The 132,407-nt window shown below is 37.4% G+C and overlaps 10 protein-coding genes across 25 annotated transcripts; 6 read left to right on the top strand and 4 right to left on the bottom strand.

Moving 5' to 3' along the window:
* The first annotated feature begins 16,600 nt into the window (after nt 1–16,600).
* LOC306863759 (ras-GEF domain-containing family member 1B-B-like) lies at nt 16,601–24,901 on the top strand. Of its 2 annotated transcripts, none has more exons than XM_079407300.1 (14): nt 16,601–16,894; nt 19,540–19,729; nt 19,821–19,943; nt 20,777–20,914; nt 21,275–21,496; nt 22,186–22,260; nt 22,381–22,473; nt 22,757–22,859; nt 22,993–23,072; nt 23,504–23,599; nt 23,681–23,776; nt 23,860–23,983; nt 24,278–24,350; nt 24,478–24,901. In XM_079407300.1, the coding sequence occupies exons 2-14, from the start codon at nt 19,547–19,549 to the stop codon at nt 24,497–24,499; spliced, it is 1,428 nt and encodes a 475-aa protein (XP_079263426.1). In that variant the 5' UTR covers nt 16,601–16,894; nt 19,540–19,546; the 3' UTR covers nt 24,500–24,901. The 2 variants fall into 2 exon arrangements, with proteins under 2 accessions (XP_079263426.1, XP_079263427.1); XM_079407301.1 differs by having other exon boundaries at nt 16,608–16,869.
* A 3,210-nt stretch (nt 24,902–28,111) lies between these two features.
* Nucleotides 28,112–30,899, bottom strand: prdm8a (PR/SET domain 8a; the record flags this gene model as incomplete). Its single annotated transcript, XM_079408424.1, has 3 exons — nt 28,112–29,091; nt 29,615–29,822; nt 30,723–30,899. The coding sequence occupies 3 exons, from the start codon at nt 30,897–30,899 to the stop codon at nt 28,112–28,114; spliced, it is 1,365 nt and encodes a 454-aa protein (XP_079264550.1).
* A 1,611-nt stretch (nt 30,900–32,510) lies between these two features.
* On the top strand, nt 32,511–45,432 carry LOC306863697 (anthrax toxin receptor 2-like). Its single transcript, XM_079407195.1, has 18 exons — nt 32,511–33,011; nt 33,283–33,354; nt 33,750–33,821; nt 33,919–34,000; nt 34,088–34,192; nt 34,403–34,471; nt 35,089–35,169; nt 35,254–35,314; nt 36,693–36,791; nt 37,087–37,156; nt 37,591–37,669; nt 38,469–38,564; nt 38,664–38,714; nt 38,799–38,894; nt 38,975–39,148; nt 39,259–39,339; nt 44,210–44,263; nt 44,346–45,432. Exons 1-17 carry the CDS (start codon nt 32,866–32,868, stop codon nt 44,237–44,239), a joined length of 1,464 nt encoding a protein of 487 aa, XP_079263321.1. The 5' UTR covers nt 32,511–32,865; the 3' UTR covers nt 44,240–44,263; nt 44,346–45,432.
* A 2,681-nt stretch (nt 45,433–48,113) lies between these two features.
* paqr3b (progestin and adipoQ receptor family member IIIb) lies at nt 48,114–53,023 on the top strand. Of its 3 annotated transcripts, none has more exons than XM_079408345.1 (8): nt 48,114–48,258; nt 48,663–48,861; nt 48,939–49,101; nt 49,235–49,390; nt 49,798–49,995; nt 50,102–50,192; nt 51,411–51,512; nt 51,635–53,010. In XM_079408345.1, the coding sequence occupies exons 2-8, from the start codon at nt 48,677–48,679 to the stop codon at nt 51,775–51,777; spliced, it is 1,038 nt and encodes a 345-aa protein (XP_079264471.1). In that variant the 5' UTR covers nt 48,114–48,258; nt 48,663–48,676; the 3' UTR covers nt 51,778–53,010. The 3 variants fall into 3 exon arrangements, with proteins under 3 accessions (XP_079264471.1, XP_079264473.1, XP_079264472.1); XM_079408347.1 differs by having other exon boundaries at nt 51,411–51,552; nt 51,635–52,471; XM_079408346.1 differs by lacking the exon at nt 51,411–51,512 and having other exon boundaries at nt 51,635–53,023.
* Nucleotides 53,024–53,540: 517 nt separating this feature from the next.
* LOC306863897 (annexin A3-like) lies at nt 53,541–58,843 on the bottom strand. Of its 2 annotated transcripts, none has more exons than XM_079407488.1 (14): nt 58,683–58,843; nt 58,008–58,049; nt 57,846–57,893; nt 57,668–57,755; nt 57,426–57,520; nt 57,227–57,340; nt 57,029–57,119; nt 56,839–56,918; nt 56,678–56,734; nt 55,881–55,974; nt 55,631–55,726; nt 55,390–55,448; nt 55,164–55,286; nt 53,541–53,883 (listed from the first exon to the last, which is right to left on the bottom strand). In XM_079407488.1, exons 2-14 carry the CDS (start codon nt 58,020–58,022, stop codon nt 53,821–53,823), a joined length of 1,023 nt encoding a protein of 340 aa, XP_079263614.1. In that variant the 5' UTR covers nt 58,023–58,049; nt 58,683–58,843; the 3' UTR covers nt 53,541–53,820. The 2 variants fall into 2 exon arrangements, with proteins under 2 accessions (XP_079263614.1, XP_079263613.1); XM_079407487.1 differs by having other exon boundaries at nt 57,846–57,916; nt 58,683–58,746.
* Nucleotides 58,844–67,543: 8,700 nt separating this feature from the next.
* mrrf (mitochondrial ribosome recycling factor) lies at nt 67,544–87,383 on the bottom strand. 8 transcript variants are annotated; one of them, XM_079408373.1, is made up of 8 exons: nt 87,282–87,383; nt 86,124–86,174; nt 83,352–83,536; nt 82,873–83,025; nt 79,774–79,892; nt 76,220–76,311; nt 72,350–72,509; nt 70,290–71,123 (listed from the first exon to the last, which is right to left on the bottom strand). In XM_079408373.1, the coding sequence occupies exons 3-8, from the start codon at nt 83,518–83,520 to the stop codon at nt 71,046–71,048; spliced, it is 771 nt and encodes a 256-aa protein (XP_079264499.1). In that variant the 5' UTR covers nt 83,521–83,536; nt 86,124–86,174; nt 87,282–87,383; the 3' UTR covers nt 70,290–71,045. The 8 variants fall into 8 exon arrangements, with proteins under 8 accessions (XP_079264496.1, XP_079264495.1, XP_079264499.1 ...); XM_079408374.1 differs by having other exon boundaries at nt 87,272–87,373; XM_079408371.1 differs by having other exon boundaries at nt 86,054–86,174; nt 87,272–87,372.
* Nucleotides 87,384–87,402: 19 nt separating this feature from the next.
* rbm18 (RNA binding motif protein 18) lies at nt 87,403–101,033 on the top strand. Of its 3 annotated transcripts, none has more exons than XR_013783778.1 (7): nt 87,403–87,588; nt 88,419–88,532; nt 95,549–95,675; nt 96,197–96,277; nt 99,617–99,705; nt 99,927–100,277; nt 100,530–101,033. XR_013783778.1 is itself a non-coding variant. In XM_079408378.1 (6 exons), the coding sequence occupies exons 2-6, from the start codon at nt 88,426–88,428 to the stop codon at nt 100,087–100,089; spliced, it is 567 nt and encodes a 188-aa protein (XP_079264504.1). In that variant the 5' UTR covers nt 87,403–87,588; nt 88,419–88,425; the 3' UTR covers nt 100,090–101,033. The 3 variants fall into 3 exon arrangements, 1 of the variants encoding a protein (XP_079264504.1); XR_013783779.1 differs by having other exon boundaries at nt 88,401–88,532; XM_079408378.1 differs by having other exon boundaries at nt 99,927–101,033.
* Nucleotides 101,034–102,705: 1,672 nt separating this feature from the next.
* LOC306864372 (LIM/homeobox protein Lhx6-like) lies at nt 102,706–116,306 on the top strand. Of its 3 annotated transcripts, XM_079408365.1 has the most exons (9): nt 102,706–103,085; nt 103,711–103,782; nt 104,167–104,349; nt 105,952–106,073; nt 112,579–112,799; nt 112,882–112,982; nt 113,958–114,053; nt 114,150–114,324; nt 114,741–116,306. In XM_079408365.1, exons 1-9 carry the CDS (start codon nt 103,008–103,010, stop codon nt 114,818–114,820), a joined length of 1,128 nt encoding a protein of 375 aa, XP_079264491.1. In that variant the 5' UTR covers nt 102,706–103,007; the 3' UTR covers nt 114,821–116,306. The 3 variants fall into 3 exon arrangements, with proteins under 3 accessions (XP_079264491.1, XP_079264492.1, XP_079264493.1); XM_079408366.1 differs by lacking the exon at nt 103,711–103,782 and having other exon boundaries at nt 102,741–103,085; nt 114,741–116,300; XM_079408367.1 differs by lacking the exon at nt 103,711–103,782 and having other exon boundaries at nt 102,748–103,085; nt 112,582–112,799.
* A 1,209-nt stretch (nt 116,307–117,515) lies between these two features.
* On the bottom strand, nt 117,516–128,192 carry LOC306864114 (MORN repeat-containing protein 5-like; the record flags this gene model as incomplete). The annotated part of the gene is made up of 5 exons (XM_079407831.1): nt 117,516–117,893; nt 126,641–126,772; nt 126,880–126,991; nt 127,327–127,474; nt 128,155–128,192. The coding sequence occupies 5 exons, from the start codon at nt 128,190–128,192 to the stop codon at nt 117,796–117,798; spliced, it is 528 nt and encodes a 175-aa protein (XP_079263957.1). The 3' UTR covers nt 117,516–117,795.
* A 265-nt stretch (nt 128,193–128,457) lies between these two features.
* On the top strand, nt 128,458–131,883 carry LOC306864112 (NADH dehydrogenase [ubiquinone] 1 alpha subcomplex subunit 8-like). The gene is made up of 4 exons (XM_079407830.1): nt 128,458–128,621; nt 129,241–129,404; nt 131,297–131,462; nt 131,572–131,883. The coding sequence occupies exons 1-4, from the start codon at nt 128,571–128,573 to the stop codon at nt 131,707–131,709; spliced, it is 519 nt and encodes a 172-aa protein (XP_079263956.1). The 5' UTR covers nt 128,458–128,570; the 3' UTR covers nt 131,710–131,883.
* Nucleotides 131,884–132,407: the final 524 nt, after the last annotated feature.

Below are 132,407 nucleotides of genomic sequence, written 5' to 3'. Positions count from 1 at the left end.
CTGCTGTCAATAATGACTTCCTATTGTCTGGTTACTGTCTTTTAATATGGGGTTCCATCTGCCTTGTTCTTTAACATGAAAACTCATCAAAGTTCTGTTATTTCAGCTGCACTACTGAATCATCTTAACACTCTTATAAATAGCGTTCAGGGAAAACATGTTTGTTATTGCCAAAGCTTTAAAAACCTGTTGTTTTTTAGTGCCAGTGAAGTGGCCGGGATCCAAATGAAGGGGAAGAGAACATAGCTAGGTCAGCACTGGGGCTGTTTGGAGAAACTGTTGACTGATTCACTTAATTTTGAATGTCCATAATTGTTCCAAACAAACACAAGCCAGGCCTGTATGCTGTGATATAGAGCAGCATGTTCTGGGCCATGTGTTTGCTGCCATTCATTTGGCTGTGGTGGGTAGAGATCAACTTCTACATCAGGAAAGACTTTTGACAAATGTAAATATGTCTTCACTGAAGCATATTCTTAAAGGAATAGTTCACTTAAAATGAGCTGATAATTGACTCACCCACAGGCTATCCAAGATGTAGATTAGTTTGTTTCTTCATGGGAACAGATTTGGAGAAATTTAGCATTCATCACTTGCTCACCAAATGGAGCCTCTGCAGTGAATGGGTGCCGTCAAAAAGAGTCCAAACAGCTGATAAAAACATCACAGTAATCCACACCACTCCGGTCCATCAGTTAACATCTTGCAAAGTAAAAAGCTGCATGGTTTTAAGAAACAAATCCATCATTAAGCCATTTTTAACTTTAAACTCTTGCTTCCAGCTAAAATACAGGTCTATAATAAATAATATTGCTTTCTCCCAGTTGTCTCACCTGAATCAGGAAAGAACTATGCCCAGATCAAGCATTGTTTACACCTGAAAATGGTCCAAATATGTAGGTGGATTTTGATCTGAGAGGACACGAGGGGATTTTCACTGGAGGAAGTGTTATTACGGATTATGGACTCAGTATATATATTTTGACCAGTAGTGTTATAGTTAAAATATCTTAATGATGGATTTGTTCTTACAAACAAGCAGCTTTTCACTTCACAATACACTGTTTAAAACAAAAGTTGAGCCAACTTAAAATTAAGGCAACCAGCTTCAGCCGATTTTTGAGTACTCTCAAATTATTTTTGTAGGAGATTCTGAACTTTTTGTTGTATAAACTTAAAACAAATTGAGAAAACTCAAAAAAAAAAAAAAAACATTTTTTTACAGTGTTGTACAGAAATCACACACTTTTGCATTTTGCAGAGAAAAGACAGAAAATGATGAGATGATTGCTTGACCTCATACATCTATGTTTCCTGTCCCTGTCCTGGCTGGCAGCTTTAATGTCACATGATTCACACATTGACCACCAACACTTTCATTTTGAGTGTAGTTCCATGAAATACGAAACAGTGCAACCTAAACAATCTGACACAAAACAGAGTATACATATTATAATATAACATTTATAGATCAGAGATAACTGAAATCAGATGGGATAATGAGGACTGAGACTGTGGAAATGGACAGAGGAGAAAGAGTGGAGATGATTGTGGCTATCTATAACAGTGCAGATACTGCAAGAAGCCATGATCTCAGGACTCACGCAGAGAGAGGACAGCCACTTCAACACACAGGTGTAATTTATCTTTATAACAGTCAGTCAAAAGTATTGTCTTGCAGTTTGTCCTCAGTCATTTTGCCTTATTTTTGTAACCTCTCACTCTTAAAATAATGGTTCCAAAAGGGGGTTTCCACCGTGATGCTTAGAGAACCATTCAGTTCTTAAAAGAACCATATTTTTCCTAGTGTGAAGAACATTTTAATAATATAAAGAACCTTTTGTCCATTGGAAAGGTTCCACGGATGTTAAAGGTTCTTCGGTTAACATGAATATTCTGAAGAATCTTTTTCCACTATAAAGGATCTTTAGTGGAATAGAAAGACTTCACTTTACTGGAATCTTCATTAACCAAAGATGCCAATAAAAGTACCTTTTTATATTTTTAAGAGTGTCTTCAAAATCTAATAACTCATTCAAAACATTCAATTCACATTTCAAAGCATAGTCATGGTGTCTTTTTTTCTTTTCTTTTTTTTTTGGTCAATGTTAAGACGTCTTTTTCACCTCCACAATCAATCCTAATGTTTTTTTTTAATCAAATTTCAGGTGACTTTTTTTTTTTTTTTAGTTTAGCTATAGGTATAGCTATATTTTTAGGAGGTAAAAGTTTACTGCTAAAAGTGAATATTGTAGCACACATTAGAAAATCTATATTCTCATTTGAGTAAACAATACTTTTTTGTAGAAATGTATTACATATAAAATTCACATTTCAATGTCCATTTTTGCACATTTCATACATGTAAAGTCATATTTTGTGACATTCAGGCAAGAATATAAGATGATGTGATTACTGTTTCATTACATTAATGGTCATTTTCCAATTTAGCAGACATTGCAAACATTCCATGTCATAGATATTTGTTGAATATACATGTATGTCTGATAGATTTTCATAACTGAATGGATCATTTTGCATCTGATGGTTCACATGATGAAAGAATGTTTAGAACTTGTGAAGAATATGATCATTTCACCGAGAATCAACTCAGTTTTGATCATCAAGCAAATAAGCAATTATACTGTACTTAGGGCCAGATTTACTAAACGGAAAATTATAGTGCGACTGCAATATAAATGCAATGGAAGTGGTAAGTTCTGCAGGTGATCTTCTGATATTGCAAATAATTTCTGTGATGACCGATGCAAGTAGCGTAAATTAGCATAGGGTCAAAAAAGGAAAGCCTAATCAGGTGTCTAATCTACTATCAACACAGGAGCAATGTGGGTTAAGACATGCTTTTTTGGTTGTTAAATAATGTTGCAAATTTAAGTAAACTGACTACTGCAAACCTTATAGTTTGAGAAGAATTGAGCCAAAGCAGTTGCATAAAACTGTAAGAGTAAAATTCTTGATGTCAATAGTAAAGTATAAGTGTGAAAACACATTTAACCTCAACTTTGTTGTCCACAGGAAGTGTTTCGGTGAAGAACAAAAAGCACAGAGCAGCTGAAGTGTGTTTGTGTCTGCTGTGTTTTCTTCTGCTGACTGCTGTAATAGTGCTGTGTGTGTGTTTCACGTCCGAGAGAAAGCAGTTACTAACTCAAATCAGTGACCTGACTGAAGAAAGAGAGAAGACACTTACCAAGTATGAGCAGATACTGAACCACAACAATAACCTGACTAAAGAAAGAGAGCTGATATTTACAAATAATATCAAATTAATAGCAGAGAAACAACTATTACTGAAGGAGAACAAAATTATGACTGAAGAAAGAGAACAGATAAAAAAAAAGACCAGTGAACTGCAACATGGACTTCTTGAACAAGGTAGTTCTGTGTTCATTGTCCCAAAATCATTAAAATAATAATAATTTCACCTCATTCAAATAAGTATTGACTTAAACACCAAGTTAGAATAATTCATGAACAAAGCTAACCTGTCTAAACTAATATCTAAACTATTATATTAACAGATCAGCAAGAGGATCCCTTCAAATGGGTTTACTACGACTTCAGTTTTTATTATATTTCATCTGAGAAGAAGAGCTGGAGTGACAGCAGACAAGACTGTCAACAGAGAGGAGCAGATCTGGTGATCATAAATGGTACAAAGGAACAAGTGAGTGATAAAGAAAAAGATTTTGCATCGACAGTTGAGTTGTTTGTGCATGTTGATGTATAGGTTGGTCTGTTTTTAAACATTTTAGATGTTTATGGATTCTATATATATATATATATTACTGTTCTTTCAAAACAGGATTTTTTACAAAAGATTGCCGTTTCTGATCATTTTTGGATTGGTTTGGGTAAGATGGAGGGAGAATGGAAATGGATTGGTGGCACCATAATGGCAAATGGGTGAGCGATCACTGAATTTAACTGATCATAAGCCTGAAACCTTCTCTACAGTCAGTAACACATCGTATTCAGAACTGACTGAAGTCTACTGAAAATAAACCAATCTGCTTCATTGTTGTTTCAGGTACTGGAGTTCTCAGTATTGGCATTCATATGGTTCATACTGTGCTCTGATGACTTCATCAGGTTGGATTGATGATAAATGTGATTATAATAAAAAATGGATCTGCAAGAGAAGAATTTTAAAATAGCACATTACATAAAATAAATATGTACATGCAGTAAAATAAACCCATCATGTTTTGGAAAATTGATTGCTTTGTATTTGTAAATTGATTTGTAATTCTTTCTGTACTATTGTACAGTACAGTAAGTCATTTTGAAATATGACTTATGATAGATATATATACACACACACACACACACACACACACACACAGTGGGGGAAATAATTATTTGATCCCCTGCTGATTTTGTAAGTATGCCCACTTAAAAAAAAAAGGGTTTATCATTTTTATGGTAGGTTTATTTTAACTGACAGAGACAGAATATCAAACAAAAAATCTAGAAAAAAGCAGCATACAAATGTTAAAAACGATTGACATTTGAGTGAATCAAATAAGTACTTGATCCTGCAAAACATGACTTAGTACTAGGTGCAGAAACCCTTGTTGGCAATCACAGAGGTCAGACGTTTCTTGTAGCTGGTCACCAGGTTTGCACACATCTCGACATTTTGGTCCACTCCTCTTTGCAGATCATCTCTAAATCATTAAGGTTTCTTGACTGTTTCTTGGAAACTTGAAGTTTCAGCTCCCTCCACACATTTTCTATAGGATTAAGGTCTGGACACTGGCTAGGCCGCTCCAGGACCTTAATGTGCTTCTTTTTGAACCACTCCTTTGTTGCCTTGGCCATGTGTTTTGGCTCGTTGTCACGCTGGAAGACCCTTCCACGACCCATCTTCAGTGTTCTGGCTGAGGGAAGGAGGTTCTCATCTAATATTTTACAGTACATTGCCCCATCCATTGGCCCTTCAATGCGGTGAAGTCATCCTGTACCCTTAGCAGAGAAACAGCCCCAAAGCATGATGTTTCCACCTCCATGCTTGACTGTAGGGATGGTGTTCTTGGGGTGATAGTCAGCATTTCTCTTCCTCCAAACACGACAAGTCGAGTTGATGCCAAAGAGCTCAATTTTGGTCTCAAAAAATCATTAACAATCTCCTTCTGTGTTGTTCTGGGCTGATCCCTCACCTTTCTCATGATCATCCTTACCCCGGGAAGTGAGATCGTGCAGTTCCAGATTGAGGGCGATTGATGGTTATTTTGTATTTCTTCCATTTCCGGATAATCGCACCAGCAGTTGTCTCCTTCTCACCAAGCTTCTTGCTGATGGTCTTGTAGCCCATTCCATCCTTGTGTAGGTCTACAGTTTTGTCCCTGGTGTCCTTTGACAGCTCTTTGGTCTTGCCCTTGGTAGAGGAGAGGTTGGAATGGAAGATGCAGATTCTATGGACAGGTGTCTTTTATACACACAACGAGCTGAAATTAATTGATGGATTGGACTGGAGTTGTGTGGATTACTTGTGGATTATTGTGATGTTTTTAATCAGCTGTTTGGACTCTCATTCTGATGGCATCCATTCACTGCATTCCATTGGTGAGAGTGCGATGTAATGCTAAATTTACCCAAATCTGTTCTGATGAAGAAATAAACTCAACTACATCTTGGATGGCCTGAGGGTGAGTACATTTTAAGCAAATTTCCATTTTTGGGTGAACTGTTCCTAAGTTTTACATTTAACAAACTATATCATCAGTTAATGTAATGGGACCTGAATATTTCAACTAAGTAACGCTAAGTTTTAAGAGCAAATAGGGTTGTTTCAAACCCATTACTGACCCTGAAATGGTTGCATAACGAAAAAGCAAGCGTACTTTTTTCCCCCCAAAAGGCCTACTTTTTTGGAGATTACCAAATATGCAATGTCCCTGAGACTGCTCCAGAACCCACAAGTTCTGATTTGACAGATCAGTGTCGGCCTCCAAACACTCTTAATTATTCCAATATGCAGTGGATGGAAAAAGCCTGCTCTGGACTGAGTAACTGGGCTACATGCATACTTTATTCGTGGATCATGGTGTAGGCTGACACCAGATTGCATAACAATCCACTTTTCTGGAGCTCTGACTGCCATGAGACAGGCCGTATCCGGAGTGTACGTAGACAGCAGGCCTCTCGAATAAGTCTGGGATTGTGCAATAGCAAAACAATTGAAACCAAACAGCAAACACTCCTGCTAATACCGATTTGTTCTCTTTGATGTACATTTAAAGAGGAATTGCTTAGCATTTGGTTGCACTAAAGCTGTGGTGTCCATAAAATTGCACATTAAAATGATCACAAACCACATACTTAGCAATATGGAAAATTATAAATTTTCCATATTGCATTGGCTGAATTGTAACATTTAAAAAAAAAAAAAAAATTATTTATATATATATATATATATATATATATATACACATACATACATTTACGAACTACAAATTATACCCCTACTCAAAGAGAAAATAAGTTGATTCGCAACAATTAACAGGGATCCATCCAAGAAAGATCCCTGGGGTCCCCGCTCCCACTCTCATTTTTGCAACCAAAAAACACAAGTGGAAATAAAATATAATTTTATTTGATTAAAAATAAACAGAAGGAGCATCATAAACTTCGGGAGGTGCAAACCGCCAAAGTAAATTACAATAAGCAAAACTGCTACTATACACAAACTAACCTACAAATCAAATATAAGATAAAATACAAGTTCTTACCTCCCTGCCAACATAAACAAGAGAAAACAAACAAAACAAACTGGCACCCACCCATATATATATATATATATATATATATATATATATATATATATATATATATATATATATATATATATATATATATATATATATATATACATGAGTACTTGTATATTAGAAATATATTAGTCAGTACGTCTAATATATTAGGTCAGTACGTTTTTGAAATATATTAATACTTTTATTCAGCAAGGATAAATTACATTGATCAAAAGTGACAGTAAGGACTTCTATATTGTTGCAAAAATGTCTATTTTAAATAAATGCTGTTCTTTTGAACTTGAGTGATTTCTGAAGGATCACGTGACACTGAAGACCAGTGTAGATGCTGAAAATTCAAGCTTTAAATCACACAAATAAATTGCATTTTAAAATAATAATTACAATATTACTGTTTTTACTGTATTTTTTTTTTTAATAAATGCAGCCTTGGCCAGCATTAAATGCTTAATGACCACACACTTTGGAACAAGTTTTGTTTTTAATATTTGGTAAATAAATTTAACAAATTTCAGCATACTGGGTTTATATAGAAAAAAATGTTATTTAGTATTGCAGACTTGCTGTCTGCAACCCTATCAGAACAGAGCTACGATCTATTTTTGAGAACCACTGCCCTAAAGCATTTAGCAATGGCATGTGTACAAACACAAACAAACATGTAAACACAATCTGGCTGATATTCCATTCTAAAAGATTCAGGATACATTCAGGATCTGCAAATTCAATCAACGAGGATCTGCATGCCTGCAAGACACTGCAGATGAAGGCTCTATACTATTAGACAGAGGCCTCGGTGCTCAGGGGAATTCCTCTGACATCTGATCTTCTCAATCTAGACGCCTGATGGAGGGAAGGGCCAGCTGATGGCCTTGAAACACTGCTCGGGATGAACACATATTATACACATATAATTAAGAAAGAGAAGCACTTGTGAGAGAGGGCAACAGTAAAAATCTTAAAACGAATAGTTTTGACATATTTCATACATGTCTGTATGTGTGTGTGTGTGTGTCAATTCCTATTTAACCAGGATAACAACATTAGCAGAGAGATTGGATATTTAGTGGTGTGGAATATCAAACAAATCCCCGTTTTTGTGTTTTTCATTTGCTGTCATCTGAGTGAATGGATATGTCTGTGATTGAGAAGGGAAAAGCTGATCTCTGTGCTGATACTAAAGGGATCTGATGTAAAGGAGATTAATGAAAGCCCATTTGTCTATTTCCATACCCGCCCACTAGGTGAGTCTCCCCCCAACAGAAGCTAGTGGAGGATTACAAGTTTAAATCCCAGGGGCAGAGACAATTACACTGTTTAGACCGAAAGAGACACAAAAGATGGAGGCAATAACAGGTTTTAGAGAGCCTAAGGCATATTTATGGTGCTGAGGCACGATTACTATTGCTATTATTATTGTAAGTATTAGGCCTAAACTTCAGCACATAATTTGTCCCAGCTTGCAACAGGAGAAGTGAGCTACTACTGTTCAAATTTACAATATTTATATTAAAAAAAACATACTAAACACTTACACTCCCTAGCTCCCTAGCAACACCTTAGTAACCCAAAAGACACAACTAACAAGCAACAGACTAACAACCACTCAGAACTCCCTAGCAACACCTTAGTGACTCAAAACACCCTACTAACTACTAGCAACAGATTAACAACCACTCAGAACTCAAAAGAGCTTACTAACTACTAGCAACACACTAGCACCCACTGAGAACTCCCTAGCAACACCTTAGTGACTCAAAAGACCCTGCTAACTACTAGCAACAGACTAACACCCACTCAGAACTCCCTAGCAACACCTATGTGACTATAAAGACCCTACTAACTACTAGCAACAGACTAACACCCACTCAGAACTCCCTAGCAACACCTATGTGACTATAAAGACCCTAATAACTACTAGCAACAGACTAACACCCACTCAGAACTCCCTAGCAACACCTTATACCCCTTTTCCACCAAAGCAGTTCCAGGTGCTAGTTCAGAGCCAGTACTATTGCCGGTTCTTAGTTGGTTCGACTGGTGAGCGCTTTAAGAACCGGTTGCTTTTCCACAGACAAGAGAGCCAATACAGAGCCAGGGCTTACATCACTGAATACGTTTCATGTTTCGGTTCACTAGCACGGCACAACAGTCTTGTTCGAGGTGCATCAGCGCCACGCAGATCGATCGATCGGCACACAACACACTAAAGCACAGCGAGAGCGATCCAAAAGCATAAAGAGCCGTCTGCTTTCCAGTCGCTCCCGCAGCACCCCGATATGTCTCGCACCGACCGGTCCGATCCGCAGCGCCGATCCATCCCGGACAACCCTAAACAAACTATCAGCAATGGCGGACGTTGCGTTGCTATTGATGTTCATGGCTTTGCGAACCTACATCGGCATTCAAACACGGCGAATCAAACGTGTTAGCGTTTAGCTGCTATTTCAAATATGGCGGTCCAAGTTTCTGTTCGTCTTGTTGGTCACGGTAACCCCGCCCCCAGCCCCTGACGCAAGCAGTTCTTCCTTCTAGCCCAGCAATGTTTTGGTGCTACTTACGAACCGCTTTTACTGGTTCGGAGCTGGTGCTTTGGGTGTCGAAAAACAAAGAACCGGTTTGAAACTAGGCTCTGGCTCCGAACCAGCACTGGAACTGCCTTGGTGGAAAAGGGGTGTTTGTGATCTGAAAGACCCTGCTAACTACCAAGCAAGAGACAAACAACCACACAGAAATCCCTAGCAACACCTTAGTAACTCAGAAGACCCTGCTAACTACTCTTTTGGATCACTAATGAGTTGCTAAGCAATGCTCTGGCATCACAAGTGACAATTGCTTCAAAAGTTGTTTTCCTAGGTTATGAAGTTATTTATGAGAACCATCTATGTACTGGATATTTAAGGAAACTTCACTCTAACAGAACTAACCATATAGCTCAATTCACAAACTCTACTGCTGAACCTAAATAACAGAATTGTGTAGACAGGGAAACAGGTTCATCCCAAACACGGCATATTATAGAATACTAACAATTATAAATGATTTACTGATATTATAAGCAGTTTATCCCAGAGAGGATGTGGAGGGATATTCAGTGAGCATAATCTCTGCTGTGCTGATTTTGGACAAAGACACACAGCAAAACAGTCTGTCTGGAACATTGAGCAAGAGATGATCAAAGCTCTTTATCTCTCTAAATGTGTGTGTGTGTGTGTGTGTGTCTTTTGTCATCCAAAATCAGGCCATTAACTGACTGATGCCCGAGGTCTTCCTAGATCGAGAACCAGGCAGACATAAGTGCAGCAGAAAACAGAAAGGGAAGACAGTCAGGAAGGGAGTGTTTGACAACCATACGGGAACAAATGCCATATTATGATAACCACCACCTGGAAACTGCACTTCCTGAAACACGTTCAACATCCTTTTTTCTAGAAAGTTGGCAATCAAACCGTTTTAACCGTGACTAGTATTATCTTGCATTAAATACTCCAGTTGATATCTATGAATGCCCAGTGTTTGTGTTTTCTTTGTGTGTTTTCTGCGAAGCCCTGTATGAGCGGCTAAGACAATAGAGGTCTGCCACAGCTGTGTTTACCACTTTGGCCCCGTTTCCACCTCTCAAGGCGGCTGCTTTTAACAAGCCTCAAAAACATACAGAGGCCCTAACACACACAGAGACATTCACCAGGGGAAGCCAACACACCTTTATCAGCACAAACGTCTATTAATGAAGTAGCGCATTGCCACAACAAAGCCATTAGCATTGCTTACCATTAACATTACGGCACCAAACGCTGTGGCTGAATAAGCAGAAAGGAAATTTAGCCATTCTCTGCCATGTGAGGTCATCTGCTGTTTTTCTTCAGTGTAAGGTTAAGGCCATCTCAGGAGATTGTTTGTTTTTCTGGTGACTTGGCTGGCAGGAGCTCTGCGGTAGATCCTCTCGTACCGCTGAGGCCCACATAAGGTTACCAGACTGTTTGTCTTGATGAGAGGACGAGATTTCAAAGTCTGTTTGAAAAGCAAAGAGCTCACTGTAGAAACCTTGATGAACTACATATAATAAAATTATGTACGCTAAGTTTTAATCCTTTTCTTCAAACTGCTCAATTTCACAAAAATATGTGAAGCTAAAACTTCATGCTAAAAACAAAAACAAACAAACAAAAAATATATATATATATATATATTTCGCCGAAAGGAACGTTTAATGCATTTTAATGTATTTTTTCTCAATGGTGATTTTACTGTATATTACTGTAAATTTACCCTTTTAATTTCAATTTTAATTAATAGTAATCAAAATCAAAACGTGCAACAGAAACTGCTCGGATTTATAAATATTTTACAATTTAAAACTGAAGTGTTTAATTTCTGTGGATCTGGACACCAAACTAAATCGCCAAGTCTCACAAACACTGCTTGCCATAACGGACAGGCACGCCCCAAACTCACGCTATTGGTCGAGCAAAATTTTGTCAAGTTGTGGTGGTCAGGTTGCTTAAATAAACAGAATAATGTTTTGATTGTGCCACCAGCACAGTGTTACATTTTCTGGGTATTCAGTTAATGGCTTACTTATAATTATCGCTGAATATTAAACTAAACAGTTTCTGCATATTAAAGAATAAAATGCCATTTTAACTTAAAATACAGCTTTTTTGCATTATAGTAATAAGCGTTTTTATTTTTTGCATTACAGTAAGGATAATTTGGGGAGGAAATATACTTAATTGTCATGAATTTCATGAAATTGTTCCTTAGAATATTTACAGGGAATCTTTGTTTATATTTTTGGGCCAAAGTACAGACCATAATACACAAGGGAGTAATGTTATCACTTTTTTGGAAGTTAAATTTAGCTATGATAATGTGCACAGATAAGACTACTGTAAACTAACATCCCAAACACTCCCAACAGCAGTGACTGTTGATTGTGACACTTTTTTACATGCTGTGATGCAGGAGCTGTTGCTCTGTACCCTGTTTTCTTTCTTTTATCACTTTGGGTTGGAAAGAGATGGAGCGAATGAGACACGGAGAGAGAGAGAGCAAACTATGGGAATGAGATCCTGTCTGGTTGAAGCTGTTCTCCTTCAGTTTCCCTCTCTTCCTGAAAGTCCCTCCCTCTCCCCTGTTGTTTTTCCTGGCCAGCTGTACTTACAGTTCCAGCTTTGTGTGCATGTATGCGAGCTTGAAGAGTTGCACTCCTATCCACTCCCTTTCCCTTGAGCTTGAACACACACACACACACACACACTCGTTCATAATGAACAGATCTGTCTGCATGGCTGCACAATGAGGCTCCGTCGGAATGTTACTACACTCTACTATGCGCTCTTTAAAGTAAGTGGTAAACAAATTTGGATCACGTAGGAGGCGGAGGAGGATCACAACAGTGATGAAATGTAAAGGACACAGCCATGTTGCAGCCCATCCTGTTTGTATCATTTTTACCTTCCCCTCTAAGGATTCTTCCAGCCACCTGCAGCTCCAAACATAAATATTAAACATTATTTAGCTTGCAAAAGCATTACAATATTATACTTTTATGAATCTTAACAAAAAATTTTGTATAAAATATTCAACAAAATTAAAATATATATTCTCTCTCATTTTGTTTTGAACCCAAGTTACTTTCTTTCTTCCATGGACTACAAATGAAGATCTTAGGGATTGGTTTAATTGTCCAAGCTGGCACAAAAGCTACAGGAGAGGAAAAGATTTTCAGTCAATAATAACTTCAGTCTGTTCATCACACAAAATGACTTCAAAATATTTTGTGTTACTTGACAGAATCTGGTCACTTTATAGTTTCATTACAGAAATTAGTATATTTTATGTTTCACTGAAAAACATTTTACTTTTGGTTTTAAGTGTTATACAGGAATCTGTTTAATTTGTTCTTTATAGGCCTTTAGTTTTTGGGAATGCAAATCAGACAGAAATTAAGTTGCAGAGTGGAAGGGGTACCTAGAAATGTTCAAATCATACAGTTATCAGTAAAAGACAAAGTATCCAAAAACAAAGCAGGTATAAAATGGGTTTGCTGTTCCAACAGAGTGGCACTTGTTGCTAAATGGTTTGGACCGATCACACAAATTGCGATTAGTCATCAACAAAATTACCACAGAACTCAAATCATGTCTATTTTAGCTGACAGAATTGTGTTCATGAGAAAACTATTTCATCGGCCGACCCAGACATGAATAGTTCACCTTCACGAGTGTGTGCATGTGAGATGGGTGTTATTAACACTTGCGGCGGTGGCGTCACCATAGATATGGGGACAGCTGAGGGAGGTACTGAACTATTCAGTCGCACACAGAGGGCACCATGTTTAAAGGTCAATGAACCAGGGGGCTGAATCACTTTCTTACTGGAAAGCAGTGAGTCACACTCCCACCCCCATTATTCAAGCGTATCCATTGCCGAGCCAACAGATGTTATTGCACTCATCCTTAACGGCTTGCAGGTTTCATTTCCATTGTCACATGGAATTTCCCTTAAGTGAATGTTTAGCATTTTTGCTTGTTTCGATTTGTTTGGTATAGTAGAACAAGCAGGTGACAACTAGGTACCATATTACTATTTTTTCTTTACCATCTGGTGCTCTTTAGTAATTTTTGACCAAAAAAAATTTTTACATTTTGGTTTGTTATAACTTTTTTCCTTTATCAGAATGTTACGAAACTTGGTAAAAGTTTGGCACTTGCTATGCAAGCACAAAACATGGAAGCCCGATCCCGCCACTGAATTAAAAAAAAAAAATCAAAAAAGGTAATTGTGAGTTTTTATCCTTAAAAAATATGATTTGTTTTATGATTTTTTTCTCAGAATTGCAAGATATGAACTCGCAATTGCAAGAAATAAAGTCACAATTTTAAGATATAAACATAATTCTGAGAAAAAAGTCAGAATTGTGGGTTTATATCTTTCAATTATATTGCAATTGTGACTTTACATCACGCAACTATGACTTTACAACTCATTTACACTTCACAATTGCGAGTAAAAGTCAAAATTGTAAGAAGTCGCAATTACGAGAAAAGGTCAGAATTGTGCGAAAAAAAAAGGTAATTCCGACTTTTTTATTTTTTATTCAGTGGTGGAAATGGGCTTCCATACAAAACAACAACAACAACATGGTTTGCATAAAATCAATTTCATGTAGTGGAAACGTTTGGTACTGCACCCAAATAAAATCTTACTGAAATCTCGTTTTTGAGATATTAACCTCAAATTTGGAACATAATTTAAATATTTTAAAGATTTATTGTTGGAATTTTTGCGATTGGACAGTATGATGACAGGAAGCAAAGTGGGACATAGAGAGGGGGATGTGATCTGGAAATGTCCGCGAGCCAGGACTCGAACTCGGGATGCCCAAATCACAACAGTGCTATATGTTGGTGCGCTGCCCACGAGGCTATCGGCGCAGATGAAACACAACTTAAATTAGTAAAGCTTTATTTAGTTTTATTTTATTTTAATATGACTTGCTTTGACTATACTGCTGTGAAAGTTATAGGAATATCACCAGATAGTCCAGCCACAATGCTAATTTATGCAGGAAATTTAATATGCAGCTAAAAGGTCACAACACTGCTGTTGAATGTTTGGCAGGAAAAAATAGCAAAGGAAACTTTCTTGTGAAGTGTGTGCTGACGTAGATTCCGGTTATGTAACCCCAGTCTATAAAGGACAACATCATCACAGCTAGTTTGGAGATATAAAAGACTGGAGTTCCCAAAGGGTTCTGCTCTGTTGGTTGAGTCTTTGTGGGTGTAAGCTGAATATGTGTGTTCACCGTATGTGATAACACCATCCTTCTGTAGCTGAAGCCCTGCAGGGGCCAGAAGGTTTCAGGGCTTCAGCACCGTGGGTGGAATCCAACACAAGCTTCAGCTTGAAGCACTGTTACTGAGCTCAAGTCAAACTCTCACCATTAGGTGCCTCTTAACGGTGTGGGCGAAGCACATCATTCAGGAAAGGCCTCGCAGGGGTGAATTATTCTTACAGACACTTTGTTGAGTGGAGCTGGAGAGGTACGGGCTCGAAATGAAATCCACCTACTTATAAAATGAGACTTGCCTACCTCTGCATTGATGTCATTCAACTTTTATATAACACAAAACTCTGACCACACCCACAGAAATAAAAAATAAGCTGTTCTGGAAAGAGTGGGAAGCTAGTCTTTACCATGGGAATACTGCACACAGCAACCAATGACGTACATTTTGGGGCGGGATTATCTTTTTGACCAACCAGTGGCAGACTGGGGAAGTTTTCTGGATTGAAATGAATAACTGTGTTTGTTTGCATTGATGGCATATTCTCATAGGCCAATACCGCTAGCGAGTTAGCATTGTAGACCATTTGGGTCAATGGGTTTTTTGAAGGTAAAAAATAAGGTCTGTGGTTAACACAAGCTCAAGGATTTTTACATTGTATTCTACAACACGAAATCCAACCACGGAGTTTGTCAGAGACATTAAACACAATCACACTGTTTTCACATCACAGCCTCGTTGTGTTTATAATCACACTCTTGCAAACTATTCTAACTCAAACTTTCAGGAAAAATGTTTCTTAATAAAGACTGAAAGAGTTGGCGGAAGCTTAGCAATGGTGATGTTGAAGTCATGTGACTATTGTGTAGCTTATTTATAGACCACATTTTGCTTTTACTTCTGGGGATTTAGACTTTATAATTCATTGAAGTTGTGTTCATTTGTGAAGATTACCATGATGAACAAAACATTCAAGAATGATAAACTTTTGTCCGTCACAAAGCCTATTTTCTGGAATAATTCAAAAGCCAATGGAAAAATCCTACTGAGTTTTTGTCAAAAGGGTGATGCTCAGTGCTCGAATTGAATCAAGTCTTATGGGGGGTCCCCACCATCAGACTTTTTTTTTTTTTTTTGGTGGGGGTGGGGGTTAGTCTCGCAATATACAATTTATACAAAATAAACAATATATTTGATCATAATATGCATAACTATATACTATTTAATGTTGCATAACAAAGAGAGATAAGCTACTATTCTTCTTTTAAATGGCTTACTCCAAGTAAAAATGTCTGAGGGACCCCCCTAAGTCTATTTTTTACTTCTTATGGGGGGTCCCTAATGCCTTATGGGGGGTCCCGGATCCCCCCAGCCCCCCTTCAATTCGAGCAGTGGTGATGCTAACTTACAGGTTGGCCTACAAAAACATGCCATCACTGCAAAACTCTAGTTTTTATTCTCATACTTTCACAATATATTGAATTTAAAAAAAGAGCTAATTTCTCGAGCACTGATTATGTATATTTTGTATGTAGGCAGGCAGATACAGTCTCAGACATATTACGTTGTTAATTAAGTTACTTTCTTGGTACCTATAACACTTACCTTGTGTTATTTTTGGACTTCTGGTGACTTCATTTGACTCTTCAGGCCTTATGAGATAGCAAAGCTTGATTGGTGCACACTTCAAAATCTCAGGGAATGCAGTAGGTCTCCCTGGTATTGTTTGTATATTGTTTCATGAAGTGCGTGCACAAGTGACCCAAGTAGGGCAGAAATTTCTTCATCCCTTAAATTTGATGACTTGCCTTAGTTTATATTATGCTCTAAATTATATAGTACTGCATCCTGTGTAGCAAAAAACAACCGACTGTTTTTGTTTGGCAGTGGTTTGTGCGCGTCTCGGGAGTTGATGGACATCGCACTGGCCAATAAGATCACTGGGAAATTTCAATTTATTGCTTCCTGCCTCTGATTGGTCAGTCTTCCCTTGTGGGCGAGACCGCATTTTCCGGTTTTCCTTCTTAATGCTTTCGGTGTTACAGGCATTCGGTATTAGTTTCTCATGCACGCGATCAGGATTATTAGTAAAACAATGGAGACCGTCGAGCATCACACAGTATCTGTTTGCGTCGCGTTAACAATGAACTGATTATTAGTATCGCGCGCAGAAGAAAGATAAGACGAGCTTTCATTGTAAGAAAGCAACTTGATCTGGGCTGTGCACGCGTTTGGAGTCTTTTTGTTGGACTTCCTTGGATATCCATATCGTCAACTTTCTCGTACGTTTACTTTTTTAATTTTGTGGTAAGTTTACAAGGATTTGTAAATCACTGTCTTTCAAAAAACTTGTAGGATGACCGTGTCATACAGCCATTCGTGTTTAATAATAATTGTCTATACTTATTGAATGTGTAATTTTGCAATCAAACAATGCACGTATAGTTTTAAAATTAAGTTTTTTAATTCGCTTCAAAAAGACATTTAGTGCCTATTTAGTTATATATATATATTTTCTCTCACCGTTTCACTTTTTAGATGTGGGGATTTTTTTGTAATCTATCTGTCTGAACTTGTTTTCGTTTCGTTTGTGTTGCTCATGCATGTGTAAGAGTGATTGCACATCGTCCATCTGTGATTTTCAGTCAGGTCTGATGAGTCAGTGCTAGTTAATGAAGGGCAGATTCTGTTTACCATCTCTTACTTTTCATGAAGTGTGTGCATTTTGTGTATTTTTGTAAACTGTCACACTTAACATGACCTGGGGGCTGTAAACACGTTTACCAAATAAGCCAGGCTTATTTCAGTTAGTCTGACTTATTTTGAACCAAATCAAGTGACAAAGTCAGACTAACTGAAATAAACCTGGCTTATTTGGTAAACGTGTTTTATGAAATAGCCACCTGTTCCAGAAAAGTTTGTTTACTGTGCTTCCCAAGGGAAGCGACACATTTACAGGAGAATTCCATCCTAAAATATAATATAGTCAGTAGCGTTACTTCCTGTTGCTCCAAACATATAGGCTCATGATTTTCTTTCTGCAAAAAATAAATTCCGAATGTTAGGTGCTGACAGCCACAGTTTGCATACACTTATTTATTCTTTTTCACATGCAATGAAAGACTGTCATTCTGCTTAACATATCCTTTACTGTTCCACAAACACAAAAAAAGAAAAGTCATACAGGTTTGGAACAACACGAGGAGGAGTAAATGATGACAGGGTTATAATTTGTGTGTGAAATAAGGAACAAGGAAACCAGGAAAATCACGAGACTCGTTCGAAAGGGAAGATTAGTAAGTAATGTGGTTGGTCAGTGAGTCACTGTTGTCATAGAAACATTGTTGCCAGTCAAATTGGTTGTTTTTGGGTACATTCAGAATTTGGAACTGAGCAGCTCATCCCTCGGGACTGTGTTTTCTACATGAAATGGAGCAGAACAATAGGGATGTAGTATAGGATGCACTGAACTCAAGGAGATCAGTGGAAAGACTCCTGCCATTAAACCTGCTTGACCTCAAGACTCTTCCTTAATCCAATAACAGTGTTTAGAATTAAGAGTACACCTAGTTTACAGGAGCTTTAGAGATTGCAGAGCAGGAGGGAAATTAACTTTTCTTCTGACCTCCATCCACTGTGATTAGTAAATGCCTTTCTGCATTTTGTTAGGTTTTCTCCCAATTTGAACTGGACTTTTGCATTGTACAAATAATTATAGTGTCCGCATTCACTGAGAACTGTTCAGTTCCTCCTGGGAAGTTCACATTTACGAGTTGGGAAGTGACGAATTACAACTTCCCAACTCGTAAATGTGAACTTGGGCCTATATGTCAAGTCACTTCAGTTGGAGCAAGATGGCAAGATACCTTTTCTGCATAATTTTTAAACTCTTTATTCATAAAATCATGAATAAATAAAGAACACTGTCATTTTGTTCATGCAATCTAATTTTATTGTTATATATATATATATATATATATATATATATATATATATATATATATATATATATATTAGCAGATTTACCATTTATACAGATGCTTCATCCATTGTGTTTTCTCACTGACGCTTTTCAATTTTTGCATTGTAAATTTGGGGCACTTTTGTAACTTTTACTGACCATATTGCTGAGTCCTGTCCAGGGTTCAAACTGAGTTATCAAGTGTCACTTGCCCTGTTGGTGCTGAGTGTTGTACTAACTAGCTTATGTTGACAATTTAGTATGTGTGCAACCAACTGTGTGTATAACCAACTAAACTTAACCTGTTAATAGTCCAACTGTTTCAACATAAACCTGATAATAACTTTTCCAACTGAAATCTGTAAATCTTGAATGGTTTGAAGTTTGGTCTCTTTTTAAAGAAAGCACTTTGCACATTATTGAAGTCAAACAAGCTATAAATAGGAAACGGAGAAGAAAAATCACCAAATATAAAAAGAGCTTTTCAATGATATACAATTTGTTTAGATTAGAAAGGTTTACAATGGGTTAATTGGACCCACCGCTTGGCCAGTGACAGTTAACAACAGGTTAAACATGGTTTTCTGTGATGAGGTTTTGCTAATATTAAAGTTGAAAGTTCATAAGCATAAGTTAGAATGGATTTGAAAAGTCATGGTGTCTTTTTTACTTATTTTAAACCGACAGCTAAATGTTTAATAAAAACACTCTTCTGGCACATTAAAATTTACTTGATCTATTAATCATTTGGTGGAAATGTTGGCAAGGCAAGTACAAAATTCAAATATGTTTCTTCAGTTGTTGTTTGTTTCTAAACACAACTTCTTGTGAAATCAAATCAATTGAGGCAGTTTGACTAGTAGATAAGCAAAATACAGACTGTTTGCATGTAGGTGTGTTCATCTGGTGGTGGGTGTTCATTTCACACCTTATTTCAGAGGGATGCTGCTATGCAACTTTCTTACAGGCTGACTAATTTTTTCATCCACAGGTCCAAAATGCCACAGACAACGCCGTATTCAAGCAAATTCAACCCTAGCACTTACAGCAGCAGCCATAGTCACCGCCAACCTGTGGAGGAGAACTATGGGGGTCTGCACTACCGTGATAATAAGCTTGTGTCCGGCTCTCTGGAAGCCCTGATACAGCTCTTAGTCCCGACTGTGGACTATTACCCTGACGTAAGTATACAGCCTTCGCTGTGATAATTATTAGTTGCATGGTAAATGTCAACGTTTAACTGACGCTTGAGACTTTCCTGTCATTTTTCAGAGATCATACATTTTCACCTTCCTGCTAAGTTCCCGTCTCTTCCTGCATCACTTTGAGCTTATGTCTCGTGTTTGTTACCTCTGTGTGGACCATCACAGGGTTGGCGACCCACAGACCGATAAGGTAATCTTACATCACCAAATGAGTAATTTTACATCACAACAATGTTACCTTCTCTGGAAATATAACTCGGATGTATTGCATAACCATGTGGTAATGTCTGTTTTTGGATAATCCAGTGAATTAATCAGACTTTGCCAGTGAAATTTACTCAATGGAAGCAAACCAAAAGATAAGATTATTCATAACAAATGACTGAATGAGTCTGGCATCAGTGCAAAAACACATTCTCATTATGTAACACTTGAACAAAAGTTTCAAAAGAGTCATGCATAATAAAATGATTGTAGCCATTTTTGAATCATTTTTAAAATAGCCGATACACACACACCTGTATGACAACTCATGAATCAATTCTATTTTAATATGCCAAATTGTCTGCAAACATCATGTGACCCAACACATGGAAAATAAATCACTCCCATTAGGGGTTTGAAACCTTGGGTTCATAGAAAATACATCAAAGGCATAGCTCACCTAAAAATATTGTCATTTACATTTAATAAACAAATTATTGCGGTTCCCATTAACGCCCGTTATGTTTGGAACAACATGAGGGTAAAAAAATGATGACAGAATTTTCATTTTTAGGTGAATTATCCCTATAAGTTCTTTAGTTTTCAATTTAATCTAACATTTTTCAATATTTTTTCAGTATGCATAAATTATTATTTTAAACTCATTAGTTGAGTCATTTTACCGTAAATACATTACCTATTTGGTAAACAAATTTAGTAGCTAATAGTAATTAGTTCCTAATAGTTGTACCCAGTAGCTACGATCTTATATCAAACTGTAGATGATTCCGTGCTAAATTGACTTGCTTTACTCAACAGAAAAGAATACGGGAAATAGCACCGAAAATCGTGCAGCTGCTCACAGAATGGACAGAAACCTTTCCGTATGACTTCAGGGATGAGCGCATGATGCGCAGCCTCAAAGAGATGACCCATCGTCTTGCCTTTGGAGATGAGGTCAGAAGAGATGATGCCTTCCTGATGATCTAGCACAAACATTGCATCATGTTATTGTTTGTTTTTTAACTAAGTTGAATCTTGAATAAATAAATACTGACTTATGGCTAAATTCTAAACCACTTTTGTATGGATATATCGATATATTGAACATCAACATGACATGGATTTGAATCCAAATGCAAATGCGTTGGATTCGCATGTTCGCTGTTTGGCTTCAAACCCTCTGACGTATTTCCTTTTTGCTCAAGCTGTGATATCAACACAACAGCTTACAGTTACCAAATGTTATTTTTGGCTACAGATATGAATGGATATTATAATGCTGACGTAGGAAATCGTTGTGTTGTTTTTGACTAGCTTTCACGGAGGGCCATGCAGAGACTCATTCAGCGCCTCTTACGCAAACTGACCACCCTCGGACAGTATGAAGAGTCGCTGGCGACATCCAGCGCTGCCGCCGCCATGGACAGACCACTCGCCCTAAAGTCCAAGCAGCAGTTAGTACGCAGAGAAGAGTGCGTTTTGAACCTGTGCGATGACCCTTTTGTCTTCGCCCAACAGCTGACGCACATTGAGATGGTGAGTGACGGCATGGTTCAATCTGATTGGCTGTCAGTATTAATGTTCTGCACTTTTATATAGTTCACCAAAAAATACAAATTTGCTAAAAATTAGTCACCCTTAGGCCATCCAACATGTAGATGAGTTTGTTTCTTCATGGGAACAAATTTGGAGAAATTTAGCATTACATGACCCACCAATGGATCCTCTGTAGTGAATGGGTGCCGTCAGAATGAGTCGGTAAGTAATGTCGGTAAGATAAGTAATCCACACCAATCCGGTCCATCAGTTAATGCCTTGTGATCTGAAAAGATGCGTGTTTGTCAGAAACAAATCCATCATTAAGGTGTTGTAACTGCATATTTCTCTCCTGATTCAGACGCAGTATTATGGCTAGAGGACTTGTATTTTAGCCAGAAGTAATGATTTAAAGTTAAAAACATCCTAATGATGGATTTGTTTCCTTCAAACACGTATCTTTTCACTGCAGAAGATGATAACTGATGGACTGGAGTGGTGTTGTGATGTTTTATCAGCTGTTTGGACTCATTCTGACGGCACCCATTCAGTGCATGGGTGGGCAAGTCATGTAATGCTAAATTTCTACAAATATGTACTCGAGAAGAAATCAACCTGAGAGTAAGTTTTCAGAATTTTTTTTATTACTAGATAAACTAATACTTTAAGCCTGCTCTCATGTTTTCTAGGAGAGACTCAGTTATATTGGCCCTGAAGAATTCGTTCGAGCATTTGTTCAGAAAAGACCCTCGGACAACCATAAGGTAAGCCGGTCACACAGCTGTAATCAAAGATTGCTTAAGACACTGTAAATGGAAATAGAATGGCCACAAATAAAGAAGCAGCTGGACTATTTCAATGACGGTTGAACTTTTGTCCTTCAGAGTTTCTTCAGCAAAAGAAAAGCGAGCAACCTGGAGGCTTACGTTGAATGGTGCAACAGACTGAGCTACCTGATAGCCACAGAAATTTGCATGGTGAGCACACCTTGCATCTATTTTGGGAATAAAGCAAAGCAGGGGAAAAATCTTATCTGTTGTTGTTGACGTCAAAGGTTGTGTAACCGCTCTGTCCCTTGTATAATTCTGAGCCTGTGCAGTTCATTGTTACTTTTGAATGATCTGGAGGTGGTGGTTTGCTACTTTATTTCCAATGTAAAATCTGCTCCTGAAGCAAAAGCTATTGAGAACACTGCTGTATGTAACCGCGTATGATTTGCAATTACTGACACTATGCTGTCCTCTGCTGGTTTGTCTTCAGCCGGTGAAGAAGAAACACCGAGCAAAAGTGCTGGAATTCTTCATAGACGTGGCACAGGAATGCTTCAACATCGGCAACTTCAACTCATTAATGGCCATTATTAGTGAGTACATATTGAATGATTTTGTCGTTAACTATGAATTTTAAAATGCTATGTTGAAAATACAATTTCTTAGCCATAGTCTTGATTTTGCATTGAAGTGATTTCACATTATTAACAATGTTTTACTGTGTAGCTGGGATGAACATGAACCCTGTATCCAGACTGAAGAAAACCTGGAATAAAGTCAACACAGACAAGTTTGACATCCTGGTGGTAAGGAAGAGAGAAAGAGATGCATTGGGGTCCAACAGTCTAATGGTGTCTGCACACCTAACCTGAACTGAATTTTTGCATCGCGTTACTCACTCTAGTTTAGTGCTGTCAAACGATTAATCGCATCCAAAATAAACCATGAGACTACTGTATAATTTAAACTTGGAAATACACAGCATTGTTTTTTTTTCTAACGGAAACATTGATTTAAAATGATCTGCCCCGTTTCTCTGTCACCATGCAAATTTGTCAATAACATTGTGATTTGCAAAAATCAAGTTTATTTGAAATGTAATTGCATTAGAAAAATGAAAAGTTGTAGTCTTATTACTAGTAGTCTCAGACTTTTAGACTTCACTATATGGATACTTTAAACTATGCTTGTTTTTCTATGCACTCAGTTAATTTTGCTGTTTGTTTTGGTATTTTAGCACCAAATGGACCCATCTAGCAACTTCTACAACTACCGCACTGCATTGCGGGGAGCAACTCAGAGGTCTAGTACAGCACACACAAGCCAAGAAATGGTAATTTTATACACAACTTTAATTGTAACACTTAAGAATTGCATGGGAATTTTATATGAATTCACTGTTCTTGTTTTTCAGATTGTTATCCCGTTCTTCAGCTTGTTCATAAAGGATATCTACTTCCTGAATGAAGGCTGTGTCAACAGACTGCCTAACGGCCACATCAATTTTGAGGTAAATTGACATTTAATACTCTATAATACTATATCACTTGGTTATCTAGTAGCTTGAAAAGCTTTTCCTTTCTCGTCTTACAGAAATTTTGGGAGTTGGCCAAGCAAGTGAGTGAGTTTCTGTCCTGGAGGCAGGTGATCTGTCCATTTGAGAGGGACAGGAAAACCCTGCAGTATCTCATCAGCGCACCAGTGTTCAGTGAAGATGGTGAGCTGCCGCTGCTTTCTACTTGCGCTTAGAAAAATAGGAAATAATAAATATTTCACCTTTTATTTTAAGGTAACATCATTAAAGTGTGATTACAAATAAGTATTGAGTAATATTAATTATCTACATGTACTACAGGGTTTGTTTTATGGTTAGTTGCTTGTAATTGTGCGTTTCCTGTTATTACTATAGTAAGTACGTGTATCGGTCACATTACAATAAAGTGTTGCCTGTATTTCTAGTTTTGGGTGAATTAATTGGTTTTGTGGAATAAATGTATTTGTTGTGTTTCAGAGCTCCAGCTCGCTTCATATGAGAGTGAAGGTCCTGAAAACAATCTGGAGAGAGACACACGCCGTTCACTCAGGTCTGAACGCTTTTCTGAAAACCCTTGTTCCAGACATTGTTGTAATTTTTTTTTTAAACAACATTGACTAGCCACTACTGTATATGCGCACTCAATTTCATATGCTGTTTGTTTCTCGTTGCTGTAGGTCGTCCCTCAGTAGAATGTGAACGGTGAATTTGGGATTGTGTCCTAACACATGGACTGATGGCACTGAAGACTTGGAAGGACTTTTATAATCATTTCACTTTTCTGTTGTTTCATTGGTGAAATTGAGGCTGGATTCTCATTGTGACAGTAACACTACGCTAAAGCAAACATACTCATCTCATTTACCTCAAGTACCTTAATGAAATGTGTTATAAATATGCTATAGATCTCCTGGGTGAATTAAGAGCATGTCGCTGGCTGACCTGTTCTAATATTACAATTTGTTTTGCTTTTGGTAAGTGGTATTAATAGTTTGTGTACTGAACATATTTGTTACAATATGAAAAAAGATATTTTTATGTGTATTATAGTTTAATGTGATCAGTGTATGTTTCCCTATAAAGGATCTCTGAATTGAGCTGATTTTGGGTGTTTTTTTGTTTTTTTTTCTGTGTTCTGTTTCAACTGCTTACACACCAAATCTTTACTTGTCACACAATTTCTGAAACCACACACCAAATCTGCAAAACCATAAACAAATTTTCGGCCTTTGACTCAGTTTTCAATTGAATAACACACTTTTTTGCAAAACACAGCACACAATTCTCTATGTAACACAATCTAACAGGAATTGCAGTTTTTTTTTTTTTTTTACAATTGCTTGGGCACAATTTTAAAAACAAGGCTCGTTACACAATTCACACATCCACACACAAGAATCAGAACATCTGCAAAACTAAACACTTCATTCAAAACTTTTTTTGGTATTGTATGGCACACACATGGTTCATACAGTTGGATTTTGTTTGAATCACTTACACACTGCTGTGCTCACTTGTAAAATATTCTATTTTTGATGGTGTGTGTGAGGTATTGTTAAAGTACATTAATATATTGACCAAACACCACATGAGACAAGTACTGCACATTCATGAACATCTTTATTTTATTCAGTACATCAATGAAATTAGGTTGCATTTTGATTGCAGCATATATTGTGATGTTACCACCACGTTGACCCGGGACATTCAAAATAGCTCTGTGGCCAAAGATGTTTCTCCCTCTTCCTCTTCCTGCACCACTGCTTTTCATTTTTGTTGAAGACAAAAATTCACCTGCTGCCTTTTTATAGTGCTTACACTGAATGTTGAGTTTACAGTTAAGCACCTAAGTGTCTTCACACCTGATGGCCGTGTTTGATCAACTGGATCATATGTGCAGTATTTTGGAAGCCAGTGCCTTAAAATGGCAAAGAAGTTACATCGTGTTAGATTTCTGTGTCTAATGTAGAAAATTAGTTTTTAGTGTCTTGCAAAACCATGTGTGTAGTGTTTTGCAAAAAGTGTTAGGCTGAGAATGTGCTTGTGCTGATGTGCTCTTTGACTGTCAGGTTTCACTAACTGTGTTATTTTTCATTTTAGTGTGTAAACAATCATGAAAAACTGTAGTATTAAGGCAAAGGTGCTTGCAAATGTTGGCTTTTGAGATATGTTTGTGATATTTTGAATGCAGTGCTTCATTTGAGTAGCATCTGCCTGCAAAACCAGAGGCTGCATTTTGAGGAACGCATTTCTAGGACCCTAGGTTTCAGGAGATCATCCAGGTGGTATAGTGCTGCTGCATACATCACAATGTGTGCTTTAAATATTTAAAGGTCAGGAAAAGTCATGCCAATAATATGTTATTTCTATTCAGATTTCTTGCATCTCCCTCTATTACTTTTTTTCTCAGTTCAAATGGGCTTTATTGACATGAACGTTTCAACAACCTTTGTTCCCACAACATCAATAATTTTTTTCCAAATCTTTGAACAGTATGCAATAATATTATTATGACCATTAACTGGTATGAAGATTGATATCATTATTTTTGTATCGTATGTGTGCTCTGTAGTAACTAAGATCTTTTAAATATGAAATTTAAAATTAGAGAGTAGAACATGTTCAACTAAATGTTCCTTATTTCATTCACTTCTCTCTCTTAGGAGTCAGTGAAGACGTTGTCCATGAAGTTCTTTCTATGTGGTTCACGTCATTAACAAATTAGTTTTTGTGTGTGTTCAAGTTCAACTGTAATATATTATTTTATAAAATATACACAATCTTAAATCTACCCCCAGAGTCATGCTTGTGTCTTCCCTCTGTACTTGAAAATGTGGTTGATCTAGTGACTGAAAAGACTATACCATGATTTCTTGTTTATTTTACTTGAGTTATTATATTATGCTACTTAGACCCAATAATTACTCAACATCCCTATAGGAACCAGGTTTAATTGCAATAAAGAAAGTAGTATTTGGGTGTAATAAAACTTTTTTAAAAACTCTAATGCAGTTAAAACTGGGTGGAAATACTCCCTTGATGGCATTTTTTCGGTCCTCCAAAACTAGGGTCCTGGAAATGCGTTCCTGGGACTGCGGCTCTGAAAGTGCGGCCTCCGATACTGCATACGGATAATATTGGGCTTCATTTTGCAAAAGACGTGAGGCATTTTGGATTTTGTGCGTGCAATTCTTGGATTTGTGAGGAAAGTTTTGAAAAAAAAAGAGGCAAAATTTTGAAAATGTCTGTAAACAGCTGAAAAAACTCTAAGGCCTGGTTTCACAGACAGGGTTTAGACTAAACCAGGATTAGGCCATAGTTCAATTAGAACATTTAAGTCATTTTTATAAACGTGCCTTAGAAAAAAATAGTAGGCCTACTGGTGTGCATTTTGAGACAAAATAAAGGCACTGATATATTTTAAGATCAGTCAGAGCAATTTTCTTTTAGTTGAAACAGCTCAGACTTTGGTCAGATTTTGGTCTGGGATTAGGTTTAAACCTTGTCTGTGAAACCGGACCTAATAGTTTGTGATATGAAGAGATGGATAGCAAATAAAAAGTACTCTTGCGCCACCTAGTGTCCAAACTAGTATTGATGCTACGACTTGTGTTGACCAATTAAGATAAACTTTAGATAAAATCTTGTACCATTCAAATGAATCCAATAATCTGTTTGTCTTTTTAGGATTATTTCACAAAAAAAAGTACATTTTAATGCTGTCATACAGTTTAAAAAACTATTGGTTATATCACAAATATTTACAAAAATGTTGCTTATTTTAAAAATATATAATATACATTATATATATATATATATATATTAAAAGGGACAATAAAACAACGATGACATCAAATAGTTTTTTGACAACACAAATAACTGATGTTTTCAAATTTCAAAATACATTTATTTAGGTTTTTTTATATATATAAAGTGACACCACAAGTAAAATACAAACAAACAAAAACAGGATTTTCAAAACATTCCCAAATAATTTGGCATAATTTTGTCAGATTGACCTGAATAAGCTTTCTCAAACATTTAATATAAAAAAATACCTAATAAATATAAATCTTAAACACTAACATTTATGTTTAGATTAGAAAGTGATGCCTCTCCACATTCCCTGATGATGGCATTGGCATTGACTAATGTAAAAATATAAACAATGTTTATGAGAATTACAATTAAATTTGAGAATGACACATTACATTATTTTTTTAACTTAAAATGCTTAAATTTAGATAGTTCTAGGAAATGTTGGAGAAACATTTGAGAGACAAAATCTTTTTTATATATATATATATAAGCTTATGTATGAGAGGTCATGTGACGGGACAGGTGATGACGCTCTCTGAACGTTTCGTTACATATCGGACACTTCAGCCTCTGGTCCCTGTGCCTCGACTGTCTCTCATCTGGCAGCGCTCTCTTGTGGTGGGACCTCATGTGTTGCACCAGGTCCGATGTCATATGGAAATAAATGTTACATTTAGCACACCAGTTCTGGATAGGTAGCCCAACAGAAGACAGAGAGGGGGTCAGTAGCGACTGCAGACGGTTAGTGTGTGGATGCAGCAGATGGGAGGTCTTGGGCCAAAGGTTTGCACTGGGAAGAAGAGCCAAATGTTTTGTCAGATCCGTGTTTAGTAAAGCAGAGCTGTGGAAGTTGAGTGGGAGAATGCTGGGGAGGATAGATGTCCGGTTAGCGATGAGGTTGTTGGTAAGACTGGTTGACATCAGCGGGATATGAGGAGGAGGTTGCGTGAACGCGCTTTTCTTGTAACCTTGAAGATCGTTTGACTCTCTAGTGGTGAACGCAGACTTTGTCACTATTGTACTAGACTTCAAATCCTGGTCGTCTGGGTCTGTTGTGCAGTTGTCATGGCATTGTGGTTGGCTGCATGGAGAACTTGGGCCCTCGCTGAAAGACTTTTCACTGGAGGACAACCAGGAACATCTATTCACTCCATTAACACAAAACCTTTTCACTAATACCTTTTCGTCTCCATTGGTATCAAAAGATGACGGTTCGCCATCACTCTCGTCTGTGTCTGATTCAAGAGAATGTCTTCTTTTAGGGCTCTTTGCATCTGTGGGATGATTTTTCCTGCAGTTCTCCAGCTCTCGTGCTAAATTGTGGAAGTTTGTGGCAGGTTTTCTACTTTGAATTTCTGGGATGGTGATTTTCTTCAAGAAACTTGTAGGTTTCTTTATGCAGAAAAATCTCTTGTGTGCCAACAGAGGAAATTCAAAAAGAAAACTCTGTTTGCATTCAGAGCAAATTAAACCTAAAAGAGAAGTTTTAAAAAAAGTCATTTTACATTACAGTGAAACATTTATGTATTGGCATTGAATCATTCATTTAACCTTTTCGTTCCAAAACACTGATTCGTTCCTTTTTGAGTGACTCAAAGCCAAGAATGAAACAAACATGAGTGAATCATTGAATCAACATTCGACAGATTCATGTGCTTTATTTTTTATGGTTTGTTTTTTAAATTTTACAATTTTTTGCATTGTTTTATGCTTGTTTTACCGTTTCAAATAAAAATCGATAACAACAGCTTTTAATATAATTAATAAAAAAGACATATTATTTTAGATAAAATTCAAAAACACTGATTCATTTGGTAATGAAACATGTATGGGTGATTAATTGAATCATTTATTCAGCCAATTGGTTCAAAAACACTGAACGAAACAAGTGACTGTCTTTAGTGAGTCATTGAATTATTCACTTAACTGATTTATTCATTCTGAAACACTGCATTTAATAGAATGGGGTTATATAAATATATAATGCATTCAAACCTTTTGTGATCTTTTGCTTTGTACTGAGGCCAAGCATTTTGGCTAGATCTCTCCCATACCAAACTAAAAGCTCAGTGTTTTCAGGAATATGCTTTATGGCTCTGAAAAACAGTTGTCCGTTCTTCATATATGCCTCTAGATTTTGCTCCTCTGCATTCCTGGCTGACTGAATCATCTGCAGACATTTGCTGGACACTGATGGGTTCATCTGAACAATGCAAAAGAACATGTCCTTAATATCTGAAAATGAATAGGTTAACTATTTGTAATACAACAAAAGTTATTTGCATCATTCATAATAGCCGAGACTGGTGGTATACAGCTGTCAAATGGTGAATCTTTGCAATGATAAAATTTCTGTAACGTTAAAATTGCTTTTACACACAGTCGGATTTTCTCTAGCAGTGGATTTGTATGGTGTTAGTATCTTATATTGAAAGTAAAATTTCATATCATATTTTTGCAGCTGGGTTAACATGACATAGATTAGCGCTACTTATAAAATAAAGGAAGATTTTATTTGAATAGTCAACCCGATCTCATGAAAATCCGTATAAATCGTACGCCAAATAAAAATGAAAACTCGCGGTGATACGCAAAAATGGACTTTGGCGTGTATATGCCACACGATGGGTAGGGTTAGGGTTGTGGGGTAGACTGCGTATCATATGCACGCCAACAAATTTGGTATCATATGCACGCGAAAACTGCGTTTTGTATGCACGCCAAACACGTTCGTATCATATATACGCCAAAGTCCATTTCTGCCAATACCACGAGTTTCCATTTTTATTTGGCGTACTATTTATAAGCATTTTCATGAGACCGGGCATTAATGTCAGGTCTGGAGAAGTTGTCACATGTGCTTAATGTTTTTGTTTACTTTATATATAATTGCAGTTCCCCAAAATACTCGTTTGTTCATACTATTTTTCCTATTGGCAATAATGGTGAAAATTTCAATATATTCTTTATAGCAAAGACCTCAAAGTAGCCTATATGTCCTATATACACACATAAATTAAGTTTTGATTCTAATAAATATTCACTGCGTAAAAGCCTGATAACCAGCCCCGGTCTATAAGTCATTTATTCTTATTTAAATTACCTGCAGCACATAGGCGGTCTCTGGTCTGTCCGCGCACTTGCAGGCGATGAACGCGACGCTGTCACAGAGGGAGGTGTGTGTCAGAGCACATGGACCGAGCACAGCTCCTGCAGGCACGCCTCGAGAGGTGCTGATGCTGCTCACAAAACGCGCGCTTTCCTCTGGACCCTGAGACATCAATCGGAAAATCAAATTCACTTTCTGTATTTTTAAATAGAGTTTTAATTATCATCATAAATGCAGTTTACCATTTTAATCTCACGCATAGCCTATAAAATCCTCTCAGCTGAGTCGGTGTCTTGGAGCGAGTCCTGATATGGATGCTCTGAGACTGAGTGATGATTCTTAAATTATGAACGCAATCATTTATCTGCGGGAAACAGTGACGAGACTCCGCCCCCGACCCCCCTGACCTGTCCTGCTCTTATCTCTAATGTGAGTCGCTCTGGGTCAGTGTCGTTAATCGTGGAGATGTGTGGCTGATTCCTGAGCACTGCATCTTTAGCTCAAACGTCTAACCTGAGATCGCTGAGATGAGCTCATTACTGTCATATTAACAGCAGTGCGTTCAGGCGTAAATCATCACTGACTGCAGGCTATTATAGCCTTCACACACAGGCCTGATGCAGTGTTCTATCTATCTATCTATCTATCTATCTATCTATCTATCTATCTATCTATCTATCTATCTATCTATCTATCTATCTATCTATCTATCTATCTATCTATCTATCTATCTATCTATCTATCTATCTATCTATCTATCTATCTACTCTTAGTGAGTTTTGATTATAAATGAAAAGGTCTTTTCTGGAATGCACTGCCTTTTAAATCCCCGAGTTTTTCATTTTTCAATTTCGACTGAATATTCTCTGTGAGCTTTCTAAAAAGAAAATTAAACTCTCTCCTAGAGGTCCAATTTTTTACCCATTTAAATCATTTTGATTTACTACTGCAGTGTTCACTTGCAGACATACATTTAATAAAGTCAAAAAAAGTAAGTTCTACTTTTAAAGTAAACAGAAATTGTAATGTTTTGGGGGAAAGCACATGCCTAATGTAGTAAAAAAGTAATATATTGTATTTAAAATACATCTATTTCATACTAAGTATAGTTCAAATCTATTAACATATTCACTGACATGTTGCTCGAGACTTACTGATATAACAATTATAAAACTTTATTTGTAGTACTTGTGCACAATGCACATTTCTTAACATTAAGCCTAAAATGTGTTATAATGTCACTCTTGATGAGGATTGTATGATATTGGTCTTTAAATGCAAGATATTTAAAGTATCCCTGAAGTATTCTTGCAATAGTTCCACTTTAGCACAACCAAATTTACTTCAGTATATTGGACTTCAGCACTACTTCCACAAGCGAATTAAGTAGTTGTTCTAATTTAGCAGACTTTAAGTATACCAGTTTAGTATACCAAAAGTACAACTGCAGGGTATTTTTATTAAGTAGCTACATAAATATGTAAATGCATTTGTTGTATACTTAGCATGACATGAATGTATTTCAAATACATTTTAGTATTTTTATTTTCCACTACATGGTAATCTAGTATAAAATAAGATCTGGTGGCATGATATATCTTGATTAATGGAAAAAAAAAATATTCAAGTTCAATGCAGTATATTACAGGTCCGGGTGGATATTTTAGGTTATAAGTGTTTACCTGTTACTTTTTAAAAGTTTCAAAGCTCAAAAGTTGTAGGAATGACCTATATGGCCAGCACCCTTCTGCTATTGCTGCCAAAGGCCTTTCGTTTTATGGTGCTCTCTTTCGTCCCAACAAAACAATCCCTGCTCTTTTAAGATCCCACGCTGTTGTGTAAGGAGCGCAACTCCACATTCAGCGCATGCGCACTGAATCAAGTGTTCATGTGCAGCGCAAACCGACCCGCTTTGAATAAAAAAGAAGAACTTCACGGAATGAAATAAATGGAGTAGAGCACATGGATATTTGAAAACGGGAGGAAAAAGAATAACAGCTCCTGAAGGTAGTATTTAAAGGTAGTATTGTTGTTCGATGGTGCGCGTCATGCAGGAGTGAAATAGCCTAATCCACGCGCATCAACTGCGTTTCTATCACTGGATTTGACGGGTTCCCATAAGAACAACGCGCGGCACATGACAGGAATGAGAGGAGACAGCGATCATGCCAGTAAAGCCACTTGGGTGCTCCAACTTTTCTGCATCTCTCTCCTGACTTCCTTTGGGAAAGGAGAAGATGGGTCCTGCCACGGAGCCTTTGATTTATATTTTATTTTGGATCGGTGAGTTTCAATTGCTGTGCATGTCTATATGTTTTATAGACTGTATGTTTATGAAACGTGCAAGCACACGCTGCACACCTCTCTCTTTCTCGCTTTCTTTCGGTGTGTACTTATCTGACTGATATATTATCAATAAAAATAACTCCAATGAGCTCATTATTAGTCCTGGTATTTTTAGGTAGCCTACCGTTTTTTTCTACATAGCTCTCTCAGGAGCCCTTATATGGCCCTGTTTATCTTGTAATGCACCAAATGTTCACCATCATTCTAGGTCGGGCAGTGTGTCTGACAACTGGATGGAGATCTATGGATTTGTGGAACAACTGACTAATCGTTTTGTAAGGTAAGAAACTATACGTTAAAAGTTGTTTCTTTATAACCACCTACTAACTAATACCAAAAGCTGTTGACTTATAGAGTTGCCTGGCACAAACCACTTGTCTGATTCTCAAGCTCTCGCACATGTGTGGAACTAAATATAAACTTAATTTTAGATTACTATTTTTAAGTCATTGTAAAATGTGTGTTTGGATTACTGTGTGGTATGGTGACCTAGTTAATGCAAGTTAGGGCACAATGGTCAACCTCAAATACTGTCACGGTAGTAATTTACACCACTCACTGCACTGCTATAAAATTATATATCAGACTCTTTCAGAAAACATATTATTTTTCTTACCCACCCAGAGAGTAAATTTGATTTTATACTTCCTAACGGATTGTTTCTACTTCCTTCAGCCCAAAAATGAGAGTGTCCTTTATAGTCTTTTCCTCTAGTGCAGAAGTAGTCCTGCCTCTCACTGGAGACAGGTGCGTTTCATTCAGTCTGTTGTGAGTCACACCGTAATATTGTTAGTATAAATCCAGATAAAAAGCATAAAGTTGATGTATTTGCCTGTGTGTTTAGGGAAGCTATTGATAATGGTCTGCAAAGTTTGAGCAAGGTCAGACCTGCTGGTGATACCTACATGCATGAGGGGTTAATAAAGGTAAGTAGATGATATATTATCACCAAAAGCATTGCATCTTTTTTGCTCCTACTATATCAGAGATCATAACTGATAAAAACATTTTAGGTATTAGAACAAATGACTAACCAGGGCGCAAGAGCATCTAGCATCATTATTGCATTGACTGATGGGAAGCTGGAAGTCTATCTACATGATCTTGCTGTGAAAGAGGTAAAGCAGCATACCACATGAAATATTAATATCGCATAAGCATTTATTACATGGAAACTATTGCATGTTTGAACTGATATAAATAATACCTTCCACCTTGTTTTGCAATATAGGTTTGACATGTTCTGGGTTTATATTAATATTATGCATATTAATGTATAATAAAATATTTAATAAACTATTTAATGAATTCCCCATTCGTTTTCTCAGGCTGATCAGGCGAGACAGTATGGTGCTCGGGTATACTGTGTTGGCGTGAAGGACTTTGATGCAAATCAGGTAAGACTGTTCATCAGAGAAACAGAACTTGCTGAAGCCTAAATATTAAAGATGAACAATTTTAATCTACTGAATAACAAAAACAAACAGAAAATCCCATTGACTTACATTGTATATTATATCTAGAGACTACAATATCATATAAACTTGGAAGTGGACTCTTTTGACTTGGATCATTAAGCAATCAGCTAGAAACCCTATCATGAGTGGTGCATTTCACACTGGCAAGCAAAAACAATTTCTTCAGAAAATGTAAAATAAAATCTATTTTCTAACATTCTGTTTTGAATCGATTATAGTTCATTAGTTGTTGGTGCATCACTGTCACGGGAATGTTGTTGTCATGACGATATTGTTTGTTTCATGTGCATTAGTAACAGCATTAGTGTAACAGAGGGATCCTTTATATTGACATTGGTGGATGAGCTTGTCTGGGCAGGGTGCTGAGTGTAATTGCATTCTGCAGAGCACATATCCGGCCCGTTTTACATTAGCAAGAGATTGATTCTGGCTTGGGAAATGGTAGCAAGATTGCCTCAAGTATTGGCAGCTACAGTGATGTGAAATTGTGAAAAGAAAACTCATTTCTGACATAATACGCCAATATGTTTTCATAGCTTACAGATATTGCAGACAGCAAAGATCAAGTGTTTCCTGTTGTGGATGGATTTCAGGCCCTCAAAAACATTGTGAATTCGGTGAGGTTTAGCACAAATGAAGAGTGCTTTTCTTACATGCGCTTTGTATGCTGCTTTCTAATTGACTTGTATTTGTGTTTACAGATTTTAAAGAAATCCTGTGTAGAGATTTTTAACCTTGAGCCCGCCAGCATTTGCGTGAATGGTACGTCTAAGTTCGCATGGTTCAAGTGACCCAATTCAGATTTTTTTTTCCTCCCATGTGGCACAGATCGGATTTGACCCATAAATATGTAAGCAGGGAAAAAGCACATGGATTCCGATATTCATCTAAATAAATCAGATATGAATCAGATACATGCATTGTCTACAATGTAAGTGGACAGATTGGACATTCCAGGGTTGCCAGGTCTGTGAAACAAAACCCAACTGCTATTGAAAAATAGCCCAAAACTAGGCCAATTGTATTTTTTCTGTGTTGAAATAATTTGAAAGAGCAACAGTTTAAAAGTAGCCCAATTCTGTGTTAAAACCGCTTACATGGCAACACTAAGATATTCCCCAGTCAATGCGAGTTGTACGTCATTGAAAATGCGACAGTGGCAATTGACATCGACTCAGGTGGAAACTTTTCTAGGCAATGTTCCAAGTCTGCGGTTTTCTTGCAGATATTGCCAACTTTTACCATGTCCACACCGGACGTGAGCAACGCAGTGTGACGCGATGCAACAAAAGACAATAGAACACATTATACTCGGTGCGACGCAACAAATCCCTGGCATTAAATTGATGCCTCATTCTAATTATGACGTACTGACACTAAGTACAAATGACTTGCAATGGTTGCTTTGCCACGTCCATACACAGGCTTTACGGTGCATTGCACAGGGCATCAGCGTTTATGCTTCTCATTTACTTTGAACGGGTGACGTTATGCATTGCCAAAACGAATTGTGGATCTGTTGTGTTGCGCCACTGGCGTTGTTCATGGCAGAACTTTTCAAGGACCTGCGCAGGTGTCAGCCAATCAGATCGCCTTATTCAAATACCCTAGCCAATCGCGTTCATGCAACAGTAGAAAAGTAATGTGATTGATAAACAAAGTGATCAACGTCGACCCCCCTTGTGAATGTACCGTTAGCTGTTGTGGTGAGACACAACAACTGTCGCATCCATTGTAGACACAGTTTTACGCTGTTGCTGTGGGTTGTTTTTTAGTTTGCATGTTAAAGTGATCTTCACCTCACCCCAGAATGTGATTTCGAGGGACCCTTGATGGAGGGGAAAACAATAGAAAAACCATGTCTGAATTTGTTTTGGGTTAGTTTTGTTTTGCAGGCCTGGCAACCCTGTTTATGGGTCAACATCTAACTTGGGTTGTTTCACCAAGCGTATAGCATAAATGCAGATATTGGATATGGGTCACTTTTAAAAGTCAAAAAATTTGGATAGAGTCAACAAATCGGAATTGGGCATCAAGACCTGCAGTGTAAATGCAGCCTAAAAAGTCTGTGTAAACCTGATATTTTATCCTTTTGACATCATGATCATGACTAATTTCAGTGTAAAACACTGTGTTTTAGAAACTTTCAGCATTGTTTTGCGAGGAAGGGGATTCATGCAGGGAAGAACCTCAGAAGGTGTGGTCTGCACATTATCTGTCAATCAACAGGATCCTTACAGTAAGCCACTGAATGCATTCCATCTATTATAAAACATAAAAAGATGCCCTAGCCACAAAGATACGCCATATAATTCACCTCCCCATTCAGCAAATTAATAAATAGCACATTAAACCACAATGTTATTATTATTTGCTAAGAAGAGAGGTCCTAAACTCTGCATGGTCTCCAGAGGCTCTTGCTCTTTTAGCCGATGGGGAAGTTTCATGCAGCCACATCCTTAAATAAGGCCTCTGTGTTTCAGCCTGCATTTGGCATTTTACGGAAATCTCATGCTGCTCTCTCTTCCTTCTAGATGAGAAGCCAAGTGCAGTGAAGGATAATTACGTGCTGTGTCCAGCGCCAGTGTTGACCGAGGTTGGACAGTAAGTGGCATTGGACCAGCTTCAGTTGGAGAACAGTGGCTCTCCATTCAGAGCCACAGCTGTTACAAGCCGACATGCAGAGGCAACGAGTTCATCATCTTTTCCCAGGGTTTTTTTATCTCGGTTTCTGTTTATAGCTTAGCTAATAGACAACTGATAAGGAGCAGGCTCAGTGCAGGACTGAAACAAAGCAGCGTGTGTGACGGCAGCACATTTTTGTTTGCCATAGTGAGCTGCCTTAAAGAGACATGCAAAATAAGCCACCATTTGCTTTGCGTCAAGGCCAAGTTTGTTTTGAACAGATGAAAGAGACATTCATCTTGTTGTTTTAAAAAGAATACATTAGTACAGCACTGTTGGTCTCTTTGTATGATGAACTATGCTCCGCCTCTGGCATTTAATGCTGTAATAACGGACTTTCACTCTCTCAACAGCTCTCTCGAAGTGCTCATTAGTCTGAATAATGGCCAGTCTTTCATTTCAAGTCCAATCACAATATATGCCACCACATGTGTAAGTACACAATACATTTTTTAACAAACCAAATTTAATAACACATAAATAAATAGTCTGGTTATAGGAACATAATTAAACCAAAGTAGTTGGTTATTGCATGTTCTCTTAAAACAATGCATTGTGATACAGTGTCCTTTTAGTAAAAAAAAAAAAAAAAAAAAAAAAAAAAAATATATATATATATATATATACACACACACTATTATTGTATTTTTGTAATATTTGAGTAAACATGTTTTATTTTCATTTATAATTATAATATTTTTTTGTTTTTGTTTTTATTTATTTAATTTTAAGTAATTTTTTAATTTAAAGTTATTATATTTTAGTTTAAAATTTTTAAGTTTTTCCCATATTTTTAAATATATTTCAGATATATTTCAATTATATATAATAATGCTTTGAAAAGAAGGCTTTCCTGCTCACCGAGAATTTATTTGATCCAAAATACCACAAAAAAAGTAATCATGTGATATATTATTACAATTTAAAAGAGCTGTTTTCTATTTGAATATACTGTAAAATATCATTTATTCCTGTGATGCAAAGCTGAGTTTTCAGCATCATTATTCCAGTGTCACATAATCCTTCAGAATAATTCTAATATGCTGATTTGCTGCTCAAGAAACATTTCTGTTTATTATCAATGTTGAAAACCATTTTTTTCAGGATTCTTTGATGAATAGAAAGTTCAAAAGTACAGCATTTAACTGAAATATAAAGCGTTTATAACATTTTGTAATTGTACACAACTGTTATGATTCTAAATCAAACACATTTTTTTCATTTCTTATAGTCTGATGGGATAGTGATAGTGATCGTCATCCTGGTGCTGCTGGTGTTGTTGGGTTTAATTGTGCTCTGGTGGTTCTGGCCTCTCTGCTGCATGGTGGTGAGCACTACAGATACACATCTTGTGTTATGTTCTGCAAACGTGTATATTAATGAGATATTACTATTTATATGGACTGTTTTTCTACTCCTGTGACAGGTAATAAGAGATCCACCCCCATCTCGCCCTCCGCCTCCATGCCCAATACCTGTAGGTTCAGTAAATTGGGGCTTGAAATAAATTAGAATTTGCAGAACTGACGATTTCTTGAATAGCATGATATATATCTTACAGGAACCTGAAGAGGACCCTCTGCCGAAGAAGAAATGGCCTACAGTGGATGCGTCTTATTATGGTGGCAGAGGGCCTGGTGGCATCACACGGATGGAGGTGACCTAACAATCCAATGCAATCCAAAAAAACAAAACAAAAGTTCTATGGATATACGCTGAAGCTTACAACTCCCACAGGTTCGCTGGGGTGAGAAGGGCTCTACAGAGGAAGGGACGCGGTTAGCGAAAGCCAAAAATGCTGTGGTCAAAATGCCAGAGGAGGAGTTTGAAGAGCCTGCAAAAAGACCCCCACCCAGACCACCACCAATATATCATGCCCCAGTCCCAGACAAATGGTACACGCCCATTAAAGTAAGTTTCCTGTCAACACATTGGCTTTTCATTGTTGGATGACTGTGGTAATGTATTTTTACAAATGCCATTGTGTTTCTGTTTATTTTTCTGTGATGTGAATGTTTTAGGGGCGTTTTGATGCTGTGTTAGCATTGCTGCGTAGACAATACGACAGAGTTGCTATCATGAGACCCACAGCAAATGACAAGGTACGGTGGCCTTGGTTTATGCAAATCTGTATATTAAAACAACAGAAAAATTGCTTTTGTTAATTAAAATGTTTGGTTAACAATAAATAAATCTATTTTTTTTTTTCATAGAGTAACGAAAACAGTAAATTGATATTCTTTGATATTTTATAGTTTGTAGTTGTGAAGACAAATACTAGTTTTGCAGAATGTAACTGGAATCTCATAAGTGACCATTTGGACCGCTCTACACATCTACAAATCTGTGTCACACAAATAGCACTCCACCTACAAAGACATCACTGTAAATTCTCTAGTTCTCTATTGCTTTTAATAAAATTTGGTGTACGTCGCTAAGCTAATAACGTGATACTATAACAAGCAAAAAATACAGAACACAAAATTCAAACTGTATATTTTTGTTGATACTTTATATTTATACTTAGTGTTTATAATTATATTTATATGGTATATTCTCATATTTTTTTCACTGAGCTTTTGTGTCCCCACACTTAAATGTTGGAAAATGCTTAAATCATCTTACTGCATATGTGTAAAATGCAATAAAAGTGCATTGAGATGATGTAACGGTTGCTGTCCAGGGAGACAGGAGAACGAGGAGTATAAAACAAAATATAACTTTATTAACTGAAACAGAAGCTGACGCAAGGTTAACAGCATAAAACGTAACTTTAAGACTAGACGAAGACTTAAGAGAAACTGAGGACTTATAAAGGGGCTGGAACAAACGAGGAAACAAGGTAATTGAATCAAACACAGGTGATGAATATAACTAATTAACAAAACTAGGTCAGAAACTAAAACAGGAAAAACCAAATAAGGGCAGAAAGGGAACTAAACAGAAACAGATATGTTACAGTATCTCCCCCTCCCGGAAGGTGCGTCCCGCACCGTAACAGTAACATCGGGGAGGGGGGGCGGGCGTCCTGGAGGCTGGAGCAGGACCAGGATATGACAGGGAAGCCTCCAGGACGGATCAGGAGCCCTGGGATGCCATGGCAGGACTGGAGATTCGGGAGACCAGGGTGGATCCGGAGCCTTGGGAGGCCATGGCAGGACTGGAGATTCGGGAGGCCATGGCGGATCCGGGGCCTTGGGAGGCCATGGCAGGACTGGAGATTCGGGAGGCCATGGCGGATCTGGAGCCTTGGGAGACCATGGCGGATCAGGAGCCTCGGGCGACCATGGCGGATCTGGATCCTCGGGCGGCCTTGGCGGATCGGGGTCCTTGGGCGGCCTTGGCGGATCGGGGTCCTTGGGCGGCCTTGGCGGATCGGGGTCCTTGGGCGGCCTTGGCGGATCGGGGTCCTTGGGCGGCCTTGGCGGATCGGGGTCCTTGGGCGGCCTTGGCGGATCGGGGTCCTTGGGCGGCCTTGGCGGATCGGGGTGCTCCGTGGCCTTGGCCCTTGGCCTGGCCACACAGACTGAGACTATATGGCCCCCCCCCAAAATTTCTTTGGGAAAGTTCCCCTCTGGGGGCCACATTGGAGGAGCGGACTCCTGGGGGCGCTCTGGAGGAGCGGACTCTTGGGGGCGCTCTGGAGGAGCGGACGCTTGGGGGCGCTCTGGAGGAGCGGACTCTTGGGGGCGCTCTGGAGGAGCGGACTCTTGGGGGCGCTCTGGAGGAGCGGACTCTTGGGGGCGCTCTGGAGGAGCGGACTCTTGGGGGCGCTCTGGAGGAGCGGACGCTTGGGGGCGCTCTGGAGGAGCGGACGCTTGGGGGCGCTCTGGCCGCGCAGACACTTGAGGGCGCTCTTGCAGCGCAGACACTTGAGGGCGCACGGGAGGCGCAGGGCTGGACGGGACCAGCGGGAACTCAGGTGGGCTGGACGGGACCAGCGGGACTTCAGGACGGCTGGACGGGACCAGCGGGAACTCAGGTGGGCTGGACGGGACCAGCGGGAACTCAGGTGGGCTGGACGGGACCAGCGGGAACTCAGGTGGGCTGGACGGGACCAGCGGGAACTCAGGTGGGCTGGACGGGACCAGCGGGAACTCAGGTGGGCTGGACGGGACCAGCGGGAACTCAGGTGGGCTGGACGGGACCAGCGAGAACTCAGGTGGGCTGGACGGGACCAGCGGGAACTCAGGTGGGCTGGACGGGACCAGCGGGAACTCAGGAGGGCTATTACGAGGAGCCGGCACTGGAGGGCACTTGCGAGGAGCAGGCACTGGAGGGAACTTGCGAGGAGCAGGCACTGGAGGGAACTTGCGAGGAGCAGGCACTGGAGGGCACTTGCGAGGAGCAGGCACGGGAGGGCACTGTGGGCGAGCGTGTACTGGGGAGAGGACGGGAGCCGAGAATTCCCGGGGAAGTGCCTCATCCAATAAACCCCCATTCAGTGTTGGGGAAACCCACTTAGTGGGTGGCGAAACCATCTTAGCCGCGGGGAGCGGAACCACTTTCGCCGCGGGCGGAACGTTCATCGCCTCGCACGGCGGTATCTTCATCGCCGTGGACGGAACATTCGACGCCAAGGTCGGCGGTTTCCTCTTCGCCGCAGATGATTTAAAATTCCCCTGGGACGCGGGTCTAGTGAAGCGGCGTATTGCGACCCGTTCTCCCCAGAACGGCAGACTAGCGGACGCCGCGAACGGTGACCCATTCTCCCAGGTACGAGGGGCAGGGGCGAGCCGTGAACGGCGGCGCGATCCCCCGCAGACGACGGGAACAAGCTCAAGCATTATGAGCGTCGATGTCGTCTTCGGTTACAGGTGTAGTCTTCTGTAACGGTTGCTGTCCAGGGAGACAGGAGAACGAGGAGTATAAAACAAAATATAACTTTATTAACTGAAACAGAAGCTGACACAAGGTTAACAGCATAAAACGTAACTTTAAGACTAGACGAAGACTTAAGAGAAACTGAGGACTTATAAAGGGGCTGGAACAAACGAGGAAACAAGGTAATTGAATCAAACACAGGTGATGAATATAACTAATTAACAAAACTAGGTCAGAAACTAAAACAGGAAAAACCAAATAAGGGCAGAAAGGGAACTAAACAGAAACAGATATGTTACAGATGATACTGAGAGATCAGACGTAATAAAGTTTTCATGGTATTCTTCATCATATCATTAGCAAAAATCCACTAGTTTGTTATCAAAATATCCAAAAGCTAGCCGTTGTGTTGAACATGCCACCTGATGACTAATTTACTATTTTTTGTTCCCTGTAATTTTGCTTTATTTGATGTTTGATTCATTGCGGTTTCCCTCTTGCGTCATACTCCGGGGTTCCCTTATGGTGTGTGCATACCAAAAGTGCATCTAATTATTTGCGAGTAGATTGCATGCAAAGTCAATGCAAGGATGCAAATAGGTGGAACTTGCGTCCATAGTTGGCTAACGATGCTTTTAGGAAACGCACCCCTGGTCAGGACATGCTGGTTAGGTATGTTTTGAAGCATGACTGCTGGTTTGAGCTGGTCCTGAGCAGGAGCTAGTTGCTTAGGACCAGCACATGACCAGCCAAGGACAAGCTTAGACCAGCTCAAACCAGCAGCCATGCTTGAAAACATACCTAACCTGCATATGCCGTTTTTTTCAACAGGGGAGCCTAAGATGCCTTAAACGCTGCTTATGTAGAAATCTCACTAGGTTGTAAAACAGGCATGCAACTGCAACTGCTTAGTTCAGTCCCTCATTTGGTCCACTGAATAGGCTCATTAGCACTAATAAGCTGCACAAACGAGGCTGACAGTCCTGTCACAGACAGACCAGATCACACTCTCGTCATACATCTCGTGTGCGGTGCTCCGACTGGTCATGAACTGACCCTTAAACACACTCATCAGAGAGGAGTCGTCACTATTACACTCATTAGGTTGACCTGACTGTCAGAGTTCAAGTTGTCATGATGTGGCACTCTGTGTCGGCAGTGTCTGACACTTCACTGCCAAACGTGACCTCTGACCTTGCACTGATTGCACTGTCACACTTAGTTTGAGTTTAAATGAACGTCCTTCTATAGGCACAATGAGAATATTGTTGAAGTGTTTGGCTATGAGCGGCTCTATGGGAGTTTTATGTTTTTAAGGCCTTACCAAGTTTGACTACTAAAATGCCTAAATTATTATTTTTTTTAAATACATAAGAAAAATAGATAGAATAGATATAAATATTTTCTTACATTATTCCCTGTTTATTATCTTTAGGATTTCTGTGTTTAAAGCCTTTTCATACCAAGTATGATGTGAACTTTTTTTTGTCTGCCGTATGATAAAATGTGCCCTCAGATCAATAAACAGCAACCGACTGCATAGCAATGCCATTGCAATGCGGTGGCAGGATTTTCAAGGACAAGCACCCCTCATTTTCTTGTTATACATGTTTTTTTTTTCCCCACACCAAAGATTCAGACTTGCTGTAAATAGAGCTTAATTATTAACATTGGTACCTGTTCTACATTCATGGTACCAGATCTGTCCAAACAGAGTTTGTCAAACATTAGTGTTGCTTGATCAACCTGCCTGACCTCCATCATTCCTGCTTCCTTACCGCCAATTAAAATCAAACCTTCTCTCAATTGAACTCAATTATTTCAAATTATCGTACATGTCAGCGTGACAACAATATTGTCAAAACAATCATTTTTTACCATAAGAGATGCATTTAAAAAAAATCCAATGTGGATGATTTAGCTTGAGTACTGAGTTAATGTGATATGGACTAATCAGTGAATGGTGGGTGAAAGATGAGGGCATAGCTAGTAACATGAGGCAGAGATATTAGAGGATATGATTTGTCATATTTCACATTTATAAGAGATAATGGGGTAAAGAGATGAGTGTGATTGTAAGAGGGGGTGGTGGGACAGTCGGCCCTCCGTTATGAATCTGTAACATCCTGCTTTCATGCTGTCTTTCAGGGACGCTGCATCAAATTCAACCGAGTTTAAACCAAACATGATGTGTCCTTTACAGTAAGTTCTCATCAATTTTAAGATACTATTTGGAAAGCCCAGAAATTCTGATGTGGAATTCACAATAAATGTCACTTTTCAGGTACGTTCAGACAAAAAGGATTGGGAGATCCACAGCTGTATGGACACAGTGGGAAAAGCTGTACTTCTGTATTAAAACCTTTGAATTTGAATTCTTACGTGTAAATCTATCCTGCTGATTTTTTTTTTTCTGCATGTCTTTGAATATGGTTGAATTCGCTGCTTTTATAATACATTTTTTTAAGGTTTTCTAGTTACAAACCAATACAGTGCCTTCTTGTGAGTATATTATGAATGGGTTTGTCAAGGAAAGAAAATGTAAATTATTATTTTTATTTCCATAGTTATTTTATTTCATTATTATTAGTAAAGATGTTAATTATTTAGTAAATTCACGGAGATGTGTATTTAATTATTTGTTCTTGTATTTATTTATAACAATTTGATTTAATCAATGACATGTTTGACACTGTTTGTGTATAAATCCAATGAAATAAATTATAAAAGTTTGCTTGTTCACTTAAAATTGTTGTGGAAACTGTGACACATTACAGTTTAAAAGTTAACAGTAGTTTAAAAAATAATAAAAATAATAATAAACCTGAATTAATATGTAATTGACTATCAAAAAAGACTATTGATTGCATTTAAAATCAGTTAAGTTCCAATAATAATTGAGAAGCAAGTGAGACTCTTTTAAATCCATCAGTAAAATTGTGACATACATGAAAAAATACTACAGTAATTTATAACCAGTTTTTGAACCATACTATAGTAAAGTGTATTATACTGTATTACAGTATTCACAACACTTTGTTAATGAATGCTACATCATACTGTACTAACTGATAAACTGTAATAAATACTGTAGTATACTTTACAGTAGTGTATTGGGTAAAGTAATTATATTACTTGTTATATTAGCACAGCAACTATAGAATTACCACAACAAATTAATTCAAGTACTTTACTATAGTATGGTTCAAAAACACTATGTAAATTACTATGGTATTTTTTCGTTTGTTAATGTAGTAAATGGCATATCCATTAGGCCTACATTCAATTATAGTAGTTCACTTGTGAGCATTTATTATGCAATAATGAAACAGCTTGTATTACCTTCAAAATAAAATGCAAAATGGTTAATTTATGAGTTTTTACAATGATCAATTAATTCCTCAAATGGTCTGATAGAATATGAATATACAGCCTAGAACATCTGATGAAATATAGTTTGGTAGGGATTAGTCTGAAACACAATCAACAGACTGTATAATGTCGGATTATTGCATGTTACAATGTCTGGATATTCCAAATTATAATCCTAATCTCTTATATTTTATGAGATTATTTTGCTGAAAGGTAAAAGGGGGGTTGAGAATCAGACACGTTATTTAAATATATTAAAAAAAATTTATACGAAATGTTGAGGTACACATTTACAAAGTAGGCTATTGCATTTACATTGTGCTCAAAATTATTCATACCCTTGGTAAATATGATCAAAGAATGCTATGAAAATAAGTCTGCATTGTTTATCCATTTGATCTTTCATTCAGAAAGATATAACCTTTAATTTAAGTTTAAAAAAAGTGAAAGTGGGGGAAAATCACATTATGAAATAAATGTTTTTCACTAATACACGTTGGCTACAATTAACTTTTTGCAACCTCCTTTGGCCAACATAGCTGCTCTGAGTTTTCTCCTATAATGCCTGATATGTTTAGAGAACATTTGACAAGAGATCAGAGACCATTCCTTCATCCAGAATCACTCCAGATAGATCCATGTTGGTGCTTCTCCTCTTCCGTTCACCTCACTCATTTTCTGCAGGGTTCAGGCAGGGAACTGAGACAGCCATGGCAGAAGCTTGGTTTTGTTCTCAATGACCCATTTTTGTGTTGATTTTGATGTTTGTGGATCATTGTCCTGTTGGAAGAACCAACCACAGCCCATTATAAAATTTCCAACAGAGGCAGACAGGTTTAGATTTTTTTATCTGTTGGTATTTGATCGAATCCATGATGCCATGCATCTGAACAAGATGTCCAGGATCTCTGGCAGAAATATAGGCCCACAACATTAAAGATACAGCAGTATATTTCATTGTACACATGGGGTACTTTTTTTACTCCTGTGTGCACCAAACCCATCTTGAGTGTTTGCTGCTAAAAATCTCATTTTTTAGTTTCATCTGACCATCAAACCCAGTCCCGTTTGAAGTTCCAGTCGTGTCTGATAACTGAATATGCTGGAGCTTGTCTTTGGATGAGAGTATTTTCTTTTCTAGATGTTGTCTTGAAACTTTCCCAAACAACATGTGGTGATGTAGGTGCTGTTTGATCTTCTCTTTTTTATTTTTTTTTATTTTTTTTAATGCTTTTCTGACCTTGAGAATCAACTATTTTCTGCAATTCTCCTGTGGTCATTGGAGAGTCTGTAGCCACTCAAACTCTCCTTCTCACCGTACATTAGGACTATATAGACACATGTCCTCTTCCAGGCAGATTTGTAACATTTTCTGATGGTTGGAAAATGTTAATTATTGCCCTGATGTTGAAAATAGAAATTTTAATGCTAGCTCTTTTCTATCAGACACTTTCTAATTTGTGAAGTTCAGTAATCTTTCACTGTAAAAAGTGTTAAGTTGACTTAACTTAAAAAAAACTGAGGAAACCCGTTGCCATAAAATTAAGTAAATAATAATTAAAAAAAAAAGTTCAATGAACTTGACAATTCACTTAACTTTTTTATTATTATTTAATCATTTTAAGGCAACGAGTTTCCTCAGTTTTTTTAGGTTAAGTCAACTTCTCACTTTTTACAGTGTAAAAATACATAGGCAACTTTGATTTTACCTATGGTGATGGATGATTAAGGGAATTTGGCCTTTGTGTTCATATTTATATTCCCGTGAAACAGGAGCCATGGCTGGACAATTTCATGCTCCTAGTCACCGTGGTGTAATAAAAAATGCTAATATGAATATAGAGATATTTTAATCATAAGAATTTCTGGGTACCATTGTGACCAGTGTGAAGAGAAAAACATTGTGATTTTCCCCCACTTTCACGTTTTTTAAACTTAAATTAAAGGTTATATCTTTCTGAATGAAAGATCAAATGGATAAACAATGCAGACTTATTTTCACAGCATTCTTTGATCATATTTACCAAGGGTATGAATAATTTTGAGCACAATGTAAATGCAATAGCCTAGTTTGTAGATGTGTACCTTGTGACTTGTGTTCACTAGCCTATTAATTCTAAAAGTTTATATTTGATATACTGTTATAGCAGCAGCAACAACACAATTAAAGCAGATAGTGAATGCAAAGCACAAGTTAATTATAAGCAGTGTTTCAACTAGAATCTATTTACGTTTCATTCACTATTGCAATCAAATAATATATCAAGTCACGTTTCCAAAGTATTTCTACGAGAAAAAACGGCGTGGAAATAAGGTACATTATTTTAAATGAATCAAATGAGACATCTCTGAAGAAAATTTACAATGTTTTTACTATAGTAAATATTTTAACCATAGCGTTTGTAATTAAACCACAGTAGCCACACATTTGAAATGAAATGTACTTTAACATCACAAACCATAAAATGTGATATACTTACTATAATATTAATTTTCATAACAATAAACACAGGTCACTGTTTGTTTGTTTTTTCTTTCTTTCTGTAATTCAGCCGCTACGGGCGATCATACCATTAATTTGTAATCATTACAAGAATACCAAAATCATTTATTAGACATTATTAGACAGTTTAATATCACGTCAGTTTGTGCTTTCAGAATCGGCGAATCTGCTGCCATCATCACATCTGGACCTGAACCAGGAAGTTACCAGATAACCGGAAACCTAATACCGGTCATCAACATGACGATCATATTCAGTTATTAAACAGAAATTAAGAAACAAATAGGGCTGAATGGGATAGACGGCAGGTGTTTACCTGGAGGTGAGAGGTTTTCTGTACTTACACTGGGATCTAATGGATTTAAACGCCTAATCTAATCCTCATTAAAGAGCAGTTGTTGATAGACATCAGCGGCACAAACTAAACATTTATGTTTGTTCAAATCTTTAGAGCAATATACGGGAATCTATTGCTTGTGTTTATATATTTATGATATTAGGAAAATATAGATACACACATATATATATAGAACACAGATTTTAATACATGCAAAGTTATTAAAACCAACTCGAACCAGTTTGTTCTAGTTTAAATCTTGACAGTTATCTGCTTTATTGGGCTTTTTGTTGGAGCTGATTTTTGGGCTTTAATGATACTGTGTGTATAGGGAGCTCGCTGTTTTGAGACACAGCCTTATTGAAACGAATAAGACATTGTTCCTCCAGCTACATGAACCAAGATGCCTTCGAGCATCCTCAAGAGCACTCATTACATTGAGCTGGGCAGTTATCAGTACTGGCCTGTGCTTCTGCCGAGAGGAATCCGATTATACACCTATGAACAGATCCCAGTGTTTCTGAAGGAGAATCCATACATCACAGATGGATACAGAGCACACCTGCCATCCAAACTGTGCCTCAAAAGGTGCGTGTCTTTCCCTTTTGATAGTTTAAATGTGTTGCCATTCGTTTACTCATATCATTATTTCTCATATCCCACAGCATATTCATCCTGTCCAATGAGACGGTGAACATCTGGAGTCATCTGCTTGGGTTCCTGCTGTTCTTCTCGCTGGGAGTGAATGACATGGTCACAGTTCTGCCATCTGCGGGGGCGTCACGAGAGGACTATGTCATTTATTCAATCGGACTGTTTTGTTTTCAGGTAATATATAAAATGTATGGTAGGAAATGGGTAATGTTTATATTAATGTGCTTTGATAATCATGTGTAATACACAGGAACAAATAAGTGTTACACATTAATTCATGGGTTTTCTTTTTTTATTCTATGGTCAGGTTTGCATGCTGTGCTCTGTGGGCTATCACTTGTTCTGTTGTCATCGCTCGGAGAAGACGTGTCGCCGCTGGCTTGCTCTGGACTATGCTGGAATATCCGTGGGGATTTTGGGATGTTATGTGCCTGGAGTCTTCTATGCCTTCTACTGCAACAGTGTATGACAGATGTGTTTTATAAGGACTTCCAAGTCTGATGATGGATGGTTTCTTTTTACAGCTTTAATTACATTTTTGTTTTCATTGCATATATTAAATGTACATTTAATTTTAGTTGAATTATTTATTCTGATGTTATTTTATCTATTTATTTATACATATTTAAATTATATACACACTACCAAGAAGTCAAACGTTTGGAATAATTACATTTTTTTTATGTTCCTGAAAGACATATCTTATATTCACCAAGGCCTGCATTTATCTGATCAAAAATACAGTAAAAACTGTAGTATTGTGAAATATTATTACTATTTAAAACAGCTGTTTTATATTTGAATATATTTTAAAATGTAAAATAATCCTGTGATGCAAAGCTGATCATTATTCCATGATGTTTGTTTCAGTTCTGGAGGCAGGTGTACCTGCTGACGGTGCTGGCTCTCATCCTGGCTGTGTTTGCGGCTCAGATTCATCCGCTCTACCTCACACAGCAGTGGAAGAAACTGCGCTCTGTCATGTTCTGCTCAGTGGCCGGATACGGCATCATCCCAGCCTGCCACTGGGTCTGGTTCAACGGAGGATTTGACTCTGAAATCGTAAAGGTGATATATTTGCATTGAGACACTGTGAGGAGGGAAATAGCAATATATCGCTTCTACCAGCGAGGGTTGTTGTACTATTAATATTGATCACTTCATCTCTTTGCAGGTGTTTTTTCCTCGAGTCATGATCATGTATTTGATTGCCGCCTCAGCGTTCCTTTTCTATGTCGGTAAAATACCAGAACGATACTTTCCAGGTGATGTATTCTATACTAAATTGCTGTATTTCATTAAAAGAATAGTTCATCCCCAAAATGAAAATTTGCTGAAAACGTCAGGCCATCCAAGATGTAGATGCGTTTGTTTCATCATGTGATAAGTTTTGGAAAAATTTTGTATTACATCATTTGATCACAAATGGATCCTCTGCTGTGAAAGGGTGCCGTCAGAATAAGAGTCCAAACAACTGATAAAACATCACAATAATTCACACCACTCCAGTCTTAACGTCCAATTAACATCTTGTGAAGTGAAAAGCTGCATTTGTAAGAAACAAATCCGTCATCAAGGCATTTTAACTGCATATTTCTCTCCTGCTTCAGATGCAATATTATGGATAGAGGACTTTTACCCAGAAGCAACGATTTGAAGTTAAAGCGGTCATATGACGTTGCTAAAAAGAACATTATTTTGTGTATTTGGTGTAATGCAATGTGTTTATGCGGTTTAAGGTTCAAAAAACACATTATTTTCCACATACTGTACATTATTGAGAAGTGCTCTGATTGGCCGTTTCAGAAAGGCGGTGCATAGAGGAACAACAATAATGTACTGAGACGGAAATGTTACGTCCCGTTACCGTATTGTGATGCCGTGTCCCGGCGCGATGAGACAAAAACAATAAAACCCATTATAAACAAGGCATTTATTGCATCCAGTGGGGATATAATTACTGATTATAACGACTTATACTGTCTTTTTAGTGCAATGCGACATGTAAACATTGCCATGTCTGCATTTGTGATTGGAGAAACGACAAACAACAAGCCCTACTCTACACTGCTCAAAACTCGTGTTTGAATAGTCAGTGGCAGAAACATACTTACAGGCTGTGAGTCAGAAGCGTTAGACTGTCCTTGCAGAGTTGGAATTGCCCCACTTTATAGAAACAGCCTTTGTGCAAGCCATCATTGTAGGCTACTCTCCTGCCAGGTTCAGGAAATAGTCCTCCGTAAAATGCGCTGCACACACTCTAATATTTGGGTTGAACTGTTCTGGAACAGTGTTATAAATATAACTTAACCACTGATTTCTAGTTGAGTCCACTAAAAATCCCAGGATGTCTTTCGAAAAAAGAGTAGAGGTATAACCCCCGCATCCTGGCCAAATTTGCCCATTGGCCTCTGACTATCATGGCCTTCTAACAATCCCCATATGTACTGATTGGCTTCATCACTCTGTCTCCTCTCCACCAGTTAGCTGGTGTGTGGTGGGCGTTCTGGCGCACTATGGCTGCCGTCGCATCATACAGGTGGATGCTGCACACTGTTGGTGGATGAGGAGACCCCCCTCACAATGTAAAGCGCTTTGAGTGCCTAGAAAAAGCACTATATAAATGTAATGAATTATTATTATAAAAATAGCATTGATACATTGTCAGAACAAATATTTACCCACCTTTTTATGTCTGTCCTCACAGGCCAGCTGAACTATCTTGGAGCCAGTCATCAGCTCTGGCATGTGCTGGTGGTGGTCATGTTCTACTGGTGGCACCAAACCGCTACCTACATCATGAAGTACAGACACAATCAGCCCTGCACGGAGTTCAGCAGTCATGGTTAAACACACCTGAGCTATTTATGTTCAACAAATTAATTTAGTTTTTGTTTGGCATTACTTTAAGTTGTGCTAATAGAATCAGTGAAACTTTACCTCTCATTTACCTTTGAACTCCCTACTGTAGGGTTACGTGCAATGAAAATCACGTTTCGTGCTATCATTTGAGTTCCTCTGCCTGAACAAAATGTTTCATATGTATTCACAGCTGGATATCAAGTGTCTTTGTCTGTTACTTCATGTATTTTGTTTTCTATTGAGCCTTGGGTTGTGAAACTAAACATGCTGATAATGTTGCCTCACTTTTCTGGAATGCCCTTAATTGAAATGCTCTTAACTATCATTGTTCTGTGACTGATGAATTCTATGGTAGAGGGTAATACTGTAATTTAGTTTTTTAAATGCTTGTAAAATGAGTTGTTTGATGTATTAAACACATTTGAGTTCATGTATAAAGCAGCACTGGAAATTGGGCATTTAAACGATTACTTAAGTACTTTTTGTGAACAATGGGTCAAAATCACTATACTGGCACTGAATTGATTGTGAACATATATCGAGGCGGCCGCTACAAAACCTTTGGTGTGACTGTTTCTCCATCTCATCCTTTTTAAACGTCTGTTGGTGGTTTAATTTTCTTTATTTGATATGTATGATCTATCTGAATTGCGAAACTGAATAAAATCTTGTTTGTACCTCGATCGTGTGTATTGTGTAGCTGTACAAAGCGGCTTGATATCGCAAACTGGTGTGTTTTACCATGTTATTTTAATGTATAGTCTTAATTATGAACACACTGGTTTGTAGTGCAATACTGTATTTTACAACTTTTGTTCGTGAGTTATTTCAATATCGTAATTCTTCAGGACAATCAATGTTATGTAGGCCTATGCCATGTGAAGGTTGACCTTGTGCCATGGCCTGTCTTTAATCCCTTATACCATCATACATGGAGTTTTGGCATAATAAAAGAGCTGAATTGTCTTAATCATACTGAAATTGGTTTAATCCGAGTGTTTTGTAGTGGCATTAGGGATTTTCCAGGGCATTGTTCTTTTCCTGTCTGCAGACTAATTGAAAAGAGGATGTAGTTTAGGGGTCAGCTTTTACTTAATAACAGCTGTATATTATGAACAGCAATTAAGAAAATCTGAGTTTTCAATTCTGCAGATGGTTTGTAAACATGCTTATCTTATTTGGACATGCTGTCTGATGAATTTCAATAAAAACCCAAATTATTGTGTGCAAAGTCAGTTTTCATTGCATAAACATTTCTTTACTGATCATCTTGCTGTAATATTAGCACTGATAAAAGCAATATCTCATGAGAATGACTTCCCCACAAAATCATACTTCTGGGCCTCAAATCATTTCACAATCTGTCGTTGACCTCACAGATGCCCCACAGCAAATTAAAACCCGTTTCAAGTCTTATCAGTGATTTCTTTACTGGTTAAAAGGAGCTAAGAATCTTTTGTTGGCTTTAGCAGCATCTGCGAATATCACTTTCTCATGACAATCTGCATTGTTTTGGGGGATTAGATATTAATAATCTCCAAATGGGGATGAAAGTCTGATTTCAGCATCTGAATTATGACCAAATGTCATCCTAATTCTGTTTTTATATGTACTTATGAGTGAGTGACGAGGCAAAATGAGCAGTCTCTTAAATGCTTGTCCCACTGCAATCCCAAGAGATGACCCCTTTGGTACCAAATACATGTACTTCACTGTCACCTGCTGGATCAGGGACAAAACTACACATTGAAGACTATATCAAAAAAAGTTTATTCTTCAGTAACATAGCATGTACTTTTTTTGGCCAAATTAAAATGCAGTTAATGATACTAAAAATATTTTGTTATTGTTACTATAAAACCAAGTACAAGTTATCCATGATTATAAACAATCAAGTTAGTTCAAAAATACATTTCATAAAGCTCTTCTGATTTATTGATAGTATTTTAATTGTAATAAAGTTATATTTGGACATTCTTTCACATTATAGCTCTTCAGCAGTGATGTATTCTTCTTTGGCAGTGGATGCATTCATTTCCCATCTTCACCACAGAGCTTCAGCAGGGTTTGACGAAAATCCCCTGATGTTTCAGACTACAATAAAGATATAAATACGACATTATTAATGTGACTACTGACATTAAACCTCATACTGCACTTGCTAAATGTTTACAACCTTTATTTATTATTTAGAAATATATTTGATCTTTGCAAAAAGCACTGGTTTTAGTGTGGCAAAAATTAAGAGACTGGAGGGCAAAAGCAATTTCATAGTAAAGTAGGAACAGTAAAGTATGGAAAGGAAACATGACAATTCTTGACAGCTGCAGATTTGTGATTACAATGGGGATGTCAGGTCGCAGTGCAACGCGCGTTTGATGGTCTAACAGAGAGTATGTAGAGGCACACATGCTGGTCAAAAGAATGCTGCAGTACAATATTAAACTCACATGTTTTCGCATTTGGCTTTACGCTGAACCTCAGAGGAATTGGTATGACTTTGGATGTTGTCATGCAGTCAATTGAATTAACTAATTTAATTTATGAACCCCTTCAAGAGGCATCAGCCAAATGCTGCCTTGAAGAGCCTACTGTACGTGTTCAGAAGTCATAATCCCGACTACAAGCAATTGTATGAATTGACAATTTCATATTTAATACTCCTTTTTCACTTTTTGAAAAAGATGGGATGCTTTTTTACTTTAAGCAAACTGAAAAGGAAAAGATGTGCAACTCATGCAATTCTTGCGCAGCCACGGTGAATTATGGTAAACGCTTAGTTACACAAACCCATCACCTCAAAAACCTGCTAGTGATTTATGATAAGCTTTATAATTATTCTTCATTAACAGTGCACAAAATTAATTCAACTGTAAGTGGCTTTGGATGAAAGCATCTGCCAAATGAATAAATGTAAATTATGTAAACAAATCAACACAATTAAAACTTAATTACGACCAATACAATTATCCTCATCATAATTATTTTTTCACTGACACACCCCAACTCAGTTAAAGAAAATCTAGTCTCCCTCTGGTAATTACAACATTATAGTGGCATTCATGTGCACTCAATTTGAAAATATGATGATAAACATATGACTTGAATGCAGCATTAGCCAAGAGAACACACACAAGGCCCTACAGGGCGGGGCTAAATCATTTAATCTGCAAATCCTTATCAGACACTGGTCAAAGTTACCGCCTACCTCACACTTTAACCAGAGCTGTTCCGATATTACTGAATGTGTACATACGAAAATAGAACAGGGTCTTGTTACAATCACATGAATAGGACAAGGAAAGGATTTTGGACAAAGACATATTTTTTCATTGTAATGTACAGTGTACATGTTCTCATTGAATGCTTCTTACCTCAATGTCAGAGTATAAAGAAGTGCCAAAGAGCTTCTTATATTCAGCCTTGATGTCCTGCAGGTCGACCTCTGAACGGCTCACTATGATTCTAGCTAAGGTAGATTCAGTGGTACCAGCAAGCTGAAAAAAGTAGTTTGCTTACAGAGGCATTGCAGAATCTTGTTTCACTGTACATAATTTTGTGACAAAATAGGGGAACTGAATAGAGAAAGACAGTTCTAACCTTCATGCTTTTATACAGAAGCTCCGCAAGGTATGCTGGGACGCTCTTCACACATTTCACTAAAATGGAGACATTTTCAACTAGATTTTACAAGTACAAAATTAAGTATGAAACAAAATATAAAATAAAAATACAATTAAACAAAACTGAAAACATGAACTGACAATACTTTTGCATTTTATGAGGACTAGTAAATGCCTTAAACTCCAGATTATAAAAAAAAAAAAAACGTTATAATCACCTATAGCCACCAGAATCTCCTCCATTCTTCCAGATATCTCTTGTTCAATGCTTTGCTGAAGGGTCTTTCCGCTCAGACTCTTATACTCAACCAGAGCTGAGAGATAAAACAACATTTCACACACAGGAACACTGGTTTTGAAACTACAGTTCTTATGTATGACTCGGTCACATTTAGTTTACAGTTCATTCGGAATTATTACAAAATAGTATATAAAATGAAGGATATGAAACTAAGCCAGCAGGTGTACTTTGTCTGAGCTGAGGAACGCTCCTGTGGCAGAGGATGTCGATAAACTTGCTCTCATCTGTTCCCCACTTTTTCTCTCCTGCCTCGTACAAGATCTGCACAGTGGGAAAAATAGAAGATGATGTTTTGAAGAATGTTGGTAACCAAACCATTTTGGTTCCCACTGACTTCAACTGAATGAACAAAAATATAATGGAAGTCAATGGGATCTTCTTTCATGTTCTGCAGAAGTTCTGTCATGAAACTCTAGATGACGCAGGCTGATACATAATCTAACATAATCACATCATTATTCATATGGTGCAACTGAATGGATTTGGTCACATCAGCAGCCAGTGAGCTTGCTGCTCAACATTCAAATACTTGGCCAGTGTATGCTGTAGCAGTGCTCCTCAGAACCCTCCACCTTCCCCAGCTCCACCTGTGTAGATCTGCTATGGGGTAATATATGGGGTGTCATATATATGAAGCAGCAGTATTTCCTACATCCTACATATCCGTGGATGTATTGGCAGTAGTAAGTCTCAGTAAAACAGCAGAGCAGATGTATTCCGCGAAAACCAAACACATTAACATTATCACGTATATGCTAAACTCTCCGAGAGTTATCATGACAAAGAAACTCATACAGGTTTGGAACAACATGAGGGTGAATAAATGATGAAAGGCTTTTCATTACACAGGCGTACATGGGCAGAATAACCTGGGTATGTGGGTGTATATTGTTTTTTTTCATTCTTAGCTGAGTTTGGTTGTACTTATGTACATAAAACATCAGCAAAAGTGTTTTCACTTCACCTTGGCATCCTCTTTAGCTTTTGCCACGTCAACACTGGTACTTTCATTCCTCTTGCCCTTTTAGTTAGAAAGACAAACAAATTGTAAGTGAGACAGCTGCATCACTTTATTTGAATGAATTTAAATATGAGGCAGGACCAAAAAAACCGGTTTGACTGAACCTCAGCGAGGATCAACAAGGACTTTTCAAAGTCCCCTGACACCTCAGATTTCAGGTCCTGAATTAGAGCTCTTCCGGTTTCTGGAAAATAGACAACACTTAAATGAGGCCCAATGTCAAGGTACCATAAAATATTGTAAAAACTATTTCTAGAGTCAAAAAAATAGGAAGTAACGTTAAAAAATACAAACCAGCCAAATATGCATCACACATAGCCTTGATTTGTTGGTTGGAGCGCGATGCAAAAAGTTCGATCAAAACGCTTTCGCTTGTACCAGCACCCTGTGATAAAACTCAATCTGTTAATAACTTCATTGACGTAATCTTGGTTAGACTCCAAATAAAGACATCTAAACTTTTAGCAGTCAAAAAGAAAATGCATTGTGTACTTTTATAGCCCGTATGAACTCTTGGCAGTCAAACTTAGCAGGGGGAGTGATCAGGGCCACCAGAATATCCTCAAAATGTCCGTGTGTATCACCTTCCAAGTCATCACAAAGAGTCTAAGAAGAAAAACATACACATACTTTTAAAAAAATCAGACAACTTTCAACAGTTTGTTCAACATACAGTAATATGGTGTTTTACCTTCCCAGTGGCGTCCTGATACGCTTTACAGATCAGCTGGCGCTGGGCATTGCTTCTTTGAGTCAGAATGTCAATAAGAGTCTTTTCAGTAGTGCCTGAGGAATTACAAACGCAAACACACAGTTCCTCATTGTGCCATTAGGCCAACAGCCAGCAAACAGAAAGCAACAGGATTTCAACATCTTAGCTGGATGTGTGTAGTGTAAGTGCACTAAAAGCCCACACCCAGATAAGTGACTTACCAATGCCTTCCATAGCTTTCCTTAAAGAGGCAGCATCCTCGCCCGGATTAAAGCCCGGCTTCTCCTTAATGGTGCCACGTACTGTTGACTTAGTAAAACATGGATCATATTGATATATAAACCTGTTTAGCTTACTATATGAAATGTATAACTGTATAAAATACAATCACAATCTTACATTTACAGTCAAAGAGGAAGGGGAGTCCACGAGAAGATCCAAATCATCCTGAAAATAGAAAATAGAAAGTACTAAAATAATAATATCACTTGCAGAGCAAGAAATGTAAATGTAGAGTAACTTTTTCACTGAAGTAAAAATTAAATAAACAGCCATACTGACCCATACAGAAGACATTCCTGCTGTTGTGGGTGGGTTTTAGTTCTGTAACCAGATATTAGTTAGTTATATTAAACATTAATTTAAATGATATGTTGTACGTTCTTTAGTTGCTTTTAGTCACTAACAAAAGTTTGGGTGTTTTCAAAAGCATTAATTCTCCTAACGCAGCGCATTTTTAACGCATTAATGAAATGTGTTAAAAATGGAGGATTGGATCCCGATTATGTCGCATTGCAAAATTTATTCTCGGTGAAATTTCCTACCCGATCTCATGAATGTGCGTATAAATAGTACGCCAAATAAAAATGAAAACTCGTGGTATTGATACGCAAAAATTGACTTATATGTATATGCTACGCGATTGGTAGGGTTAGGGTTGTGGGGTAGATGCGTATCATATGCACGCGAAAACTGCGTAATATATGCACGCCAAACACGCGCGTGTCATATACGCCAAAACCCATTTTTTCGTATCAATACCACGAGTTTTCATTTTTATTTTGGCGTGTTACGCATTTTCACGAGACCGGGCTGCACAACGTGAAAATCTGGCGTCTTTTACAGATGAATACTTGGTTACACATATCGTAAACAAAACATGAAACTCGACTATTTTGGTAAGTATGGCTTTAAGCCTGATTTCTATAGACAAAGGAATAAAACGTTCAACTTTACCTTTGCTAAAGCGTCTCCGTCCACTATAAACCACACCTTTCACCGGTCTCTGTGTCTGTGGACTACACCCAAACACACAAGAGGATATATGAGATCAAAATGAGATCATGAGCTCATGAGCTCGTGTATCACACCTGGCCACAAATCACCAAGCCTGTGATAAATGTGGTGATAAACGAATTAAATGTGCGGCGGGGGCCAAATATTTCAGATTATTCGTGGCTTCTATTTTGCATTTGCATATTTTAAAATACAAATATATTTTTTAGCTTATAAATGACATTTTCAACATCATAAATTGCTTGAAATTTGTTGTTATTATTATTACAAAAGAGTTTAATTTCCCTTCAGCAAATATTTATTTTCTTATATTCTTTTCCAACTATTATAAATAAATGTGTTTTCAGAAAGAAAAGCTCATGTTCCCAGAACAAACGCTTCTGCGGAGTTGAGATCATTAGACCTGGTCTTAATGGACTGTAGTTTGTGACATATGAAGGCCATATTTTACAAGCTTAATGAGTCGTGGGAGCATATTGATGCCAAAATGAGCAAGAGCCCTCATATCCGGAAAGTGACCCTAACTAAAATCAAATAACACTTCATAATTTCCTGTGCAAATAAGGAAGTTGATTGATTGTATTATTAACTTTGGGTCTTTTGCCAGAACCAGCAGCTGTTAGCACAGTCATATAAAATTACAATATGAAACATCAAATATAAACATGTTTATATGAGCTAACTGAACGTTCCTGTTTGTTGAGTACATTATTACTCTTAGATCTTGGTGGGAAGAAACAAACATTTATGTAAAGTATCTTTTCTTGAAAAGTAATAACAGTATGAAGAAACTCTAACACATGACCTACAGCTTTATTTTACTCATAAAACGAATACAAAGAATGTTTTTAACTAGTCCTTTCCTGTTCAATTAAGTTGTGGAAGTCATTCTAAATATATAAAACCAGAAGAAAGATAGATATCAGATTTAAATGATCAGTCATAAGAAAAAAGCACAATCAGTAGACAACTCTGTGATCTTTATAGCAATACTCACCAGAGACAGATTACATGCCCATTATAAGATTTCTCCAAAGTTGTTGTTTTCTATGTGATTCTCCTCTTTTTGAATCCTACAGCGTAAAAGTGCAGAGCAGGTAGACACAAATGAGAAGATAGGCGGAGACCACCGACGATTTGACCGTCCCATACAGAGCAAACAACAACAGGTTACCAACAGGTTCCATCTGCATCCTTACTTTACGATACAGATTGTTGCAAAGCAGCTCTACAGGAAATTAAGTTTCCACAATATATTTATATATTGCAGAACCTTAATATATTTGACTTATGGCAAAATTTGGTAATTCTGTATGTTGTCTGAGCATTAGCATCCTCTGAGGTCCTCTGAGGGGTTGGCATCATCTCTTCCCAGGTGTTCGGTCATCTCAGATCATTTAAGGGTTGGATCCAGACCGAAGCTTCTGTAATTCCTAGTTACCACGGGATGTTAATCCCGTGGCAAAAACAGAGAAACACCATCTAAGCAAAAATTATTTGTTCAACCCAAGCTAAGAATAATAATAATGTACATTTGATCAAAAATAACTGCAGTACAAGATTATAAAATGCATTATGTGAATGCTTGGCTAAAGAGATTTAAGATAGATTTAAACAGAGAGAGTGTGTCTGAACCCGAACATTATCAGGAAGGCTATTCCAGAGTTTGGGAGCCAAATGTGAAAAAGCTCTACCTCCTTTAGTGGACTTTGCTATCCTAGGTACTACCAAAAGTCCAGAGTTTTGCGACCTTAGGGAGCGGGTTGGATTGTAATATGGTAGAGGGCGAGTTAGGTACTCAGGAGATAAACCATTTAGGGCCTTATAGGCAAGTAATAATATTTTGTAAATGATACGGAACTTAATAGGTAGCCAGTGCAGAGACTGTAAAATTGGGGTAATATGATCCTATTTTCTTGACCTGGTAAGAACTCTAGCCGCTGCATTTTGGACTATCTGTAACTTGTTTATTGAAGATGCAGGACAATCAGCTAGCAGTGCATTACAATAGTCCAGTCTAGAGGTCATGAATGCATGAACTAGCTTTTCTGCATCAGAAACAGGTAGCATGTTTCGAAGCTTGGCAATGTTTCTAAGATGGAAGAATGCTGTTTTTGTAACATGGGAAATATGATTTTCAAAGGACAAGTTGCTGTCTAATATAACACCCAGATTTTTGACTTTAGAGGACGTAACAGTACATCCGTCTAGTTGCAAAATGTAATCCAAGAGATTCTGTGTACTGTTTTTGGTCCAATAAGTAATATCTCTGCCTTATCTGAATTTAATAGGAGGAAATTATTGGTCATCCAATCTTTTATATTTTTTTACACAATCTATTAGCTTAGATAGTTGAGAAGTTTCATCTGGTCTTGTTGAGATATATAGTTGAGTATCATCAGCATAACAATGAAAACTCATCCCGTATTTTCTAATAATATTACCAAGGGGCAACATGTATATAGAAAATAGCAGAGGACCTAGGACAGATCCTTGTGGTACTCCATACTTTACTGGTGATAATTGAGATGACTCCCCATTTAAATGAACAAAGTGGTAGCGATCGGACAGGTAGGATCTAAACCATCTTAAAGCCTGCCCTTGAATACCAGTATAGTTTTTTATTCTTTCATGAAATTTACTAGCAATTTCTGAGTGGAAAATAGTTTCAAAGTAAATCCATTTTTATAATGTATTTAATTTAGGCTATTGAATGGCTTTTCCGAAAAATAAATAATAATAAATAGAAACAGTACAGCAATTATGAAAAACAAAAGAATTCATGAAATATCAATAATGGAAATAGTGGGGGGTATTGAATTGAATTTATTATTTTTATTATTTTTAAATTACTTTCATCTTTTTGAAATAATAATAGGCTAATAATTAAAATAATTAGTTTAAAAAATCACAACAAATTATTGAACTTATAAATATGTTGCATACCTTGAATGCAATGAAGGTTTCTTTGGATAAAAGCATCTGCCAAATGCATAAATGTAAAAGAAAACTTGCCTCAACCTGACATTTACAAAACTCTTGTCTAAAGAAAATAGTTTAACCTAGTTAAAAAAAGAAAGTTATTATTTATAGTTCACTCGTGTAGTTTTATTGTGCTCAGATGTTTACAAAAATATGAATACATATTGTAATTTTAGTTTGGGACATGGTTCACAAAAATTATACAAATTCAAGAGGGATTAAATGAACTAGATGTTTGAAACTAATATACAAAAACAATGCTAGATTAAAAAAAGATATTGGATTTTTACTCTAAGGTTTTACTGTGACTGAGACTCAAGGCTTGTGACAACTAGCCCCGGTCTCCCTGTAACAGAGGATTCTAACACAGTCTGCTGTCTCTCTCTGCTGGTCATTACTGTGCAACATACAACATTAGCTTTATTTTTAAAGCCCTGACCTCGTGGAAATTTCTGAGAAACGAGAAACGGATATGAAAAGCAAAGAGCTTGATGAAAGTCTAGCTTCTCTGATTCAGCTCTCATTTGTCAAGAGCTGTTGAGGTTTACAGCCTCGCTAAATCACCTGTTCTCCACACCACTGCTGTAGATACATTAATATTTCAATTTCAGGAGAGGACAGCTGAGTGTATGTAAAACACCAGTCCTCTTTTATCTATAGTCTAATCTCCAGTGCAGCACCCTCGAGGAAATTGTGGGTTGAAGGATCCAAGCCAGAATAACGTCTTAAGTGCAGATTGATCCAGATCACTGTGGGATACCAAGTCTTTCCCAGAGAGCCCAGAAGAGCTTGGTGCTCGCAGAAGATTGTGCCCTATAGCTGAGGCAAATCCAGAATCCAGAGAAATATGATATATATAATTTTATTCTGGATAAAGTGAGCACATTTGAGATAAAACAAACAAACCTAAATTAGATATAAATTGACTTAACAGGGACCAAGAAAAATACTGTGGATTTTTTCAAGTCATTATGTGTGTTTAGAACATACAAAATGTGACAAAAATATTTTTTGGAAAAATGTATTTTATACTAAAAAGGTAAGCAGCTGGCAAAATCATTTACTTATAAATCAAGTTAAATTTTTTAAACGTCCTTTGATATAACAGTTATTTATTAAATTTTTTTATTATTATTATTATTTTCATATTATTTTATCAGCTAAATGAATGCATACTGAAATGCATATGAATTGAACTTTTAAAATGACTGTTTTTCAGCATTTTTGCACATAAACTTCTACCAAACATATTTGGTTAGCCAAACTTTTACTAGTTTCCATAATGTTTACTACTATATAATAATAATAATTTACTTCTGCTATTATTATGGGCAAAATTTTATTTAAAAAAATTTTTTTTTTCATAAAAATGTACAAAACAAATAATCCTCTTTGAAAACTCAGATTTTTGCTAAAGCTGGGATATACTGAAAACAATAAAACTACACTAGCAGACATTCAGACAATCAACAACTATAATTACGGTATATATTTTAAGTGAAGGTTGACCTGTATTCTCAGGACAACACAAAGGAGTATTTTTTATTTATTTATTTTTGTCAGGAGCAAGTTGACATGTTTTCAATGTTATACGTTTACTGGAATAAAAGTAAAATCATTTTAAAATATAATAAAATTAACATGGTTTTAAATGTATTAATTACAATATCTTATGCCTAAACAATGTTTTGTTTATGTACTTTTTTTGCTGCTTAATGTATAGAATATTTATTTTTTTAGAAAAAAAAAGAAAGTTGTTGAATACAGACCACCGAAACATGATTTAGTCATCTTTGCATCAGAACAAAATACTAAAATTGATAAGAGATGACTAGCCGAGAGGCTTGTTCTGTCTGTTGCCACATGGTGGAGTCTTGTCTAAATCAGGAGGCTACAATTGCATATTCATTCTCCTTCCTAACAAACACATTCAAATGAAGCCTTTGTTGCTTTTAAGACTAACCACAGCGAGACTAAAAAGACGAAAGAATGATATGCGTCTTTAAGGATCAAAGGACCACAGGAGACATAGACAAACAAACTCTTTCCGCTTTTTTTTTTTGTATTTTGGCGTCCTGTTTGAGAGAAAACAAGTTTTTTTTTTCCTGTGCCAGCAGAAAGCATATGCAGTGCAGCTCTTAGTTTTCTTCATTTCCAGCGACCGTAAGAAAAATTAATGCTGAAAGACTCTAATAATTTAGGAAACACTGCCAAAACCTCAATCCACATGAAATTCTCAACCCTCTACGAGAAATGCCTCCTCTTGAGCTACAAACCAAATGTCCGATCTCCTCCCAAAATGACAGTTAAACCCATCAAACGGTGCACCGTCGCTGCACTAGGCCTCACTTCCCCTCACCACGCTCACCCAAAGACCCCAAAAAGGTTTTAACCATCTTGTAATTAATATTCCTCAAGAAAGAACCCGTGAGGAACCAATTATTCAATAAGACCCCCAGCCCCCATTGTTTAATGTGACATACAGGACGTATGTACGCCATAGTTGAGGCGTTCAGCTGGTGAATTCAGAGGTCCAACACTGCGCCGTTGGCTGGGCTTGGGCCTCGACCGCTGCACGGTGGTAATTGAGATCAGATGCGAGCACGACCTGCTCGGAGGGTAACCTGGAAGCATTTATTTTATGGAAAAGATGTTTAGTTAAGTGCAGCGCTGTGGTCTAATGAGGCTGGACTGGGTTCTGTGATGAATATGATTGGTGAAAGCTCTGAAGGCTGGTTCCTGAGTCCTTCCTTCCTTGCGCATCAGGTTACAGATTAGTAGACTTCCTGTCCACTCCATGCATTTTCCCTCGAAAAGACAATTCTATTTAATGAACCTTATCATGTATTGGACTCAGATGCATTAATCCTTATTCTTTGTGACTTAGCAGGGGTTCTGTAAGGCATCATGAGTCTGCTGTCTGAAGGCATTGAACTCTGGGGGGCATTAGCCTATGACTAATTTTGCATTATAACTAATTAGCATATGGCATGTTTTGTCCTATTTATTAATTTATCTAAAAATACAAAGACTTGTATCTATAGAGGATGTATCAAAATTTGCCAAAAATATATAACCGTGATACAACCATCCTGATATCACAGTGAAGAAAAACTTGATTAAAAATCTAATTCTTGAAGTATTTTAACAAAGTTCAAAAACAAAAAAAATCAGTCACGTGGTCCAGTGACATGTAAAAAACAACAACCAACAAAAAAACAGGAAATGATCATGGAGAGGACCGAGCAGACCCTTATTATGACTGTCTGTCAAGATCAATAAATCAACTAAAATATCACATAATTACATTTTTATGCATAGACCATTTTTTTTTCCGTTTTTAAAATGTCATGATGTGATTCCTTAACATGTCATAATAATAAAGAATTAATAATGAATAAAAAAAAAATTCCTTGAAAAACATACAAAATCTTTTTTTTTTTTTTTTGTTAAATAATGTGTATTAGATGTGTACACTCGCAGTGTAAGGAAAATATGGCATTACTTTCTAGTTGCACCACTTGATATTTTTAGTCACTGAATTGAAACTAGTCAATAACTAATCAATAATTTTGGATTTGGAAAGAGGCTAGATTTACTAAGAACTTGGCACGTTGATAGATCTAAGATCTTTCCTGATTTGCGCCGATTTCTTCCACACACAAAAAATGACTTTTCTATGCTGGCTAGTCTTTCAGATGAACCTCCTCTGAAGGACTCATAAAAACTAAATACAATGTGGTTGGTTGCTTTACATGCATTCTTGTGGCAGTTAATGCGCTACAAAGTTGACCAGACTTTATGCCACTAAAAATATAGATTCTTTATTAGCATTAATGGTTCAGTGAAGCACCTTTAACATCCATGGAACCTTCCCAGTGGATAAAAGTTTCTTTAGATTACTAAAATGTTCTTCACATTATTTTTTAAAACAATATTTTAAGAACTGGGGCCAGTTGCATAAACTTAGCCACCATGTTAAGACTGTGTCTTAAGAACTTGACTAACTGGCAGTTGCCAAGGCGTAATCAGTCTTACTTTTCCAATACAAATAAGACCAATCTGCCTTTTTCATAACCGAATTAAAAAAAGTTATGACCAGTCTTGAGGAAAACCGTTTATGCAACCGGCCCCAATTCACTGAAAGGTTCTTTTCGGAACCAAAATCATTCGAAAACCCCTTTTTGGAATCTTTATTTTTAGTCAATGTGTGAGACTCCAACCACCTCAAATTCCTTAAGTAAAGTGTATTTTTAGATGCTATGGCTGAGAAATCTTAGACAGCAGTCACACCGAACTACAGTCCACTTTCAGTCCTCTCGGCATTAGTGGCACTGTCACTAGTGATCACGGGCTCAGTGAGAGGCCTCTCACCCCAGTCGCGTGTCCCTTTAACTTGCACGGCAGGTGCCTCCCTTCTCGTTTGTGCAGTAAAGACTTATGAATAATACGCGTTTAGCACAGACAGCTTTGTGCATGCGCGCATGTAGGCCTATGCTGTGACCCCCACTCGCCTCATCTCGCGTCTCTCCGTGCTTTGAGCCGTTGATTACAGCCCTCCCGCGGGGATATCGAGACTCCGTGGAGATGGGGGTATCTAGAGCTCCAGTCACTTAGGATCAAGACAGGGGCAGGAAATCGCTACGGACTTAAAGCTAAATATATAATTCCTCCCGTGCCGGTAATCACAAGGTCCAGACGATTTGAAATGACAGTTTAACCACTTCAAACTCAAAGACGTTTCTGTTCAATAGGATTCATCTAATGAGCACACCCTGAGCCGGGATGTAATTGCACATATAGCGTAGGTTTAAGTCGTTCAGGTTGGATGGAGGGCAACCGGAAGGAAACTATTTCCACAGACTAAAATCCCAACTAGAATAGATCTTAGTCAGGTGTGAGCCATATTTAATTTATGACAGGAATGAAAGCGAGGCTGAAGTAAGTGCGTTCAATGGATTGTGCTGTTGTTTAACAACACACCGATTGTTTGGCTGATGAAATCGGCTCAGTGTTGTGGGTAACATAAGTAACGCGAGTTAGGTAATCAGATTACTTTTTTTTAAAAGTAGCCTAACTTGTCAAGTAACGCATTACTTTTACATTTTCAAGAAAATTCTACTTACAAGTTACTTTTTCAAATAAGTAATGCAAGTTGCTTTGTTTTTCCATTTATTCACTGACAGCTCTCCTGTCCGCCTGTCCTGTCCCCACTTCCTCATGGGAGTAAAGCATTTCCTTCAGCCTGAGGCTTATTCATTTCACTTTTGGTGTAAAAGGGCCTTTGACAAAATAATACTTTTTATGTTATTAAAAATTAATAAGCAAGCCCAGCATAGGTGACTAAAAGTAGCTAACACAAAAGTAATATAATGCATTACTTTCCATAAAAAGTAACTAACGTGATTAGTTACTTTTTATGGAGTAACTTTCCATAAAACTGATTTTAAAGACTGTAAGTCTCTCCCTCACAGTCTAATTTCCATCCATGTTAAATTCAATATGTCTATAGTTTTACATTAATTAGATTTACATTTGTAGTGCTTGGAAAACAATAAAAGTTTAGCTAAGCTTAGGGTGTAAAAATGAGCAAAAGGTCATAAAATTAAGCCATTTACACTTGAAGAAGAAGAAAAACAATGTATAAAGCTTTAAGTATATATTATTTAATATAAAAAAAACTGTTTGATCTGTCATTTTATCCAATCAAATGGCCCCAAAATGAACATGTCCCTCCCTTTAATTCCTCTAATACCACCTGAACCTGACTAGCAATAGCAAGTAGCAAATCATAGTTCATTATCTATTTTTTTATTATTATAGAGACATTTTTTTAGGGATAGGTTCATCAATCTGTCCTGTCCCAACTTCCAAATTTCATTAGGAAATATGTAAACACAAAGAAAAAAACCCAAGTCAAATAATGTCACTGGAACTTTCAACAAATGCAAGAAATAAATGACCAACCACATTTCTGCATACAAGAAGTATAAATTGCAACTACTAGATATTGAAAACTCAAATATTTTTAAATATGTACAGTATATCTAGCCGTGATTCCTTAGAAGAACAATTTTTGGTTTCCCAAAGAACCTTTCTGTGAATAGTTTTTAAAATAACCATTGTTTTTCTTAGAGTGAAGAACATTTTAATAATCTAAAGAACCTTTTTCCTCTTTAAAGAACTTTTTGTGCAATGAAAAGGTTTCATGGTTGTTAAAGGTTCTTGAAATATTAAAAGTTCCATCAACACTCTTAAAAATAGAAAAGGCTCCAAAGCTTTTTTTAGGTCTTGATAGAACCTGGTTCCCCAAAGAACCTTTCAGTGAAAAGTTCTTAAAATAACCATTTTTTTCTTAGTGTAAATAACATTTTAATAATCTAAAAAAACTATTTTTCCTTTATAAAGAACCTTGAAAGATGCCATAAATGTGCAGAAAGCTAGAAAAAAGGTTTAAAATGAAAAAGAGAGCTTTCGATTCTGTTTCCTCGCAGCCAGCATAATAAATGATCGGGGAGGAAAAGTTTGTTAGGCTGATATCGAATAACAGCAGCGAGCTCGGAGTCCAAGTCAAGTGTGAAGTGACATGAGCACGCGGCGGTTAAATCTAAGCGCGCATTCACGCAGGCTATCATCATGCCTGCATTACAATGCAGTTCACAAGCAAGCCACATATTAAGTTGTGTAATTCTTTAAAAAGCGCTCAGATTGACCAGAGATCAAGAATGAATAATGCATTTGCCAGAAAAGGCGCTCCACTGATATATGCATGACTATCAGAGGGAAGAGAATCCGCGCTAATTTCCCTTCCACTTTGCATATGCAGTGATCATGCCCTTATGGCACCGACATCCCGACGGAAAATCTCTTTTCATCTCCAGCGAAGTGCATCTCGCGCTTAAACTGATTGGATTCTTGATGAGGCGGTCGGGGTGGCTCGCGCACTTCAGGCGAGGACGCGTCGAGCGCGCGGGAGCCAATTCGGTGCCACTGAAGTGATTAAACGCGCTCTCGAGGCCCCCGGTAACTATCTACGCGTACGGATGCGTGCGTGGACCGTAATCAGCGCACGCGGACAGGGAAAGTATAATAGCACCGCTCTGCTCCTTTGCTGGAGACCCCGTTGTCTATAAAGTGCTCATATTCCCACCTAACCAGCACATCAGTGTTCTAGCATTGCCACAAGACTGAGAGGATGAATAATGCAGTGCAGTCCTAACTCATTTGCATGCAAACTAGAGGAAGAGTTCCATGCGTTTTTGCACGGCAAGACAGAAAATGCCGCTGGACACTTGCTTCGGTTAATAGCAATGTATAGTTTTGATTTTGCGCGCGCACTGACCCCGTTCCGACACGGGTCGAGAGGTGACGGTCCATGTAACGCAGCGTATATATTTCTGCGATGCGAGTTTACTGTCAATTCAAGAGTTTACAGAGCCAATTTACATGTATATATTTCCAGCGACACAGAAGGAAAAACATTTGGTCTCCCCGCTGCTATCGCAATCCTCTCCATCATGGTAGTGGTAAACAGAGAAACACACAGTAATCCACTTGATAAATGTCAAGTGAAATGAAGCTATCAGCTGAAAGCAATTTTCGGCTCGGGATTTTCACCCCTCCATCGATCATGAGCCTCTCTCTCAGGCCAAGGTATACAATGCCCCCAAATTGCTGACATATGGAGCGGGGGAAACCTGCCCATTTCCTCTGTCTGCGAACTAGCTCCCCTAAACTTTTGTTTATTTAGCGACCCCACGTTTTCCTCCATTAGAGACAATGCTTTTCGGTTACTGCCGAGAAATACTGTTGGACATGAATGGAAAAACTGACGACGGAATGTTGTATTAATAAAATATTTCGCAACCAGGAGGTGATAATGCAAACACAAAGCTGTTGTGTGTTTTCATTTTAAAGTCAAGTAGGCTATTACACCGTTATCATTTATATTTATCGCAAACTTTTTTTACATTTTTGTTGCAACTGATTAGAAACAGCCCAAGTTCCTGTTGACTAGTCAAGTTATTGCCATTTCTGGCTGAGCATTTACCCCATTCACCTTTGTCCAGCTGTTGAAATGATAAGAAGTCAATTAGAATTTTTTTTTATCAGATCTTAATGGGTTTTAAACCCTGCAGCTAGTCATATGAAGCCTGAATGAAAAATTAATGATCTTTATTGGCATGGTTCCAAATGAGGCTTTGCGCAGTGATGCAAAACAATCTTTGGTTCCCCAAAGAACCTTTCAGTAAACCTAAAATAACCACTAAGTCATTTGAGAACATTTAAATAATCTAAAGAAACGTTTTCCACTATAAAGTGCATTGGAACATTTCTATAGATGTTAAATGTTCTTCATGGAACCATTGATGCCAATAAAGAACCTTAATTTTTAAAAGTGTAGAACCTTTTCATCGCAAAAAAAGGTTCTTTATAGTGAGAAAAGGTTCTTCTGATGATTCAAATGTTCTTTACTCAGGAACAATGGTTGTTTTGGTTAAAATTTTAGTTACAGATGGCTACTGTGCACTTAAAATTATTCAAGAAACCTAAAATGGTTATTCTATAGCACTTTCTGTGAAAATCCCCTTTTATTTTAAAGAGAGTATCTGAAAAAACTTGGAACATTCATCAACCAATAAGAATCCGTATTCAGCACTGAGAATTCAGAAATGTTGTGGTAGAAGATATATTTCACATTGCCATTCTAGAATAATGTTGGGCATTAAGTTTCAACAGTAATGAACAAAGAACAGCTGATGTGGAAATATGATTCAAAAGCCGAAGCACACACACACGTAGACACACAGACTACAGCACCAGTACAATAACTGATGCATTTTATTCAGTATACATCGCTAGATCTGATCATAATGACTATTTTTAGGCCGATATTGTGAATGCGAAACAAATGTTGGCAGCATGTTTCTTTGTGCTCTCATTCTCCATCCTCTGTGACTTTCAGCCTCCTGTAAAGACCACAGCGTTTACATTCAGTGCGGTGACTTTTATAAACACCACGTTTGTGGCATCGCTTTGATTAGGAGGAGTACCCCAAATCACATTAAAACTTCATTTGTCCTGCGTTTGTTTGTTTGGAGATGTGAACACAAGAAGCACCATAAACCCCTGGCGTGCCACGCCAACATTTGTTTATGCATGAGAAAAACACCAAAACACCATCCAAAACGCCACCTTCACTGCTTCCATCACCACGATCATTAACTGTTTTCTGTCTGGGGGATGTTTGTTCCAGTCACAAGAACAGCTGACTGCCTTTGACCTGATGATAGCGTTATAAAAGTCTGGAAGGCCTCGCTGTCATCCGAGTAACTCCTTGGTTTTAGTGGCCAGCTGTTTGTCAATGTCTGCCACATAACCGTCTGCCATTTGTTGAATCTGGAGATATTGGAGAACACAAGACAGAACAAATGTATATGGCTATTAGTTATACAAGAATACCATACGATATTTACACAATTACATATTTGTGTGACTGCAAAAAAATACCTTGTGGCTATTTATTGGTTGGTTTATTTATTTATTATAATACAACAATAATTATTAATATATTGTTTTTACTATTTATTATTCTTACTACTAGTACTAATGCTAAATTATATTTATTAGTAGTAATCAAACTATTCATTAGCATCAGTACTACTACTAGCTGCTAATTATTGGCTATTTATTAATAGAACAACAATTGTTAACATTTTAATTATTATTTTATTAACACAACTGAAACTACTAAAAGTACTAGTGATAATCTATTTTAATTTATTAATAAAAAGACTAGTATTAATAATATTATTATTATATTAATATATTTAATACTACTATTACTAAAACGTTCTAATTAAAATGAATAAAACAGCAATTAAAATATTTATAATTATTTACTATTACTATTAATGTAAATGTACATTCATTAGTAATGAAATAAATTATTGCTATATTATTATTGCTACTGATACTACTACTACTTTGAAATTAATATTTATTACTAAAACAATAATTAAAAATATAGGTAATCATAATTATTACAAGTACAACTACTGCTGCTGCTGCTATTACTACTACTAATAATGAACATGAATTATTAATAAAATAAGTATTAATACTGTATTTTTATTAGAATTATTAGTAGTAATTATTACTACTACAACTTTGAAAAAATATTTATTAATAAAACAATAATAAAAACGGTAAAAATCATTATTAAAATTACAACTACTGCTACTAATGATAATAAACATTAATTCATTATTAATAAAATAGGTATTACTACTATATTGTTGTTGTTTTAATCAATTGAAATGAATATGCATTTATTAATAATAAAAAAATATTTAAAACATATCATTATTTATTATTATTGATACTACTACCACTACTACTAATAATAATGTACATGGATTTATTATTAATAAACAAGTATTAATATTTATTATTATTATTGCTACTAGTACTACAATTACTTTCAATACCTTCAAGTTAATATTCATTTATTAATAATCAAACATGAATTTTTTTTACTACTACTACTGATATTAATAAAATAAAAATTGATCATTAATATTTAGTAATTTATTTATTTCTTAGTTCATCCTCATTTGTCTCACCTGTTTTTCTATCAAGTGAATGGTATCTTCAGAGACCCCCTCTTTGGACTTCTTCACTCGTGTGACAGCATTGGTCCGTACTTTCCTCAGCGAATCCTTGGCCTTGTTACTGAACTGCTTCGCCAGTTTCACCAGATTCTCCCTGTGTTCGCGTGTCACCCTGGAAGTCAAATGGTTAAACCAATTCATTTTAGATCGTAAGAATCACTGAAACGTCTTCAGATCAGTTGTGCTGATTTATAATTTTAGACCAAATGACATTTAGAGGATGAGTAGCTACATTAAAAACAAATCTGACAGTCCAGACTGTTATTTACACTTTGATATTATGATGCTTATGACAGACAATCTGTGTTTATGATACGGCTGCAAGCCAGAAACAGCTATAAAAGAAAAATAATACAAAATAAAACAAAAAAGTTTGACAATCAACAAACTGTTGTTCTCGCCCCAATTTCTGCTGTAGGTGTAGAAGTTTCCCCATCTTATAATTGACATTTTGCTGCCAGCCATTTGCAAACAGTCCAAGAGTAGTGTCTGTTTACTGCAAACAATGTTCATAATTACTGATTCAGAGCCAATCAAGCCTCCCGCTCTTTAGAAATGCAAATGCATGCGAGGAGGCTGCGCTGATTACGTGCGAGACGCTCTGCCCCTCTTAACACGCTGCCAGACGAGCACCTGCTGCTGGAGCTGGAGCTGGAGATGCAGCGCGGCCTCGCAATCAAACAGTTTTGTGGTTTGTAGAATGAAGGCCGTGCGGCGAGACTCTTTGGCTTGGCAGAGAAGAGCAGCGGCGCTCAGAGGTTCAAGACCGCTACGTTTGCTTCTTTGTGTCACACATAAAAGTGAGTGTACAGAGAACAGAAGGGAACATGAAAAATTACACTAACAGAACAGGCGAGTTTTCCCAGAGCAATTCTGAAAATATATACAGTATCAGATGAAAAAGAACAGTATATGACTGGTTTGAGATAAAAAGAAACATTAAGAAAAGCATGCAGTTGGTATATTATGCTGTGTTCTGAGTGTTTTTCAAGGTGTTCCTATGGTGTTGATAAAGTGTTCTAGGTGGTTCCTAGGGTGTTACTATACAGTTGCTAGAGTGTTCTGAATAGTTGCTTTGGAATGGTTATGCGGTTGATAGTGTGTTCTGGGTGGTTGCTAAGGTGCAGCTGGCAGCCATGCCATTGTTTTCAAAAGACTTCGTTTTGGTCCGTTTACACTGAAACGCAACCCTGTAGTTTTCAAAGTAAAACGGGGTCTGCAGCGTTGTTTTGTTCAATAAAACCATATGAGTACTTGCTTTTGATATTTTTTTTGAACCAATGATTATTGCCTCATTGCTATTATATATATATATATATATATATATATATATATATATATATATATATATATATATATATATATATATATATATATATATATATATATATGTGTGTATTTTAAGTAATTTTAAAGTCTATTGTTCGCTTGGGTCTATTTTTATTACCACAAAAAAATTATCAGAATAATCAGCCGATTACTCGATTACCTAGGGTGGCCATATGCGCCATTTATATGGGACACGTGCTGGCCAGGATTTTTATATTGCCTAAAACATCCAAAGTAGTTTGACCAATAACATGCGTGTACTGTACATAGACCAATCATGGAGCGTGAGAAGGTGAGATCTACAGAGAACGATCAAAGCAATGTGTAGATGAGTCCTCTGCTCAATCTGACTTTGCTGCAGCATGGAACAACCCGCTGGTTTTGTCTGGCCAGAGGAGAACTGGCCCCCCCACTGAGCCTGGTTTCTCACAAGGTTTTTTTCTCCATTCGGTCATCGATGGAGTTTTGGTTCCTTGCCGCTGTCGCCTCGGGCTTGCTCAGTTGGGGACACTTCATTTCCAGAGATATCGTTGACTTGATTACACAGATACTATTTAAACTGAACTGAGCTGGATAATGACATCACTGAATTCAATGATGAACTGCCTTAAACTGAAAATTGAGTGTTTACTATTGTCCTTTTGCATTATTGACACAGTATTTTCCTATTTAATACTGTAAAGCTGCTTTGACACAATCTGTATTGTTAAAAGTGCTATATAAATAAAGGTGACTTGTTCGTTCGTTCGACTTGAAGCGTCACTGCGCACCGATCATTGTATGACACCAAAGTACCGCAAGAGCGATTCGAATGCATAAGGAGCTGTCTGCTCTCTATAGCTCTCGTGAATGTCATACAACGATCGATATGCAAAGTGCAAACAGCCAAAACCTGGATATTTTAGGCAATATAGAAATCCTGGCAAGGACGCGTCCCGTAAAAATGGACCATATGGTCACCCTACGATAACCAAAATAATTGTTAGTGATAGCCCTATTCTGCATTGTTCCTAGGGTGATTGTTTATTACCCCTAGTGAAAAGAGGCTCTCCTTCAACCTGCTGAAAATAGTTAAAGGGGTCATATGGTGCGATTTCAAGTTTCCCTTTCTCTTTGGAGTGTTACAAGTCTCAAAATCCAAAGAGATATTCTTTATAAAAGACTCGTCCACGCCCCTAAAACGGCTCATTCAAACACGCCCCCACGTCTACGTCACGATGTGGAAATATTTGCGTAATGCCGCCCAAATGTTCACACAAAGAAAGGCGGCGTGGTTTCAGTAAGCACAGTAGTGTTGATGCAGCCATGTCAGGGAGACGCTGTGTTTCTATGTGAAAGCAAAAGCACTTTATTTGGCCTTCTGAAAGTAGATGCATTTAGGAATCATTGGTTAAAATTTGTTTACAACAGAACAGCACAACCCAAATGTTAGAATTTGTGCTACGCATTTTATGGACGACAGTTTCGTGAACCTAGTAGTAGAGTATAAGGCTGGCTATGCACAAAGGCGATTTCTAAAAAAAAAAAAAAAAAAAAAGGGTCAATTGACAATTCCAACTATGCTATGACAATCTGGCGCTTCTGAATCAGAGACTGCAAGTATGTTTTGTTATTAGTTTAAGTATTTGCTATTGACTGTTCAAATGCAGAGTTTTGCGTGTAACGCGTCGTGTGTGTGAGTGTGTGTGTGAGGGGAACAGGGTCACATCACAGCAGAGTGTACAGCCCGTCAGAAATCGTCTTAACCCGCGGCTTGTGTACTGCAAATACATACGAGCATCATCACTGCGTCTGTCATGCGACTGTTCCCCTTTCGGACTTGAACTGATAAAACTAACTTGAAGGCTGAAGCTTGCGATTATGGTAAGGGCACGCGCATTTCCGACACGTGCTTGTGGTGTTCGGCCAATCACAATGCACCGGGTCAGTTGGCCAATCAGAGAAGACTGCTTGTCGGAAGGAGGGGCTTTGAAGAAAGTGACGTGTTTGAGAGAGGTGGGGCATAGAGGAACTACAATAATGAACATGAATTTGAATGAATTTGAAAAATAATGTGTTTTTTGAACATTAAAGCATGTCAACATATTCTTTTATACCAAATATACATAATAATTATCTTTAAAATAGCATCATATGACCCCTTTAAATCCAGCCTAAGCTGGTCTCCCAGCCCAGTCAAGCAGGTTTTCAGTTGGTCTAGGTGGTCTCCGGTCTTAAGACTTAGAAAGTCTTAACATTAACTCCAGTCTTAATTTAAGAAAAGGGCCCAAATTCCTTCTAAAACCAAAATGTCCTAAAGCAATGGTGATGCATGCCTTAGCAAGCTACATTAACACATTAAAGAGACATTAGCATTGTACAGACAAACAGGATAAGAATGAGACCGAAAGACAGGAACTTGAGTGAAAGCAAACAAAGCTTGTAGAAAGTGCTGTTAAAAGGAAAGGTGAGAGTGGTCATGGGGATTCAGGCCCTGGGCGGTAAAACACTCACTTGGGAACAGGCACCCTGATGATGGTGCCCTCCACCTCCGGGTTGAGTCCCATGCTGCTGTCTTGTAAGGCACGGGTGACAGCTGCCATGGCCTGAGGACACATCACACACACACACACACACACACACACACGTTAATGACAGCCAGCTGGGCTTGCAGTACCTGCTGCAAACCTTCACACACCCTTTGCATCTCTCCAACCCTCATATCTCACTAGACTGCCCCCTTCAAGATCAGTGGAGTACCCCGACCCTGGGCCCTTTGATCCAGAAGGAGCTGGGCAGCATCTCCCCATGATGGAGCTCCAGAGAGCGGGGCAGAGGGGTGGAGTGTGTGGTGTAGGAAGCGCCGCGGGGCGCTGTCAGCGCCTGATCCCATGGGACGGAGCTGAGAGGTTTCAGTGCAGGGCGATGACCCACCGTGACCCTGTGTCGGGGGTTTCTGCCTGTTCACCTCATAACCTATTACAACTCCTGTGTCCAGACTAGCCTGAGATTACACTCTGAACTTGTGTGCAGGCAGTCTAGTATGTATACATCATAGTGGATTTAGTCTGTTTAGACTGGTATACTAGTGCATACTGCATAGTATATATTGTATATGCCTATTATTACTTAAAACAGCATGTGAAGAAGCATGCAACAACAAACGTTTAGAACAGTAGTTTGATATAAAGTTCTCCCATTACCACATTGCATGTTTAATTTTGTGTGAAATATTTTGTTTTGCATACACAAGTTTCAGGAGTGACAACCGGATTTAAATATGGGACTGAATCCCCTAAATTATTGTTTTGTGTTTGTACGGAACAGAACTCAATCTTGAAATTGTAAATACTTGGCATGGTGTCAATCGTCTCACATGTTTGGTATCCAAAGGCTACTTTGCAGAGGGAGAGTCACTACCTGACTTGTTCAGGAATCAATTCGGTTGTAGAATGTGGTTGTCACCCCCATAAATTACTGAAGTGTGTGTGTACAGAAGAGGATTAAGCACTAAAATGTGAACTGAATTTAGCTGCAGTGTGTATACGGCCTCTGAATCAGACTCAGTAAAACAGTGAATATTTAAAACAGTTAATCGTTTAACAGAGAACACAACTGACAACCGTGAGTGATTTTTGAATGACTTGTCCTGTTTGAAGGTAATACATTTTATATCGCAGTAATGAAAAAAAATGGTTAGTTTCATGCAATTAATATCAGTCTATTTACTGACTGGTTATTCATATGACAGTGTCTAAATAAAGATACATATTCAACACAGAATTGTGTTGTATGAATTAATAATGGAACTATAAGATTTTAACTCATATAGTTAACCTTTTTCTTCACCAAACAAGAAACAGGCAAAAAAGTACACACGCATGTACTGTACACACATTCCTCTAATGTTAATGTGCATTTCTTGTGCTGTCTGACTCACTTACAGGCATTGTGTGCGTGCAATCTCTCTCTGATCGCCATCCATCATTACTTCCTGGTGGTTCATAGTTTTACGGTAAAACCAGTATTGTTCTGGTTAGTAGAAAAAAACCTGTAACCCTCTATACTTGTGATTAAAAAGAGAAGAGGGTTCAAAGTCAGCTTGAGAAACTGTGGGCTAAAAACAAACTCACTTTCTTAATGATCCTGGATACCACACAGGGACACGGACAGCGAAAGCTAATGACTGCTGTCTGCACCATAACACACAACAGCCACTGGGGTTTCTCAACAAGGCTGCACCTTCTCTGGCCCTTTAATGAATGACTGGAAAACAACAGCCTCTTCTCAGAAAGTGGGTAATGGATTAGAACAATCATGAAGCTGTTTGCTTTCGGCCCAGGCCAGTCACCTCTGTGTTGTTTTTTTGCAGGCCTGTTAGGTAATGGCCAGTTTTTCCTGACACCCTAAACGGCCGCATATGATATTACGGTCATCTGAGCATAAAAACTGACCCCTTAATACTGTGCAGGGTCTTTTTTAGTATTATGTTAATATAGAGGTGATGAATAGAAAGGCAAACCCATTTGCAAATGGTTAATTGTTAGATCAATAACATTACGTGCCACCCCAGCTGTTGTTAACACAAGGAAAAGGAATTTCTGTATTCATTACATGGCTCTCTGTAATGCTTGATTCTGATTGGACAGTTGTTTTTGTATAACGACTTCTTATCTGTATATTTCAATGCTGTCCATGGCAGCATATAATATAATATAATCGGGGATGCACATACATTTTTCCGTCTGGTTCTCATGAGAGCACCTGGAGATTTGGTTTGGTGCTCACACCGCACATAGTGTGAAATATTAATAAAATAATAAACAAAACAAAGTGTGACAATAGTATTATATTTTAAAATAAAAAGTTAGTATTGAATAAAAACAATTATTTTATAGTACACATAAAAATACAATGTTAATACATTTTCATTATTGTTTTTTTTTTTCATATAATTTTTTAGCATTTTAAAATCTAAAATCAGCAAGCTTTTATTTTGGCGAGTTGCTGGCAAGTAAGTATATGCGCTGTAAAAGTAAATGAAATTTCATAGTTTTGCAACTTGCTGTGAAACCGGCAGCGTATAGTATAGATTTATGCTTCAGTTTGAATGGAAATCTTATACAGTGTTATAATTAGTCGATATAAAACGGTGATTGTGCATTAACAGCTGTCAACCATGTCAGTATGCAAATGAGTGGTCTGAATTTATTTACTCAGTGCATTTTTTATTTTGGTCGCACATACACACCTGCACACCACTTATGTGCATCCCCGAATGTAATAAAATACAATATAATATGTCATATAATAAATTAATATTGTAATATTATTGGAGTGTTATTGATCAACTGATATGTTGTAATGGACTATTTTTCTTAATTGCCAAAGCTTAAAGCAACCATGTATCACCTTCAGGGTGATGCAAAACCCCTGTGCTTTGGTTTTGATCATCCTGTCAAGGTTTATTTTGCAATAATGTCTGGTTGACTGTACATTATCCCTTACATACATGCAATCTTTGGCTTGAAGTCTCCCAGGATGGATGACGAAAGTAGATTGGTGGGTTTTAGAGCCACCAGGAAACCAGAGCCTTTGGTATTGAGTGGACATAGGCCAAGAAGTGAGAGCATTAATCTCATTAGGGTTATCTGAACATCAGGCAGAAAGAACTTATATATATCAATGGAGAGAGTGTGGTGACGGGAGGAGGAGGAGAGGAAAAGCAGAAAGACACCGACACATAATGTGTAGAAAGGCAGAAAGACACCGAAAAGAGAGAGATATCACACATTAACTCAGGTCTAAGTTCCAGAGGCCACTTTGCGGTCATTTCCTGGCCTGACAGCTAACCGCAGAGTCTTGGCCTACGTTTCAATCGTTCTCCAAGAACAAAGGGCTTCCCCCAACAATCAATCAATTTCTCTGAAACCAGGCTGGAAAGAGTCCATCACACTCAGGTTTCAGTAGGAGAAACAGTGTGTTTTTGGTGTGTGTGCTTGACATTGCATGCAGCAATATGAACTGAGAAGTTCTGCTAGGAAGCCATCCGTAGTTTGGTTCTGTACCTCTGGGAAGCCAGTCATGTTGACCACAAGTAGCTGAGGAGACTTCATGGATATCTGGCCCAGCTGGTTGAGTGGAAATTTGCCATCCTTTGTGGTGACTGTAATGTGGTCCAGTGCACCTGAGAACACAAGAACACAATCCTTTGTTAACCAGTGTGTTTCTCCACAATTTTAAAGTGAGTTATTCAACCATTTGCCAATTAAAAAAGAAAAAAAACACAACATAGCAATAAACATGCAATACACCAGTTAAAACGTCATACTTTCATAACACCTCCTTCTTATTAAACGTTATAGGAAAATTTGGTCACACTTTAGTTTGGGACCAATTCTCACTATTAACTATTAACTACTACTTTTTCCCTCAATAAACTCATAATTTGCTGCTTATTAATAGGTAGACGTTAAGTTTAGGGATGAGGTAGGATTAAGAGATCTAAAATACAGTCATCACGCAGAATAAGACATTAATATGTGCTTTATTAGTCCTAATAAATAACCAATATTCTAGTAATAGGCATGCTTAAAAGCAACTAGTTAATAGTGAGAATTTGTGCCCTAACTACTTTAAGCTAAATTTTTGTCTTGACTGAAAGCATCGAACATCACAATTAATCAGACTGTATATGATATGTTTGATATACAGTTAGTAACCATGGGATACTGGACCAATGAAAGCTATCCAGTGAGTTGCGACAAAAATGGAAAGTAAGCAAGATGTTGTGCATTGTTGCTGAAACTCAAAGAGTAAAGGCAATAGCAACACCAAGGTCATGGGTTCCATTCTCAGGAAATGCATGAACCGAAAAATAATGTTTCTGAACTCGAGGATTTTTCAACTGTTTTTGTTCGTACAATGAAAGTCATTAGGGCCCAAAACAACACTGTACGTACCATTGTATGTACAAAAAAACTGAGACATTTTTAAAAATTCCACAGAACAAAGAATGTCAGGTTTGGAAAGATGTAAGGCTGGGTGAACTATCCCTTCAAGAAAAACAATGCAATAACAACCTTCACTGTCTGTCAACTAGATGCTTGCATGCATTCTGTATCCTTTCCCAACCAGTTTAAACAAAAAAAGAAAGGTTGCAAAAAGAAGAGGCACCTTTCGATGTCTGTTGTGACGACATGTCTCACTTTCCTTGAGGGATGAAAGCACCCAATCCTTTCGCTCCAGACAGAAAACCAGAACATTTCGCCAGCATGTCTCCTTCCCTCATCTGCCTTACCTCACACAGCAACGTTTCTGTCTCCCGCCCTTTGTCCCCAGTCTTACCTTACTTTATCCCACACTTCTAAAAGACTGGAGAACAGCTGAAAAACTCTTAAAACTACATTTCATGACAGAACAACAGTAATATTTCGAAAATTACGCGGGTTTTTGGGCAATGACGTTTCACAAGTCCACAAGAAGTCATATTGGGAAACGGTTATTGTCTGTGTGAAAATATAAAAGTATAAATACACTTATATATTTTTTGTGTGTGTATTTGCGCACTCTGATGTAATAAGCAGAACACAGCAGTGGAACGAGAAGGAGAAGCTTTATCCCCTTGTATCAGACACAAGTAATGATTCTAGTAAACCAATCAACTTCTGCAGTGAGTTTAGCTCCACCCTTTTGGTACCCTTTGCTGTGCTAGGTACCCCAACGAATGGGTACCACAAAAGTGGTAACCATTTTGGTACCATGCACAACTTCTGACAATGGAAACGGACATAATTGCATACCGTACCGTACTATAGCGAACCGTACCGCTCAGTGGAAACGAGTCATTAGTGGTTGAAGTAATGGCACTTTTCCCAAACCTCCATCTCAAATTGGGCCAAGATCCCACCTCAGATTGTATGTGTGCTACCTGGAAGCCTTCACATCTGCTAACGCTTCCATGAAACATATTGCTGTTTCCGCCACTAAAAAACATTGAAGTTTTACAGGGAAAGCTATTAGCCAAATGGGTTCTTCCTGGTCATGGTACCACCTGTTGCCCTCTCTGTTTCAAAAACCTAAAGGTTAGACAATACTCAGAAGCAACACTGGCCTAATTTTAGATTTATTTTCTTGCAGAAGAACCACCAATATGATGGCTGTTTGAGCCCTTTGTTGGAAACACTGAACCGATGGGAACCGATTTGGAGAAAATACAAATGTCGTGACAAGAGAAGGTATATTTGCGGAGATCCAAGCATAAGCGGTCTATCCTATAGATGACAGACCGACAGGCCGTAATCCTCATGTTGTGTGCCCATACACCAGATCACCACATTAATCCTGCACTGCGCAACTTCGTTCCCTCGGCCAAGGTGATTCTTCTGTCCTTCATAATAAACTTGCTGCTTAACTAGATCCAGATGATTCCGTCATTTGCTTAAAAGAACGTCATTTCATTTTGCTATCTCGCTGATCTTCCATATTCGCTCCATGGAATCAAACTGGATCAAGGAGCAGGGAGGGAAAGACTGGCAGAGGTCAAGAGGTCAAAGGAAAGAACATGGACTCCACAACCACAAGTCCCAAATGCCCAACTGTTGGGTCTTTTGGGATTGGGCTAGAGTGAACGGGGGTTGACCTGGATGTACTTCAGGAAGCAGGATCGCAAACAGGGTGACCCCACCTTTTGGAACAATGGTCACGGCCAGAACGTGCAAAGGTGGATCGTCGTGCATTGATCCTCATGGGAGGACGAGGCAACACAATACTCCTCTAGCCTTGTGTAACCTCAGTGACATTGATAATGTAGATCAGGGCCCTTAAAGTCCAGTTCTGGAGGGCCAACAACCTGCTGAGATCAGTTTTAACCCTAACCAAACACACCCAAACAAGCTAATAAAGGTGTGGTGAATTGCTTGCAAATTACAGATAAGTGGGTTAAATTAAAGTCTACAGGACACTGGCCCTCCAGGAATGGAGCTTAAGTGCACTGATGTAGACCACGTGGCACATCAAGGTTGAAATCAGTGACACCGAAAAGCACTGGATCTTGTGTCTTGTATTTGAATGTGATGCACAAGGTATATACAATAGTTGAGTATATATGAGTTATGGGTTAAAAAGCACACGATTGCCTGTGTGTCGGTGTCGCACAAGGTCCTGACCTGGTGATGTGCGAATGCTGAGGTTGCGGCTGAAATCTTCTTTTAGAGTAGTCAGGACAGCAACCATGTCTTCCTTCACCTCCTCCAGGCTGATAATATCCTCCACCAATGCCGCATTGATGTTCACTTTAGCTGTCTGCCCTTTTGCTTTTGCTAACATATAAAAAGCAACAAAAAAGAAGAAAGAAACATTAATGTCTTCATCACTGATGGCTTCAAAAGAAGAGCTGGAGATAGAAATGAAAGACTGTGGCCAGCATGCTGGCTGATTGTCTTAGCAATTACAAATGAAAGCAGGATTTGGAGGTCAGATGGGGAATGAGGGAATTTCTCCTCCCTTCATATGGGCTCAAAGCCCACTTGAGTGAACCTAAACAAGCACTGCTATGGAAAACAAACACGATATTACTCCTACCCCTATGCTGGATGTTCTTTGTAGTGGTTCTGTGAGGGATAAGTAGCCGCCGTGCTCCACTCACCTTTACTCTTCTTTGTGGCATAATGACGGACATAATTCGGCAGAAGAACGGGACAGCTCGCGTGGGGCAGAGAGAGGACTCTAGAACTAGTCACCAGCTGGGTCCTCACAACGGAGGGCAGAAATCTGCACAGTACTGGTCGCAGGAGGTTAAGATGCCTCAAAGCCATGTCTGTGGTCACAATACTAAAACAAATGGAGAGAAAAATATTTATGCAAGGAAGATAAACACGTAGAGCAACTTTACATGAAATATATATACTACATAAGAAAAAGAAAAGTAAAACACATTAGCCACAACACAATACTGACACCAGGGGGCGTCTCTAAAATCTAGACCCTTACAGAGACAGACAAGCTAACCATTAGTTTCATCAATAGAGTCAAACTGAACTCAACAGCATAGCTGTACTTTCTGAAATGGCGTGATTAGAACAAATACATGTGGATGACAAACAACAAATTGTGTTCAAGCTAAAGGAACAATTTTTTAAACATCTTTAAAATGTATGTGCAAAGTTCATAGAAATGAACTTACTGTATGTTGGTTTTATATAAAAAGTTTGTCATTTTTAAAGGCATAACTCAAAAGTAATTTTTACTGTGCATAACACCTTCATCTTGAATACATTGAATACTCATTTTAATTTAATTATTAATTTCAGTATCTTATTGTCATAAAAGGTCAAATTACAAATTATTTTAAAACACGTATTGACATTGACAAACAGTTATGAGGGTCTGAGGTGGTCCTCTTTGTGATATCATTTTCTGTTTTATTTTTTTCCTGCATGTTAGTGGCACCACATTACTTTGATTTGGTGAAGAAAAAAAAAATTATTTAGAAGTGTTTTTTTTTATTTATTATGGTATATACTTTTATCCAAAACATATAAAAATGAATTTTAATTAGTATCATACAAAGGCTTTATTCAAGTAATCATGAATTTTGATGTTTTTATGAGTTTTTAATTAAACTGTTTTTTAGTTGTGTTAGTTAATTGTTATTATTAAAATATTCATCTTTAAATTATACAAATATTTTCATTAAATTAATATATAAATGTAAAATATGATATGTAATATATGTAACATAATCCATGCCATATGCCAAATTACTTTAAAACAATAATTTTTTTTTTTCATTTAAATTTTTCTAATTACATTTCATTTTAATTGTGTTGTTATCATAAAATATTCATGTTTTAATTATTAAAATATTTGAATGAAATTAATATATAAATGTAAAATGTTTTATAGAATATATGAAACAATCCTGAAATGTGCATTTTAGCAATTTAGTATGTTTTTTATCAAGTTGCTATCATGTTCTGGGTGGTTTCTTTCTGGATCAAGTCAAGAGTCCGCCCCTGAGTTTCTATGATATTCTAGTCCCTTGATATGTCTCAGGACTTTTCTTCAATGTAAGTTTATATATTTTCCCAGCTTGTTTATAGTCCGCCAGGTGAAAACTGTAAGTCTGATGGCTTAGAAAAGTAATAGCACAACTCCCCTGCAGCCGCACGATTTGACGTATCATTCATGTCCGTAGCACAAACAGTGCGGAGTTTAATACTCGGGGTTAGGGCAGTGCTCCTCAATCCTGGTCCTGGAGGTCCCCCAACACTGCACATTTGGGATGTCTCCTTAATCGAACACATCTGATTCAACTCATCAGCTCATTAGCAGAGACTCCGAGTCCTGCAATGTGCGTGCTGCTTCATTTAGTAGCATAAATCTTCAAACGGTGGTTGTTTATCAGCGTGGACTGTAACAACAGTGCTGTTCTGCAGGTGCTCTGGAACAAGCCGGCTCATGGGTTGCTTGCGCCTCTGTCATTGCTTCTTTGTTTTGTCTAGCGTGAGGTATCCCGCTAGTCAAAATACAGCCCGGCTTCTGCTTCTCTAAAGGATAGAGACTGAAACAAGTTTTTGGCTGTGTGTTTTTACAGTCGCTGTGATAAAGATAACTCTGTGGCACGGGTCTAATAGCAGCCGCTGCAGCTTTTCCCCAAACACGCACAAGCTGTGATTTTTATCGGCCCTTGATGATGCTTGTTGCAGGTTCAATGGGAGACGCAGCTGTTCTGGTTAGACGCAGATCAAAAACTGAGAAGCGTGACTCTTCTTGTCATCCGTAGGAGATGGGAGTTGTCTGACACGGGTGTTTTGGTCCACGGGGTGTGGATGGAGAAAGAGGTGATGGCGGTTTTTAGAGAGGCCGTCAAGCAGAAAAACTGTTGCACAGGTGGTCTGTGGGTTACAGTGCGCTGCCGTTTGATTTAAACCGGTAGGAATGAGAGCGGTTGGCATACCCTCATTGCGTGAGCTCACCTCATGAAAGAAATGTTTACAGTGTGAGCTCTTAAAGTTCTTACTGTAAAAACTGAGACAGTGTTGCATATCGGTTTGGTTGCAGTAATGTAAACCAGTGGTTGGATTTCATGATGTTTAAGCCACTGCTCGGAATTGACATTGTGCAGTAACTGTTTTTTAATTAAAGGCATAACTCACCCAAAAAGAAATAGCATGTCATTATTTATTTACCCTAATTTATTCACCTTCATTTCATCTTTTGATCACATCAGAGGAGGTGTTTAGCAGAACGCTCATGCTGCTCTTTTACAATGTAAGTGAACGGTAATCAAGGGTTGTTGAGGGAATTGTTCACCCAAAAATGAAAGTTTGCTGAAAATGTACTCACCCTCAGGTCATACAAGATGTATAAGATTTTGTCAGATTTGGAGAAATTTAGCATTACATGACTTGCTCACCAATGGATCCTCTGAGGTGAATGGGTGCCGTCAGAATGAGAGTCCAAACAGCTGATAAAAACAACCACACCAAGTAATCCACACCACTCCGGTCACAGAGAATCACAGAATGATTTTTGGGTGAACTATTCCTTTAACAACAATTGGTCACCATTCATTTGAACTGTATGGAAAAGAGCATCATGTACATTCTGTGAAAATTCTCTTGTGTGTTTAACCAGCAAGATGAAATGAGTGAATAAATAATGACATGATATTCCTTTTTAGGTTAACTATGCCTTTAATTAAAAAACCTTGCAATACAGTTATTTTTAAGAATTTAAGAATTGTATTTTAGAATAAATTAATTGTTATTGTTAAATATTACATTTATAAATGATGAATAAATCAAATAAAATGAGGTAAATATATAATGACAATTAAACAGCCTTAAAATACAGAGTTGCTGCAAAAAAAATAATACTCATGTCCAGTTATTTATAATATATAATCATTATAAAAGTGTTTATTTTACATTTGTCCTATTTCTTAATCATTTGAAATGCTTTTATTTTCATTTATATAATATATGATCGGTGCATTCAGGTTATTTTCCCGTTTCTTTTTTTTAATCTAAAACCTATAGCTAATTAAATATTATTGTATTTTCCATACAGTGATGAGAAGTAAGCGGTTGTAAGTTTATGATCCATCATTTTATGAGAGGAAAACGCTAAAAAGTGAACATTTAAAGAACAGTTGGTGAAAAAGTTAAATAACTCATCTTAGTATGGCAAACTATATCATTGATATATGGATATTATGTTCTGAAACTAAAACAACAACACGTGCTTTCCTTAGCTTTCCATTTATTTATGCCCTGTGGTATTAATAACAATGTTTCCAAGCAATAATTTACAAGGAACACGAATTCTCCATGCTTGTTTTCAGCACAGACAGGCTGTTCTTTCGACCTCAAGTGAAGTGTGCATTAGCACACTGTAGTACAAAACAAATGTACTCCAAGCATCTGTCAGAGCAGTGCTAAGCTGCTAGGCTAACGGTACATTAGGAACACTACAGAAATCAAACCCACACATCGCTACAAACACAGCGAGTACAAATAAATTAACCCCGCTAATGTAATAAACAACACAAGTGTAACTCACACGTACTCACTTTCCTCATGTAGAAAAATGTGTCTTCGCAGGCATGGCTTGTAGTACAGTACATGGGCAGCTCAAGGGCACGTGTCATCACATTTTAGTGTTGTGCGTCATCAAAACAGGTTGTTAACGTCACTCTCCGGAGCCGTTGTTGATGTTATGAATGCTAAGCTAACTGGCTACACTCAATGTTCTGTCTGACTCGTTCGTGTGACACATATACGAGATTAATTTTAGGTTTTGAGGCATTGCCACCAAATTTTGTACACAGTATCTTTAGTTTAGGTTTAAAGAGCAGAGGAGAGGGACACGAGAGAAGGGTGAGTGCTCTGCTAATGTATGTAATCTGTTAACATTGCTTGCTGGTTGTTAGCATAACCATTCATATGGAAAATTTATTATTTCTCGGCTAGGTTTATGTTATTTATCAGTTACAGTTTTTCTATAATATAATGTGTTTGCATATTAAACGTGCTTGTTTCAGAATTTGTAAAATTGGTTGATCTTATTATCGTCTTCATGCTGCATTTCGTGATTATTATCACACTAAGGAGCCTAATATATTACTCTTCTGCATGTATCACACTCTCATAACAGAATGTATTATAAAATAAAACGTGTGGCTATCAATCAGATCAGTTATGGAAAGGTGATCTGTTGTGATTATATAACGTTACTTTTGTCTAGATAGATAGATAGATAGATAGATGGTTAGATAGAAAGTCAAATAGATGTACATATAGATAGATAGATAGATAGATAGATAGATATATAGATAGATAGATAGATAGATAGATAGTCAGTCAGTCAGTTAGTTAGATACAGTCAGATAGGTAGATAAATCTACCTGGTTGGTTAGGCAGTCAGATACATTGACACAGACAGATGGATAGACAGTCAGATAGATAGATTAACAGATTGATTGATTGATTGATTGATTGACACAGTAAGATAAACAGATTGATATATAGATAGACACACAAATGGACAGATTGATAGAAACTTTTGATATATATATAGATAGATAGATAGATAGATAGATAGATAGATAGATAGATAGAAGAAAGTTACATATATATTCAAACACATCAAATACCTGAGACACATACTTACCTGAACATCATTGAAACAGGTCTCTGTCTTTTCTCAGGAGCCTAATGCAGTCTGCTGCAGAGACTGTGGAGAATGCCTCCATCCTGTCAGGTGGCTCGGCACAGGACGGTCATCGGCTCTGGATCGGCAACATTGACCCCAAAATCACAGAGTGAGTGTTTGCCTGTGCAGTAACTAGCCAGCGCTGCACTGCCTCCCAGGAAGACCTGCGGAGCTGCCCGGGTGATTGATTAGCCAAGTGTGTCTTTGTGCTGGAGAATGAGCAGATGACGACAAGGCGTGTTAAAGAGAGCCACTCGGCCGTGGAGACCTGTTTTGCTGAGGGGCTGCCATCATTTCTCATTCACCTGGCGTGTTTACTTTGTGAACCTGTAGCAGCTGCTCAAGGTGGAGAGGGGGTGGCTGGGTGACACAGAAGGGAAGTGCGAGAGAAATAGCACACGTTGCTGGAGCGCCCCTGGAAAATGTACGGCTTGCCCGGGCTGGCGTCTAGACAGGCGTTTCCTTCCCTCTCGCTCCTCTGTTTTTCTTTAAATAACCTGCTTGAATGAAAACAGCCATGATGCCCACAGGCTGGTGATTGGGAAGATTAATTAGTTCACATGCTGGGAGTGTTTGTAGTAGCGAGTTCCACTTCAGGGTCCTGCAGATCTCTCTCTCACACACACAAACACACACACACATACACACAGACACACAGTGGTGGAGTCCTGCTATGTGAGGTCAGCGTTCACCCAAAGGCAAATTTTTCCTGGGGTTTCCAAGTAAGTGGATAATTGAGAGCGGTAATTGAGGTGAAAAGGTACTTTAGGTACTGCACTGTAGCAGTTTTTTGAAGAAACCAAGGAGATGAGATAAAAGCTTTGAGGAATTGGATGGCCATGATCTTTTACAACAATTAGGAATTTTGGTCTTGTTTACACCTATTAATATGCTCTTTTGGTCATCCAAACTCAAGTGGTCAGTAGTAGTCAACCGATATATATTGTTTTAAAGACTGATGCCAGTGCCAATATCTTAGAGAGCAGGATGATCAATGGGTGACAAAGCAGATATATATGATTTTACACAATGTAATTTAAATAACATGCATAACAATTGCTGCAATTAAATTGAGATTTATTTTACGTATTTACTAAATTTGAAATAATTAAAATCAATCAATATGAAAAAATAATTTGAACTTATCTTATATTATTAATTTTGCAAGTTAATTTAAAAAAAATAATAATTTATCAAAACAATTCACAAATAAAAAAATTGTTAAAACATGAATAGAAAGGAAGTAAATGTTTTAACCAAGTAATCTGTTAAGTTTGTGCACAATGGGAATCATATTTTCTCAAATAAAGGCTTGGTAAACCTTATTGTGCATACAGTACACACTGGATATAATACGGCATAGTTTGATATAAAAAATATTAATATTTTTTCAGTGCTGTCAAAATAAAAGCTTCTAAAAACTTCTAAAAATACTTTTTTTTAAATTATTTTGCACTGGGACTTTTTTGCATTTATTACATTTAAAGGTAGGGTAGACGATTTCGGAGAGGATCGCAATTAGCAAGCTAGCTTTGAAATCATAAAATTCCACCCTCCCTGCAAATCACTCTCCAAAGCCACACCTCCTCCAGAACACATGAATGTGCACAGGCAGGGCCGAGGGATATGATTGGACAAACATTTTATGGTCTTACGCCTTCCACAGACGATATACAGTTGTGCTCATAATTTTACATACCCCTTGCAGAATGTGCAAAATGTTAATAATTGAAACAAAACAAGAGGGATCATGAAAAATGCATGTTATTTTTTATTTAGTACTGTCCTGAATAGGCTATTTCACATAACATATGTTTACATATACTCCACAAGACAAAATAATAACTGAATTTATAAAAAGGACCCCACTCAAAAGTTTACACACCCTTGAAACTTAATACTATGTATCATTTCCTGGATGATCCACGACTGTTTTTATTTTACGACAGTTGTTCATGAGTCCCTTGTTGGTCCTGAGCAGTTCAACTGCCTGCTGTTCTTCAGAAAAATCCTCCAGCTCCTGCACATTCTTTGGTTTCCAGCATCTTCTGCATATTTAAACCATTTCCCACATTGACTGTATGATTTTGAAATCTATCTTTTAAGACTGAGGACAACTGAGGGACTCATGTATTACTATTGCAAAAGGTGAAAACATGTACTGATGCTCAAGAAGGCCACACAGTGCATTAAGAAACATGTGTACATTTTTTAAATTAGATGATCAGGGTAAATTGTACTTATTTTGTCTTCTGGGAAACATGCAAGTATTTATGTAGCTTCTGAAGTCCAGTTCTAAATGAAAAAATATGATCGTTAAACAAAATGAAAAAAATTTACACATCATCATCCTGTTCAAAAGTTTACATCCCCGGCTCTTAATGCATTGTGTTGCCTTTTGAGCATCAGTAAATATTTTCAACTTTTGTAATAGTTGTGTATGAGTCCCTCATTTGTCCTCAGTGTGAAAATATGGATCTCAAAATCATACACTCACTTTTGGAAATGGTTTAAATATGCAGGAGATGCTGGAAAACCAAAGAATGTGCAGGAGCTGGAGGATTTTTCTGAAGAACAGCAGGCAGTTGAACTGCTCAGGACCAACAAGGGACTCATGAACAACGGTCACAAAATATAAACACAGTCGTGGATCATCCAGGAAATGACACCGTATTAAGATTCAAGGGTATGTAAACTTTTGAATGGGGTCATTTTTATAAATTCAGTTATTATTTTGTCTTGTGGAGTATGTAAACATCTGTTATGTGAAATATCTTATTCAGGACAGTACTAAATAAAAAATAACATGCATTTTTCATGATCCCTCTTGTTTTGTTTCAATTATTAACATTTTGCACATTCTGCAAGGGGTATGTAAATTTATGAGCACAACTGTAAATACATATAAATACAGTTAGACCACTTAACTTAGTGATTTCTATTGGGATGTGAAGAGACTTAAAATATCATCCTTTATTTGTACTACAATAGTAAAAACTATTTTTTTTGCTTTACAGTAACCTAATATTGCAAGGAGTGGTGTATAATTATAATAAAAAATTAAATCACAATGCAAAAATAATTTAGTGGTTCTAAATACAGGTTTCATTTTTTATTGTAAAATATTTGTGTGAAATATGACATTTCTTGACAGTTTTCGTGCGTTTTATCCAGTAGTTTTTGGGATTGAAAACAAAAACACAGTACGAACACTCCATTTGTCTCGCTTATGTTATTCTCATGTTATTTCCCTGGCCTTTGTGCATTAACACAATTTTCATCTGTTAGTTTGCAATAAATTAGCAAGCTAAAGTAACATTTTGGAAATTAAAATCTAGGAAAAATCAGCTGTGAGCCTTCATGCTTAGATTCTGATGTATCAGTAATGTATTCACTGTAAACAGTTTCTCCTGAGTGCTAATCCATCTACCTTACTGACTGTAAATTTCACCATCATTGTTACATTAATCACAAGCTATAGCTAGATGGAAAAATTACAGTTTCTGGACACAGTTGCTTAATTCCTCTCATTTTTTTTTTTCCACTGAAATGTGGTATAAATGTATGACGCTGATTTGTGGTATAGTCAGTGCTTGGGCACAATGACAAGTCACATTGCTGAAACTGCATGAGTCTCATACTTTCCACCTGTCAAATCGGCCCTGCACTAGCGCTCTGTCCAGGCTGTATTTCAATCCACTAGTGAGGTAAGTACACTTTCTGAGGAGTCAGCCATGTTTAGAGCTGTCCCATTGTCAAAAGCTTTCTTAAACTGGAAAATTGTTTCAGTAGCACAGACTTAGTCATCACTGTCTCAATATCACCTATTTCACATCATATGGAACTAGGATGTGTAATGGGACACTACAGTGTCACTACAGACACTCAGCCCATTACAGTGTTGTATACCATGTCACAGGTGTTTCACAAGTTCTCAAGCGCTTTGGCCTCTTGTCAGATCCACCTTCATTAATCCTGCAGCTTGAGTGACATTCAGATACCAGGTGCTGATGTTCGACCAACCCATGTAGAGGACAGTGATGACAACTTATCTTCACATCTAATGAAAACATCCGTCAACATTTACAGAGCTCAACCCCATCACACATGCACAGGCTCTCTGACAAACATACAAACTTTCTTTCAGGTTTGGTTTCCCACAGTTGAGACCTGTGGCGGACGCGGCCATTCACACAAAGCAGGAGCTGCTGTCGTAATAACAGGCTGACATATTGACCTGTCCATGCTCCGCTGGGGCCCATTTTGGGCCGGTGATGGATCTACCATGTGCCGTAGGTTATTTGTGCTTTTGGAGGCCTGCTTTGCATTGTCTGTTATGCGGGCAGAAGGGAACAGGGGGCCTATCCGATGGGACGGCCGAGGAGAAAAACAGCACTGGCCTCAGACCACACCTTCCAGTTATCTGAAATAGACACGTGTCTGTTGGAATCGCTCCTTGACCTTGATATCCGTGCTGTTTTCTTGATTCTGTGCTGCTAAATGTTTCTCAGGGTCTTCGACTGCATGCTGCACAGCAATACTGAAATGGGAGACGCTGCAGGTGGGTGGGCAGCGCTCCGACTTCTCAACACTTTCACAAAACACCCCAAGCTCCTTGGACGGACCCCTTGTTCCTCCCAATGGCACATTTTATGGCCCTCTGGGGGCATGCATTGTGGTCTGAAAAAAAATCTACAGGTTGGCCCTTTTGAATCGGACCCTATCGATGTTTCAATCTGTGGCAAGTCAGGAAGATCCCGTGGCCCGAGCCTGAGAGGGTGGCGGCTGGGAAAGTGCGAAGTACGACTTAGAGAAAAGCTCCTGGGAGAAGAGGGGAAAACATTAATACCGAAACCAGGACCCCCAGTTCTATCTGCGTTCCTACCTTTCCAGGATTAAAAATAACTTCAACCATACAAAACAATAAAGAAATCCCCGGCATCTCGTCGTCTTGGTGCAGGAGGCAACTCCCAGACCCTCCGGCTGTCATGCTGGAAGAACAACAATATAGTAAGAAGTTACACAAATGTATTGTTTATCCCGAGAACGTCTTGAGCATGTTCCTGATTCTCAGTTCAGTAGCTTTCCCAGCCTTTTCCCAGCTGCAGGAAATGCTTGAATGACTTCCTGAGCTGCATTGCTCAATCTTTAGAATTTGGTTTCAGGGATGCCCATGTGATGCCACTACGTCAAGATGAATCATTGAAGATGATGCCAACATTAGTAACAAGTTGCTTCATATTTACTTGAGTTTTAACGACAAGTAGGAGCTTCGAAGATAAAGACTTACTGACCTTGACACACTGACATGAGTTTGATATCAATACCATGTCCTGACAGTTTTTAAAGATTTGTTTTGGCATTTTTGCCTTTATGATAGGACAGATCAGAGCTGACAGGAAGCGAAGTGGGAGAGAGATGGGGGTGAGATTGGGAAAGGTCCTCGTGTCGAGATTCGAACTCAGGACGCCTGCTGCGCAACAGTGCTGTATATCGGCGCTCTGCCCAGGCTATCGGTGCCGACACATGAAGTGTTTTTTTAGATGTTTTCTTTTCAATCCTTTTTAAGAGGCTTTTCTTCTTCATTATAATAGCAGATCTGTTTTTTACGTTATTTACATTTACATTTAGCAGACGCTTTTATCCAAAGTGACTTCCAAATGAGGACAATGGAAGCAATCAGAATCAACAAAAGAGCAATAATAAGCAAGTGCTATGACAAGTCTCAGATCGCCTAACGCTGTACATGTAGCACTTGTTTATGTTATTTATTCTCTAAATTGTTTTTACATTAATACCTCTTTTAATCGTAATTGTTTATAGAAATTGAATTTTTATTGTTCATAGATTTGGACAAAAAAAAAGCAACAAGCGTCATGTCATTGAACCTTGACGTTGCTTTCGTCAAATGTTGTTTTGCCAACAACTTGAAAAAACTTTAGGTGCAAATGGAGTCGTGTTCATGCAGCGTTAAGTCACATTAAATGTTAACGGTTCGGATGATGTACAGGTGAACATGCAGAAGCAAGGATACTTGCAAACATTCTCTTTTATGCACAGACTGCATGCTAGACTGCTCTCGAATGCTGTGGACATGGTTGTTTGAAGAAGCCTATTTGTACGAAGCTCTCTTTGTTTGAATAGCACAGGTTCAGCGTGAAGTTCTCTTGGAAAGAAATTCATTATTCTTATTTTACAAGAGTTCTCTAGCTGTATTGACGAATTTCTTTTACTAGACTTTCTTTTTTGGCTGATGTCGCCAAACCCTCTATTTTCTTTTCCAACGTTCATTCATATAGAGACCACACCAAGCTGGTCTTTGTATGCAACACCCTCTTTTTACAAATCAATTCCCAATGGATGCATGTCCCACTTTCACTTGGAAGTTGGAAATATGTCAAATTTGGAATTTAATCAGTTGCAAATGCCATTTCATGTTGACGAGATCCAACACATTGAACCTTGGTGATCATGTGGGCATTGTGAATTTGAATCTGGCTTCTAACATTTCAAATTCACCTGTCTTTCATCTCAATCACTTTCTATCTTTCATGGAACACAAAAAAATATATATTTTGAAGAATGTTTCAACTGTTTTGGTCTACAGTCGGTGGGGTCCAAAATGACATTCAACCCTGTCGACTTTCATTAATTAACAAAATAATCAGTACTGTTTTTAGCAATAATAAGGGACTTATTTCTTCCATGACAGCAGGTTATAGAAGCTGTACTCGTCGTAATTGTTTGTCTTAAACTCTTCAGGGAATTCAGTCTTCCGCTTTTTTATATCCTCATTGTCCCTCTGCTGTATCCTTTGTATTGTGTGAATAAAAGATTTACAGCAGCTAAAATGGTGTAAAGAGACCTGTCATTCTGATCAAGCCCTGCTTACTAAGAATTATGATACCATGACATGTATTATTCCCTTGTGGCCTTAATCACTCATTTTTTTTATTCTTGGTCAGTACAATTATTAGTGCCATTTGTTGAAGGAAGCATTACTTTTACAATCGCTCATAATTCCAGTGTCTTTACTTATGGCATGAGTGCCGAACCCATATTTTTGGAAGTATGTTGCTAAAAGGCAATTAGACTTCAAAATAAAATCACTCTATGTTCCTGCAGGTACCACCTAGTGAAGCTCCTGGAGAAGTTTGGCAAAGTGAAACAGTTTGACTTCCTGTTCCATAAGTCAGGCCCTCTGGAGGGCCAGCCAAGAGGATACTGCTTTGTCAACTTCCACACCAAAGAGGTTCTGTTCATTCTTCTTTACAACATCTGAGAATCTGATCACCCAAAATATCAAAGGAAGTGTCCGTTTTGATCCAGTAATAATATGCAAGCCTTTAAGAGGCACCCAGACAGCTGATGCAGATAAGGAACCGTTGGCTCTCTGGAGTGTAATATGAGGCAGTCCCAAGGGTGTTGTTGTAGGGGAAATGTGTGTTTACAGATCTCATTCACGCCCTTCATGAGAGCTTGGAAAACTAGTGATCCATCATCAGCCATTATTGTTCCCTATCATTACGCCATGCTTCCAGCAACAGCCAGAAACTAGAAAGTAGAAAACTAACACACAGGAAGGTTCAGAATCCAGAAACTTCAGAGACTATCTTTGAACAGCACTAATAGAGGATTTCAAAAATCGACATAAAACTCTTGTAATCCTGATAGTGTTAGCAGAGTACAGTGACTTGTTTATAGATGCATGCATGATTGTGATCATTATAAAAGCATAACATTTTAACAATCAGTTTTTTCTGTCCATCGCAGGAGGCTGAAAGGGCTATTCAGTGTCTGAATGGAAAATTGGCACTTTCTAAGAAGTTAGTGGTTCGTTGGGCTCACGCTCAGGTAAAGGTGGGTATCGCATAAGTTTTGGTGCTTGCTTAGACAATCATCACTATTACTATTGCTCATAAGTTAGTTAGGTTAGTAGTTTGTTAAAGTCTCTTACCCTAAATGTTTTTACCTTATGGAGGGCTGCAAATAATTAATTTTTTGGTAACACTTTAGAATGGGGAACACACAATTTGCTGCTTATTAATAGTTAGTAAGGTTAAGTTTACTTATGGAGTAGGATTAAGGGATATAAAATATGGTCATGCAGAATAAGGCATTATTATGTGCTTTATAAGTCCTAATAAACAGCCAATATGCTAGTAATATGCATGCTAATAAGCAACTAGTTAATAGTGAGAATTGAACCTTAAAAGAAAGTGTTACCCTTTTTTTTTTTTTTTTTTTGTAAGCAATCAGACTTTTGCCTTAAGGATGATAAAACAGGACAAAATACAAAATTCAACTTCTATTGAAGGAAGGCCATATCTAGAGACCAGAATATCACGGGCCTTGTTCTGACTGAATTTAATGTGGGTTTTCATTTTTCGTTCTGTGACATTTTAATGGCTGATACTTGTATCTTTGAGAGCAGGTTGGCTGTTATAAAGCGTAAGAATAAAATAAAATGCTCAAATAAAATTAACATTTATTTAATATAATATTTGCTTAATTTGAAATAATTACACGGTTAATTGAGAAAAAGTTTTGACCTTGATAAAAAAAACTTCTTGATTCTGTTCTTTAATCCTGCTTTAGTATTTTTTCCTACAATAAAGAAATTAAATAAAAGAATATTAAACAAATACAGTTCCGTTCAAAAGTTTAGGATCAGTTAGATTTTGTTTTTTTAAATAAGTCTTTTATGCTCACCAAGGTTGTATTATAAAAAAGTAAATACAGTAAAAGGTAATATGAAATAATATTACAATTTAAAATAACTGTTATCATTTGTAATTGTTTCTAAAAATTTATTTTTTCCCCCTGTGATGTAAAGCTGAATTTTCCATTCTTCAGTGTCACATGATCCTTCAAAAATCATTCTAATGTGCTGATTTGCTGCTTTTCAATGTTAATAATGTTTTTGCTGCTTAATATTTTTTTGAGGTACTATTTATTTATTTATTTATTTATTTTTAACAATTCTGTGGTGCATAGGAAGTTCAAAAGAACTGAATTTATTTGAAATATAAATATTTTGTAACATTACAAATGTCATTTTTGATCAATTTAATGCATCCTTGCTAAATAAGTATTTTAGAAAATCTTACTGACCCCAAACATTTAAATGGTGTTTTATAAATTAAAAGATAAAACTGTGACCAACAGTGAACTTTGTAATTTGGTTAATCTGGAATCACTTTTTTTATTTTTTATTAATACGACGCAATGCTAATTACTTTTCCACCAGTCATCGTTGTTTTCCTGGGTCCATATTTGTTGCTTAACTGTGATATTTGCGATGACAGTGCTACAAACAACGCACAGGCCAATGTTTACCATTTTTTACACCGTTGTCTGTGATAAATGTTCAGATTTTGATACTGCACTCATGAAAAACATCCATTGCTACAGTCTCACCAACCCGATCTCACGGCAATTTGTATATATTTTACAAGGTTGCTAATTCGTACGAATTCATACGACCTCACTCATACAAATTTATATGATTTTTTGCTAAATCGTACGTATTTTACGAGTTTCACAATTCGTATGAATTTGTACGAATGTATGAATTTGTACGAATGACCTACACCTAACCCCCCCCTAAACCTACCCGTCACTGGGGTCTAGACAAATTGTACAAAATCATACGAGTGAGGTCGTACGAATTAGCCACCTCGTAAAATACATACGAATTGGTCATGAGATAGCGTTGGTCTCATGCATGGTGGGTTTAAACAGTTTAGTATATAACTTGCCATTTAAATAGCGCATCCAGAAAAGTGTGTACATTGCAATGTAGACTTGAGGGTGGGCTGTTTTGACTTGGGCCATTAAGCCCACCCAGTAACCACTCAAAACATCCTAGCAACACTAAGAGCACCTTAGCAACCACAAAGCAACAACCTAAAACACCTTAGCATTATGCCTGTAACTTCAGTCCATCAATGACATTAATAAATGCTTCTATTGTTGTTCTATGGAATATCTGGGTGCCGCTACAACAAAACAGACCATGAAGATCATGGATCGCATGTAAAGTTGAGCTATAGAGAGGGGCTCCTGAGGCTGCCTGGCTCTTTAACAATAGGCAGCTGCCGCTGGGAGTGAGGAAATCCTGTATGGTTGAGAATCGCACCCCCTCTGCCCCTCCCCGTCTGAGGGGATCGGGACACCAGGCCGGGGTCAAGGTCAACAGTGCAGAATTGTTGACAACAAGTAGCAGCAGACAGGTCTGGTTCCAGGTCCTCTTGACCACCTCCACCCAACACTGTGCTCATTGTGAGGCTGGTGAAAGTGTTGGATTGGTCTGGGAAGGCCGTGTGTAGGTATCGGTGTATTCTTCAGCGCTGTGTTTTGTGTCAACAAAAGTTGACCCTATTTTGTCCTTGGTCTCATTGTGCAAAATGTATTAGCACACTCATAAAATAATTACATTATTTTACATAAGATTTTCTGCTTATGTAACAAAAGCCGTGCAGGCAATACAACTAAATACAAAAATGTATTTAATTTTATTATTATTATATTTTGGTCCCTAAATGTGTCATTGAATATAATTTTTTTTCACCTGTTTTATCATCCACCAGGTCTGATTGTTTCAAAAAGTAATAGCATCTCTCATAATGAATGATTTAAATGATCATTTGCGTATGTTCAGTAGTTACATGCCAAAATCGATCCAAGCAGATAAAATTCCCAGCCCACACTATTTGACACCTAATATTCAGTTTAACTCAATAAATGTGTCTCATTATGGACGTTGAATGCATTGTGAAAGCAGCTTCATAGTGTCTTTAATTGTGTTTCGATACATTACAGAATCCAAGGGTTGGAGAAATATCTGTAACGCCTAAATACGTGTCTTCACCACAAGTCTCTCATCAAATCTCTCTTTGTTTTTATTCCCCACAGATTCCCAAGAGCCATCATCATCCTCATGGTCGCAACTCGCAAGAGTTGTTGGATGGACATTTTTGAGTGGAATGAATGTTTATGACGTTGCATAGCCCAACTTTTCCCACACTATTCCAAATGACTAATAAGCAGCCAACTCTTGTTTTTTTCTGGTCTCTAAAGCAACCAAATGAGTTCAAGTTACTAAAGGCCCAGCAAGTAATACAACCCTTACACAACCCCTCAGTGCATGTTGTCTTGTATCCATCCTGGTGTGTGTTTGTTGTCTTTCAGAAGTTTGAACCCTTCAGAGGAGACAAAAATGTGCCGGCCAGTTTAGAGCCTTCATCCAGTGAAGCCGAGGAGCTGCCAACCACACTGAGGTTTGAGACATTCCCACTCAAAATCTCTCAGTTGCCTTTCATTTTGTTCCATGTTTCGAATTTCTCCTGTTCACTTTCCCTCCTGTTTTTGTTTTTGTTCTCAACCATTCTCTTTCCAAATTGCCCTGAGCTCACATTGACCAAAGTGACCCATTTGGACTGGATAAGAAGGTTAATGCTCTTTTCTTTTCTCTCGATTCCCTTTCCTCTGCTGTTTAAAGTGTTAATGCAAAGATCCGTGCCATCGAAGCCAAGCTGCAGCTGATGGAAGAAAACCCAGATGACTATTCTGGCCCATCTGCGTACATCTACAACAAACCCCCCGATAAAAGAGACAAGAGGTCCCAGCCCTACTACAAGCCGTTCCGCAAATTCAGGAGATGACCTCTCCAACAGCTGTCCAAGTGTCGCTGCACTGAAGGGACTGTGAGATAAGATAAGCTGCTCTTGTCTCTTGGCCAGTGAGAGACTGTAATGTATTATGAGAGGAGAAAGTCCAACACCTTTGATTCGTAATGCTGTTCTGTTTCTCGGCCAGTGGAGGAGTCTTTTAACTGTGAAAGACAGCTGATGTAAGCAGAATCTAACCACAAAATTCTAGTGAATTCAATTTTCCTTTTTTGAACATTGATGTTGCCCAAGTAATTTCAGTTCTTCAGGGTTTAAGTCGAAAGATGAGAATTATGTCCTTATTTACTCACTTTTGTCATTCCAAACCAGTAAGAGGATTTTGATAAACGTCTTTTTTTTTTTTTTTTTTTTTTTAAGTCAATGAGGTCCAATGTTGTTTTTAACCCTAAAATATCTTCTTTTGTGCTCCACAGAAGAAACAACAATTGTACAGGTTTGGAAAAACATGGAGGCACATAAATCATGACACAAATTTCACTATCCTTTATGAGTTTTGCACCTTTTCAAAATCTCAGTTTACATCCCTTTCTCGATATCCTTCCAGAATATATCTCAAATGGTTTTTTATTCACTTGTAAACTACCCAGTGTTTACGAAACCGCTTACGAAAGTGTTGTTGCGTGTTGTGAGTCTTATGATCCTAAATCTACTACTCAGACTTTACCATTCTTTGTTACACTGTTGTATGTGTAAAGGAAGCACAATATTATGCATTGTTTATTTAACTATTAATATTTTGCCTTTTTAAGTCTAAAGTGAAAAGGGCTTTTATCACATGATCTGGAGAGGGGGCATCACAACAGTAGATGTCATCAACAGTTTAGATCAAGTGTAAATATCCAGGTATTTTGATAGATTTTGCTCCTGTCGTGTTCAAAAATAAAAGAAACGGACCTCCTGTGAGGTGTCCAAACTGGATTATTGTGCTTTCATCTGAATTGGACGTGTTTGTGTATTTAAATCACAGTAAAGTCGGCTGTGCTGTTTTTGCATTGCTTTGAACTGCCTGTAATGATCGATAATAGTGCCTGTAGTGATCATTTTTAAAGCACCATTGTCTTAATAGCCTACGTTTATGTATTACTGCGACCGTTTTCAATTAGCCTATGAAGAGGCAAGTCTTTTGCCATAAGGAGAATTTAATTATTTCAATATCAGCTGGTTTTCTTATTTATTAAAACTGTTTCGTTTTTAAATTCGAATTAGCATGCGTCTTTAGCGGGGTAACAATAGCGAATCTGGCCCCCTGTCCATTTCATTTTATTTTTATTTATTACTGTTTTTAATTTACTGGGTTCATTTATTTTTTCGACACTACTACTTTTTCAGATTTTTGTGATTTTAAAAATAGGCCTAAATCAGTCACATCAACTAACGAGGCAAGTTTCCGCCATACACTTAAAAATAAAGGTTCTTCGTTTGCATCGATGGTTCTGCAAAGAACCTTTAACATCCATGGAGCCTTTTCCTTGCACGAAATGTTCTTAACACTGGGGGTAAAAAAATATTTTAAGAACTGTTCGCTGAAATGTTCTTTGGAAAACCGAAAATGTTTTTTTTCCCTATATGGCAAAATAAACTGTCGGTGAGTATGATAAATTCTGCAAGGTCACGTCACAATATTCCTCTTTTATTCGTATTTATTTCCAAACCCCGAACAATAAGTTTCATATTCAAATGAAAGGCGAGTAATAGTTGGGTTTTATAACTGCTGCTCCCATTGAACCTGAACTCTTTCTCTTACATGCACATGCAACCCTTCATTCTAACACTATACATGAATATATCCAGACAATCTTTTCCTCTTAATGCAACTGTTGCATAAGAGAAAAGGTCGACGCTCCCTCTACCTGCATATTATCTGATGGAAATGTGTTTTTCCGCAGCTTCTCCCCACATAATAATAGCATGATGGTTTTCAATTATAGGCTGCAGTTTGGCATTTAAATAGGCTACATGATATATTATTGCAATATAATAGAACACGACACATATCCAAGCGGACTTCTTATCAAATAAAAACAATTAATCGTGCGTTTGGACATTTTATTGCATTACGCGTATAAACGGCCTCGGTAAGAAATGTCTTTTTTTGTTGTTACAAAAACTTGCAATTACCAATCCAACTATTAACGAATAGAACCGAAATATTTGAACATTCTGCTGTTCAAAAGATCATTTTTTAATGAAAGTTAATTTTGTTTTATAGCCTTTTTATGCTCTATAAACTGGCAGATTAAGCATAGCCTATTTCATATAATTTATGAATCAAACGTCCTATGAAATAATCTTTAAAATCTTTGAAATATTAAAACTTATTTTTGCTATTAAATCTCAGACTGATACCACTAACAGCCCTGATAGGCTAAATATCGAATGTCGAATCATTTTTAATCGCTAATTTGTAAGACAATTAATCCCCAAACATCATGCAAGGTTTCAGCATCGCAAAATGTCGATACATACTCAGGCCACTTCTCTTCCCTCCCCTCTGATCTGTCAACTTTCAGAAGGTAGGCTGTTCTCTGACTGCCTATGAGGAGAGCAGGAGCAAAACCTGCCAGCCCCTCAATTTTCTCCACTTCCTGTACTCAAGCAACTGCATCCCAAAAGAGGGAAAAAGTAGGAAATATCCTGCAAACGGTTCTAAATAAGACGAACCGCTCGCGCTCTGCGCGTCTGCTGCCGCTTTACTGACCTGTATATCACGAATGTCAAGACTTGCTTAAGACGTTTTTCTTAGTTTACCGATCGCTATTGATTGACTGTACGGAAGGAAACGGCGAGCTGGGTTCATATTAGACCGATTTTGACCGCATGGGATAACGAATCTTTAACAGAAAAGGCTTGAAGCAATTTGAAGATCTCGAAAGAGAAGGTTAAGCCGTCAAATGTATTGGAAAAATGAGGCTTTGGCCCCTCTATCAGAGGGAAATCCGTTTCTATCCGAAGGAATTCCCTCAAAACAGGTAAGACTTTTATCGTATTCTGTTCAAGCGTGGACGATAATGCAGCCGTGCTTATTATTATCCATTTAATTGCATAGAAAGAAAAACCTCGTTTCACTGGAGAAGCAGCTAACATGTTGCTCGACGTGAAAGTCCTCTCTATCATCTCCTGCAGCCTGTAACATCTTCACCTTAAAGTGATGTCATGAGAATCAGGATCTGTTCTGAATAGTGTGATTTGCGGTCCATACTCTTCACATGCCAAGTCTGCAGAGGATAAATTAGATTTTAATTACTGCCATTAAAAATCAAATTTGCAATTCTTTGGGTGGCCCGTTGCTTTCTCTGATTGGCAGTTGAAATTGACACTCTGGGGTCCTCTTATCGCGAGCATTTCAAGCTATTTGTAATTGCAGGTAGTTTATTTTTTTCAGCTCCCTGGATTGCGTGGAAATACGATTATGGGAAGAGGCACGGGTTAAGTGTGGGGGAAAAAATCAATTCACATTGAAATCGCTTCATTAAAACGGTCTTTTTGTTGCGAGACTCTCAATGCACAGTTAAAAGCGTTTTTATTGTTTTTGGACGCATATATAGAGCAGGGACCATGCCTGACATGGAGCACTGTGGCTTGACTGTGTTGTAGGTGATCTCTCCAGACTCGCACAGCACACCGGGAGCATCGCGCTGCGTGGACGGACAACACGGCCGCGCGATGGTGAGTGCGCGCGACGAGCGATAATGCGCCTTCATCGCGTCTCTGCTAGCTCAGAGAGTTTTGCTTTTGAAGAAAAGGCCTTCAGGCATAACATAACTCTGTTTACTGATGTAATGTAATTTTGTGGATTATAAACCGCTTTTGTATTATTAGCGTAATGTGACGGAATTTCCAAATGTTAGAAAACATCTTTATTTCTATTTAAGTTGACGCGACCATTTCAGGCTTTCCTACTTGAAGACTTTCTTCAACATGAATTAAATTCGAAATGTTCGATCACTGCTTGCTGTTTAAGTGTTCAGTTTTGATTTTTTAAAACAGAAAATTCCTGTCAGCCTCATACTTTCCAGAGTGTGATATTTCTCGCGTTTTTTCCTGTCGCAGTCACAGTCTGACGGAGAATCTCACAGGTCTAATATGGAGAAAGAGGACCCTCGCTCTTCGCCCAGTCCGCCCTCGACGCCGTCCATCTGCTCGCCCACCTCCAGCGCCTCCTCCGTGCCGTCCACCGGGAAGAACGTGTGCGCGAGCTGCGGCCTCGAGATCCTGGACAGATATCTGCTCAAGGTGCGAGGGCGCGAGTGTGTGTTTGTGCGTGACGAGTGAGCTGACTCGGTTATATAATATTAGTGTTTGGAGTGGAGCTTTTGACCGAATTTCGTGTCATTTTTGCACACAACGATTTAGTATGCTTTGTCTGATTGTTGCTTTTATAATTATTTTTTTAGAACTTTTTATAATTATAGCCTATTTTTTATTATTAATGATTAATTGTATTAACTCTCATGTTTGGGGTCTGATAGGCTACACCGCGGCCAATAAGATTTATAATAATAAATCTAAAAATATAGGCTTCGTAAAGTGATCGACTAAATAATTATCATTTGTAATTTTCCTAATCGCATGAAAACAGATTCTAAACCGCTTCAATAAATGTTATATGCATGTTTTGAGTTCTCATGTAGCCTATAAATTAGTAAATAGGCCTATAAAAAAAAGTCAAACAACGCATTTGTTTTGTTTCTATTGTTCTTTCTACAATGTTTCTCTTTTTTGTTTTATTTTTTTTGCTGAGGTCAAATTGATCAGAAACAGAAACGTTACTGACCTTTCTAATAGTATTTCTGAAAACTGCATGCCAACTTTGATATAACAGATTGGGTCCAGGTTTCTGTAATGTCTGCATGTGTTTTGGTTTGGTCAGAGGAGCATATTATAAAAATGTGAACGGAAAAAGAGGTTAATTTAGAAATGACTGTTATTTTTACACATGCATCATATAATAAAGTAAATTTCAGCATAAAAACTATTACGATTTGTTAAATCTAGATGTTGATTTTTCAACGAAAATGTCTGTATTTTGCTTTCTAAAAATGACTAGCCGTTTTTAGTGCAGTGCTCTCGGCTTGCTTGTTTTTCAGGAAGTGCGTGTGTTGCGCGTGAGGATCATTAGAGCGCGAGCTCTCAGACTGTCGTGTTTTCCTCTTTTGCTGAAACTAATAAAACAGTGCGTGAGTTTATTACAATTCAGTCAGGATGAACGAACTTAAACCCCCTTTTGCGCATTTCCCTTTTCCTCAGCTCTTGGGATCTGAGAGTCTGGGAATATAATTACACATATTATTTTTAATTTTCGACAGAATGTTTGAATAAATATTTCTAAAATGCGTGTACGTGTGTCGGAAATGTTCCACAGAGAACATGGTTATAATCATAATTTTAAATTCCAAATCTCAGTAATCAAATTTGAAATATCAATAATTCTACATTTCTGGACGGAATATGTTGCAAGTTTGATTAACAGTATTAAATTATACTTTTTTGCTGTTGTTGTTGCTTAAAATAGGCTACGTAATGTGCATGCATCTACATTTATATTTAAACATCTTTGTACAATATTTAAATATTTACTAAAGTCTAATTTTAAATCACACCTTTAATTATAAACAGTAGTAGCCTGTCATATTTAAGTGATTATATATGGCAGTCATTTTGAGACTGTTCATACAGAAACACGTGTGTGCGGTTCGACTTATTAATTTTAATGCATTGACATTTCATTTTACAAAACTATGCACGACCAATTTTATGAAATGCCTTTTTTAAAGAATATGCTAATTTGATTATTTCCCATTATTATTATATTTTAATATTTAATGTTTGTTACAGGTTAATAATCTGATCTGGCACGTGAGGTGTCTGGAGTGTTCCGTTTGCAGGACGTCACTACGTCAACACAGCAGCTGCTACATCAAAAATAAAGAAATCTTCTGTAAAATGGATTATTTCAGGTAGGGTAAGTTTTCACTTTCTGTCCTCAGAAATATCAGGAGTGCATTTTAACGAAATACTGCTTAGTTGTTAACTTTTGGTTGAAAATGCGCTGCGTGAGTGTTGCGTGTTTGGGTTTAATGCTAAAAATACGATTTCTTTAAAAAGTAGCGATCTAATTCTTACCACAGCAAATGCATATAATTATGCAATACGCCGTTTGATAAAATCTTTGAAAAAGACCCCCTACAACAATTTTAAAAATATCAATGACATCAGAAAACGTGATATTCGTAACATTGGATTTATTAGAAGCATTTCGTATTTGTAGCTAATTAATTCATCAGTTAGAAAATCTTATAGCCTACTTGTCTTCTCTAAAGCTCCATTAGAACTGCTTTTTATATTATAATAATTAAACACACAAACAACTGATCTGAGCCCGAAATAACAGTTGCAGCTTATTGTAAGTAAATATTTTATAATACTTTAATTGGTGTTTCCTATTCAGTCATTTTAAATATTTTTAACCAATTTAGATGTTACCAAATGAAGCACTTTAAAAAAAATTTTTTTTTTTTTTGTGCATTGTATTATGAAAAAATATTTCACTGTCCACAAAAGGAGATGATGTCAATAGTAGTAATGAGAGGTGTAAATAGTTGATTATTAGTAGAGTTAAATTTGCTAGTATTTCCTTGTATGCAACTGAATAGTGTTAGAAATCAAACACAAGTTACATAATTCAATCTCTGGTTAAGATCCAGTAATATGCTGATGGGAAGGCATGGAGTGAGGGAGATCCGACAGGGAAGCTGTGAAATTGCATTGAGGCTAGAAGGGCTGCGATATGGCATGATTGCAGAGCACTCAGCAAGGCCTGTGAATGGCAGTGATATTGGCCAGCCTTCCCTGCTTATTGCCTGTCAATGTGAATGACTGGCCCCTTTAAAGTCAATGCTGTGTTGCAGGAGAGGGTTTGTTTTCTACGTTAAGGCCAATAATCTGAAGAGATGCTCCACGAGATGGTGCATCAATGCCTTGATCTTCACTGGTTTTGTTGAGTCTAGGGCGTCAGGATCTCTCAGGCTGTTTATCCATGAGTGATTACAAGAAGAAACTCTGAAAGGAAAGCAAAAAACTACACATTTTAATAATTTAAATATTTTATTTTGGACAAAACCATATTCTGAACATGGCGAGTTTAGTACAATAGAAATCCGAAATGACGAAATGCTTATTGACGGCAGTTAAATGAAAAGGACAATGGTTTTACAAATTCTTCCAAGTGGTTTAATGTGTATTATTTTATTGGCATTAAATATGCTAAAATATTCACATTTCATCTAACTGAACTTGAAACTTAAAGTGTGATTTTTAAGGTTGCTACCTTGTTTTGTGTGATTTGTAGCTTGTAGAAAATTAATAAATTAGTTAAATTCAGATTAATAAAATAAGTGCTAATTCCAGTACCCAATTTTTCAGATGTTTAAAATAGCTATATATTTAAAACTGTATTTTATAAATAAAATAAGTAAAAAAAAAAAAAAAAAAATTTAAAGCAGCATTTTATTTTATTAATATAAAATGTTAATGTATTGTTGTTCCTCTGCAGTTCTGTATGTCAAAACAGCAGCCATGGGGGTTTGTGTTGGTTTTGGCATAATAAAATACAGCCTCAGATTGAAGTTTTTTTCCCTAATTATCTGAGTAAATCAGGATACGTAATCAGATATACGGTTAACGTTTTTTGACATGGAATCACAGGAACATCCCCGGAAGCGAAATACTGATTGACTCACGTTTGCCTTGAAAAAGAGACAGTAATAGCTCCATGCTTGTGATCTGAAGTACACTGAACATGTGTTTTTCTCCAGTGGCACTGAAACATCTCTCTTGTGTTCTGCAAATAGAAGAGTTCCTTTAGTATAAGCGGATTTCACCTTTTTATTAGTCTGAGTGTTGGTACCCATTTATATATATTTCATATACATATTGAGATAATAACTGCTAGCAGTTAGCAGAACGCAGCATTTGACATAACTGCTTGAAACTAATTCTATTTATCTCCACACTCTTAAGTTCTTTATTGGCATCAATGGTTCTATAAAGAACCTTTAACATTCATGGAATCTTTATCGTGGAAAAAGGTTCTTTAGATTTTTAAAATGATCTTCACACTGAGAAAATTGGTTCTTTTAAGAACTGTTCGCTGATAGGTTCTTTGAGGAACCAAAAATGGTTCTTTTATGGCATTGCTGCAAAAACCCATTTTGCAACTTTCATTTTTAAGAGTGTTTATTTATATAACTGGACATAAATTTATCCGTGAACTGGTTTTAAGTTTAGATGTCAATAATTAGTTTTCTTTGCCCATTGACATAAGTAGACTTGCGATTGGTGGACCTGTGGCACAATGCCATGTTCGTCTCTAGCAGTTGGGTTGTTTTGCTGGTGCTGCACAACACCAATAGAGGACAGCCACCGTATGCCTGAAAGGAAAAGGATCTCCATTGATTTCTTGCAAAAAAGGAAAACAAAACATAAGGAGATATGTTTAATTTGTGTTGGTCTCTAATCTGGGCCAGATTGACAGCTGCTCTAATAGAGTGTAATTACAGGAAATCAAAGTGGGTTTGCTGTGTGTGTGAGGGGGGGGGCAGATCTGGCGGTAAGGGTCAGAGCGGAGACTGTACCTACACTAAAAAGAAACAGCCACAAAGGCATGAGCATCAGGCCACACAGGAAGTCAGAGGAGGCTGTTAATCAGAGGAACCAAAGGATAAGGACAGGGTGATGGAGTAAGGCGGTAACCCGAGTGGGTTTGTGCAGAACTGAGATCGCTAGATTTGGAGGAGATGACGTACTGTAATAGCCATATGCGCGTACAGGACTCCTTGTGTTTAAATACAAACAGAAGTAAACAGAGCTTGTGTAACTCATAACTTGCTGGAGAATGCGGGAAATTATATGCGTGACTGAAATTATGATGACAAAACGAAATGTGTTTTTTTTCTGGTTAACAGAGGAAAAAATTGTTCCAACATATGGATACGTTTGAGAATCAAAAATAAAGAGAATGATATTTTTCTGTGGATGGGTGCTAAGGTGTTGTTAGATTGTCCAAAATCGCATACTATCTAGTAGGTACTACATTTGGTTTGATACTTTGTGACCATAAAAATATGTTTTATATAGAATAAATGTGTAGCATGAATAAAATTTGGACATACTATATCTGACGTGGTGTTACTGTCATGTGAACTACGACATCAGTCGCGTCGCTTCACTGCCATCCACAAATCCTGTCCTGTGGCCTCATGGGATAGAAAAGAGTCATCAAATGCGCAATCCAGAAATTTGGTGGAAGTACCATGTCATCCAGTTACTTTTCCGCCTATTTTTTTGAATGTTATAAATTTGGACGCACTACTACTGTTACATCCTATATAGTATTGAAGTAGGAGTTTTCGAATGGGTTAAAGGGACCTGTATGAATTTCTTTCTTCTGTTGAACACAAAATCTTGATAGCCAAACTGTTGATGGTAGCCACTGACTTTCATAGTATGAAAAAAATACTGTGGAAGTCAATAGGTACCAGCAACTGTTTGCTTAGACACATTCTTCAAAATCCCTTCTTTTGTGTTCAACAGAAAAAAGAAATTCATATAGGTTTGTAGTAGTATGTAGTATGCAAATAAATGCATAAATATGGACATACTACTATTTTCATGTAATGTTTTTCGCATACTATATAGTATGGAAGTAGGCACTACTTATCAACTGCAATAATGGGACCTGCATGAATTTATTTTAATATTGAACACAAAAGAGGATATTTTAAAAATGTTGATAACCAGATAGTCGCTGGTAGCCATACTTGACTTTTGTAGTATGAAAAAATACTGTGGAGGTCAACAGCTACCAGCAACTGTTTAGTCAGACCCATTCTTTCAAATATCTTCAAGTTTGTAACAACAAGAAGTGTAAATGATGACACTTTTTTTTATAGATATAAATCTCTATTATGCTTTCTAGATATGGCTGGCATATGCCTACCATGTTTCTTGGACAATTTATCGTCCACCAGGTTCCGTCGATTCAAGTGCTAAAAAATGGAAAAGCACACCTCAAGAAAGATTTGCGGTATTATTTATGCCTGTTGCACAAGCAATGGAATGGGACGAGTTACATACCAAACTTAAATACTCACGATTCAGGGTTTTGAAAAACCACCATGAGTAATAGTAAAAGCGATGCTCGCCCTAGCAAACACCGCTAATGTCTCAGCAGTCTCTGAGAGGGAGATTTGCCCCAGATTACAATACTCCAAGAGTATATCAAATTTAATCTACCGAATTTGTACTTCCACAAACTTCTCTTTTACAGCCAAAGGTGAATTTCTCCAGCGCTGAGGGAAACGCTTTGCGGCTGCAGGAATTTTCCCCAGCGAGTTATGATCTGTACGACAGAAATAAATCCAGAATAAGCACAACAACGCACAATCAGACGTGCGGCAGATCTGAACAAAAACAAAACCCCCTTAAGATCTTTATGGCTTTTCTGAAAGGTTTTGCGGTAAATGAACTGCCATGACAGATTACGGCTCCGTTCCACAATGTTTCTCCTCTAAACACACGTCTGAAATGCATCATTACTCAAACGTTGTATTCTTTGTCTGGAATGATGCTGTCAGAATATGGTGCGCAGTGTACACAGAAAGCCCTTTGAATGCTTTTTGCAGGCATTAATACGTGAGGCGTGTTTTATGTGTCGATACTTTGCAACTAAGTGGACTGTAAATATTTTTGAAGGTTTTTGATTCAGGTTTGTTTTCGCTTCTTGGCTCATCCTGCTCAAGTGACGATTGGCAGAGACAAATTATTATACATACACACAAGTACCGGTCCAAGTTTCCTGGTTTTTTGAGCCCCGTGTGGGCTATGATGTCATTTCCAGTGGATGAATGCCTCGAGGGCCCCACTGTGGGACTTTCGGGGCCGGTGTCATCATTCTTCTGTAGCGTATACAGGGGAAACATGGCTATCTCGATATCCCGTGTTTCTTTGCAGTCGGAGGAGGTTGTGTGTGACACTTTGTTTACACAAGGGCTCCCAATGACAGAGGTGTAGTGGTGGAGGGGGTCTCAGATTCAGGCCAAAAAAGGGCCGTGCCTGGCCATCTGTAGAGCATTAGTCTCTTCTAGTCCTCTCAACACTGGAACCCGCTTTGGTCATCCAAATGTGATGTCTGGGTCAAGAAAAAAACCGGCATGGTCAGCCCCGTCCAGTCAAAATAACACTTCGTTTTAGCATTACTCGCTGTTGGTTTGTATCGCCGCAGGGTTGTTTACAGAGTCCTGTTGATCGCAGGATAACAGAAGAAGTGCTATAAGCAACTACACGGCCATGCCGCTGCTGAAAATGCAGGGCTGAAGTAAATATGGAATACGTATGTGGTTTACAAATCACACTCGGCTGGGAATGTGATGATTAATGTCAGCAGTAACATCAATAACATGCAGCATCTTAACTCCATTTCTGCATCAACTTTGCAGTGTATTATATAATTAGATATAATTAAACGGATGAAAAACAGAATCACAACGTAGTATGCAAATAAATGCAAAAAAGAGAACCAATCGCATTCGCAAATATTTGAATAACAACATGACTAATGGTGAATGGCACATTTTGTAGCAAAGTCAGTGAATAAATTGTAGAATAAATAAAATAAATGATCAAACAAAAAGATGATTTCTGATTAATTTATTGCAAATTCTCTCCATTTTTAAAAAATACTTATATATATATTGTTATAAACGAATTATATACAGTTCTCACTTAATATATTGTTTAATAATATTACCATATATATTAAACAAATATATATAAACAGTACTATAAACTAATTATTTCAATATGTATTTTTCAATTACTTAAAATATAGTTTATATAATATTATATTATATAATACATAACAAAAATATATAGTTTAATATTATATGTCATATATATTAAAGAAGGTAATATCAACTCCCTGCCTTTATTAATTTACATATGCGTATAAATCATATCTGAAGTCCTTTTCACAAAAGAAAAAGTGGAGGTGGTTTAAAAATAGACTTGCATCTTACATGCATTACGCACTTTGTTGGATAAAAACACGAGTTTATGGATCCTATCAGCAGAGTTTATCAGCAGACATTTCCTGTCGACCTGCAGCTCAGAGAATTACTAGTGGTTTGTTTGTGCTGAGAGTTTTACAGCCGTGTCTGACACGTTTAGCGGTTATCTTTTGGACACGGTTCAGCCTATCTGTATTCTGTCTTCTGCCAGCGAGAGCGTTCTGTGGAGAAATAAAATACCTGCTTCGCCGTTAAACTGAATTCAGAACAAGAAGCAAAATGCACAAATGCTTTTATCATTACACTAGCTTATGGGTTTTAAAACTAAGCACATGTGTAACATGTTTTATTGTTTATGGGATAAGTATTGATGCCCAAGCCCTTCTCTGTCTCACAGTAGGTTTGGTACAAAGTGCGCCCGCTGTGGCCGGCAGATCTACGCCAGCGACTGGGTACGGCGAGCCAGAGGCAATGCCTACCACCTGGCCTGCTTCGCCTGCTTCTCCTGCAAACGGCAGCTGTCCACAGGCGAGGAGTTCGGGCTGGTGGAGGAGAAAGTACTTTGTCGGATCCATTACGACACAATGGTGGAGAACCTGAAACGGGCCGCTGAGAGCGGTACGTGTGTTTCAGATGCGTTTCGCTTTAAGTCTCGTTGATCTGAAAAGTTTTTAACCACTTTCCCTGGGTTTTTACGCAGGAAGCGGACTCACTCTGGAGGGGGCGGTGCCGTCAGAACAGGACAGTCAACCAAAACCAGCCAAAAGGGCACGAACGTCCTTCACTGCAGAACAGCTGCAGGTAAGATGATCAAACACAATGAGGTCTTCCTGCATGTCACCTTTTTACGTGGCACTATCATATTCAAAACACAAATTTCCAAGGTCTCTAAATGATCCGCATGATAAAAACTTGTTGCTTACCATCTACTACATGCTTTCTGTCGTCTGATTGATCATTTATACTTTTTTTATTAAGTAAAGGCCTTTTAGTATAATTGTAAAAATGTCTTTTTTCTTTGAAATCTTTACTGATTTTATAAAGTAAACATAAGAATAATTTATATTGTTGGTATTTCAAGATCAACTCTTACTGGAGTGAAGCAACTTAGGTTTACTTGGTTATCCATATATAATGTTTTAGAAAAATCATGTTAAAATATGAGTATCAATTATGATCCATCAGGCTTTTAAGGAACGTTTATTTGTTCATCTCTCAATCATTGTATTACATTACATCATAAGTTTTGAAACAGAGCTTTGATCATCAAACTAAGCATAGAAATATAATCTTACAAAGACATTATTTGGCCGATACAGAGAGAAACCCGATATCCAGATGCAGTTTATGCAAGTAGCCTGATATACTGTTATAAAGATCATTGATTTACATTACAAGATATGAGAATTTCATCTCACTTTTTGTCCATATACATAACAACACTGCACAAAATTGCATATTTTTGTCCAGTTTGGGCCTCTGAATAAAATTGAGTTTTTTTCTCCTTAAGTATGAGCACCGTATTCTCAATACATGATACTTTATGAGCCATAAAAGCCTGATGTATCAAATATGATACTCAATAACATCAATGCCAACTCTTTGTCTAAAGTTTCAATAAACTGTTCCATTTAAAAATTAATTTATAATTAGTAATTAAGTTTTTAGTATTATATCTAATATATTTGATTATTTTTAATGTATGAATTCTTTACAAATATGCACTTCCCCCCAGTAAATGAGCTAATGTTAACGTGAGACCTGTTGCATGCACAGGTAATGCAGGCGCAGTTTGCACAGGACAACAACCCTGACGCTCAGACCCTGCAGAAATTGGCAGACATGACAGGACTGAGTAGACGAGTCATACAGGTGACAAAAATCTCTTAAAGTTTCCTTAATGCCTCCGTTCCATTCAAATGCAGTAAAAGAGACAGCTCGTCTTGACAGTTGGTTGTATTTTGATAGGTTTGGTTTCAAAACTGCAGAGCGAGGCATAAAAAGCACACTCCACAGCACAGCGGCCCACCTCATGCTCACCCGCAGGCCCGCATGCCCCCCTCGCTGCCCGACGAGCTGCATTACTCCCCTTTCGGCAGTCCTGAGAGAGCACGCATGGTGGCCCTGCACGGGTACATCGAAAGTGAGTGTTTCCTCAGAGCTGCTGTCATTACAGCCAAAGGGATTCAGTGCCACTTTTCATTCCAATTGTTATTGCTAATAATATATTAACGTAATAATAATAATATATAAAATATTTACTTTAATATATATTACTGTTCAAAAGTTTTTTTAATGGTTTTGAAAAAGTCTCTTCTTCCCACCAAGGCTGCATTTATTTGATTATATAAAAAAAAAAAAACAGTAAAACAGTAATATTGTGAAATATTTTTACATTTTAAAAGAACGGTTGTAGTCACCAGTACTGATAAACAAATTTTTTTCAAACCAAACTGGTGGCACTTTTACTCGTTTTCTCTGGACTAAAAATATGTAGCGATGAATTAATATAGCTAGAGATTAATATTATGTTGTGTTTATTTTGTTTTGGTTTCGCAGGTCATCCGTTCTCGGTGCTCACCACACAGAGCCTCCCTCATCAGGCCATGACGTTGCCGCAGCTCCCTCTCAGCCGCTAATGCCCCCGTCTCACACTGACCCCTTCACCCTGACCTCCATCCCCCAGCGCCGACCCCAGAGGTCAGATCTGGCTGAAGGAGAGGGTCACGGTTCCTCTTGCTCTTGACCTCTGAACTCGCAAAGAGAGAGACTGTTTCCTCTCTGGTTTCATTGGACAGGATTTTACTCACCTGCATCTAGTCACTCTCGGTTAAGGAAAACCGCATACGTGACCTGTGAATTTAGGACTTTGTCACCAAGACCAGGATCTGGATTTTTGGACAAAAGACTTGAGCACACCCTGTAAAAGACTAGCGCTCTTGGTGCGTCCTCTCTTCTTATAGTCTCATCTGACTCTTGTTCAGCGTTTGGAGACTCTGAATGCAAACAAAAGGAATGTAAAGTTACCAGCATCAGTGTTAAACATTTTAGATTGAAAAGGGCAAAAGCACAAGAGATGTGGATGGGAAATAAATGGCATAGAACCAGGTGGTAAGACAAATTTTCTCTCTCTTTTTCCTTGCCGAAACACACCACGAATGAAATCTGTACTAAGCCAGTGAAACGAATTTATGCCACAGTTCAGTTCACTATTCCTTGCTTTCTTGTTCTAACACCCGTATGCAAAGCATATGTGTTTTCTTAAGCCTAAAATAGCCAGCAGTCTTGATTTGTCCACAGATTTCACTTTAAAAATAATCGTACATAAAGACTTAAAGTCCATCATTTAATTGTAAAAATAACTGCAAATTGTTTCTGTCAACATTTTTGAAAGCAGATAGTTTTAGACAAGTGAAATTGTTTCCTTTTAAATTCAGGTAAAATGTTAAATAATAATTTCTATAGTTTAAAAAGATCTTTGACATCTTCCCTAATTTTATTATTTTCCAAAATGAATTTCAATAACTGTTGTCACTGCAGTTTACCTGCAATCATAAGACTACAATTGACGTTGATCTTAGTGCGAGTTTATTTCAAATCAAAATCAGTGCTCTGAACATTTTCTACAAAAAAATTTTAAGAAATATTTAGGAACAAGAAGGGATGACAAACAACAATACTATGTGCGTAAGATGGAAAGGAAGAGGAAAACTGAGACTAAAAAGAGCACTTGAGTAAAATGTAAAGATAGCTACATGTAAAGAAAATGTACATGTAATGTATTTTTATTTAAGCAGTGTCCTGACTTTATGTGGGAGACGAATGTGTCTGTGTTTCATTGTTTTCTTCATACATGTGTGCCGTATATGCCTCAGCTGTGACGAGGGAGCGGGAGTGTTGTATACTTGTTGCAGACACGTTGTATACTAACAGATAGGAGCTGTGTACAGGTCTGAAACCGGGGGAAAAGTCTGAAATTGTAACTTAAATTTGACAAATGCATTCTTGTGTTCTGAATGGGGGACAAGGCCTCTACATTCTTGTATTTATTATGGCAGGTAGCCTGTAAGCACTTTTCCCCACTTTCACATGTCTGTTTTGTAAAAAATAAAATAATTAAGTATTTATTTGGCTGTGCATCATTTATTAACTATTTCTTTGGCTATGCATTTTTTTTTTTTATAAATGCATTTGTTAAAAAAGACTTTAAAAATGAGTTTCTAATTTTTATCAGAGCTTAAAAAGTCCATAAAGAATTTATCTATTTATTGAATACTAATATATATATATATATATATATATATATTACTATTGCATGTTAAATACATGTCAAATACTTCATTCAATTAAATACATTAAAATTAAATTAATATTAAATTCACAATTAGAATCAGAATATCTGATGTGTATATATATATATATATATATATATATATATATATATATATATATATATATATATATATATATATATATATATTCCCAGTATAGTATTTTTGGAAAGGAACACTCAACAATCTTTTATGACATAAAATGCAGTTTGTGTGTTTGACTGCTACAGGTTATGATGACAAGATAGGATATTATTGCATATTTCAAATATTACAGATAACAGATCATTTGAAAATAATATCTAGAGGGGTTTTTCTTTGTCACTTTCAGTGGTATTTTTGCCCTGAGCCCTGGTTAATTTCTGTCTCTGGTATAAATGCATGGGCCAGTGTTGGGTCTGTGGGCACGAGTGAAGCAGGAAGCAATCAGAGGCTGATGGAGGAGCTGGCAGACCCTTCACGGGTCAGTGTGTGCAGTAATGACTCCATCACTGATTCCATCGCCATCACATACAGGAATTCCCTGTCAGTCCACATCACAGGAATGATCTTGTATCCAGTGTTCAGTTTTAAAAGACCCACTGAGACATAATCTTTCACTAGCCTATCCTCTCTTCACTCAAGCACAGACACTTTTTTTTAAATGCAAAAGATTTTGCATTAAATTTCCTTTGAGCTGAGCAAGAATCTGACTCATTCTCGTCAACAGAACACTGTATTCAATTGTTGAATGTTTTCGCAGTACTGGTCATTTGCTTGGGCAGAATACAGCAATGATGTAACATTTTATTACTTGAGTTTGTACCCAAACTCCACTATTATCTTTTCAAACATAGTTTTGTCTTAAGAAATAAACTATGTAATGGCTTTTAAAACCTAAACTCATTTAATGATATTTTATTCTATTGTGGGTTGTTGTGTAGCTGCTCTTTGAGATTTTTTTTTTCTAGTTGGACTCTTTCACTTATAATAATAAAAAAGAAAATAAAGCACATATAGTGCTCAATATAGAGTATATTTTTTATTATAGCTTTTGCATATATATAGGATTTGTATAAGTTAATGCAAACTTATGTTTTAGTTTTAGTTTTCCGTTAAGTATTCATTCATTCACATTATATGATTTTCTGTGGGTTGCAGTTTTACAGATGTCAGTGTAGTGGTAATCACAAATTTTTAAATATATATTTTTTAAAGTGAAGTTTTGGAAAAGAAAACAGGATTGAGGAAAGCTGCATCAATGTGTCATTCAGATAAACAATGGCCCGCCTGTGTGAGTATTCTCACTTCTCCTCTAGTGTGTTGCCTCTTGGACAGTGGCCAGTGAACTCATCCCAGCTCTTCCTGCAGGTCTGCACGATCCACTCGTGTTCCTGGTCGTCTAGAGGACAGATAATGCATATTCCACTAATTTTGATAAGGAAAAACGCTTTCTATGTTTATAATAAAAGCATGGAGTCTGCAGGCGTACAGCACACTTGTAAATGAGATACATGCTATTTTTTCCTTTCTGATTGTTTGGTCAAAAATCGAGCTCCAAAAGGCATGTGTCAAACTCATTCATATGCGGTTAAAGGCAATTTACATTTTTTACGTGCGGGATTAAGACAACAATTATGAAAATTCGCTCTCAGCAGCCTACTTCACGCAACAATCAATCACTCCCTTTTTTTTCCATCGCCTTCCCAGAGATGATTCCGCAACCAAAAACAGTGCTTTTTTTAATGGTTAAAACTGAAAGGAGTTGCTAATTGCGGAGCGCGAGGTAGTTCTGCTGCTGGTGCTGAATGTGAGCGCGCAGCTGCACGCACTTGAGCACTCACCCCCATGAACGTGGCGAACTGGGCCCATTGTTGAGAACAGGTCTTAAGCTCTCCTCTGATTGTCGGTAATTGCACGCGATGGCCCTAAACGGCCTCTCCACGCGCCTCCCGCCACTTCTACCTGGCTCCCGCGCGCGGCAATTGAGACTTTTCCAGCACGCGACCGGTCCATTCTGCGACAGCTGCATGCTAACGTCTCACTTCATTCAGTCGCTCCCACCTCACGCTCTCCACATGGAGGTCACACTCGAGAGGAACATTTCATCACTATTTTAAACCAATTAATACCTCCGTGGACGCTTCAACCAATGGCTGATGGACAAGGTCGGTCTACAATTACGTCTCGGTAAACGGGTTTTGGTAAATGGACCGAATTCGCACGGTTATATTTGCACGAAATTAGCACCTCAGTACTTATTGTTTGCCTGGCATTCATGCACTTGCTAAATTCATAGGCTAATACAATCCTATTTCAGAGCACACGTGTCACTCACATCAAATCTACTGCAAATAAATCATCCGCAGTATCAGTCGTCGAGGGCTGAAAGGGTCTCTAAATTATACTTTTGACATGTGATTTACATGACAGTAGTGTTTCAGATTGGACTGCGTAACAGGTAAGTCTGTATTTCCACTGTAGACGTCAATAAAAGCTTATAAAAGCAAAGTTCTTATATGTAATATATCACATCTAACACAGCAGTGTGAATAGAGGCTTATTGGAAACAAGCACCACAACAAAATGTATAGGCCAAAATATTATTCCTGCTGGAAAATTTGTTATTTGTTAACAGGCCACAAATCGCTCTCTATCAACGCTAAGTTCTGTCTTTTTTATATCTTTGGGCCAATTCACAATTTCATAAACAGTACAAGTCCTTATGGTCCCTTTGTTTGGACAGGATTCCCAAGGTTATGGAAAAATACCAGGGAATGTTAAAATTATGTTTTTCAATCAGATACGTTTTTATTCTATAAAATATTTAGAGTGCAATTTCAATAATTAAAAAAAAATTTTTTTAAATCCTTGTCCAGTAACCACAAATGACTGGAATAGTCTTTAAGTCATTCACAATTGCACATTCATTGTGGGAATGCTTTTTAAAGAACTGTCTTAACCCTCATACTTCCTCAGACTTTGCTGAAATTAATCTCCTTGAATTTCCGTAACCAATATAACCATCTATTTGTTTTCATTACTAATGTTTAGTTTCTTTTTCTTGGCTTTTTTAAATTCTGATTTTTCCCTTATCAATTTATTGCTTTTTTTCTTGTCTTTTGTCTGCATCTTTTTTGTTTATAGTACTTTTTATTCATGAGAAAGTACTCCATACAATCCCCCTTTTTTATACTTTCCCATCATTTGCTCTTTTTTCTGTCATATTTATTGCAGTGCCTGTATTTTGTACAAAACGCATTACTACTTTGTTTCATAATCTGTTTTATGCTTCAGTCGATACTCATGTTGAGCCCTCACTCAGGTGGCCTAACAAATATGATACACAGTCTTCCACGATCAAAGCCCAGGAGTCAGAAGGGAAGCAGTAATTGTACCTTGTTAGGAGGTGTTTATCTTAATCCTTAAAATACAATCAAAAGGAAAAGTGTTTCCTTCCAGAGCTGCACTTTTTTTATTAATGGCTGTAGGATCTCTGATCATCTGAGATTATTCAAAGGCTCGAGGAGCTGAGTGTGTGTATCCTCAACAGCTGGATGATCATCCTCTGACAAGGTTTGATATTACCTTAAAGCAGTGACTTGTGGCTCAGGCCTGGGCTGTTTTCATTGGCGAAGGGATTTTAGAACATGAACCTTTAGCAATTATCACAGAAGCAGGAAACCACTGCAAACCATATGGCAGTAGAGCTTCTGACCCATGTGTTACCATGGAATAGGCGCTGAAACAAGACAAAAGTAGTATTGTTTAAAAAGCATAATCACCGTCAAATCCCCAAATATTTAATTTGATAGAGCAATATATTGCTTAATGCTATGCCAAGCAATACGGTTTCTATTTTTTCTCTTTTACTAAAATTCGTTATGCCAACTATTCAGAACGTCACTTGTCCTGCACTGGATATGAATATCCTTATATGATAACTAAATTTACAATGTTTTCCTGGCAGACAATACAGCAGCTAAAACTCTCATAAACTGAATTAGGGATCTGAATCATATCTAGAGACCAGAATATTACAGAAATTTGGGATGGACTACTTGTATTTGGGCCAGTAAGTAACCACCAAGCAATGACATAGCAATGCACTAAACACCACCCAAACACTTTAGTAACCTTATAGCAACCACACACAACATCCACGGTGAAGTTCTGCATGGGCAATCACCACTCAGAAAACTATAAAAGTCGCATTAAGCATGAAAATAAACTGTGGATAGTCCTAAATATGGTCTATACATTAGTATGTCTTGACAGGTCAATCAAATTTAATTACTGTAAATGGAGTGTATCAACCTCCTTCGCTCATTTACACACAGTGTTATTAAAGGTTGTAAACAGGATTTCCAGTCTTATCATAAACTAAACGCCTGCCTCCAGGTTTGCTACAACCAAGACACCCTATGTACTCCCTAAAGCCTATAATCCTGCTACCTCTGCTGGGCAAGGCTCATTACTAATGTTGTGTAATGAGAGGGGCTTTATTGATGCCCCCACTCACATTTCAAAGTCTTTCTAGCCTGGAAGGAACCAGTGGAATCATCCCATGTTTTTATAGCAGACAAACCTCATACTTACCTTCTCTCCAGGAATCTTATAGAGGAAACTAGTGTAATGACAAATAGGTGTGTCATTATGGAATGAATTGGGTAATGTAATTCAAATTCATTTTTAAAATATATTTTTAGAAATTAAAAGTGTCTGTTCAAAATTTTGTCACTGTGATGCAATGGTATTCTGGGTGCTTACGAATTGGTTCCTTACTGGTCCAAGTCAAAAGAGCCCACCTCCCAAAAGAGCCCAAGCCACATTGCTCTGAACCCTAGCTATAATTTGGTACTCATTTAATGCAAGTCGCCAGTTAAAAACTGTAAATCAGATAACAGATTTTAAAATACTACACTGTCAACTTCGTAGCATCATACACTAAACGATTGAAGATCACACACACTACCAAACTTTCAAGTCAATCCGAACGAAACAAACTCATGCAGAAACATGCATCTCCTTAACAAGAGATGCATGACCGATGAAAACAACCATGGATGTAAAGGAGTTGACTGCAGTATAATTGTTGGCTCTGTGTTCTGAGTTGCAAAAAAAAATTATCCAAATGCATTTGGATGCAGCTCCGCATGGTAGATGCCAGTATGGTTTGTTCAGATTGCAGCTGGACTTGAAGGTAAGTGACATTAAAAAGGTGAGTCATACACTACATTATGGGCCCTATTATACATCCGTGCCAGGCACGATGCAAGTGTTTTTGGCTAGTTTCAGCCCAACGCAGTTATCATTTTCACGTCCTGCGCCACGTTCTTTAAATAGCAAATGCATTGTGTGTTCAGGTGCATTGTTGGCGCATTGCTATTTTGAGACAACTGAAATAGACTGTGCCATTGACCAACTAAAACCTGGTCTAAAGTCAATGGCGCAGTATTTTTTCGTTATTTAAAGACTGTGTTAATAATATGCGTCTATAGGCGGGTCCACAACCCGTGTACACTCACACAGGTATGCGCAAAAGCACACAAACATGTCAAATATTAAAAATGAAAGGATTACGATGCAACATTACAATGTAAAAGATTATTATTGTGTAAGCTAAATAAATATAAAAATGCCTGCATGTCATAATGGATAGTCATTGCATGTATCAGAATTAGGCTACCTATTTGCTCAAGCATGAGCAGCTCTGTTAAATCTTTGGAGACGCGTTCAGTCTTTGCTCTTGCAAATACCACCATAGAGAATCCGCCATGGCGCGAGCGAAACTGGTTCTTAAAGGGAATGGGAGATGAGACTCTGATTGCTTTATTGCACATTATGCCCAAAACACATCCATTACTCATTATGAGAATAGGGACAACCCTTTTAGACCATGTGCAGGGCGCGCCGACCGTTTTTCCCGTCGTTAAACTAGCAAAAGTGGATTTGGACACGCCCTAAGTGCACCTGCGCCGTGCGCTTTAGACCAGCGCTTAGATCATTAAAATAGCGCCCCTAGTGTTCTGAAAGAAACTTAAAATATCAAATACTTCTGATATCCTTTAATTGGATGGAATCATAGTCTAAAGCCATTATATGTCCATTATATACTACGATATTTCAGACTGCCTAAAATCTTCAGACTGGCTCTAACATTCGGCTACTAGTAGTGACTCATCCAGACTGTAAATTTGGCAAAAATTTTGGCCAAAACTTATTTGGTGTATTCCAGCTCACCTCTCCTCAACAAGCTGCAAGATCTGAGGTATATCATTCATCACAAACGGTTACACTCCAATGTTAAATACTTGGGGTTAGAGGTTTAGAACAGACAAATACCACTTACTATGTATTTACTGTTATTTTGGTCATTTAAATGTTTTTTTTTGGTTATATAATTTTCCCTTTTTTGAAAAGAAAAGCCATATGGCTTTAAACTTGATCAGAATATGCAGTTACTGTATTTTGGTCTTCTTGGATAAAAGACAAAGAGGAGTAGAATCTGGCTGACTGGGGCAGTACAGGACATATGGAGGAGACTCGGTCTGCCTCATACCCATCTCAAGGGGCAGTCCTACATGACATGCCAGCAACCGCTGCTTGTAATAACGCACCCTCCCTGACTTCAAATGACCAGTGTATTGAGATTCTTCAGGGCTTCCTCCCATCTGCTTTTCTCGTGCTCTCCAACCAACTTCAGAGTTGGCCTGCAGCCTGGGCATTTCCGCAGGCCTTCCTGTCCAGCCTGGGCTGCTGCTGCCTAGGACTGCCACCCCCATCGTGCCTACCTCCTGGATCCTGGTAGTTGGACTTATTCTTCTTTCCTCTCCTCCCAAAAACATCCTCCCACAGGGAACTTGGTTCCTCTTCGTTTGCCTCTACAGCGTCTGCACCCTCTGTGATCCTCCATCCTGAAGGGAAGCTACTTGCAATAAATTCTGTCTTCACACCCATTTTGACAAATGCACCATCACCTCCAGGCGATAAAAATAAATCCATAGGATGCACAATATTCCATATTGTAATACGTTCCAACATAGGAGTTGACGTTGATTTGAAGGCCAGATGTTTGAATGGGAATTCCGCTATGAAGTCTATGTGAACAATTCCTGCTCCATGGGACTTAGTCAGGGTAGATGTCATGCTTAATTACCATTGGTCAGACAAACAGATAGCCAGCCAAATCTCTGAGCAGGACCAGATATTTAAAGGAATATTTCACCCAAAAATTTTAATTCAGTCACCTGTTGCTCCAAACCTGTATGAATTTGCAGATTTTCACATTTTTGGTGTTCCACAGAACAAAGAAACTCATGCAGGTTTGGAACGACATGAGGGCAAGTAACTAATAATAGAATTTTCATTTTTAGGGAAACTATCCCGTTAAAGATCGAGCCAATGTTATGTTGAGTAGTCATAACTGGTAACTACAGCTTACGTGATATGTCTACTTTATTGTAAGTGGCTTCAGTTTGAAAGCTTCTACTTAGAACGTGAATGTAAATGCAAATGAAGTCAGTGATGTGGACTCCTGTGGAAGCGGGTGGGCTTTGGCTCTCTCTGGGAGTCATAACCAGGATGTGGTTTAATGTGACAGGTCTGCACTCTTGTGTAAGTCTCGGTCTCGGTGATGTTTGCTCTCACTTTCCAGCCGCATGTGGTAAGGATGTAATCTCAGAGGCCTGGAAATGATCTGATCTGAAGACTGAACAAGTACCACACTGACGCAGAAGTGACAGTGTGTTTGCTAACCCTGAATAGAGGCATGGAGTGACTGACACATGGAAATGGGTACGAAAATGTAACTGTCCAATATTAAGACACATATACACATATTAGTGTAACTTGGAAGTAAAATATCAAAACACTGAGACTGTGCTAAGCTCAGAAGGAATAACAATATCTGCCAATATAGTTGGTCTCAAAGCTAACAGATCCAGACTGGCCATAAACACTCAAGGGCTGGAGATGCGTAACACTTTGTAAATTATGGGTGTTCTAATTCTAAGGAAATCTGCAGTGCTTTCTGCAGATTTCTGTAGGCGAAAAAAATCTGTAGGCCTGATGGCGACACATAAGGAAGAAAGAAAGACAAATTTTATTAGCATCACCATGCTGCTACTATTCCTTTACCACACACGGATTGTGTTTCTTAACAATATCAATAAACAGCTTCCAATTTACTCTGTTATGAGCTCTGCTTCACAGAAGAAAATCTGTATGCGTTTCGATACAGAACTCTTCTGACATCTGTTCAGGATGTGTCTGTCTTCCTATGTTATAGTAACTGTAGATGTATGAAATAGTCATGCAAGCTCACAATCAGACTGTGACGAAAGCTGGGGCTGCAGATCGTGTTGCATGTAGTTGCTTTAGACAGTGTTTACCAAATTATGCATCTCACAATACTGGAAAATACAGCAAACTGCCAAATTATTCCCAAGCAAACTGCCATATACAGATACCTGGATATGAGAGCAGAAAAAAAAATAGTGCAGCAGCTAAAGATGTAAGTCTGACACATGTATACATAGAACAGTAATTTAAAAAAAATGCAGATGGGATACATTATCACGTTTTTATACTCAATATGCAATGTCATATTGAAAATTAATGCAGATAAATCTAAAAGTAAATCTAGCCAATGTGACAGTGCATAGATCATAAATTGATCTTCACAGAGCAACATGACATGCTTGTGTTAATTTTATGTTTACGTATATGACTGGTTATGTTTTATGTGTATATTACATAAGAAACGGCACGATAAAATATACCATAACCCACTGTAGGTTACATTTATAGAATGTAATTCCACAACTTGGTAATGATGGCAATTTTATTTTCACAATAAACAAATTATAATATATCATGTACCTCTACAGAAACTGCAAAAATAAATGATAGACTCTACACTACTGTTCAAATGTTTGGGGTTGTAAAAATTAATGGTTTTGAAAAAATACTTATTTAATCAAAAATGCAAGAAAATCAGCTCGAAAAGACTGTATTATCTTAATGTATAATTTATTCCTGTGATACAAAGCAGAATTTTCAGCATTATTACTCCACTCTTGTAACATGATTCTTCAGAAATCATTCTAAATTCTGCTCAAAAAGCATTTTCAGCTTTCTTTGATTAATAGAAAGTTGAAATAACAACAACATTTGTTTTAAATAATTTTTTTGTAACATTATAAACATCTTCAATGTCCCTTTTGTTTAATTTAATACATCCTTGCTAAATAAAAGTATTAATTTATTTGAAAAAAATTCTACTCACCCCAGACGTTTGAATAGTTGTGTAATTATTCATTTATTTAAATATTAATTTATTTTAATAAATATTAATAAAATATTATATATATATATATATATATATATATATATATATATATATATATATATATATATATATATATATATATATATATATATATATATATATATATATATATATATATTTTTTTTTAAGGAATAGAATGTATTCCTTAAAAAAAAAATTATAATAAAAAAAAAATATTATTTGTATATAATATGTAATGTATATAATGTAAACAAATGTATTTGTATATAATATGTAATGTATATAATACCCGAAATATATACAAACATATACATTCAAGAAATTAATTTACGTAACAAAGGAATTATTAATTCCACAAACTTTTCTAATCAATAACATGTCTTGGTCTTGTGCTGATAAGGGGTTATGGCCTCCTATCTATAAGGCTGACATAATGAATTCACCTCAAATCAGAGATCCCACATCGGGCACTGGGAAATGTGTTTTACATTTTCCTTGAAAACAATTCAAATGACTACAGCACAGAGGCATGTCTGCCCGAGAGAAAAGACCTACAGATGAGTTATCTTACAATCTCACTGCTCAATCCCTAGCTCTACACTATCTACATGCATTTAGCTAATCCATTTATGCCACTCTAATGCTTGTGGTTTTATGTGTTCCAGGTGGAAGGACCAAAGGCAAATGTTTGCTAAAAGGTACTTCAGATCCAAAAAGGATTGAACTAAGAAATACACTGAGATTTTGTGGATTTCATGGAGAATTGTGTAGGAAATTGTGAATGACTTGCTCACAGACTAAAACTAGCTCTGGCACTGCATGACACATTCTCTTACCTGCGTTCCTGAGAAAATTGCCATCATAGTCTTTGACGACTCTAGTGCTTGGATCATAAAAGCCATCGCCGCTGTCATAGCAACCATCAGGGATGCCCCACGGGGGGTCCCGATCAGTTACCTGGGATTCTCCTATTCAAAGACATGGTGAGACTTATTTTCTTTCTCATATTTTTAGAGAATCGTGCTGCTTAGCTGTAAATGATCACACACAATAATTCCAATCATTTAAACCATACCTGCTGGTTTGAGGCCATGACACCTCTCAGAGTAGAAACGCCTGTCTTTGCCATCACAGTAATCCCAGTCTGTCTCTTTATACTCCAGGCCATCAGAAAAAGTGTACTTTCCCTATGTGTAACAAAAACATTTAGTCCAAACATTTACTTAATGCACATTTAAAAATGTCATTGCATTAAATACACAATATCAAATCAAGTGTCTTCTGTTCAAATACACTCAGTAGCAAAGTAACCACAGGTGCAGTTCATTACAACTATCAACATGACCCATTAAATGTTTACAACTAGAATGTGTTACAATACTTTTTGTCTTTTGATTTTGATCAGTATATATATTATTTCATTATTAATATTTTGTAATATATTTCCGATACTTTGTTAAATATCAAATATGTCGAGTTATTAACGTGATCATTATTATTAACATTAGTAGGAGGGGAAGACCTCTTTGCATATTCCTTTCTCCCAAGTTCCCTCATATTTGCTTCCATTGAGGAAATGCAGCATTCCTTTTCCGTGGAGCATGCCGTCTTTCATTTCTCCGATATATCTGGAGTGAGTGGGAAGTGTGTATTCACCCGTCCCCTCCATCCTTTGAAAGACAACATGTGATGAGAGGAAATAGACAGATTAATTAACTTCTTCCTTATTCTTAAAATTACTGATATAAACATATTGCAAAAAGGAACATTATTGTTATTGTTACTTGAAAAAACTGAGTCATATTTAAAATATGGCATGACCCTTAATTAGTAAGTCATGAAAAAGAATTCAAATATTCAGGAAGTCACATATAAAAGACATAATTCCATAACCTTGCAATTCATTAAATAATGTGAAATAGTTTCACTTTATATTATTTTATGCATTTAAAATGTATACATAAAAAAATAATAAAAACATTAATTTACCAGAATCCTCCTGCCCTTAATTTGGTCTAGCACTTATTACATTTAAAATTATTTATTTATTATTCATTTTGTTTTATGAATGTAATTTATCTATATGTATAAATATGTAAATGTATTTGTGAAGACCTTTCAATTCAATTAATTTAGCTTTATTGGCATGACAAAAGCACATTTTGCATTGCCAAAGCATGCATAGGAAAAGAGAACATTATACAACAATGTAATTTGGAACAATATAGCATTTGAACAATATTGCAATCCAACGGGAAACATCGTATAAAATATTATATAACAAGTGTATGGCACTCACATAAACTTAGGGCATATAAATATCATCAGCCATCATTAAAAGTTGATTTACCTGCTATTATTGTAATCTCCATCATAACTGCTTCCCATAAACTCAATGTTGATCAACATCAAAGCAAGAGCATGATACTGTTTCCATAGAAATACAACCGAGACGTTACATATTTAATGGTAACACTCCTCTGGGACAGATGCCACGGTCATTCATGAATAAATGATAAATAATCATTTCAGAACCAGGCAAATGTTTTGAAAAGTAGTGTCATAACTTTGCGTTCTGTTTGGAGCCAAGATGGCGCTACAGCGTCTCAGTTTCCTTAAGCATGACGTCATCGAAAGGCGCCTGTAATCCTTCGCGCATGCGCAGTTAACTGACCTTCTCCGTGCGGCCTCGTCCTGCTGCAGCTGTGTTGTGTTGTGAACTGTCAAACTCATTTTGGTTAGTTTTGGTGGACTAAAAGTTGCAGCATGCCCAGTGTGGTTGAGGTTCCGACGCTGCAGGAACTGAACGTCGAAGAGGTAATTTTACGTCTGAAAGAATGGAAACGCAGCCAGGTGTTAGCCTGAAGCTGCAGGAATAGCACTGCTAACGTTAACCCGTGGAGTTCATGTTCAGCTAGTATTGCAGTGTATCCTGGTTAGTTAAGATCAGAAAGAAAGCATGGATTTGAACGAACTGGAAACTGACTTGTTGACTAAGTTATATTAGTGTTGTTTTTATCAGCTTGCTAAGAGTCAATGGTTGCTTTCATATTTTGTGGAAACGTTACTCTGTGTGTGTGTGTGTGTGTGTGTGTGTGTGTGTGTGGTTTAAGGGTAATATAATCGGTAACAAATCAAACTGACATTGACAGCTTTTGCCTTTTATAGCAGACTTACTATAGACTTAATAGGTTATTGGGTGAAAAGCCATGCCATGTGATCCATATTATTTTGGAGATTAATATCTAATGCAATAGCAAGACTTCACATCAGACATTGTGCATTAATAACCATTTCTCTTTAATGTCATGCATTCAAGTCCTCAGAAAGAAATGCATTACTCGTATATGTCTTTCTGGGGAAAATAATGCTTTTCAGGTGAATCATTTTGTCCTGCATTATATGTGATCTCAGGACTTTGCTATATTCTGTGCAGGTTAATGTGTCGTCAGCCGTACTGAAGGCGGCTGCTCATCACTATGGCTCTCAATGTGACAAGGCCAACAAAGAGTTCATGCTGTGCCGCTGGGAGGAGAAGGACCCCAGAAAGTGTTTGAAAGAAGGGATGAAAATCAATGAATGTGCACTCAACTTCTTCAGGTACTCAACACTTTTAGCTGTCTATCCTGGCTTTTGCTTCAAAATCTTTAAGATATGTGTTAATTATGAGCACATTGTATTTGTGAAGCAATTTGCACTTTTTTAAACAAATTAGAAATTCCTTTGAATTTGAATCCTCAGTATTTATCGTTCTAAAATGACCCATTCAGAGATGCTAAATAGAACAGATGTTTTGCTTTATATCGGAATGAAGTAAACTTGTGATTCTAATAACATACAACAAATTGTTGTGATTATGACTTGAAATTCCTTATTTGCATAAAGGTTATGAGGACTAAAAATAAAATGATTAAAAAAAATCAGTGCTAATGCTCACATGAGTCACTATTGCGTATATGTTTTTCTCCCCACTAGCTAAGCTAAGCAAAATTACTATAGGCTTATGTTTTCATATTGTCATGCATCTGCACTGTGATCATTGTCTGTCATGAATGGGCAAGTGCATGAAAGGATAAGCTTATAAAAATACCAAAATTTGATCATGTGGATGATGAGATGTTTTACAAACAACGTTAACCGTCCATGTACCAGTATCAGAATCTAAGTAAACATAGGACACCTGTTTTTTCAGTAGAACAAATACTGTAGTGACCTACCAAATAAGCAGGTGCGACACAAGGAGCGATGAGCAATGCTGCATTTTGCCAATAACTGTTTTGCAGTGTTGAGCTGAGTAGCACCATCCATTCCTTAAAAGTCATTAAATAAAAGTCCTGTTCTTTATTTATATTACCCTTGTGCTATGCTGAAAATATTCCAATCTACTTTGGTATTCACAGGTTAGAAAAGCACAGCCTTTGAAAAATTCCTTGTAAATCTCTCATTTTTGCTGGATTATCACCAAATCTTGGATTCAGTCCTCCTTTAAGTTTGCACATTGGCAGTATTTCATTTTGGAACTGATTGATCATAGGCCTCATTGATCTACACTTATGCCCCTGTGAAAAAATGAGTGAAGCATTGTTTGTGGATAATTTTGGCAATGTTCACTGAAAAACTGCGGTGCATAAGTTCAGATCAATGAGGCCTATGATCAGTCAATTCGAAAAATAAATACCTGTGCAAAACCTGTGATTGAAAGGGGAAAAAAAACAAATCCAATATTTGGTAATAATATAGTATAATGGGAAATTATATAAGCAATTTGTATAGGTGGCTTATTTTTAACAGGAACACCTCTGGAGTGTAGCATGGTGGGGGGTGTATTTTTTTTCTAAAAAAAAAAAATATTTTCAAAAAGTTGGCAAGTTGTTGTACCTTGTGTGAACAGAGTCATTAAGTTTTAGACCAATGCAATAACATTTAAATTGATTGTTCACCCAAACTATTTTGTCATTAATTACTCGCCTCATGTTGTTTCAAAGTTTCTTTCTTCTACTTCTTTCTTAAAAAAGATACTTTGAAGACTGTATGGGGAAAAAATACTATGGAAGTCGATAAGGACCAGCAACTATTTGGTTTCCAACATTCTTTAAAATATTTTCTTTTGTGTTCAACAGAAGAAAGAAACTCATACAGGTTTGGAACAACTGGAAGGTGATTAAATGATGACAAAATTTTCATTTCAACTCTCCCTTTATTTTCAGGAAAATGAAACCCTCACCTGAGGGTTAAACTCGAAACATTTACAAAAAGCAGTTATAAAAGCAGAAATCATTATTCAGGATATTTTACCACAAATGAAACAAGAACAACCAAAAAAAAAAAGGTTGCCGTCTAAAGAAGCATTGTGTGTCATGTGGATATATGTGTTTTTTTACTTTACTTTTCAGGTATGCCATGGTTTGTTATGGCTGGTCAGGACACCGTGTAAACCCCACTATTAGCATGTAATTAAGTTTTTTTTAAATCACATATTGCTTGGCCCTCAGGCAGATAAAGGGGAACTGTGCCGAGTCCTTCACGGAGTACTGGACCTGTCTGGATTACTCTAACCTGGCTGAGCTGCGCCACTGCCGCAAGCAGCAGAAGGAGTTTGATGACTGTGTGCTGGAGAAGCTGGGCTGGGAGAGGCCAGACCTGGGAGACCTGTCCAAAGTGGGTCAATATATCTGTTGCTTTATTTTAAAATTAATCAATTTATATTAGAAGTGGTTTGGGTTCCTGGTCCATATCCTGTACTTTAAACATTTGACCTCTCCCACAGGTAACCAAGGTGGCAACCTCTCGGCCCTTGCCTGAAAACCCCTACCTTTCAAGACCAAGACCTGAGCCCAATACTCCAATTCAGGCTGAGCTACAGCCATCCAAGCACGGCAGCCGCTTGTTCTTCTGGAACTGGTAAAGAGGGGCAGTCGCTGTCCTATTAATATCATGTTCACCATCTACGTGCTTCTGACCAGACGAGAGACAGTGTGCCAGTGGTTGCGCTGTAATCCTTATGTGTTGTGTAGAAATGTTAATAAATTTTGTTCATTCAAACCATGTTATCAGATTAAAAAGATTTAATTTAAACTTGACTTCAGTTTGCTTATTGTGTACTTTATATCGTTTTGATTTAAGAATGTTCTGGGTTCAATACAATGCAATGTATTCTGTCAGTGACCACAGACAATAATTTGAGCTGTGAAGTTGTCCTATTGTTACAGGCCAGTGGTTCTCAGCTGCAGGATAAGTTCAATGTATTTAAATGAATGAATTAGTATTAAAATAATTAAGCAATATAGTTCTAATTGCAATTAAATTCTAAAAAAAATAAGATTTAACTTAAGATGTAAACTGAAAACGTACTTTTAAATTTCCTTTTAATATGTGTGTATATATATATATATATATACATACAGTAGGGCTTGAGTGATTAATACAATAGTGATAATTATCGCAATATCATTTTCCTCGATCAAACAATAACAAGAGTTCGATAAATGTTCCATATAATGTTTATATGCACCAAAAGTGGGATGAAACTGCGCTACTCATCTGAACTGCGCCACACGAATATAGAGTTTTGAAATATAGATAATTTCTGGATTAATTAAATAT

This window comes from Barbus barbus, assembly GCF_936440315.1.
Source record: "Barbus barbus genome assembly, chromosome: 45".
Classification (NCBI taxonomy): Eukaryota; Metazoa; Chordata; class Actinopteri; order Cypriniformes; family Cyprinidae; genus Barbus; species Barbus barbus.
The sequence above is the reverse complement of the archived record's forward strand: the minus strand, read 5'-3'. Positions and strand labels throughout refer to the sequence as shown.

Bases quoted from the DNA above. Each gene is read 5' to 3' on its own strand.
- LOC306863759 (XM_079407300.1), top strand. From the start codon at position 19,547: ATGCCACAGACAACGCCGTATTCAAGCAAATTCAACCCTAGCACTTAC. The intron at 19,730-19,820 runs GTAAGTATACAG...GTCATTTTTCAG, and splicing joins CTGTGGACTATTACCCTGAC to AGATCATACATTTTCACCTT. The intron at 23,984-24,277 runs GTGAGCTGCCGC...GTTGTGTTTCAG, and splicing joins ACCAGTGTTCAGTGAAGATG to AGCTCCAGCTCGCTTCATAT.
- LOC306863697 (XM_079407195.1), top strand. From the start codon at position 32,866: ATGACAGGAATGAGAGGAGACAGCGATCATGCCAGTAAAGCCACTTGG. The intron at 33,355-33,749 runs GTAAGAAACTAT...TACTTCCTTCAG, and splicing joins CTGACTAATCGTTTTGTAAG to CCCAAAAATGAGAGTGTCCT. The intron at 38,565-38,663 runs GTGAGCACTACA...CTCCTGTGACAG, and splicing joins GGCCTCTCTGCTGCATGGTG to GTAATAAGAGATCCACCCCC.
- paqr3b (XM_079408345.1), top strand. From the start codon at position 48,677: ATGCCTTCGAGCATCCTCAAGAGCACTCATTACATTGAGCTGGGCAGT. The intron at 48,862-48,938 runs GTGCGTGTCTTT...CATATCCCACAG, and splicing joins TCCAAACTGTGCCTCAAAAG to CATATTCATCCTGTCCAATG. The intron at 50,193-51,410 runs GTGATGTATTCT...CCTCTCCACCAG, and splicing joins ACCAGAACGATACTTTCCAG to TTAGCTGGTGTGTGGTGGGC.
- LOC306863897 (XM_079407487.1), bottom strand. The intron at 57,521-57,667 runs GTAAGTCACTTA...GTAATTCCTCAG, and splicing joins GAAAGCTATGGAAGGCATTG to GCACTACTGAAAAGACTCTT. The intron at 57,341-57,425 runs GTAAAACACCAT...TTTTCTTCTTAG, and splicing joins ATCAGGACGCCACTGGGAAG to ACTCTTTGTGATGACTTGGA.
- mrrf (XM_079408373.1), bottom strand. From the start codon at position 83,520: ATGGCTTTGAGGCATCTTAACCTCCTGCGACCAGTACTGTGCAGATTT. The intron at 79,893-82,872 runs GTCAGGACCTTG...TTGTGTTCTCAG, and splicing joins CAGCATTCGCACATCACCAG to GTGCACTGGACCACATTACA. The intron at 76,312-79,773 runs GTACAGAACCAA...ATGTGTCCTCAG, and splicing joins ACATGACTGGCTTCCCAGAG to GCCATGGCAGCTGTCACCCG.
- rbm18 (XM_079408378.1), top strand. From the start codon at position 88,426: ATGCAGTCTGCTGCAGAGACTGTGGAGAATGCCTCCATCCTGTCAGGT. The intron at 95,676-96,196 runs GTTCTGTTCATT...TGTCCATCGCAG, and splicing joins TCAACTTCCACACCAAAGAG to GAGGCTGAAAGGGCTATTCA. The intron at 96,278-99,616 runs GTAAAGGTGGGT...GTTGTCTTTCAG, and splicing joins TTCGTTGGGCTCACGCTCAG to AAGTTTGAACCCTTCAGAGG.
- LOC306864372 (XM_079408365.1), top strand. From the start codon at position 103,008: ATGTATTGGAAAAATGAGGCTTTGGCCCCTCTATCAGAGGGAAATCCG. The intron at 106,074-112,578 runs GTAGGGTAAGTT...TCTGTCTCACAG, and splicing joins TGTAAAATGGATTATTTCAG to TAGGTTTGGTACAAAGTGCG. The intron at 114,325-114,740 runs GTGAGTGTTTCC...TTGGTTTCGCAG, and splicing joins CCTGCACGGGTACATCGAAA to GTCATCCGTTCTCGGTGCTC.
- LOC306864112 (XM_079407830.1), top strand. From the start codon at position 128,571: ATGCCCAGTGTGGTTGAGGTTCCGACGCTGCAGGAACTGAACGTCGAA. The intron at 128,622-129,240 runs GTAATTTTACGT...TATTCTGTGCAG, and splicing joins AGGAACTGAACGTCGAAGAG to GTTAATGTGTCGTCAGCCGT. The intron at 131,463-131,571 runs GTGGGTCAATAT...CCTCTCCCACAG, and splicing joins ACCTGGGAGACCTGTCCAAA to GTAACCAAGGTGGCAACCTC.